The sequence below is a fragment of the Athene noctua genome, chromosome 18 (assembly GCF_965140245.1).
Source record: "Athene noctua chromosome 18, bAthNoc1.hap1.1, whole genome shotgun sequence".
Lineage (NCBI taxonomy): Eukaryota > Metazoa > Chordata > Aves > Strigiformes > Strigidae > Athene > Athene noctua.
In genome coordinates, this window is record NC_134054.1 from 11,954,626 (window position 1) to 12,073,184 (window position 118,559).

General features: G+C 45.3%; 3 protein-coding genes and 1 long non-coding RNA gene across 15 annotated transcripts; all 4 read right to left on the minus strand.

Moving 5' to 3' along the window:
* Positions 1-2,037: 2,037 nt before the first annotated feature.
* Positions 2,038-9,186, minus strand: LOC141967812 (uncharacterized). The gene is made up of 2 exons (XR_012634762.1): positions 7,856-9,186; positions 2,038-5,471 (listed from the first exon to the last, which is right to left on the minus strand). It is a non-coding gene; the product is annotated as an uncharacterized LOC141967812 (long non-coding RNA).
* An 8,780-nt stretch (positions 9,187-17,966) lies between these two features.
* Positions 17,967-42,100, minus strand: ABCA10 (ATP binding cassette subfamily A member 10). Its single transcript, XM_074922450.1, has 39 exons — positions 41,730-42,100; positions 39,488-39,594; positions 38,878-39,088; positions 38,309-38,467; positions 37,965-38,065; positions 36,931-37,157; positions 36,466-36,604; positions 35,907-36,092; positions 34,663-34,810; positions 33,982-34,153; positions 33,354-33,412; positions 32,828-32,938; positions 32,560-32,735; positions 32,055-32,174; positions 31,546-31,684; positions 31,319-31,409; positions 30,893-31,032; positions 30,140-30,256; positions 29,773-29,968; positions 28,865-29,031; positions 28,011-28,138; positions 27,511-27,648; positions 26,851-26,964; positions 26,391-26,558; positions 25,934-26,044; positions 25,183-25,311; positions 24,238-24,306; positions 23,689-23,780; positions 23,125-23,251; positions 22,652-22,769; positions 22,090-22,181; positions 21,550-21,728; positions 20,903-20,978; positions 20,534-20,628; positions 19,959-20,078; positions 19,615-19,755; positions 19,266-19,345; positions 19,134-19,189; positions 17,967-18,564 (listed from the first exon to the last, which is right to left on the minus strand). Exons 2-39 carry the CDS (start codon positions 39,584-39,586, stop codon positions 18,466-18,468), a joined length of 4,890 nt encoding a protein of 1,629 aa, XP_074778551.1. The 5' UTR covers positions 39,587-39,594; positions 41,730-42,100; the 3' UTR covers positions 17,967-18,465.
* A 1,838-nt stretch (positions 42,101-43,938) lies between these two features.
* LOC141968080 (ATP-binding cassette sub-family A member 10-like) lies at positions 43,939-69,144 on the minus strand. 4 transcript variants are annotated; one of them, XM_074922415.1, is made up of 39 exons: positions 69,032-69,144; positions 65,916-66,028; positions 65,189-65,399; positions 64,812-64,970; positions 64,320-64,420; positions 63,722-63,948; positions 62,777-62,915; positions 62,090-62,275; positions 61,352-61,484; positions 60,526-60,697; positions 59,805-59,863; positions 58,735-58,845; positions 58,040-58,215; positions 57,597-57,710; positions 57,140-57,278; positions 56,557-56,647; positions 55,811-55,950; positions 55,231-55,350; positions 54,503-54,662; positions 54,041-54,207; positions 53,478-53,605; positions 52,942-53,079; positions 52,272-52,385; positions 51,649-51,819; positions 51,373-51,486; positions 51,098-51,202; positions 50,457-50,522; positions 49,831-49,922; positions 48,751-48,871; positions 48,288-48,405; positions 47,945-48,036; positions 47,023-47,201; positions 46,469-46,544; positions 45,890-45,984; positions 45,159-45,278; positions 44,743-44,883; positions 44,492-44,571; positions 44,344-44,399; positions 43,939-44,221 (listed from the first exon to the last, which is right to left on the minus strand). In XM_074922415.1, the coding sequence occupies exons 1-39, from the start codon at positions 69,048-69,050 to the stop codon at positions 44,132-44,134; spliced, it is 4,833 nt and encodes a 1,610-aa protein (XP_074778516.1). In that variant the 5' UTR covers positions 69,051-69,144; the 3' UTR covers positions 43,939-44,131. The 4 variants fall into 4 exon arrangements, with proteins under 4 accessions (XP_074778516.1, XP_074778515.1, XP_074778517.1 ...); XM_074922414.1 differs by having other exon boundaries at positions 57,597-57,716; XM_074922416.1 differs by lacking the exons at positions 64,812-64,970; positions 65,189-65,399; positions 65,916-66,028; positions 69,032-69,144 and adding an exon at positions 64,513-64,765 and having other exon boundaries at positions 57,597-57,716.
* A 2,205-nt stretch (positions 69,145-71,349) lies between these two features.
* On the minus strand, positions 71,350-105,963 carry ABCA5 (ATP binding cassette subfamily A member 5). Of its 9 annotated transcripts, XM_074922475.1 has the most exons (42): positions 105,632-105,730; positions 104,490-104,549; positions 103,162-103,277; positions 103,043-103,082; positions 102,386-102,499; positions 101,453-101,657; positions 100,137-100,295; positions 99,651-99,748; positions 98,761-98,990; positions 97,126-97,267; positions 95,877-96,065; positions 95,398-95,545; positions 94,452-94,620; positions 92,802-92,860; positions 92,175-92,285; positions 91,061-91,236; positions 90,505-90,624; positions 89,559-89,697; positions 89,294-89,384; positions 88,922-89,061; positions 87,276-87,395; positions 86,083-86,284; positions 85,658-85,827; positions 84,727-84,860; positions 83,657-83,794; positions 82,950-83,063; positions 82,479-82,649; positions 81,417-81,530; positions 81,020-81,157; positions 80,454-80,528; positions 79,823-79,914; positions 79,166-79,292; positions 78,952-79,069; positions 78,765-78,856; positions 78,432-78,607; positions 77,834-77,909; positions 77,660-77,754; positions 77,162-77,281; positions 76,808-76,957; positions 75,713-75,792; positions 75,425-75,480; positions 71,350-74,769 (listed from the first exon to the last, which is right to left on the minus strand). In XM_074922475.1, the coding sequence occupies exons 5-42, from the start codon at positions 102,488-102,490 to the stop codon at positions 74,662-74,664; spliced, it is 4,947 nt and encodes a 1,648-aa protein (XP_074778576.1). In that variant the 5' UTR covers positions 102,491-102,499; positions 103,043-103,082; positions 103,162-103,277; positions 104,490-104,549; positions 105,632-105,730; the 3' UTR covers positions 71,350-74,661. The 9 variants fall into 9 exon arrangements, with proteins under 9 accessions (XP_074778576.1, XP_074778574.1, XP_074778573.1 ...); XM_074922473.1 differs by lacking the exons at positions 103,043-103,082; positions 105,632-105,730 and adding an exon at positions 105,906-105,963 and having other exon boundaries at positions 104,498-104,549; XM_074922472.1 differs by lacking the exons at positions 103,043-103,082; positions 105,632-105,730 and adding an exon at positions 105,906-105,947.
* Positions 105,964-118,559: the final 12,596 nt, after the last annotated feature.

The following is a 118,559-nucleotide window of genomic DNA, read 5'->3' on the forward strand; positions in this document are numbered from 1 at the left end:
GGGGTCTAGTAGGGAAATCTGTGAGGGCAAAGGGGTGCCTGGGATGAAAGGCAGGACACCCTAAAAGACAGCATCCAAAATAACAGCACACTCACTCGCTCCTCCCAGGTGCTGGAGGGCCAAGGATGTCTGCGCTGGGGCTGGGGAGCGCAGAGGCGTGGGGCTGCCCTAAAGTGGGAGGCACTTTTCTGGAAGCTTATCCGGAACTTTTAAAGGATTTTTTTTTTTTTTTTCAGCTTCAAAACCTGTACATTCTAAAGCGAAATTCCTCACGTCGTTAGCATCACTTTCAACCAGCAGCAATCATTAGATCCTGAGCCTGTTGCCAGCGGCAGCACCAGTGATTTACCTTGTTTGCTGCAAGGCTAAAGGATGAGACAGTTTCTCCCTTTGCTGAGCTTCCCACATTGCCTCTTTGCTCACGAAGAAGCAAAATTCCTTACAAAAATTGGGCTGCCACCACATCAGGAGACTGCCAACAACCGCCTCCAGGTGCGGCTGTCTTGGAAGGCATATAAAAACCCGCCCTGAATGCATCTCTCCTCCTCTGCATTTTTCCCAATACATTCCCCCCCGCTCCAGCCCCCAGCCTGAGCTCCTGGTGCTGGTTTGCAGGGATGGCCACCCTCTGCTACTGGCCCAGTGGCCAGCAGCATGTCCCGTGACAGAGCAACCTGTCCTCATCCTGCCAAGGTGCTTTGTTTGCCGCGCTCACTTTTGTTCCTCTGCTAACCCCATCGTGCTGCTCCTATTTTTAATACCAAGGGCTAAACCCGCCTCTCTGCTGCGTCTCACACGCGTTGCGAGCGGCACAAGGTATTAAGCTGAGCGTGTCTGTGTTTAGCACCTGCCAGGCGGCTCCCGGCAAGGAATCCATCGGCTCTGCTGTGTCGCCAGGCCCAAATTACAACGTTTTTTTCTTCCTCCGTGGGAGATGTCTTCTGAACTGGCTGAAATGACAGTGCCAGATTCTCCCTGTGTGACAGGAGGTTGGTGGTTTTGGGTTTTTTTGGTTGCACCGAAAAGCAGCCTCTGAAGTGGATTTAATTAATCCCGGTGCTAGAAAAAAAGGAGGAGGAGATGCAAATGCTGTCATGTCCTGGCATTCACCCTGGTTTGGTTTGGTGCAGGCAGCACTGAGCTGCAGCTTAAGGGGAACCCCCCCCACCCAAGGGTGCTCCTGAGGAACGTGGGTGCCACTGAAATCTGCAGCACATTTTTTCCCCTTATAGCAGAACAATTCCTGGGATCAATTTAAAATTTGTGCTTTGTTTTCTTTTTCAATTTTTGCAGGGCTTTTATTGCTGTGACAGAGATACCAGGGTGGAACATCTGATCACTGGAACAAACACATCCCAAAATAAAGGGCTTGAACATCCTGTTTTTAAAGCTGGTCTTGCAAAGTGTTCAAAAGCTTTTCTATTTAGCTAGCATTTCAGTGTCCATAAATGGCTTAAACTTTTCCCAGCTATTGTTAGTGGCAGTATCTATAACTCAGTGGCTGTGAAGAATAAATAAATAGATGGAGTAAAACACAATGGCTCAGCTACATTCCCTGGTGTTATGATGGGAAAAGCTACAAGGCCCAGGAGCTCCTGTAGTTATTTTAGGGAGAACAGGTTGCAAACAAGCCAGGAAAACTCCTTGTACTCTAGGACTTTATCCTTCTGGGACATATCCTGGAATGGATGGGATGCAAGACTGGGGGAGTGTAGCGTCTTCACAGCTTCAGTGACGTGTTCTGAGCGCCTGGGTCAGAACACTGGTCCCCGCTGAAATTGCTGGAAAAAAGGTCCAGTGCTGTGCTGGAGCGAGCATCCCTCTGGGTTGCCGGGTCAGGATGTTCGCAGCATCTTGCTGACGGCAGGATCAAAGCAGTTTTTACAGCCTTACCAGACTGAGGGGCTCCCCACGGGCATCCCTGCCCGGAGCTCACAGGAATTGCTCTGCCTTTTGAGGTGCTCCACCTGGAGCCGTGCTGGAGAAGAACAATTTATCCATGCTTTCGCCTGAGGTTCCTTAAACAAGTAGCACACACACGTTTTAAAAATGGTTTTATTAGACTCTTTGAGTTGATTTCTAGAGACCCAACCTCAGAATAAATCCACGTACTCTCAAAAGCCCTGTTAACATCTGCAGCATGGGGCCAAGACTCCGTTTTGCCCCCCCAAAGGGAATCATCCTTGTGGCAACGAGCCCTGAGCTGGTGTGGGGTTGGATCAGAATTCGGGGTCAGCGCAGAAACCCCGACGGTCTCACTCCTGCCTGTGCTGGGAGCCGTCGAGGCCCACTCGTGTTATGGCTGATAGAGAGGAGGAGGTTGGCTCCCGACGCTGTCCCAGACAGTGGAGCTATCAGCTCCTGTCCTCACCCGCCAGGAAAGGAAGACTTGCTGTGAAATGTTCTGCTTTGCAGCACTTTGCCTTTGATTAATGAAGAGCAGCCGGAGAAGGGAACTGGCCCTGTGCCATCATGTACCGGAGAATTACATCTTCCTTGGCCGGATGATGGGTTCCTTCTGCTTTTGAGAGAAAGAAGCCCTGTGGCCACGTCAGCCACTGCCCGTGGGCTTCTGCGTGGAGAGAGTGCCACTTGCTGTCGGGCTGCGGAGGCAAGACGTGCTCCGGCCGCACGCTGAGCTGTGCTTAGTGTGGTACCCATCCTGCTGCCATCAGGAGGAAGCCCCAGAAGGTAAATGCTCATTTACGCAGCATACGGTCCCTCTATACTGAGCAGTCAGTGACACAGAGTCACGTGTGGATTCTGCTGGGTTTTACTGACTGTGAAAGTGGGGAATAGTCCAAACGTACCATAAAAGATCAGGGTCAGGCTCTTCGTTACTGCGGTGGGTTAGGAGCACTTCCAGGGGGAGGCATGTGTTGGGCTGGTAACAAGCTCTCCTTTGGCGCAGGCAGAGCGTTGAATGGGTGTGAGAACTGGAGGCTGAAGGCAGCAGATGGAAGAGGTGAAAAGGAGGGTGTTTGCAGCTGGGGGTACCGGGGTGCCCGAGGCAGTGCATGCAGGAGGATGCTGCCAGGCTCTGCACTGTGTGGTGGGTCCCAGCCCGCCCTGGAGGTACAGGAGCTGGAGGCTGTAGGGACGGGAGAGGATGGCAAACCCCTCCTAACCTCACGGGAGGGGTTGAAGTGGACATTGAAGGATCCTAGCAGCAGTTTTCAGGTGATGCTGTGCATAAGACTGCCTGAACGCCAGCTGGTGGGGGTGGGTCTCGTGGACTGTTTTTCAGTCTCACCCAAGCCCTTCTGCCACCCAGATCACATGTGGCGATGCTGTGCTGAGGCCAAATATGACATGACAGGAGCCAAACCATGACAGATGACAGGAGCTCAGGGAGCTGCAAAGGTGGAGAGTTAAAAGGCACTTGGGACTTGTTGTCCAAGCAGATTTATGGGGTGTTGCTTTAGCCTCACCCTCTATCTTTACTGTGGGGCACAAGTGGCCTCAAAATTGGTCCATTTGTTTCTTGTGGCTTCTGATGTTGGTCTGGCAGCAGAAAGGCTGGAGCATTGGACCTTTGGCTGTGTTTTTTTCCAGTGGATTTGGGAAGCGAGTGACTAATGTCATGGTAAACAAACAGGGCCGGGCGTGCCACACTGCTCAGCATCCCGCTGCTGGCAGCATCCATGGTGGGATGGGCTGGTGGCCTGTTCTTCATTTGGGATCAGATTAAAATAACAACATGAGGAGCAAGCGAGGCACTGTTGGTGGGTCTCACTGCATTGCCACTTTCCTGGGCTGCAAAAATAATGGAATAGGGATGTGTCCCCAGCTCCCTCCTTAGCGGCCTCCTGAGCCACTGTCCCCCCTCGGATCCCAACTGATGCTGTGACACCCTCACTGCAAGGACTGGTTCCTTGCAAAGCGCAGCACAGAGAAGTTAAAATGTCTCATTCCAAAGGAAAAGACATGGTTCTGCTTTAGTCTGCTGCACGTGGAAGAGCCCTCCCTGGCTATTGCAGAAGGGCTCTTCTCTCCTGCAGTTAGTCATGCAAAAAAGATTTCAGGAGGGTCTGCTGGAGTCTCTCCCACTGTGTACGTTTGTACTGCAGTAATAGTCATTACTGGCTGCAGATTTTTCCATTATTGGGGATAAGATGTGCACGTGTTCAGGCCCCCTCCTCCTGTGTTCAGACCTTGGCTGGCCCTGCCCTTCCATGGTGTACGGAGCAGTCCGTGTGCTGGGGGCAGCGCAGGAACAAGGAGAGTCCGTAAAAATCTGTCCTAGCTCGATTACCAGCTTTCTCTTGGGAGAAAACATATCTCTGGTGCCTGAAAAAGCCCCTTTGTGACTTACGACTTCAGCAGAGTTCATCTGAGGGAAGTCCTTATGAAGGAAGTGATAAAGGCACTGCAGTTCTTCTACACGTGGTTTTTTTTTTTTTTTTTTTAGACCCGACTTCTAAAAAAATGCAGTGGGGTCCAAGGCAAACACTGGGCAGCAGTGGAGAGAGCAGCCTGGAGATGGGTTTTCATTCTTCACTAACAGGGGACAAAGCTGTGTGTGGGGTGCTGATAATTAGCAGGGCTTGAATTCTTGTGTTTCTGTGGAAAGTGGATGGTTGTCTTGGCACAAATGCCCCTGGCAGCGCTGGTGGGGCTGAGCTGGTGGGGGGGAGGCTGTAGAGATCACAGCACTGCAGGGCGATATGGTCACTAATTCTTCAGACCCACTGATAGGGGCAAGCTTTAACATCCCGATGTATGCCACAGATGAGACTAAGAGGAGGCAGGGAGGCTGGTGCATGAGCGTGAGGGGGAAAAAAAATCCCCCTTCTCCAAATGTTTGTCCTGGCTGCAGACATGGGAACTTCAGCATGAACACCTACAGGCAAGTCTCCAAGAAAATACCCCAGACTTCCAGCACCTGGGGAGGTGAAGAAGAGACAGAGAAGCTGCGATTTGCTCGTAGCTGGACGTGGCTGCAGGGTTCAACCCTGTACTTGTGGGAAAATTGAAGTCTGATATTTGTGGCTTCATCGGATCCAGACTTTGAGCATTCTAATTCACGCTAATAGCTACATAATGAAAAGAGACGAGCAAGAAGCTATCATGACAGCTTCATGAAGCTGGCTGGACACCTCGGATCGGCAGTCTAAATCCAGTCCCATCTTCCCCCTGCAGCAGATAACCTGAGCTGCTCATTACTGTTGTCCTACCTGAGGGCATAAGCCTAGGGAGGCAGAAAGCCCCAACCAGTCAAGCTTCTGCCTGGAGCTGTTTGCTTTGGATCATTTACTTATTTATTTCTTTTTACACCCATCTTCCAGCAGAATTAAGGACAGTAATGGCCAGAGCCCTGTAACACTGCTTGCAGAGTCTTAAAATGCTTTATGCTCATTGCAGTTCTCATACTTACAGCACCTTTGGGAAAAGAGGCAACATTCAAATGCCCATTTTACAGCACCACGCACTCAGCTCTGCTGAAAAATAAATCCTTGGTAGTGTCGGTTCTGGAGACAAAAATATGAATGTAAGTGAATTGTACACATACAATCTCATCGCAGGGAGTTCAGGAAGGTGCAATTATTCTTATTTTTATGCTCATATGTGATTTCGAGCGACTAATTGCTGAGAATTCCTCCCTCCTAATTGTCTGCAAAAGGAGTGATTTCAAAGCACAGTAACTGTGGCCACTGCCAACAGGAATAGGAGATGAAAGCAACTCCTATTACCTCCAAATGGCCCCACATGTGTTCCTTGTCTATAGCAACAGACACACTTTGTACCGGAATAATGCATCGACTGTATATTTAATCTTTCACCCAAGAATCTGAAATTGCTTCCCAATGAATGGTTAGCTGAAGGATCCCCACACAGCCCTGTGATTAGATAGGCAAGAAGTCATGGAAGTTGCAGAACAGCCCAGCTTTGTAGCACTGGGAGGGCAGAATGCAGGACTGTGAGTGTTCTCTGTGAGGAAATTATAGCTGGAGGAGCTGGGAAGGGACAAGTAGGTCAAGCCGGCTGTTTTGAAGATGTTTTGGACCCATTACAGTGATGCTACAGCCTCCTGCTCTGAGCTTGGTGCAGTCAGTAGCCAAACGAGGTAGTTTAAAGGCTGCTGGGTGGCTTTCTGTGGGGCTCAGCAGAGAAAAGAAACACCCTCAGAGAAATGGTCTCTAAAGGGAGGGTTGCAGTGCCATGTGGGGACAGGCAGCTGTGCTGGGACTACCAGCCCAACAGAAAATCAACTGCTAAGAAGGCTTTTCTGCTAAGATCTGGGGTAGCCCAAGAAATGGGGCTGCCGGTGGAAATGTTTGGGAGCCACCACTTCCAAGTCTGCAGGGAACACAGACGTCTTATGCCTCCTCTGGGTGTGGGCCACCTCCAGCTCTGCGGGACCAGCGGCATCATGATGGGGAGCACCCGCCGCAGGGTCCAGCGGTGCCATCTGGGGCTTTTGGAGACCTAATTCCCAAATACCAGCTTCCCTCCTGTGTTCACAGCCCCTGCCACTGAGCCAAGAGACCCAGAGATAACCAGTGCCGTGGGGCAGCACTCAGCATGAGTCCTGGCAGCAGCTGGATACGATGCTCTGAGCTTGTCTACCCCAAAAATTCTTGGCCGGGCTGTCACATTCAGCTCCAGGGGTGCACAGCACGATCCCCCTCCAGTGATGGGGAGACTCAGGGGTCTGCAGTGATCAAAGCACTTCACAAAGCAAAAAGCACAGGCAAAGCCTCCTCGTCCACGTTGTCCACTGGTGTTCTCAACCCCAGCCCAGCTGGGGCCGGTGCTGCGTCGCTGACCTGACCGGGCAGAGATGTCAAGGGAAGTAAATTTTTTCAGGTCTTTTTCACATTCTCAGCTTGCGACTGAGTTATCAACCATTGTTACCTTCACATCTCTGGCAGATCAAGAGAGGACCGCTGCATTAGTTCTGTGTCACCAAGGAGAGCTTAAATATTGTGATTAAAAAATTCCAGTCTCGCATAGTCTACTCAGACATGCAGGAGGAGACCTTTGCAATTAGATTCCCTGTGTGCCGGCGGGAGGGCAGAGGTTCCTCCTTTTTTTTTTTTCTTTTCCATGACTATATTCTTCTGTGATTTTAGAGCAGCAGGGAAAAAAAAAAAAAAAAAAAGCCTGTTTGATTTTTTTCATTATGCTAAGCCTGGTTTTACTTTCTGATTGCCAAAGCATGATAAATGGAACAGAGATTACCTAGAGATTTTCAAAGATTTGCTTTCAAATTTTATTTTTCCTGAGCCTCATTAAGCCTGCAGGTTTTATCTACACTTTGTTCTTACGGTAGAGTAGCGTTGCCATATATTAGTAACCATATTTTTTCATTTGAAATTAAAACCAGATAGAGGCTTCTCATGCTTTGCTTTCAAATCCTATTTTAAAAAATATTGATCATGTGTGTGTTGTTTTTCTTTTCCTCTGACCCTGCTGGCTCTGTAAAGGACAGTCACGAATGAAATGCTTTCAGTCCTGGATCTCTGTGCATTACTGGGTGCAGTTTTGTAGATTTAGCGACAGATTTTAGGAGGTATAATGTACAGATAAAAGAAAAATGTGGTTTCCAACAGAGAGACAGACAAGGAAAATAAGATTTAAAAGCAGAAGCTGTACAATTAGGAGGTACAGAGCAGCTCAGGCATGATAAGATAGCTGGTGATGTGCTTAGGCGCATCTTCTGGGACCTAAATGCTATTGACGGCTTTTGTCCTCCATGACTTTGGGAGAAATGGTCAAAAACCACCTCACGGCTGAGAGTCCCCAGGCACAGCCCATGTGCTGCTCTCTAGGAGAGGTCTGGAGGAGGGTGGCAGGGACCGGGCATGAGGACACGATGGGACAAACACACACAAAAACCACCCTAACATACCTGATGGTGGTTCTTCTGCCGGAGCCAGGAGAACTGAGCCACCTTCTGGGTTTTCCAGGTGTACATCTTCATCTTTCTGTGCTCATCTACGAGCCCCCAGAGGTCTTGGGGCAGCCGGAAGATGTGACAAAAAGCTCTCTTTGTGCCACCTATGTGGTGTGGGAAACAGTTTCCTCGTGTGCCTGGGGATGGTGTGACGGTGCAGGAGCTGGCTGTATCCTCCGAGGTCCAGGGGAAGGTGCTGGAAATACAAGGCCCGAGACAAGTTTTTCTGTTGATGCCTTGCCTTGTTATCATAGGCGTGGGAAACGTGGGTGCACAGAGTAGGGTGAGGACAGACCACCCTTAGGGTGAGGCATGCCAGGAGCACCACGACCTGGTGCCAAGGTGAAGCCCTTCATTGTGAGACCAGCCCAGACCCGTCTCCAAGACTCCAGGTGCTCCTCGTGACTTTCTCCTCCAGATGTGACCCCAGGAGCTTTGCTTGAACTGGAAAGCAGCTCATTTGGAAAGGTTTTCTGTAGTTCCTCCAAACCCACTCAACAAGCTCTAATAATAACTAACTGCCTTTCTATTTATAAATGAGAACAGCAGTGAGGAACTCGGCTCACGCGGCTGAGGCCACCGCAGCCCCACTGCTCCCACACCAGCCACGGCTCTCACCCGCTGCCATCGAGCTGGCCTGCCAGGGCCGCAGCAGCCCTGCCACTGTGCATGGGAAAGGGCCTTTCCCAGGGCTCTTGCCTTTGGGTACATGCACATTATATTTTTTTTTTTTCTTTGCTTGTTGACAAGGGAATATTTTCTTTTTACAAACAGAGCTTGTTTTTGTAGCAGCTCCTACCCCATTTTGTAAAACAAACATTTCCCAAGCGCTTGGTATTTCAGATGATGTTGTTGTTACTGGAACATCAGTGAGACTATCAGAAAACGTTTTTCTTAGTGAAGCCTGGGGATTTTGTGCTGCCTGTCTCCTAGCAGCCAGATGTGACAGAGAGGACCCATGGATCCTTTTGACCGAGCCAGCTGGATGTGGCCCGTGTGGGGGCTAAGTTGAAAAAGCATTTGGGTTTAGATTAACATGCAGTAGCCCAAGGCTAGCTCTTGCCCAGCCTGCAGGCAGGAGGGGAGCAGCACCTCCACTTCAGCTGTGTCAGCTCGAGCCCAGGCTCCAGTCAGGCTGAAGCTGCTTTTGCTGGCTCCAGTCTCACGGGAACTGGGTACCTGCAGCCAGTTCTGGTTCTACCCTCAGCGTTGCCTCTGCTCCCCTTCCCAACAGCTCTGGGCCCTGTACCTGCCCTTCTGGGGGAGGCTAGAAAGAGTTTTCCCTCTAATACTTCCTCTCACTATCCCCGTACATGCAGGATGCCAGATTTGATGAAAATGTGCTGAGCTGTTCTGACAAATCCTCTGTTCCTAAGTAGATAATAACCAGAAAATCTTCCTAAATAAATCCTGGTTTCAGATCTGTGCCCACACTTGTTATTTTTTTTGTACCAATTAACTGCTCCTTCTTGCCCTGAATTGGGGGCATCCTCGGCCCCTCAAAGTAGAAAGGGGGCACAGATTTATGGCTGCTGAAATCAACATGGGACTGAGTGGAGTTTTATGACCGTAAGAAACGAGAGATTGATTTGGCAGCATTAATGCACAAGCGACCAGAAACACTCTCCTGAGCTGAGCAGGGATTAGAGGTTGCAGATAGCTGTAATCCCAAACTGCAGCGGAAAGTGCTGGGATACGTTTTCAGCATGTGTGCAACGAAGCTGGCACATGGATCTGGCCTGGAGGAGAGAAAATGAATATATTAGAATAATACCTGTTTGCTTCTCCCCCTTCAGCACCAAGGTGATATACTGAGATGTTCCCCTGGCGAAGAGGAGTCTCGGGCTCCATCTGCCCCCCAAACTCAGACCCGGTCTGGCATTGCTGGCAAAATGGAACAAAAACTTCCTCAGGGAGGTTCATGACGGACACGTTGAAGAACATCCCTGCTAGTGGTGACCGCTGCATTCCTGTGGCCACCAGCCACATCCACGGCATCTGTGGTCCAGCTTTTCGACCTCCTCCTTCCATCTGCAAGTCCTGGGCCTGCGCCCGAGGGAGCTGCAGCAGGAGGCTCTCGCTCAGAAGAGAGGCAGCGGTGCCACCTTCAGCACAGAGCAGCCGGGCCTGGGGGCTGAGCCCCTCTCCCAGCAGCCAGGGGCTCTCCTTGGGAAGCCTTGGATGGATGCCTTGCACAGAAAAATTGGAAATATTCTGATGAAAGATTCTGCTGTTGTTCTAAGTATCCCCTAAGAAACGAGAAACTGAGAAGCTTTTTTTTTTTTTTTTTTTTTTTTTGAGTGGCATAGCATTACCTGATGAGTTTGCCTCAGATTCAGCCCAATCCTCTTCACCTCCTACATTTTTGCCTCTGCAGCCTGTGGTCCCATGTTGGGAGCATTTCTCCCTTGCTGATGCTCACGAACCACGGCCCTGGGACAGGGGCGTCACTGGCATCTCGGTAGCTGCCTGGGAAATTAATATATATACCAATATAACCAATATATAATTAACATATATACCAATATAAATTGGTCTTGCACCAACCTCTTCCAGGCTGTGCACGATTCAGTCCTTCACTGCCCTCATCGCTCATAAATGCTGTCTCTGACGCAGCCACCACACGGTGATAACACCAGAGGAGCCTCAGTCCTTGAGGGTTGGGGAAGTATCTGAGTGGAGAAGTGATCCTGAGCAGGCAGGTTGGGGTGCTCTGCCTGCCCGGAGCAACGCGCTGGGCCAGGCCCAAACCCTGGCGCATCATCTGAACAATATTAAAAGTTATTTTTTACGTAGCCCTTTCTCAGGCCCAGGTTCTTATGATCTCAGCAGGTATTTTGCTCCCCACCTTGCTCCAGGACTTTAGCTCACCCCCCAGGCCACCCACCCCCGGACTCACACCCATTTGTACGTGGCAGCACGGGGTGGGGGGGTCAGTCCCAAGGACACCCTCCCTGTCTCAGGCTGCAAAGTGTCAGCGAAGGGTGACCTCGATTCACAGGCAGAGAGGGTGAGGGGTGCCATGGGGTGGCATGGATGATGATGGTGAGGGACGGGGGGCACGGCTGGCCTTACCCCCCCTTGGCTGGCGCAGCACCTTAGGAGATCGGAGCAGGATAACTGGGTGGAAAAAAAAAAAAAAAAAAAAAAAAAATCCTGCAGCTGCACAGCTGCCTCTGCCTGATTGCTGGGAGAGACAAGAGTGTCCCGGGGGTGATTCGGAGCAGGGGACCCAGCCGTGCAGCTCTGCGGTGTCACCAGGAGGTGGCACAGCACGCATGGAGATGCTGAGGGGACGCGCAGCCTTGCGCCAAGGCGGGCGGGGACCGCGGAGCCACCGCGCAAAGGGGAGCGCACTGATTCATTAGGGCAGTTCCAGGAAAGAGAAGAAAAGCCTCGAATCTTCTTTCTCGGAAACCCATTGTGCAAAATCCTTTCACAGAAAAGAAGAAGGAAAAAAAAAAAAAAAGAAAAAAAGAGAGAGAGAGAAGAAAAAAAAAAAAAAAAAGGCACAAACCCCACATTTTATTTGGAGAGAAGGGAAAAAATGAGCACATTCCTCTGCCTTTGAAAACACGCAGCTGTCAGGACAGCCACTGTCTTGTGTCCCCGTGGCCTTTCCGCATGAGCTGACTCCTGTTCCTCTGCCTGGCGCCCTCATTCACTGCTCTAACAGCCCATCTGTCAGCGCATTCCGCAGGGAAACTTCAGTTATGGCTTTCATCATATTAACAGCAGCTCGCAGAGGTTTTTCCTGCAGAAGAAGACCCAGGAGGTCTCCGTGGCTGAGCCAGGACAGTTCATGACCCCCAAGCCTCCCCCCTGCAGGTCTTGATTTAGTCATTCCCAAGTGGCATCAAATGTATTTTCCCCAAAAGAAAGGTTTAGTCCCTCTTCTCCTGCGGGAGCAGTCTTTAGGCACCTGTGTCTGAGGTGATACAGCTGGAAGTGGCAAACTAGCACTTTTTTTCTAAACTTTGTCAATTTTCCCCTTTTAACAAAGGCAGAACAGTGATGTGGAAGGAAGAAATCAGCCATGACAAGCCAGAAGAAATATTTGCTTTCAAAGAAATGTTAATCCCCAGCTCTTCTGCTAGAAACATTTCATTTCAAGAAAATTATTGTCTATATTTCACCCGAATGGATGATTTTGAAATGAATTGCTATTGTTGGTAAACTGTATACCCTACCACTTAGCCCGTGCCCAGTTTGTAACCAAAAAAAAGGTGATTTCTTCCCAGAAAAGAGTTCCTTCCCTCCCAATTTTCCCTTCTTGTGTTTACATATCAAAAGTTAACTGAAATGACTTAATGGAGTCCTGAGAAAATAGGGACCAAGCACCTCCTCTGGCTGCTTGTTGGGGTCCTTTGGGCGCAGGAGCACAAGGACAGGGCAAGTGGCTGCTGCTCCTTCCCCAGATGCTCCCCGGCTCAGGGGTCCCCTAGGCTGGAGGGGCTTTGGCTGCTCCCCATTTTTCTTGCATGGATTTTTCCAGGTTCTTTATTAAGCCAGCTCAGCTTTTAATTTTCGCAACATCCTTGTGGATGCAGCTACCTTCACGTCATGGCAACCTCAGGCTGGGAGAGTCAGTGCAGGGCACCCCCGTGGAGGGGGTATGGGGGGGACACAGAGCTGCTACTCAGAGTCCCCATCTGTTTCCTCCTGTAACTGCTACAGCCAGTCTTCCAGGAAAGCCCCAGGACAGTAGATAGATGTTCTGCAAATGCAAGAAATCAGATGTAGATGTTGTGCAATCATCTGCTTACCGGAGCCCATTTCTCGCTTGTCAGTCCCTTGTGAGAGGCAATTACAAATCCTCATGTGAAATGCGGTATAGCCCTGCTACAGAACCTTGGCAGGAGTCTTCTGTCCTATCCCGAGAGGGAAAAAAGTACAGTGGTTTCAAGGCCAGTTTTTTTTCCAATAAAGGCCAAAAAAAAAAAAAATAAAAAAAAAAAAAATCTTGCTTCTTTTTGTTGTTGTTTCTTAATTCCTACTTAGCATCCTGAAAACCCTTTAGAGGATTTGAGTTTAGAACATGAAATGAATTTCTCACAGTGAGGCCAAAGAAAACCAAGGTGTGGGGGTGGAGGAAGATGTGGCCCATGCCAGCAGCCAGCGCCAGCAAGTAGAAATGCTCAGCTGCCTAAGCTGAGGCCGAGCACTGCCTCAAATCCTCTCACATCTTATGCACTTGCTTTAAAGTCAGATAATAAATGTTTGCTAGGACTGGGAACATAAGGAATATTTCCTGTGCAGACCTTGCCTCTTGTTCCCTCTGTGGATACAGTACTCTAAATAGCTGAAGAAATCCAAAAGAGATCTTTTACAACTCAATCCTGACTCCCCAGGGAGTTGCTGCTCTCAGTTACCTCCTCGGAGACCCGCTGAGCCTGATGTGTGGCTGTTGGAGGCTGGGATCCCACCAGGGTCTGGGGCAGATGATGGTGGGCAAAAATAGCTTCTTTCCTATGCCTGGATGGGAAGGAAGATGTCTTGGGTCATCTTGGCAGTTTTTGTGGTTGGAGGAGCTGGTGGCTGGGCTGGCTCCTGGCTCTCAAGGCTGTGGGACATGGCGCGAGAAGACTTGGAAAGAAGAAAGTTGGTCAAAGCGAGGGCTGGGCTGATGTGGCCACCTGCAAGAGAGCTGATTATTTCTAGGCATTGTAGGTTCCTATAGCTGCATGCATTTACCTGGGAGAGACGAGGTTACTGAGGGTAGTGACAATTCTTCCAGCAAACCCACGATATTTTACTGCCACAATGACGCAGAAGGACCCGCTCCAGCGTGTCCCAAATCCATGGGAAGGATTTGCCTTTGGCATCGGGGCTCCCACTGACATCCATCAACCGCCTCTGGCCCAACCCAAGCCCTTCCCAGGAACATTGATTACAGGGCTAGATGACTTCTGGTATTTTCAAACAGCCAAAATTCATTCTGAAAAAACATAAGACCCTGCAGGAGGGATGTATCCAGTCTCCATGCCAGTGGCACCCAAAGCACACAGGTATGTTTCTAACTCCGCTTCTGCACAGCCTTTGCCCTTCCTTACCTGTCCATAAATCGCCATCTGATGTCCGTGCCAGGATAAAGATGCACAGGGACAAACTGGACACCTCCATTTTGCCTAGAACATAAGTTCACGAACTTCTGTTATCATTCAAGCATGATCTAATTGAAACATCATGACTTGCACAATCATCTCCTTCTCTGTCTCCCTCTTCCACTCTTTTAAAAAACGTTTCCTGCTTTTTCCAGCTGGACAAGCCATCCTTCTGCCTGCTTTGAAGTAAATATTTTGTTGGGTTTGGCTGCTGTCACAACTACACATAGTCTTCTGCCTGATATTTTATCCATCTGCTGCTAAAGAGCATATTTTGAGCTGAGAGTCTCAAAAGGGTTTTGAGGTACTGAGTAGAATTAGGGAGTACCGATGCAAGAGAAAAATCTCCTCGGCTTTAACACACGTAGTAATTCAAGCTGAAATGCCTTAAAAAATTAAATACTCCGAGAGGTGCTCGTTACGACATGCTGGTACTCACGTGCTGCAAAGTGGAGAGCGTACGCTGGTTCACATTAGCTGAGGACCTGATACACCCTGTTCACCCCCCTCCACATGCGGAGATGTAATCCAACACTGATTTCCTCTTTTGTCTCAAGTGAATGGAAAAAGAGAATTGGCCTCCCGCACCATCGAGGTTGCCAACATCTGCCTTGCCTCATTTCTTCTGCTTGAAGAACATCTGGCTCTGCTCTGGGACAGCCATGTTTGGCCAGTTGTGTTGTACAGGAATGAGCTGTGCTCACTGTGACAAAGCCTCTCGCAGGTCTGCGGGCCGGAGCACGGCCTCTGCCCGCCTGGAGATGCTCTTGCTGCCCTCACGGTGTGGGACACCATGTGTTCATGGTGCCTTTCCTTCCAGAGCAGACACAAATAACTTTCTGTTTGATGCTGGTCCCATCTCCTGGGTTTTCTTCCCCTGTATTGAACTAAGGATGGGTTTTTTTCAGTCAAGATACAAGATCTGGAGGTGCCTGCCTGGGAGAAAGCATGTGTGGCCGTGGCACATGGAGGGGGGTTACAGGCGGGGCCGCGAGGAGCTGCATGGGGCTGGAGTACGTTGCCTTTACCCTGGGGTGTCTGTGGACAGGACACCATCCTGTAGGCCACTGCAGGCAGCGCTGCTACTATCTTCGTGCGGGACACCAGTCCTTTGCTTAACAGTGCTCAGCTTTACCCTCCTTTTCCAGAGAAGTTTGTCTCATAGTTACTTTGAAGCTTGCATCTCTTCATTTTGTGAAGTTCCTTGAAATTCTCAGAAATATCACTTGTTGTTATTGCTTATTTGCACTTAAGGGGAGTTGCTTAACTAGCATTTGAACTAGATGACCTTCCTAGCTCTGTCACAGCTGTGAAAGGACAAGGAGACCTGGAAAGCCCTGTCATTCCTCTCCAGACATTTTTTTTATCCCCAAAACCTTTCAGGGTGAAATGCTGTCCCCGAGCTCCCAAACCTTGAACACGCACATGCCTTGATCCCCTGGCCCCCAGAACTCAAAACCTACCATCAGGCACAGTTTTTTCACCTAACCTGAAAGACATGGGCTGCTCTTTGCTGTTGCTCCAGGATGCCTGGCTGGGGTTTGGTACTCAGGGAGGCGACTGGAGGTGAATGGCCCTTTGTGCTCTTTGTTGCTTTGCTGCATAAAGAGGGCATTATTCAATCTAATAAATAAGAAACTCTCTATTAATAAGACTAAGATATTGCGTGAGTTACTGCAGGGAACGTGCAGCATCTGCAGGAGGGAGCTGCCTCACCCACTTTATTTTGGGACGATGGACGCGTCCTGCAGCACGGCCAATGTGTTCTGGTTCAGGTTTATGAGCAGAGACACCGTGTGCATGGAGGGCTCATGCTGGAAAACAAGGAGAATAACCAAAATGTTAGGCCACTTCTGGAGCTGGTTTGGGTGCAAGAGCAGGGCGCTTCCCACCGGGCTCTTGTCAGCCCCCGCACTCAAAGAGCAGGTAGAGCGATTGCAGCTGCTGGGGGATGGTTTTCCCCTGCAGCCCTTCTGCTCAGGGCAGGGGAAAGGAGAGAGGCGGAGGCGACTTCTGAAGGGAATATTTAAGAAGCCAGTTCATTTCCAGGAAATCGCTCTCTTTTTTTTTTTTTTTTTTTTTTTTTTTTTCCCCCAACGGAAAAGCTAAGTCCTCGTGAACTTTTTAAGAACTTTTGTTCATTCCCTCTTGCCAGCTAAGCTCTGCTTTGTGCTGGTGACAGAACCCCTTTCTCCAAGCACTGGCCACGGGCCAGGACCTGGAAGTCTTGACTGTGTGCTGGCGATGCCACGAGCCCTGTCCCCCTCTCCTCCAGGCTGATGCAAAGCCCCAACTCCAACCAGCTCGCCATTGAGGGACTATCTGTGGGTCTTTTTCCTCCTTGTGCAGGGGATGAGGGAGTCAGCTCTGCTTTCTTCATCTTCCCCTGCAATGAAAAGCCCCAAATAACACAAAGGATAATCAAGCCTGTGGTAGAGAGGATGAAGGGGGTTGGTGGTAATCACTTAGAAGAAACAACTCTGCAAGTAGTGTTGGAAGGAATAGCCAAGGCAGGAGATGCTCTTCACCCCAGAGAAGGAAATGCAATTGCCACAAGATCTCACACCTTGGTCCTGCTCTCTCCTTTCTTCTCTTCCCTGTATCCCAGTGCACTCCTCTTCCCCTCTCCAGCTCCCAGAGATGCTCTCTGGGACAGGACGTGCTTGCCGGGGCTTTTATTACTGTTTGTGTCTTTACATCGTTCAAAGACCTCCAAAGGGACCTGGTTCCCTCACGCTGTGTGATAGAAAGAGATTTCCCAGTTAAAGAAGTGAGGGTCTGTGCATAAGAGCAGAGACACGGACAGCAGAGGAGAGGTATTTTGCAAGTCCCCTCAAACCAGCAGCCACCACAACAGTGGGACCCTTCTCACGAGCAGCATCTCCAGAGGCGCAAACCAAAAAATGCTGATGAAAACCCCCCCAACAGAAATGGATTATATAAACCGTCATTCTGTCAGGAGGCTCACGGCTTGAGTTCTCCCCCATCGCTATCCCCCAGGCACTAAATAAACCTCTTCCCTTTCACTGAGTTCCCATTTCCCAGAGCTGAGTGTATGAACAGGTGACCAAAATGTTCGGTGATTTCACTTACACATTTCCCAGGGGTGGGGAGTCGAAACAGAACTGTTGTGCAACCAGGAGGGAAATAATAATGATCTCTCTAAACATGTGTCCTCCGACTGCCAAAATATGTTTTGAAGCTGAGTGGGGAATGTACACAAGCAGCGATTGCAACACAGCCACCGCTGCACATTATATAAGGAGAATAGGACTTGGTGTTTTCTGCGAGAGTTTTAACCTTTGCAGGTGAGCTGGGCACAGGGATAACGTGTGCTTGAGTCATCCGGAGGAAAATCATAGACTAGTTTAGGTTTGGAGGGACTGTTAAAGGTCATCTAGTCCAACCCCCCTGCAACGAGCAGGGACCTCTCCAACTAGATCAGGTTGCCCAGAGCCCCGTCCAACCTGACCTTGAATGTTTCCAGCAATGGGATATCTACCACCTCTATGGGCCACATGTGCCAGTGTTTCACAACACTCATCATAAAAAATGTATTCCTTATATCTCGTCTAAATCTACGGTCTTTTAGTTTAAAACCATTACCCCTTGTCCTATCGCAACAGGCCCTGCTAAAAAGTTTGTCCCCATCTTTCTTATAGGCCCCCTTTAAGTACTGAAGGCTGCAGTAAGGCCTCCCCAGAGCTTTCTCTTCTCCAGGCTGAGCAACCCAGGCTGGTTTCCAGAGGAAGGAGTGACAATCACTTGCCCCAGCACGGAGGGAGGGCAGGGGTGAGCGTGCTCACGGAGCCAGGCTGCCAGAGGTAGTAAACATGAGGGAGTACAACCGCCTGGCCAGCAGCCCTGCACCCTCTGCAGCCACCTCCATCCCCAGGGCAGGACTTTGAGCTGCTGAGCTGTTCCTGATGGTCCGCAGCAATAATGACATAGGAGGGTGTAACCGCAGTTTCTATAGAGACATTTATTGGAAGGGTATAAAAATAGAGCGCAAATTTCAATAAGATGTATTTAAACACATTGTAGGCAAATAGTTCCTCACAGTGGTGGGAGAGGAGCCCAGAAGGTTGGCACATTCCCTGATGCACCCAGATCCACCGAGCAAAGCCTCGATCCCCAGAGACGGGTTATGACCTTTCTTTCTACAAACCTTTCTGTCCCTCTGCTGCACGTTGCTCTGCTTGACAAGAGCTCCCGCCAGTGCAGGCACTATTTCATCAACCAGCCATTGGAAATGCAACTTGGGGTAGGGTTCAGCGTAGACACCTGCAGAGTCCAGGTGAAATGTCTTCTGCATGGGAAGAGGAGCCCTCAGCCAACGCTCGCTGGAAAGGCAGAGCCTGCTCCTCCACTTCGTGGTACGCTGGTAATGGTAGTAAATATGTGCAGTATCACAGCAGTTAGGTTAATACTGAGTAATGTGTAAATGAGCCTCCCGGGTCTTCAACAGTCCTCCTGCTGAAGTTGTTTCCATTCAAAAGTCCCATCCAAGGCAAGATCGAAATTACCCTTTTCCTGCTCTCGTGAGAGTTCCAAAAACACCTGAAATGGGCAAGGTAAAACTCTGATTATTTCTCTGACTTTCACTAAACGCCGTGATGCTTCTTTACAGGACGTGCAGCTCTGCAGCCCCCCCTGAGAGCTCTGTGAAGTAGCTTTATGTGGGGAGCACATACGCAGTAGCTGAGACTCCTGTGCTCTCCGTTACAACCTGCTGAGAGGCACTGGCTGCCCATAGGTGTGGAGGTTTTACCCACCAATGGATTGTCATAAACATGTCTCATCTTTGCCACCAGCCGTGTCCAAGCAGCTGCTTCAGGAGCAACCATAGAGACTGGCCATGGGCATCTTACCAAGGGCGTCCCTCCCTTGGTGGTGCTGTGGGCTTGTCGCGGGTGAGTGGAGTCAGGCAGCAACACTTTGCCTAGGCTTGTTCCCACCATGCTAAATCCCAGCAGTAGAAAAAAACCAAACCATTTTTCACCACTTTCCCCATGGAGGAGCCTTCACCCACCACCCCCAGGCAGTTTTTCTGGTGGAGCAGCCTTTTGCCACCACACTGGCCCAGGTCTCGCTGCGGCTTTTAGTTCCATGTCTAGTCTTAAAATCACCTGAGCCAAAGTATTCAAAGAGAAGCTGTACTCCTCAAGATTGAAGTTTCGTTTGGCTGTGGAGAAATGGAAAGAGCCAAAAATTAGCAGTCTGCTCCACCTTTGCAAAAAGTCAACTTGTTTGGCTCTTACCTTCCTCTAGCTTGGAGAAAGACTGAGACAGGGGGAGTGCATCTTCCATTGGGACCTTGTAGACTAACAAAGAGGGAAACCTTGAAGAAAAAGAAGAAAAACTGATTCTTGATCTGTATTGAGGTTCTGGGATCAAAACTTTATGTGATACAATGAGCTGAACGTATGGACGTTTTGCCGTAGGGATCGCAACAGGGTTGGATGTGGTGAAACGATCAAATCAGGTCCCCAAGAAGGGACTCTGAGCTGTTCATCCCTCTCCAACTGAGATGCTGTGTCTGGCCATCTGGTACATTTTTAGAGATGAGGCAGTGTTGAAAACACTGTTCATGCCGCATTTTATAGTTACCGCTCCTGACGGGCTGCACTTGGGAAAATCCTCAAAACCTCAGCATGGAGAAGATCAGTGCGCGCTGGATCCTTGACCTTAATTTCCAGTAGATAGCCTTTGCCAAACTTGTTCTTCAGGTACTGAATGGAGCCAATGCATCTGCAAGAGAGGGAGGAAAAAAGAGAAAAGATGTCAGCATAAAACCATTTGTGTCCCATCGTCTGCTCCTTCCCAAATTGCACTGCTGGGGAAATCACGAGGAGCCGTTCCTGAAGCCCGTGGTGGTGGGCTCAGGGGGGTGAGGCTGGAGGAGAAGCCCCTGTTTCCCAGCTCAGCCGTGTGCTGGCCGTGCTGCCACCCACCGTAGCTGCCCGGACACCACGATGGCCACGCGGTCACACACCGCCTCCGCCTCCTCCATGTAGTGTGTGGTCAGGAGGGCTCCTGTCTCCTTGGTTTTCAGGGTAGCACGAATCATTTTCCTGAGGACCAGAGGGGAGGAAAAAAAGAAAAAGCTAACACTCTCTGGGAATATCAGACACTTTTTCTTCTACTTTTGTCCCTCCAAATGCCTCTCCCCTAAAACAAGCGTAAAGCCTTTACATACAGCAACTTTAGACTGATGTGCACGTGGTAATACTTTGAAATAAAAACAAAACCAAAAAAGTATTTTTGACTCAGGTCTCTTTATGAATTCTTCCAAATTCCATACATGACTGTCCTCAACTTTGCAACAAGGGTGAAGGTAAAATAGGTTTTATTTCTCCTTGCTCATGCTTTAGCCAGAGAGCGCCAGGAAAACGGAGCTGCCAGTAAAACCATCGGCACACGATGAGCAGCACCAACAGCAGATGGGGTAAAACACTCTTTACCTAACCTTAGGTGTCTACTCTTGGCTTTTCCACCGTGGTGGCACAGTGCCTGAGGTCCTACTCACCAGACACAGCGCTGCCCGTTGGGGTCCATGCCAGTCGATGGCTCGTCCAGGAGCAGGACCGCGGGGTTGCCCAGCATGCACATGGCGAAGCAGAGCTATGACAGGGAAAGGGGCTCGAGTCAAGTCCCTGGCACTCTGTCTACAAAGAGCTGCAGACAGCCTCACTTCATTTATGGGAATCAAGGCTCTGATTTGTAGGAAATGTGGTTTTGGAAAAGGCTAGTTTCCAACACCCCACCATGGGAGACAACACGATGCTCTCCTGGGTAACTTGGGGCACAGGTAGGTCCCTCTGCTCACAAAGGGGATTCTTGATTTGTGTTATGAGCTTTGCAGTGCTCATTATAAGTAAGAAAAAAAACCCCATACCTTTCTGGTTATCCCAGCAGATAATTTTCTGATTTTTTTTTTTAAATAGTCTTGAAGTTGCAGAGCATTCACTATTCTGTGGGGAAAGGGCACAAGCGAAAAAAGAACATTTTTGTTATTCCCAACTCCACACACTCATCAAGGATTCCCAAAATGATAAGAAAAAGAAACTTTCTTCCCCTTGCTCTTGACTCCTGCTTGTTTTCATTAAACATTTATTGTGTTATTAAAATGTAAGTGAATATTTGAAGCAAAGTGTACTGAGTAAGCCACAAGCTCTTTTCTAAACCCATCATTAGTGTCAACAGCATTATAAATCCATTCTGCCTTGCCGGTGTCAGCTGAGCAGGCAGTACTTAAGCACCCTTTCTTGTAGCGCCAAACTATAACATCAGAGATTTTAGAAATGCTTCCTAAGATAACATACTTAAAAGGACATTAGCGGCAAATTTATCCCCACTAAATGCACTTAGGCTGATCGGAGGTTTTCTTAACCCACTCACTCAATCACAGCATTTAGCAAAAAATCACTTTAGCAGCTCCCTTTCCTGAGTTTCTTTCACGGTTCCCTCTGGCTCACAGTGAATTTTGACTTTCTGATCCCCTCCACAGATTGACCAACCCCTAGGAACACCCTCCATCCTTACTGGTTGACAGCAGCCGCCGTATCCTCCTTGCGCACCCCTTTCACAGCCGCGTAGACCCGCAGGTGCTCGTGCACGGTGAGGTCTGGCCAGAGCGGGTCCTCCTGCGGGCAGTAGCCCAGGAAGGCGGGCTCGTGGTCCTGGAGGTGGGAGGTTGCTCCATCTCCACTCTTCATCAGCACCTGCACAACCAGGCTGATCATTTTTCTCTCACGTAGCCTTGCCCAGAAGCAAGGGTACGGTTCAGAGGAAGACTGTGGGTTTCACTGGGTTTTAGGTGAGGAAACACAAACAGCAAGGGAGTGGTTTTGCAACCCTCATTTACATGGCCAATTAGGGTAGATTCTGCTGCTTGTCAAACTTAGAAGTAGCTCACAATATTTTTTAATTAATACATTATTTAATAGCACAACCGGTTCAGTTAAAACCTTGATAAATAATTGTGCTTTGAAAAAAAAATAAAAATCATAGCTTAGCCTAGGTGCAAGGTTTGCACTTGCCCTTTTATCATGGGTCTATCCCTTTTCTCCAGATGCCTCCTACCTGCCCAGCAGTCAGTGTTGTCTCTCCAGTAATCATTTTGATAGCTGTGCTTTTACCAGCTCCATTGGGCCCCAGAAGTCCTAATACTTCTCCTGGAATCAATACATAGAATTTCTTAGTAATATTCCCCATCCAACAAATATATCAAGCACAGTCCCACAAAGGAAAAAAAACTATAGAAGAGAGCATGTTAATATAAAAGATCATATAAAAGTAAACAGTATAAACATCTGCTCTGAGAGCCCATAATGTTTCGACTCTAACTGATGCTGCAAGTCTGAATATTGCTCCCAGGTGTGTCAGAAGCCACTGCTGAAGTGGATCCTGGAGAGAGGGGGCTACAGTATTTTAGATAACGGAGAGTCAAAGGGACCTAACAGGATGCATCCACATCACGTTGTTCATTAACACATCAACCACAGACCGAGCATGCCTTAACCAGAGAGCAAATAGATTTGACCTTTACGTCCTTGCTCACATAACTGAGAATCTGCAGAGAATTAACTCTTTCAGTATGACTGAGGGTCCAAAATAAGTCTAGAAGAACAGTTCCAGTTTTCACCTTTTTTAACACAGAAGGAAATATTTTTAGTGGCCATTATCTTCTTCTTCTTAAAAATTGAACCAGCTTGCTTTATTTTATATTCCTTGCAGAGATTGCTGACAATAATGACTGATTTCTGAAATTGAGGAGGACAGAGAAAGATTAGTCTGTTATACTGGATAGTGTTAATCCTTCAGTAATTTTTTTTCCCATTTATCTAAAGATCTTTGAATTTATTTTATACATTCGCGGGGAATGTGAGGTGTAACAGGACACTTGGTTGTCCACGTTCCTCTTAACAGCTTTCTTCTCTATCCTGATGGGACCCACACTGTACACTTGGGAGTCTGAATTTCCTAGTGACAATAATACAGCCAGAACACGGGCCTGCACTTATTGATACTTGGGGGTTTGGTTTTTTACCAGTGGTGTTTTACTACCAGTGGTATTTTAATACTGGTATAAAATAAAACGAGAAGGACAACACTTACTTGTACCTCCTCCTGACTCAGAGCTGCTATGGCATTTCTCACTGCTGCTCTTTCAGCTTTAACATCTTCATCTTCCTCTTCAAGCTCCTCGGGGTGCTGGTGGCTGCTTTCTCTTCTTGGGGAAATCCTACAAACCCACCAGACCCATCTTAACATTTTGTTCTTTACCCTTGTTCTCCAACAATGCATTTTGGATAGACCAAGAGTGAATGTCCCTCTGTTTCAGTGTTCCTTGTCATTTTGTTTGGTTTGGTTTTTTTATAGTATATTTATAATCTTTCTGTGTTGTACAATGAACCAAGCTGGCACATCCACACAGCACAGGCAACACTGTGTGGAGGTACTAACAAGCTTGAGGGCCGATCTATATTATCGTATCAGAGTAGTATTTACGGGGCTATTTTAGTTATAAAAAAAAATCACCCGTATTAAAAAAAATTAATAATTTAAAAATAGGGACACAAAGGCAATGATATCTGATCAAAATGTTGTCTCCAAGGAAAAGCAGCACGGTAGGAATTTAGATCTTGCATGTGCCTGTGGTGCATGTATGTTTATACAAACCTAAATATTGGGTCCTTTCTCAGAACTGCTCTTCCATATTTTATCTCCAAATATCGAAGAAGCAAAATGAAACCCACAGAATGGATATAAGGCTGAAAAAAAGAGGTTGCCACATTAACAGCCTTGCCTTCTATCCTACCACAGCTGAAACTGAGAAGGTGGTGGCAGCGTTATAAAATATGCGAGGGAAAACCACAGTATGTGAAAATAGTCCACTAACATCTAAACTCAGGGTAATCCTGGAGGTTGTGAACTCTTCTATCACTTACCAATATTGTACAATATACCAATGGTGGAAGAAAAACACAATTAATAAAACACAATTAATAAAACACAGCATTAAGTGATCTGGGCTGATTTGATTTTTCCTTCCCCATTTCAAAGGAGCGAGGTTATTTTTGCACAGAGGGGTCATCTGTCATCCAGACCCACCAAGAGCCTCCTTCTGCATGAAATGAGCTCAGGGCTCTTGCCTGCTTCCTCATAACTGAGGATGGGGTTTAGGAGACACACATTCCTAAATAAAAATAATCTTAGATGTTTTCTTACTGCAAAGACAGCTATTAGTTCATCACTCGTTGGAGTAATACCAAATACCTCAGTATCTTCTATAAAAATCTGTAAGAATAAGAAAACAAAACATAATGAAGACCTGTAATAATGGCTAATTTTGGAAGGGTTAAAAGTGAACAACAAATGCTTTGAAAACGTACAAAATCTTCTGATTCACCCAAAATATTCACCATACAGATGAACAAAGACAGATGTTTGACTTCGGGCGTTCCAGTTCTATATCAGAAAATGTCACAGCACTCGGTACCTGTATCAGACTCTCCTGCTGGGGGTAATGGCCCATCGCAGGAAAATATCTGGTCTCCTCTGCTTTGATGTTCCAGCAGAGGAGAGGGAAGTGAGTGGCACAGGACAGAGGAGGAGTCTCTTCGATTTGGACTTCACTCCTAAGTCATTTATGGCTTGCACGTAGCTGGAGGGTTTTGTTAAATTCTTAGCTGAATGTTTTTAAGAAATTTAGCTAAGAATTTAACAATTTGTTAAATTCTTAGCTAAATTCTTAAATTCGAGCTTCATTTCCATGACCACTCTCAGCTGACACAGAGTAAAGCACCTTGTGAGCATTCTTAATTCTCACTCAGTTTCCATGCAAAGTCAGATGCGTAACTTCAGATTTTCTCTTATGATTGCTCAAGCCAAGTTGCTTGACTCTGCATGGAAAGAAATAAGAGTGCTTACCTAATCTACAGTCACAGCTCAACTGCACGAGAAGTAGCCCCTAGCCATAGTGAACAGCTGGAAAAATTAGATCTGATCTGAAATGGTGCACTCTAGCCATTTGGAAAATCCCACCCGTAAGAGGAAACTAATGAACCTTCCCAGAACGCAGCATGTGGTGACCACCAGACTTTGCTCACACGGACACACGGTTGTGTTTTATGGTGAGGTGCTGCTCCTTGCCCAGTGCCACCACTTGCTTACCTGCTGGTAGTACATCATTACACCCAGCAGTGGGTACACGGGAATCAAGAGAGACAAAACATAGAGGGAGACGGTACTGTCCATGAAGAAATCCATGATTCTGCCGAGGATAAAAGAAACAAAGCATACCTAAAAACAAAACAAGAGAGTAACTTAGCTGATGGGAAGGGTTACACTCTTCACTGGTCTTAAAAATTGTGTAGGTCTACCTTTTCAATTCCCTGCTGAATTTCTAGAAATGGACAAGAAATATAAAGGTAACAGTGAGGATTCAAGAGGTCCTCAGCCATCTCTGCCCGGGGGTAGGCTCAGGTTTGGGTCAGCCAGGGAAACTTCTTCCCAGACACAGGGCTGCTTCAGGCAGAAGAACAAAGCATGAGATCCTGTCCTGTTCTTTCCCATCCTGGTTCATGCCAAATAACCCATCTCCTCCCACGTCAGGCTTAGGCGATCTGTATCTAACCTGATGTCTTAACGCCTTATATCTCTTGGATGCAAGGTGTCAAACAAAGTGATAAATAACTTTTTTGCCTCCATTCCCGCACTAGCTCAGGGTAGGATCCAAGCATTTTCCTGTGCCACAGCAGGATTGTGGGAACAGAATATGGTGACATGAATTTAACATAGAAAAAACATATTCCCGTATTTATGTTCTACATCTATACTTGGTGCTTTGACCTCTAGTTCATCCTTAAGATCTCAAAATACATTTCTGTAAACCCCGCAGCACATTATTTAGCCATATGCTTACCGCTATGAGGATAAAAGACCAAAAATCACAGTTCCATCCTTTGCGAAAGATGATGGAGATCAAGTAGATGAAGAGAACGATAGAAATTCCATAGCCAAAAGTACCCACGATCTACAGAAATAAAGGGCTTTCATTGGAGAAAATGGAGTGATCTAAACAACCAGGAATCTATATATAGCAATGTGGTTCCGTATAAATGACCATACATTAAGATCAGGGAATTCAGAAATTGCCACAATTTTACTGCTAAGTGTGAAGGAGTGTATTAAGGCAAATTTGTTGCCTTTTATTTCCAGCTGGGGAAACCCAAATGATAGGAGGTGAAACAAGGAGAAGGCCAGTGAGCATCTGGAGACCCAAAGGTCTGCACCTATGGTGTCTCAGCTACCCCTACACTGCTCAAAATATTACCCCAATCCCTCCCTAGTGAACCAGCAACCGCCAGAATGGGATGTACCAGAAAGAAGACATTGACGCCTCCAGAAACTTTGTTGCTCATTGCAAACTGAAGCCCAAACATCGAGAAGAGAAGGACCCAGCACAGCGGGATGTCCACCAGTGCCTGGCCGCACCAGTACGCCGAGGGAAAGAGCCCCGAGACCCGCAGCTGGTCACGAGCTCCCACCTGGGAAGGCATAATGCGAAGGGCAGTTTAATTGCTGGTGCCTGGTTGGCCAACTGCACCCAAAGAAATGGCTTCGGGAAATAAAACAAAGCAAAAAGCTGTTACCATTTGCAATACTGGGGTAAAACTCCACCTCTTTTTGTCTTTTAGCATTTTGTGCTGGCTGCAAAGCTGCTCATGGCAATGCAGAGAAAAATGCCTCAAGCTGCTCATCATATTCAACTGTCCTTGTGGCAATGCAGTTGTAACCCCTTCTGCCCACCCCAAATCTGCTCCATTTCAAGGAATTTACCTTATAATCCTTCATGTAGTCCATTGCAAAGTGAGGAGGAAAACCAGGGAATAACAAGAGCATATAAATGAGGTAAAAAACAACAAAAGAATCCCAGAATCGTGGATTATTTATCTGAAAACAGAAGAACAAAGCGTTTATAGAAAACATCTGCAATGAAAAGGCTAGATGCCACAACTCATCTTACCGTGTTTCTCATGGAGTACCGGGCAGTATGAACCCAAAGTGAGTTTTGAAACCAAATATTGTCAGGAAGAAGGTTTTTCCCAAACCATAGCCCTGCAAAGTGCTTGCCACTGCTGAGAAGAGATGGGTGGTGCAGGCCCCACTCCACCCCAGGCTTGTGGTGAACTTTCATCTCTTCCATCAAGTGATGGGCCGCAGCTTGAATAACACGACGTAGAGAATAAGGAATCTCCTGAAGAAACCCTCCCAGCCACCCTCTCTGTTCAGGAGCCCTTCAGACCCACAAGGGGAAAATAACTTCTGTTTTCCTGAAGTCAGATGTGATGATTCCAGAGCCACCACCGAGGAAAGTGGCTTTATAGGTACAGAGAGCCCCACATGGCTTCCCCTTAAAAACCGATGGATTACTGAGACTTTAAGAAGATTTAAGAACTATTTTCTGACACCTTCTGTCTGCCAGGCTCTGACACTTACAGAGAAAAACGGATGACTCCAGATCCGAATGTGCACGGTGGAATTGAGGGCTCTCAGCAGAGCGTTGCTGATGATGTTCACAAGCACCGGGAAGCAGTTGATGGCCTCCACGTGGCATAACACGGTAAACCTGTAGCTCTTTAAAGAGCAAGAAAACAAGATGAAAACTCTTGGCTTTCCTCATCTGCAGGGACGCAGTAGAAAAGAATCATACTAGGAGAATCCAGGCCTGAAATAATTTTTCTTATGCCTTGTCTGCTAAAAAACAAATTGTGAGTGTTGGAAGGCTGTATAGCTGTGTAACAAAACTGTAAAGTTTGAGGTGAAGGATGAGGGAGATAAGGTCTCCTCTAGAATGCAATTTACTGATTAAAACACTTCCAGATCTTTGTACCTGGAGGCCTTATTCAATAGGACCATCGCACAGCTTGAGCTGATGGAGACGTTTCACTTCTTCAGTTGTTGGGAAGAAACGGGAAGAGGAGAACAAAAATCCTCACCTGACCTTTGCGAGACACTTTTATAGCCCCGTTGTGTTTTAGCTCCTCTGTGATATTTTCCTCGCTTGTTATTTCCACTGTGAGATCCTGGCTCTCAAGCAGGTGGATGAAGTCTTCAATGCCTGTGCCTGATGTGAAAGACAAACGCAGAGGAATTGTAATACTGAACAGCAAGAGAGTGGTTTGGTTTTTTTAAAAATAATCCATGTGACCACCAAACAAAACCAGAGAAAGTCTAATAACCATGGACATCAGACAGCACATGTGTGTTGGATCATTGCACATTCATTTTTGTGAAGTTAAACTGATTTCGGTCTCATTAACTGAATTTTCACACTGTCATTTTTTCTGCCTTTGCTGAATTGCTACAAAATGTATTCTCCTTCGTGATGGGCTGATGAAGCCAACAGTATCATACTGCGGCCAAATAACATAAAGTAGAATCCACTCGTAAGGAATGCTGAAGGTGAAACTCTGGAAGTAGACCATTAACTTGACTCAGCATTAGTGAACCTTTACAGGAGTGTCGTGCCTGGTTTGAGAATCCCACGCTCTGAAAATGCAGAAATTATTTGGATAGAGGTCTGGATTCGGGAAAGAACTGGGTCCTTTCTGATCCCGTCTGTTATGATATCCCTTTTCACATCATTGCATCAGGATCTCACCAGCTGCTGAAGCCAAAGTGGGCTTCATTCACAACCCTTTAAAAACGACAATACTTAGGGTCCGTTGTCACGAAAACCTTCATCACCCCTTAGAACCCCTACATCCCACACCCATCTGCTCTTTCACTTATTTGCAACAGCAAGAACCCCAAGAATAGAAAAAGATGAGGAATGGCTCATTTCCCTCACCCGTGTTGTTGTGGACCAGGAGGCTGGTCATCTCGGAGTGAGCCCTCTTCCCCGGGGGCAAGAAATACCGTGCAGACGAGAGCTCCCAAGCACTCACACTCTGCCAGGCAGCAACCAGGGTCAGTTGCAAAACCACAGGAAGCAGAAAAACCACATAGAGCAGCAAACTACATTAAGAAAGAGATGAATAAACACTCTGAAAACAGACATTCAGCAGAACGCGTTTGCGTCTTGGGAATGGTGTACTATATTCTGGTTACCCCATGCTTTTTCTGCAAAAAAAGTTCTGACAATTTTATTTTCAGAAGTCTCAAACCCTGACCATTCACAAAAGCCCTTAAAATTTAGCAGGGAGAGGAGTTCAGGTCTGGAGTGCTCAATTTTTTAGGGTGATGAATAAGCCTGAGTTCCTTAAGATGTAATTTTGTCATAAATCAACATCTCCCTTCTGTTTCTTGTGCCCCACCAGGAAATGCCAGCTTGAAGACCAAAGGGACCAAATGTGTTCAAACACTGGCAACGTGACAGAGGTTTAAAAACAATTAAAGAGAAAGTCTGAAAGTAATATTTTTCTCTCTCTGTACACACTAGTTTATTTTAGAACTTCTTCCTCCATCTGAAATTAAAGTGTTTCTAAATGATTCTTTTGTTCAGAAAGAAAATTGGTTTCCCTTGCATAAATCACTCAGTATAGAAATGAAAATGTATAAAAAGGAGATTTTATATTACTGGCACTGGGAAGGAAGAAGCTTTCCTTTCCACTGAGTGCAGATTACCAAGATCATTCATAGCCAAGACCTGATATCAGTTAATCCAAAAGCTCATCGAAACAGGGGTGTGAAAAATGTCCCTCCTTTGTGACTATGTCCAGTTCCAGATCTGAAAGGGACAATCACTTTGGTACTTACATTGACCGCAGGTTTTTCACTGAACTCTTAAGCTTTAAGAAGTGCACCCATGCTATGGCAGAGACCTGCTGCCTCCAGAGAGCCAAGCCACTGACTGCCACCCTCCTGGTGTCCGAGAGCAGCAGGGAGCCCGGATCCATCTCGTCGGGACATCGTGGTCCTGCTTCTGCCCACTCCTCCCCAAGGATGTGCTCATCTGCAAAGAGTTTTCCACGTGCATGTTGATGTCTAAGACCAGCTTCTGTGTTGTAATGCGTGAAAAATTAGGAGCCACCTAGTAATCAACTGTCGGAGGCATGCTCAGTGGTTATGGCAAAGCAGCCGTTCTCTTCGGCTGTGGATTGTGTGTTTGGAGCCATGATTGTACCTTCTCGATCTGCTGTGGCTTCTTCCAGTCTCAGGAAGACATCCTCCAAGGTTGTCATGCTCACTCCATAATTGATAATTCCCTGGTCAGAACAGCTGTCGAGGCCACTGAACAGATCTGCAGGACAGAAATAATACCAGCGCCTTCAAGGTTTCAAACATGAGCATGTATCTTCAGACCAGACTTTGGTTCAGCTGAGTCAACCTGACTGAAGCATCTCCAGTAACAGTGAAAACAATAAAGCAGCAAGCTGCCAGGAAAAAAAAGCGTCTGGAGGAACAGAAAAACTGCCAGATCCATACAGAGCTCATTGAAGATACTTTTCTACTTAGCACCAGCATTTCAGGGCACGCATCCTCTGAGGTGGTGGGACTGTGGGACTGTCACAAGGAACGTGACAGACACCATGCGTGAGGGTCTGCCTGGTGCCACTGCAGGTGTGGGGCAGTACCGGTCGTATGGCCTTTTCTCTTGTCACTATCTTCTCTTTTAACAGAAAGGAAAATAAACTGTCAGTAACGGATGTAGCCCAGTTCAGCCTGCTAGGTTTTTCATTACAAACAGTAGGAAAGCATTTGTTGTACGTTTTGATCTTAAATGTATGGATGTTAAAATCGTGGAGAGAAAAACAAAATGCAACAGTTCTGAAGCCCTTATGTGGCTCCTGTAGAAAATCTCCCTTTTCATTTTTCCCCACACCTGTGATTATTTTTTCCTCGATAAACAGTTCTCAATTGTTTTAATATACGTTACCTGGGAATTTAGTCACGTTTTCTAATGGCAGTTTATATCTCAGCTCATATTGACTGTGTCCTGAGAATATGACATTGGGGATGTACCGTTTAACCACAGATGTCACGTTCTCTAAGTCACAAGACTCGCTGACATGGATCCTGTTCAGTTGAAAAGAAACAGATGCTTAGTTTTGAGGAAAAAAAAAATACCCAGAACCAACCCAAACAAACAACAACCACCATTATATTTTCTACTATGCATAAAAAAACCCTCCAGCATACTTTATCCATTCCTTACTCTGGAGTAAAGCGCTGCTTCAGCACTTTAATTGAGTTAATTTTCTTGTTCTGACAACATTTGCTCTACAGTTCCCTCCTTACAGTCATTCTGGTGGCTCCTTGTACATGCATGTTCCCAGACAGCAGCTGGGGCTGAAGTAGATACCTTAAATGATAGCCAATCCCCCATTTTTTCTTCAAGAACAGAGAAGAACCGACACACTTCAGCCTCCCATGTGAGATAAAAGCCTTCCGGTCTAAAGAAAGAGAAAGCCAAAGGAATTTCTACTGTAGAGCAGTCATTCCAAACTATTTTTGCAACTGAACTTCACGTGGGCTTTTTCTGCTCCAAGGTTATTCTGCAGAGATGTTACAGGTTGAACCTGCGCTCACCTGCGAGGATATCCGCCTCGTCCATGAACTGGGTGCTGAACAGGATCACCCGCCCAGCTCTGTGCTCCTTGAGGAGGCTCCACACCTGGTGCCTGGAAAGGGGATCCAACCCAGCCGTTGGCTCATCCAGGAACAAAACCTGCAGAAAGGGTGAAGTCAGACATTCCTCACTGCCGAAGCAATTGCACATCTTGCGGGTTTGGTAATCCCCTGAAAGCCCCAGGTCCTGAAGGCAAAACACCCAGGTCACCTTTTATACAAAGGCAGCTCTTCTGGGAGCTGTGCAGAGGTCAGGAAGCTGTCTATCGGCTTTAAAACTAGACTAGCAAAATGGGTTATGAATTTAATGAAATGAAATGAAATGATTAGATTTATTATTTTTAATAATTATGAGTGCTTTAAAGAGGTGTGAAATCATGCATGAACTTGTAGCCAAGTACATGTACAAGGTTTTAGTTATGCTGAACCTGAATATTCCCTCTATGAAAGAGCTGTGCTTGCTGCTTTACCTGGGGGTTTCCAAGCATGGCTATTCCAATGGATAATTTCCGTTTCTGCCCACCACTCAGTTTCTCAGCTTGGGTGTCTTGAATGTTACTAATATCCAGCAGTTCCAAAATGTTTTGCACCTAGAATGGCACAAAGATGCCATAAATAATAGATAATCTCAGCACCAGTTGTCCTTCCACCCTTTGTTAGCCCTGAAGGAGATCTGGCTGGCGTTGAAGACACAGTTTCTAAGAGCGTGTACCGAGGTCTACCACCACCAGCACTCCACTGCAGGGGCTGCTACGTGCCCTCATCTCCTTGGGTTGAGCAGAGGAATGGCTGTGGTTGCATCAAGCTCACAAGCTTGCCTGGTCAAAGCTCGACACCAGCTTCTGTTTTCAGAAGACACAGCCAGGTGGACCCTTTGAGCTTCCCAGTGCAACAGGGGCCGTTACTGAAACCTGGGGTTTGCCCACAGCCTCGTGTTGCTGTGCAGTGATGCGTTTCAGGGGAACACACACTTACCTCTCGCTCAACATCTTTGGGCTTGATGCCTTTGATTTCTGCAAAAGTTTTCAAGTTTTCTTTCACCGTTAAGAGTTCAAAATGTAAGTTGAATTGTGGGCAAATGCCAATCATCTCTCTAATCTCTTCCCTATCTCCTATTTCAGACAGTTTGTAGTTGTATATTGTTGCAGACCCTGTTTACAGGAATCAACATGATGAGGTGGAATGAACTGGTCTTTATAGCTTTTGTATCAAGCCCACCCCATCCCACCATTTCCCATCCTACCTTCAGAAGGCAAAGTGAGGCCACTGAGCACGTTTAACAGTGTTGTCTTTCCAGCTCCACTGTGGCCGAGTAAGGCAGTGATCTGACCCTCGTAAATATTTAAAGACAAACCTAGAATGGAAGCAACATCAAATTTGGGAAGAAATGAGGTTTGACTTGCCTCTAATTCATTGTTGAAGGCAAGACAAGTCAAGAACTAAGCAGCAATAATCAGCCAAAAGTGCATTAAGCAACGTGGGGCAAAGTTCTGCAAAAACTTTAACTAAAGGCATAAGAAGCTCCTCTCTGTTTAGCAGGAAAGACATAAATACAACAATAGGGAAAAAAAAAAATCTTTTATCTCCTTAGTCTTATTGAAGATGGAAAATCAGTAAAAACTGAATAAAATAGTAATCAGTCACATCAATTGGCATTTTACATAATTTTTCAAGCAATGAAAGTGTGGCTTTATTTCTTTGACTGACCGAAACGTTTGCACAACTGCTTTTCCTCATCTTAACAGGAATCAGTATCACAGCTTTCATACCTCTTAAAGCTTCTGTCTTCTTGTCCTTCTTTTTATATGCCTTTTTAATATTGGTGAGTCTAAAAGGAAGGTAAGGAGGGTGTTATTTCAGGATTCACGTAAAGATATTTCCCTGGTGCCCTTTATCACTCTTATGGCCCTTAATTTAAAATGTCAGAAATGGCATGAAAATAACAGGTCCTGGGAAGCAACCCTGAGATTCAGCAGGGTTTGGCGTGCTCTGTACACAGGCGGGAACATCACTACCTGACATACAACACCGGAGCACCAAGCCTTACAAAGACAAGGTCAAGCCCATTGCAACAGATGGATGTTTTGCAACGGGCTGCCCTCTGCATTCTCCTTGTTGTCACTAACGGATGTTTAGCAAAGTCCACAACAAAAGACCCTGTTATTTTTTATCTGAATTTATCTGCACTTTGCCGTTAGTGACCAGTCTGAATTATATATTTATCTCATTTTATCTCTAATTTTCCTCTGTGAAACGAAGTGTTTTCCAAGAGCCTCACGAACATAAAAACTGCCCAGATAAGTCAAAACAAAGCTGATGGCAGAAGCAGTGATCTGTGAGAGCATTAAACCCAAGCTCAACTCAAAAAGCATGAATAACAATCCTTTCTCTCTTAACCTGATGGCCTCCTTCCCCATGAATTCAGAGGGCACCGGCTCTACATCATCACCGAGGAGCTCCTCAGGGCTCGTTGTTGTTCTGGACATCTCCCTGGTGGAACCTCTCCTGCTCCGCAACCAGTACGAGGGCATCAGGCAGAAAAAAGGGGGATCTGGGATGCCGTATTTGCCTGACAGGGAAGCAGAGAAGATGACCTGTCATTAACCAAAGCCACAACCAAGACACCATCCTAGACCAAACATTTCTAATAAGTACTTGGCTGCCTCAGAATTGGTACTTTCTCCAGTTAAAAAAAGAGGTTCGGTCCTGGGGTAGACAAGACAAGAAGGTTGGCTTCAGGGCTATATCTAATGAATTCAGTATTTTACTTAATGAATTAAAATATTGTCCCACCCATTATTACACTCTTTTCTCATAAACAGTTCAACTGCAGTATAATTAGAAAGAAAAAAACCCACTAAATACTTTGTTGTCTTTGATTTGGGAATTTCCAGTGTGTGTGCCAGGGGCAGAGAAGTCACTCAGTGATACAATAAATATTTTTTAGTCCAAAACCTATTTTTGTTGATGCAGAGAATGGAGCAGCCCATCATTTCCTTGAGGAGCTATTACATGAAATCTGTATAAATCAAAAGCACAAAAGAAGACAGAATGACCAGAAACATAAATCACACCTACCTGGCAGAACTTTGTCGAAATACATAGATAAGAGCATGTACAAGACTGAGTCAAAGACCAACATAATGTAAGTTGAAAATAAAAAGTATGACTCGTCCATGAGGTTAGAAAAAGAGAAACCCATTCCATATTTTTCTAAATAGAAAACCTGGAATAAAGGATAAAGAAGAATAATTTTCAGTCTGGAAAACTATGCACATGCCATCAAACCATAGATGCAACTGGCTCTGTTAACCCAAAATCAGCTGCAGTACTAACCAATTTTAATTCCTTTCTTTCTAATGAGGAAGGGAAATAAAATTATTCCATGCAGAGATCTTATGTTTTAATTCATAATTCTCCAGAACAATCCAGAAGCAGCAGCGAAGATCACAGTTTTATAGACAAACATTCAAGAAACATGATAAAGGCACCCTTGATGTGACAGAGTCACAAAAAAGATGGTATAGTTTTACGTAGTAATTGATTTAACCATACATCAAATTAGCAGTAAACTCAGTTTCTTTTTCTGCTCGTGCAGAAATCTCCTCTCCCAAGCAGATTTTTTTTATACATCAGGAAATCAAATATTAAATAACTGGAGCTAGAAAGCATCGCTCAGAGCTACGGAGATATGACTGATGGAAAACTGGGAAACCGCGCGGAATTATCCAAAGCGAGGATGGAGTAAGGATGGCCACAGTAGAAAACTCGAATTGTATTTACACAGCCTCTGTTGCCAGGAAGAGTCACTGCGGTGAGAGGGGAATGACCGGGCAGCGAAGAGCTGATGTTCCCGAGTCAACTCCCGTCTGCCCGGGTCCAGCCCTGGTGGATAATGGTGCTGTTGTGTGTGGCGATGGGCTCGCTGGGACTTCCTCGGATTCATGTGGGTGTTATGGAAGCGCACAACAGCGGGTTATTTGTGACGAGGGCCGTGGTTTTCTTTGCATTCATCGGCTTGTTAAATGGGGGAAGGGGATGGGGGCGTTGGAGCCCCTCTTTGCTGCCCAACAGCAGCTCAGCTCACGTGGAGGTTTCAAAACAGGACGTGGATGTGAACGAAAAGCACCTGAAGATTTTATAGAAGTGGAACAGCTGGTCTTTTAAAATAAGGACTATGTCTTCCTATGCCTTCCTCTATCAGCAAAGTACTGCAGGGTCTTTTATTGCCACTCTTTGAGAGAAAAAGGACTCTGTCCACTGAGAGGGCCCCGGACAGCAAACTACTGAGAAGGTTCAGCTGCAGAGATCGTGCCCCATACCTTTGCAATGCCAGCATTAAATGCAAAAGGACAGAAGAGACTGAGAAACAACTTCAGCGGTTCGGGAAGATTTTCTATCAGCAGTGAGAGGCTCACGCATCCGAAGAAAAAGGTGATGAGGAACCCCATGGAGCCGGCAAGTTTGGGGTTCCTTAAGAGGGAGCAGAGCATGAAAACCAGGTGGATCTGTAAGAACAGAAGTTTCCTTCAATCACTAAAGGAAATAAATATCTTTAACAGCAGCAGTTCCATTTGCCAGGCAAACAGATCACTGGTGAGCTGAGTCTGTGTAATAAAATACACTGAAGTCCTCAGCGGGTTGATCTGAGTTTCAAATCAGGCCTTTTGTAGCCAACGTGCTCCCTGTCAAACCTTCAGGCTGCAATTCAAATCCCTGCTGCTGCTGAGTCACAGAATCCACTCAGCTATTTCAATTAGTATGACCATGCAAAGGATACAGCCCTGGGCACTGTGGAAAAGGCTCTGGAGTAACGTTTAGGCTCATCAACATAGTAATAAATGACGTGGTGAGACGATTTGGCTTTAAAACCCGACTTACACATGCTAGGCCGTACAGGAAAAACAGCAGTAAGACCGCGGGGAAGCTGCTGAGGTAGAAAACATCCTGCAGCACGAGAGCTGTCAGCAGGCAGGAGAGCACCATCACGTAAACAGCGTACAGCAGACTCCAGGAGAGCCTGAGGGTGGAAAGGTGGCTTTACGCTTCTGTTTAATTAAGAACTGCTGTTACAACTTCATCCGCGTGGCAGAACCATTTTAAATTAAAATACTGAGTATTCCCCAGGGTCAACTCATTCATCCTCTGTGCAGGACAGATAGCATCACCCACCTTAGGGGGAAATACCCAGGGAAGAAGAATATGCCACTGCCATGCTCAACCCTTCTGGATTGTCCTTAGAGTACTGGAGAAAACCGATGAACTCCTTTCACTTATTAGCTCATTGCACAAATGCCCAAGAGTATATTGATCTCTGGCAGATACTTCAGTTAAAAACAAACTCACCAAAATGCAATATCCTGCAGCCCCATAGTTTTCATCAATACTTTGAGCTTCTTCTTTTCTCTTACAACATTCATCGATAAGAAATACATGAGTGGAGAGAAACACATCACGATAGTAATCATGAAATAACTGTACTCTAATGTAATTGAGAAGATGACACTCCGGGACTTCATACGGACACCAGCAATTGATTTCATTTCTTCCCAAACAGAATGATTTGCCACAACCTAAAGGAATTCAAGATCAGCATCTCAGTATTTAATTATTTTCTACAGAGAGGTGTATTTATATAAGGATTCATCAGCCCTAGATGTTTTTTTTTTTTTTTAAATGCAGCTTTATAGAAAACATGAGCAAGGAATGCAATAAATCCCTGTGGAAAGGGCTCATCTGACTCACTCGTGTGTCTGCACCTCAGCTAGAATCCCTCCCTTGTCTACTGAGAGAGATAAATCCTTCAGCTCATCCAGACGTAAGGATCCAGACACACAAATGGTTCACGATCCCCAAGGCCCTGGTTCTCTCCCCAGGTACGAAAACAGCCTGGGCAGCTGGAGGTGCACAGCCAGGCAGAGTGACCCCTACCCTGGTATACTTCTGAGGAACAATTTGGGAAAGAAAGACAAGAAATGACAGACATGACTTTGAAGCCAAGTCATCCCGCAGATGTGCATAGTACGGAGACCCCAATCTCCTGCAAGAATTGCCTTTTCCTTGGTATCTGAGAAATACTCTAAATCAAACAATGATCTTACACTTGGTGCCTAGCCTTTAAGAAAAATTGCCATTTTAAAGAGAAACAGAAGTTAATACAAATCTCCAAAATTAAATTGGAAGCAGTCATTTTCTGCAGAAACTGCCAACTGCATTCACGTTCTCACTGTCATTGCCAATAATACTCAGGTGGCTGAGGATTTTAAAATATTTGTTTTTCTGACAATCCCGTCCCTTGCGATTGCCAGAGAACAATTTGTTTTTCCTGGGCCAGGTTTAAAATAAAAGGACACCTACATCAGCTCATAAATTCGATTTACCTCTATAATAGCAGCATCGATGCTGGACTGCAGGGACAGGAAGCCTTTGTACCAATACTTTGGGCTGTCACAGTAGTGCGATGAGAAATTGTAACAGTTGTCTGCAAGGGTGAAAGATTAAGGGCATCACAGAGAAGAGCAGTGAAATACGATTGTTTTTCACTACAAAAGCTGATGATAAGCATGCATACGCACTATGAGAAACTTCAAATGGACAGTGGCCCACCGACAAAATAATTTTAATATTAGCAGTTTATGACATCACTTAACATAGACGGATTATTCCAACAAAGTGATAACTATCCGTGCCATCCACCCACCCATAAATTCTCATTTTGTATTACCTATATATCCAAAGTTGTCGTTTGGAATAACTACATTCCCAGAAGAAAACCTGAGGCGATAGGAGAAGTTGTCCTTAAATACAACCCCAATAATATCGTTATTTGAAATCCAGGCTTCTTCCAGGGCTTTCTCATTGTCCAGTGCCTCTAGTTTTATACCTGTGGCGTGTAATGAAAAAGCCGCAATGAATTTCTGTAGGTCTGGAAATGCGTGCACAGGCACTGGGTATATACTCTACATTTTTAGCACTGCAACTCTTTCTCTCCAGTTCTGCTCACTGGACAGGGTGGCACCTTTAAATACTTTACCAGTTAAGAGGTGTACCTCAAAAAAATTATCCCAGGTGACTTAACAGTGTTAGTCTACATAGTGAATGTCAGGTAAGGCAGAGCTTTACAGCTCAGAAGCACACGCCGGCTTCACTAGCAATTTAAATACTAGAGAAGAAATATTTTTGAGAGTGGAGAATGTAGGATGAATTTTTCTCCACTGACCAAAGATACACCACTAAACCACGTATAATAGGTTCAATATTGACAAAGCTAAATATTTAAAAAGCAAACCATACCTGTCATTACAGAGTTCAAGGCCACTTTATTCATGATCTGCCTTGTTGTCACGGTGATGGGTGTAAAAGCGATGGTGACCCCAGTGGTGTTGTAGGCAGGGTCATCTAACTGCCCCAGGTAGCTGTAAGGCACCTCGGGGTAGCGGATGTTCATCATGAACGTGCCCATTATGAATGTCAGCGGCAGAAAGAGCAGAGACAGCATCCACTCCTAGGGAAGGGGGAGAGCAGAGAAGAGAATTTAATAATACAGCAGTATAAGATCGCGTTCTCTGTGGGATTAAAATATAAACAAGAGACAGTCACACCAGTTTCTTTGATGTCAGCTAACTAACAAGGTCTTTGCATTGTGCCTGGCACCTCAGGAAATTACTCTGCTCAAAGAGCCCATCTGTGCTCTCATATGTCACAGAAAAGACAGAAATATTATTTAAAATAATGAAGTCTCAAAGTGTTCAGTACCAGTCAGGCTTTTTAAAAGTACTTTAACTTTGAATTTAAAAAAAAAAATAAAATAAAAATTGGCGTATAGGGGCAGGCAGGGATTGGCTACTCTCAATGGTTAGCTACTCACTATTTTTTTTTTTTTTTTAATTTTTTTTTAGCTTACCTGAAAGCCCTGCATCTTCATCCTCCACTTGATAAGTACATTCTTCCACAAGAGAATTTTAGTTTGCTGGAATACACTCATATTTCTCTGAAGTGTCATCTTTGAACCTAAAATCAATTTTTTTAAAAAATTACTTTCAAGTACAACAAAAGCTAGAACAGGAGTGACTACTTTTATTCGCACAGTCCTTCTGCATGTGCACAGTGATATTTTCCCTTTTTACTTAAAGGAAGAGAGCTGAAGCAACTCAGACCTCATGTGCTGAGCACAAGCCAGCCCTGCAGCACATCTCCTAGCAGCGAGGGACCGAGAGACCTCATCATCCTCAACATACTCCCAATCCTTGCAGCTCAACAGCAAGACACTGATTATAACCAGAATTTCATGCTTCTGCACTGTAGCATGGTAAGGCTGGGAGGAGTTAGTTCTGAAATAAAAAAATGGAAGATCAGACTACATGACCTAATTGGCTAGTGTGGCTTTAATATCCAAGAAATGGCAACAATATGGTCAATTAAAATCACCAAAATGTTTTTACGTGTAATTTTAATGTGCTATAAGCTTCACACCAATAAGTGTTGAGCAACTCCTTGGCTCCGGTGTGAGCTGAGCTCATGTGGAAAGCAGCGTTGACTGAAGGCAACTGAGAGCTAAGAGAGAGAAAATTCTCAGAAGTGCGTTGGAAGAGCGGTCGTTGTCGGGGATATTAATGGAAAACAAGAGAGAAACAGATAGCTGTGAGCCTGCAAGTGGTGTTTTACTCCAAAGGCCATGGCAGCATCCTTAAAAAGCCACGATCGAAGCTAAACAAGGATTTGATGCCTGGATTAATGCTGGTGGTGGAAACTTAAAGAAGTAGGCATAAAGCTGGCTGTCAGAGGAAGTTTTGCAGGTGAGATACGTCCATATTAACACTCAGTAAAACAATCATGAGCAAAAGGATTAAGTAGCCAAATACAAAAGAGCTACACTCACGTAGCCAAACTGTTCTGCTGTCACATATGTAGCTAAAATATGCTTTCAAACACGATCTCGATCACTAAGTGAAGTCTCAGGTAGAAATCCCAGAGCATTTATAGACCTAATCCTTTCAAACCTTCCTGTCATACTGAAGGAGGATTTATGTTGTTCTGTTCCCTTTGGGGGATGACGCCTCACGGTGCTGACAAGCAAGACAGAGTTTATCTTCTTCCAAATATTTATATTCAGTCCGCAGGAGAGGCGTGTAATGAGGCAGCAGGCACCGAAATGCTGGAAAAGCAGCTGCAACACATGGTTTTCCCTGGGTACACACTGCAAACACACGCGCTGGCACGGCACGGCGGGAGGACGGGGCAGTGGCAGAAATCTGCTGCTTCACCATCACTCTGAGTAGATTTTTCTCTTATAGATGATCTCACTAAATCCAGGCATATAAAAAATTGAATTTAGCCTGTGCTAATGATCTCTAGACTTCCCCGAGGAAACTGTGAAGTTAAAACTTGCAATTGCTTGGTCCCCTTTTCACCTGACAGAAGCAAGACTGCGTGTGTCGCCTATATACATTTCCACAACTGAAACGGGATTTGTGTCACAGCTAAAGCAGGTTTCCAGTTTGTCCTTCATTTTAGTAGTCATATGAATTAATCTCAACAAGCTAATGCATCACTGGAGCTCCTGGATGGGATGAAGAACCACACCAAGTGCCTATCACGGACATCCCACCATGTCCCCTCTCCCCGTCACCCCTCAGTGCTGCCTGACCCCCAACCACTCTGCTGCAGAGTTTGGGCAGCTGGGAGAAAAGTGGCAGAAGCAATATCATTACTCCTTCAGTATTTCGGGAGGAATTTTTAAGAGTGTAAGATGGACGGAAGACTTTTAAAATTCAACCTTTAGTTTACGCTGCGTGTAGGGAAAGAAATCTGCTCCTCATAAGTGCTGGATTACTTAAAATACTGAGCTGAGCTGAAACTACTGCATTCTGTTTGCACTGAAAAACGTTGGAAATGCACCTCTGCTGTAAACTGAGCTCCAGTTGTGTGTTATTTCACATCAAAGTAAGTTAAGAAGACTATCTCCTTTAAATAGTCACTAAGCTTAATTGCAAGCTTAACTCACTCAGCCTGTTAGAAAGATGCCCAGTGTCTCACCTACGCGTTTGTATTCTCACCCTTATTAGCAGTGTTATTAGCTACTGGATGTTTTCATGCCTTTTAAATAACAGTTTTTATTTGCTTTAAGAAGAATGTTTAAGCCTTACCTTAAAGGGAAGGTTTGAAAGGAATCCTGAGCTCGTCCTCTGCAGCGTGCCTGTAAAAGCGGAGATGCTGAGCCTCCCTGGGATGGACTTGCCGGTTGTCCCAGCAGCTCTCAGGGCTCCTTTGTCCACGCACTCGTTTTTTCACTCAGGCACTTCTGCCAAAAGGCATTCCTCACACCATCACTTCGTTTTTCCCTGGCTTCCTCCCCCTTTCCTCCTTGGCAGATCTTCAGATTTATTTATGTTATAAAAAGCAAACAGAGCATATTGCTGTTGAGTTGCTGGAGCGGATTCTCTGAAAAGTTACTCGGGAAATTCTTGAGTCTTGGCCAAGAGAAGAAAAATGAGCCCAACAACAAATCACACAAAAATCCTTTCTTCTGGCAAACTCCGTTATGTTTCTCAGTACAGCAAGAGAGGCTGAAGTCAACAGCAATATCACAGCACACTGCTGTGGGCGGAGGAGCAAAGAGTGACCCTCGCTTATCTCCCAAGGGCAGAGGTTGTTTTTGCAAACTGTTTCAGTGCCACCAGTCCTGGTGTCGGAAGAGCAGTGAAGCTCTGCCTCCTGGATAGCAACAGCTCTTCTGATTAAAATATTTATTATAAACATTAAAATAAATGTCTCTTGACTAACTGTGTGCTTCTGAAGGGAATGGCTTTGATTTCATCCCCAGCTGAGAGCAGGCCTGCCCCTCAGTCTCCCACCGCAGCAGGGCTGAGGGACCCGTGATGGGAGGGAGCAGTGACCAGCCGGGACAGAGGCTGGGCTTGTAACCATGGAGGAGCTGGATCTGCTTCCCTTTGCTCTGCCTAGCGGGAAAAAAAACACCCCACTCCTAGGATTTAAAAAACATTCAGATGTTTCAGAGCCAGGCAGACTCCAGAGGCATAATACCAGGACACAGAATGAAGTTAAGAGCTGTCCCCAGTACATCTCCAGGTGTACAGACCTTCTCCTCCCCTTTCAGCCCCTCCTTGCTTCACCTTAGGTGAAGAAGTGGAAATGCCGGGCCCCAGTCAGCGAATCTCCAGCAATGTCCCTGCCCACCTCCTCGACAGGGGCACTGGTGTGCAGAGATCCGTACGGAGAGCAGCTCTCTGGTGTGTGGGGTGAATGCTTTGGGTTCCTGGCAGGAGCAGCCCATCACTGAGCCATGGTAGCCACCTGCTTGCCCTTATCCCTGTCTGCATTGCCTAGACGCACACCTGGACCTGCTAAATCCACCCGCATCCTCCTCGCCTGCATCATCTGCCCCTGCCTCACCAGTGTCATCCACAGGAACCAGGGGGGCTCACGGCGTGGGTGAGGGTCTCGCTGCTATGTCGGTCCCGTGGGGTGGTGCTGCCCCTGCCCTCCAGCGGGTTCCCAGCCCGGCCTTTCCCAGAGGCTGGGGGTGCTGGGGGACAGGGCAGTGGTGCACCAGGGGAAACACCTGGCTGCCTGAATATAGGGAGTTTCTATTTTATTTAATTTTTCATATTTATTGTTTCAAGCTAACCCTGCTGGGCAGATGAGTGAGAAGAGATGCTGATCTGCTCGGACAAGGTCAGGGTGCTGGTGCTTGCTCCCATCTCCCCACCAGTGCCCCCACAGAGGGGGGGTGCTAGTGAGGAGCCCACCCTGTCTTCCCGATCACCCATAGCGAGTCAGACACACGTGCTGTGGCCAGAAGACCTGTTCAGCCCACTGTTCTGCTCCAGCTTTACTGTGGGTCAAAGCACATCTTATTTTGACTCCGGATAATAATTGCTTTTTTTTAAAGATGGTGGTCTAAGAGCTGGCATTACACTTTTCCAGGGACTGCTGAATCCTTTCCTCTCTCCATGTCCCCAGTGGTGGGGAGCAGAGGTGGGCCAAGGTGACCTGAGCTGGAACAGACAGCAACAGCATCTTTTTGGGTATATCACAGCCCCACGCCCCTGCACCAGAAAACACCACCTCTGTCGGCCACATTACACCAGCCAGAAGGATGCTCTTGGAACTGAACAAGCCAAAGCCCTGCTGTCCTCCCGCCACAGATGATGAGAGTTTCAGAACCTCCTTTTAGCTTGCACATGATTCTCTCCAACGACCGAGCCCCCATGCATGGCCTCAGTGCCCACCTCGCTGCCTTGGGACCAGCAATTCATCCTGGCAGGATTATTCAGCAGCACAGCAAATCTTCATGAGTCGGTCTGAGCAGGGGTACAGATGAACGGCAGGCACTAATTTGTCAAAGGATAAAGGCTTTATTTATTAAAATAATAATTCTTTTTTTTTTTTTTTCTTTGTGAGGCACAAAACTTGCAGGTGGTATGTGTTGTGACACGGGTAACCAAGTCCTAGGGTTGCATCCCATCACGTGTATCAGTAACACTGATGAAATACGCTGAATATTTTCCTTTGTGGCTCCAAGGGCTCAGGGGTGAAGTGGTCTTTGCTCCACAACCCCATCTGATGCCGTATCCAGGTCGTGCTCCTCCAGGTCCCTGGTGAGGTCTACAAACGCCTGAAATATGCCACAGTGGAAGCAACCCCATTATTGCCGAGGACTGACAGGGTTTACATTGGCCACAGGTTATTTCTTTTTATACAGGCGCTTTTTAACCTGTAACATCTACATCAGCATACCTGCTGCAGAGTGTGCAATGACAAGCTGTATTCCTCAAGCCTGAAATTCCGTTTAGCTGTGGAGGGATGGAGAAGGCATCCTTAAAAAACACATACAAATGAACAAATTAAAAGCAATCTTATTACTTAATGGATTGTTTCCTTTTACCTGTTTCTAGCTTGGAGAAAGACTGCGACAGAGGTAGTGCATCTTCCATTGGTATCTTGTAGACAAGCAAAGAAGTCGTCCTGAAAAAGTAATAAAACCCCATGAATTTATCATTTCGTGACTCAGCGCCAAGGTTTAGGGGTGCTTGTAGGTTACTGTACTCCCAGGTAAATTATTGAGCAAGGTCAGTAGGAGCAACAGAGCATCCCAGCACCAGTCCAGGCTGGGAGTGCAGCCCACGGGGCAGTGACCTTTCTTGCCGAGCCGCGCAGGGGAAGAGCTGCAGAATTTCGGCGTGGAGAGCATCGCTTTGCCCCGTGTCCATCATTTTGACTTCTAGGTGGTAACTTGTGCCAAACTTACTTTTCAGATCCTCAAGGGAACCGATGTACCTGCAGAGGAGGGAAAACAGCCCTCAAACCATCATAACCAGCAAATAAAGCAATCACTGGGTATGAGCAGCAGATGTACGTCGTCTTATTCACCAGCTGTTTATCCTGTGCTGCTAAAACAACCTGCCTCCTCACAGTTGTTACACACTTGGGACAATCCAAACCAACATTTTCTGTTAGATTCACAAGAAAACAAAACAAACCAAACTCCCAAAAAACCCCAGACTAAAAGTCAGGTGGCATGCTGGTGATCCCAGATTGACCCTGGTACCCACCGTAGCTGCCCCGAGCCCAGGATGGCCACTCGGTCACACATCGCCGCCACCTCCTCCAGGTACTGCGTGCTGAGGATGGCTGCCCGCTCCTTGCTTTTCATGGCAGTCTGAATAACCTTCCTGGGAACACAGGGATCACAGTTACTTCCCAAGAACAGTCAAAGAAAGTCTCCTTGTTTATGTCTCCCTTCCAAAAAACAACTGAAATGATAAAATTATAAAAAAGACGGTGACTATTTAAAAGACTTCAGTCATCTCGCTTAAAGATGACATATGGGTGCCAACGCTATGTTGCAATTTGTCATGTCAGTATCCCTCCAAATTTTTCACTTTCAGTGCGAACTGTTGATGAAAAGCTAGAGCAAGCACTGAGGGAGAATGATGAAAAGGAAGAACTACCTATAAATTTTTCTCTTGCTCTGAAGCAAACAGGAATTTTTGTCTTTTGTACCAAATGCATGAGTTCAGCTGGTGTCTACTCAGATTTTTTTTTTTGGGGGGTGCACTACCATTAAGATTACATCTGGTGGTTAGCAAGGGCTTGCTGCCCGCTGAGTATAGAGTTTAGGGAGTGGTGTCCCATCGCCTGTGCGTTAGGAAAAAAAATACAGATGTACTCTGCCACCGAGCATGAACCTCTCTGCCTGCCCAACGGTTGCTACAATAGGGAGGGTAAAACCCATCCTGTTAAATCTGTTACATCTCAGTTCTGCTAAAACAGGGCTGCTCACCACATACGGCGCTGCCCTTTCAGGTCCATGCCCACCGATGGCTCATCCCAAAGCATCACCGTCGGATCTCCCAGGACGCTCAGTGCAAAACACAGCTGAAATGGGAAAGACACCAAGGTCAGGGCAGGTCTGCTTTTACTTTTCCTGCAAAACTGGTGAGTTGTCCTGCTACATCTTAATCCCTGTGAATCTTTTACAAGCTGAAGCTCTTGATTCCAAAATGCAGAAGGAACGGGGATTCCAACAAACCCATCTCGGGTGTTCTTAGTTAACGCTTTTATCTCCCCAAATCAGCTTTCTCCCAAAATCTAAAGCCTGCCAAAGATCTGAAAGTGGTTTTCCATCCTATTTACTGACAGATGCATGTGGTAGGGCATGGACAGGTGATTACCTTGTGAATGCAATTTGTGGTTAGCATTTATTAAACACACAATGCAAGAGAGTGGGGAAAGAGGAGAAGGGGGATCCTGCAGGTTCCTAATGTGAGGAACCCACACTGCCAAAGTTTTCCTGGGCATCACATTCAAGGAAGAAAGAGCAGGATTTGCTCAAGTAACAAAACACAATTTTAACACGTACCTTTCTGGTTTCTCCCGCAGATAACCTCCTAGCTGGGGTTTTTGAATGCTTCTGGAGATCCAAGGCCTTTTCTATGCTGTGAGGAATGGAAAAATACTGAAACGACCGTTTCTGTTTGCTAATGCTGTGGTCGGAGGTGCTGAGGAAGAAGAGACTAACATCTTTGTTTCAGCTGATATGCATCACTTTGAGATATTTGGTGATTTTACTCCTAGCTCAGACAGTAAATTAAGGAATTTTTGTAGAAATTCAAGACAGTAAGTGCAGCTAATGGGAGAAGTGAGCTACTCATGTAACTGGCCATGAACTGAAGCAAGTTTAATTTTTTTTCCTGAAGTTTTCTAGATAAACTAGGGCTTCATGAACAAGGGATTGAGAACAGTATAAAGTAGCAGATGTCATCAGAAGGGAGACCCCATTTCTCCAACGTAAAGATGCCTTGTAGGTCGTGTCTCTTAATCACACTAGCCAGGTTTATTTGCAGGAAAATCTTTCCCTGTCCCGTATCTCTGAAAAGAGGAAGAACCGAAAGCTAAAATCATTTGGCTTCATACCAGTTGATGCTAACAGCAGCATCTTCTTTGCTCATCCCTCTCACAGCAGCATACGCCTCCAGATGCTGGTGCACGGTGAGGGCTGGCCAGAGCGGGTCCCGCTGCGGGCAGCAGCCCAGGCACCCCGGGCTGCGCTGCCCGGGGGAGGAGGCAACGGCATCGCGGCCCTGGAGCAGCACCTGCACAGACACACATCCCCGTCGTTGTAGTGTGTTATTCTGGGGTGAAACAGTGACCCCCCCTGCAAACGTGGAAACCTCATTAGCCCGTGGGAAGGGAGGGGTAGCATCTTTGGAGCAATCACCTCCATCTCGCGTGGCTTCTGCTCACCTGAATCCAGGACAGCGTTTCCACAGAACCAAACAGTATATACTACCATCAAACTGGGCAACAGTCCCAACATGACACTATCTTTTCCTAGTGATATTTTTCTGTTTCAGACATTCAGTCCCAAATCTGTAACAGCAATGGTATTTCCCCTCCCCCAGCACATGTCATTAATCAACACATAATTAAGCGATGGATTGTTGCTGGCCCAACCCTGTTCACATTCGTTTTCAATTTCCTGGTTTTGCAAGGCTGTTTATGAAGAGTGTTGGGTTTTGGTTTGGTTGTTGTTTTTTGTTTTTTTTTTTTTTTTTAAGATGTCAACATTTCTCACAGGGCTTGTGAAATTTCACGAGGGGTTTCAAATGCACACCAAAGATTTTGTGTAGCTCAAACCCTTAAGTCTGTAACACTGATTTTGATGAAAATTACAATGTGCTTCCAGTAAATCAACACTTCCGTCTTACTTCTGTAAATATTCAAGGTTGCATTACATAAATTCCTTAAGGGCTGTGTTGCCAGCTTGCCTTACCACATCCTTAATTTACAAAAGCATCAAGGTCATCTTCCCAGCTGCTCCAAAGGAATCACCTACCTCCCCAGCAGTCACTGTTATGTCTCCAGAAATCATGTTTATAGTTGTGCTTTTTCCAGCTCCGTTGGGTCCTATCAGACCTAAGACTTCTCCTGGAACAAATATGCAAGAACTGTTAATTATTGTTAATAAGACTTTTTACCCTGTGTTCTAGGCCATATCTGAAAGTACAGTATGAAAAAGTGTTGTTCCTTAACTTATCCTCATAAATTAAAATTGTGAATGCAAGAGCCCGGGTGTGTTGGGTCTGGTTACACGTAAGAAAATTCAAACATGAATGGCCTCCAAATGTGACCTTCACAGATTTTAGCCATTTATAGGGAGTGCAGAAAAATACTTGAACCTTTTTTGACACTAAAAGAGAGGTTTTTGACAGCAACTTTCTTCTTTTTCTTAAAGATGGAACTGGCTCTCTTGTCTTCATATTCCTTGCGCAAACTGTTGACAACAATAACTGACTCCTGTGAAGAGATGAAGTGGGAAATAAAAAACTCTGCTCCTATCCCATGAGACAACTCATCTGTTCTTACCATTAAGTATGAATCTTTAAAGAGAACATTTCTAAATTAAAAATCCAGGAAAGAGAGCAACAGGAAAAAAAAAGAAAAAAAAAGAAAAAATCAGAATGGGAATAAAAATATAGTGCCAGCTAAACTCCTTCTGGTGCCAGGGAGACTGTGGTCTGGATGGTGAGATGTGCACTTGGACATCAGATCGGTAAATAATAAATGTATGAGCTAAGCAAGCAGAGACAGACCTGAAGATGGAGGATGGAAAAGAAAAACAAGCCTGAAGGCTGGTTTCACCTCCTCCTGATGCAGAGAGGCCATCACGCTCCTCACCCTCTCCCTCTCCGCCTGGACTTCTGGGGACTCCTCCCCAGGGTGGTCCCTGTTCTGGCGGGTGACCGCTCTCCTCCGCTGGATCCTACGAGGAGGAGGAGAGATGGTGTCACCAGGAATCACTTCCAAAAAGGCTTGGGTTTACAAATTTGTTCCCAGGGCAGGAGCAGTGCAGCGCTCCACAAGATTTATTTGAATCCAGGGAGCTGTTCCACAGCTCAAATATTTATTCATGGGGGGAGGAAAAAAAAAATAAATAAATCCCACTGGCATGCACGAGAAAATAAAGCTTTTCCTTCATCAGTAAGTATTGACTGGTGGTCCCCTGCTCGACACATGCCAATAATCTGAGGAGAATTAAAATACATGGGGCAGGTTTTCAAAGCTAGTTGGGCATCTAATCCTAGCTGAGCCACATTTGTTAATGTTTGACAATTTAATATTTTTTACAAATCTTCTCCCACATGACTTAGGTGCAGAGAGCAGAGAGCAGACCACCTCAGCCTGATGAAGATTTAGGGAAAGTCTCTGATGAAGATTTAGGGAAAGTCTCTGTCCTGCAGAAAGCAAACCGACATATTTTAAAAGGAGTTAAAATGTTGGATTTCAGTTCATAACTATTAATTTAGCCAACTGTAGTGAAATGCCCTGAAACCTCAGCTATGAAGCTTAATAAAGAAAAGCTTAAATCACATTTATTATTCTCTGTAGGATACTGTAGTTCAACTGACCTTCTATTGCAACACACTGGGTGGGAATTTGCCTCCAGACACACTCAGGGAAACTCCAGTAAGTAAAGTTGGAAGCTAATGACCCAGAGGAATCCTCCCTTTGTTCTCAGTTTCCTCCCCTCCAGATAAACTGGTTAAAACTAAAAATATGGGGTTTATCCACACATTGCAAAATATTTTTAAGTTTCCTCCTCCCTTCCTTCCTGCTCTCAGGGGTGAGGCAGGAGGGTCCTGCCCGGCCGTGCAGCACCAAGCCCACCCCCCAGGCTGGGATAAGGGTGACTCGGAGGCACGTTGGGTGCCCGGGACACACCTGAAGATGGGATCAAGTCTCGTAACTGCTTCTCCACCTCTCACCTCCAAACAGCGCAGGAGGAAAGCAAAAATCACACAGTGGATGTAAGGCTAAAAAGCAAGAATGAATTAGGTTTGTGTGGAGGCAAGACAACACAATTGGTTTTAACGACAAGGGGATCCAGGGCCCTCTGTAGCAAATGCTTCAGCTATTGAAAAAGTCCAAAACGGGAAGAAGCTAAACTGGTGTTTCACATACATTTTTATCTCAAGGCAAAAGCCTTGACTTCATACTGCAGTTTTAGCTCAGATAATCTGCACTCCAACAGGCAGGATCAGAGATCACATCTTTCTTCTGTGGAAGCAGCATTAGACCGATTGGTTGATTAATAATATCGCTGCCTTATACACGAGCTCCGCTTAATCCCCCCCCCATTACTGCCCGTATGATCCAGCATCCAGGGGTCACATGAGACGCAAGCCCATGATTACTTGGATGTGCCTCCCCTGCCGACATTTAATGTGAAACTTTGACCACATAAACCCATGCTTTATTTACAGGGAGAGTTATACAAGCCCGGTGCAAGTCCATCACGTTAGAACAGTCACCCTTTCCAAAACACCCATCATCAAATTGCTCCTTACTGCAAAGACAGCTACGAAGATGTTATTCCATGACTCAGAATGGCTGTCGTGTGACAACAAAAAACGCTATAAGAAAAAAAATATCAGTCAGTTAGAAAAATTCTTTTGCATGGCGTGCCTCAATGCAGGGTTGGAACAAGTGTGGGATGTAGGGATGCTTAGCTTCTTATCTTCAGGATCTGTAACTATTTTTTTGGGTTCATATTGCCTCAAGGAGCTGTGGCTTCCTTGGCTACAGGTAATTCAGAGGTCAAAGCAGGCAGGTTAGATCGACGTTTTCCATCATTGCTTCTCTCTTCTCAGTACTTTCACCTCCTCCTGTCTGCTCACTGCATCCCTCCAGCTCTTCCCACTCCACCACCTTCCCCTCCCATGCTACCCCAGCTGCCAAAATACTGTTATTGTAACAGCTTTTTATAACTAAATAAACTAAAAATATCCTAGTCAAACAAAGGATTAACAAGTCAAATCTTGGTCTCTTCTCTCACTCACCAGCCTGGACCTTTTCTTCTCCTGTTGTCTTTCCTCACTCTGTCTTTGTGACAGTTGGCACTTTGACAGGGAATTTGGGAAGCGCTTCCTGCTTTTCCCGTTTGCGCTACTAGGACCATTGTGGAATTTAAGAGGACATGTTTACTTACCGGTGTAGAGAACATCAACCAGCCCAGTGGTGGAAACACAGGAATCAAAGTAGAGAAGATGAAGTAAACTGCTTCATTATTGAACATATAGAGAATGAAATTCACCTGGAATAAAGTAGGAAAAGTATTTCCAATATTCATGTGTTGTCGCTACAAAATAGGCTATTTGTCATCGATTTGGGCTATTCTGCTGAAAATCAGTATATTTGAAATGAAACCTCAAGTGACAAGATGTGTAAATCAGACACTTCAGGGTGAAGATTCACTGCACTTACCAGAATGAAGATGGAAGACCAAATGTAACGATTACTTCGTCCCGTGCGAAATTTAAAGGCAATTAAATAGACAAGGAGGACAAGAGACGCTCCATAACCAATGATGCAAATTATCTGGAGAGAGAGACTGATGTCAGCGACAAGGAGGTGGGTGTAGATATATGAAAACCTCCCTGGAGCAGTCTGTTTCGATTAAAATATTTAAAGCAAAAACTCACTGCAAAGCAAGGGAGGGGGATTTGTGCCTGCCCGTTTTCCCGTACGCAGAGAGCTCACCAGGGGCAGCACGGTGCTGGCCTGCAGAGGGCACGTGCGGTTGGAGAGCACCACGACCCCAAACATGAGGCACACCAGGGTCCAGAGGAGCGGGACGTCCACCAGCGCCTGCCCGCACCAGTACGCCGAGGGGAAGAGCCCTGCGAGCCGCAGCTGGGCGCGAGCCTGGAGCTGAGAAAGCAAATGGGAAAAGAGAGGTGATTTAGAAGAGCCTAAAACATCAGTTCTCTTCCTTCTCCGTTACCTTCTCTCCATCCTTTCCTGGCTGAGCTTTCCAAGCACTTTCAATTCTTTCTTATTTAAAATTCAATTCTTTCAATTTAATATTCAATTCTTTCTTGTTTAAAACCGCATCATTCTTAAAAGGGGGGAAAAAGAAATAATCAAAATTCCTCCTGACTCCAAAATCTTTATTAACACCCAAACTGTTCTGAGACCCAGCCGATTCCCCAAGATGCAGGGTAATGTGCTTTGGCACAACACTGTGCTCATGTGGCTGTATTTTTTTAATAGCATCCTACCTAGAAATGCCAGCCAGCCCACTGGTACATGACCTGTGCTCCAGAGACATTGCATCTGCATTCCCTTCTTGTGCAAGATCACCGACAGCACATGTTTTTTACCTTATAATCTTCCATGCTGCTTACTGCAAAGTGAGGAGACAAACCAGCAACCAAAATCAGCATGTAGCTGAGACAGATGAAGAAAATATCCCTCTTTAATTCTGGATTTTGTGTCTGTGGAACAGAAATTCAGAGTCATCAATAATCAACGGCTGCTCAGGGAAAATCTGGCTAGCTTGACGCTCATAGGGTGGTTCAACACGCAAATGAGCAGTAAGACTAATAGTAAAGATATTCATGTTTAAGAACACAAAACAAGGCAACAAAGCAAGCATTTAACATCTTAGAATTTGCAAAAAGTATTGGAATTACTGCAAGTTATTGAGGAGGGATCTTTTTGATGCTGATTCTTGCCAAATGGATGCTGAAGGAAGGTGAGGTTTGCAAGTATTACCGCTGTATTCCTACCACATTGCCACACAGCACGAGCTTAAATGTCTTATGGCACTGAAATCCCATAGAGCTCTTAAACACTGCAGAAGAAATTGTCATTAAATAAGCACCGGTATTGACTGCTGAGCAGTGTCCCCAGGAACTGGCCAGCAGTTGGACCACTGACCCCCAACCCCTTGGTGGCTGCTCATCCAACCAGATTTCCAACCCCTCTAGTCCTTATCACTTCAGCGTGGCTATTCCATTTCGTCTTCACCAAGGCAGACAGGGCACTCACGTTGTAAAAGGGCTCAGTCCAGACACGGATGCGCGCGGTGGAATTGAAGAGCCTGAGGAAGGTGTTGCTGAGGATGTTGATGAGCACGGGGAAGCAGTTGACGGGCTCTGCACTGCACATGACCGTGAATCGGTAGCTCTGAAGGTGGAAAAGCAAAAGATGTTACCTTCGTGCCCGTGAGAGGTGTGAGGAGCAGCTGACCGCAGTGAGGGGTTTAGAGAAAAGCAATGACAAAGGCAATCAGACAGCTTTATTGGTGGAATCATGAGCAAAATGATTGATGAAGACAATTTCTGGAGAAAACCGCAAAGGACTTGCATTGATGCTTTTATCTAAAGATCACTGTGAAGAAGCATACAGCGGAAAGAACCAAATATCATCTTGGCTTCCCACAAACAGGACTACTGATATTATTTAATATGGCCAACAAATATTCTCCCTTTTGCTGGTGTGTATTTCGCCGTGCCTCATTTAAACACATTTCAGAAAATCGTGTTGACGTACAGGATGAAAGAAGGAAAAAAAATACCCCTCACCTTGCCTTCCAGGGATATTTTTATAGCTCCATTGTGCAGTGGAATGCTTGTGACGTTTTTCTCATGAGTTATTTCTGGGGTTATGTTTTGAGTCTTCAAAGCAGCAACGAAATCCTCAATTTCTGATCCTGAAATCAAGTGAGGAACAGAAATTAATTAGAGTTTTTTTCCTTGAAATATAAACAGTTACATATAGACAAGTTCCCACTTGCAAAGCAGAGGTATGTTTAAAAACCCGATACCATACAGAACCTAAGCAAACTTATATTTTCTCTATCTTTTTCTATTTTAATTAAATTGGTTGAACACAATATATGTTTCCTTACTTTGTTTGTTTACTTTTTTTTTTTTTTTCAATTTGCCTGGTTCATTACTCTTTCAAGTATCAGCTACTCCGTTATCGTTACTAAAACTGGATTTGCTTCTGCTCAAAAGAAAATACCTCCCAAAGCCACAAATATATAAAGGAACGTACAGAAAGAGTAAGGCAAGGTTGGTCTATCAACTCTAAGAGGACTCAGAGTGGTGCAGAAAGTGAATCAACATCACATGTTCTTCTTCACCTGTATCATTGAAGATGAGAAGGTTTGTCGACTTATCTTGAATTTTCTCTTCAGTGGGAAGAAAATACAAGCTAGCCGTGATTTCCCAGTTACTGGAGCTGTCCCACAGTTGAAATCCAATGAAAAGTGTCATTATTGGAAGGATAAATATTCCAAAGAACAGCAATCTAGATGGAAAAAGAGACCAAAAGCGGGTCCAGGGGAACTCCACCTTTAATTGTGCGGTTTATGTTGAGAAAGACAAGGGGAAATTTAAAACTTAAGCAATTCAGAGCTCTACCAGTAAGTTCCAACTCTCATTATTACTGCAGGTTTTAATCATTTTCCACCCAATTCTCTGCTTCTGAACATTTCCATCAGTATTTAAGCCTTTCCTCAGTCACTCAAGGGAACGATCAAATCCTCCGCAAAGCACCGAGCCAGCACGAGGGCTGCAGAGTAGGCAAGCGCTCTCCTACTTACATGGAGCGGAGAAACTTTCCATCATGCTTTAGTTTTAAGAAGCGAACTCTCATCACGGCACACACTTGCTGCCTCCAGAGCGCCATCCCACTCACTGCCACCCTCTCCTGCTCAGGAAACACCAGGTGGCTTTGGTCCCACTCCTCGAGGTCTCTGTCTTCTGTATGTTCACCATGAGAAATACCGTTATCCACAAAGAGCATTCAAAGGACACATTTTAATTGCAAACAATCAACAAGGATATTCTGTTCTGAATAGAGAAACACTTTTTTTTTTTTTTTTTTTTTTTTTAGCCAGAAAAGAAACAAGGGCAGAGAAAAGGGGCCATAATTTATCCAGAACATGATTTACAACGGTGAATTCAGACTGACTGAACTCGGGCTCATATGGAAACACATCCAATATCTTCACTGGCCTTCTGAAATGCCTTTTGTCTAGTTTATCCCATCCCACCTCCTGGTCTGGGCAGTATACCCTTCAAAGGCAAACACCCTTCCAACATCAGTCTTCAATTCTTGTGCTTAAAAGCTTATGGAAAGTCAAGACTGAATTATCTCGACTTCTCCAAGATTAGATTCTTCACTAAAGGAGTGTTGAATACGACTGCAACTCTTGACCTACCAAAACCTACCGAAATTCACATTTAAGAGAAACTCATTAGATATTTAATTAAAACATATGCGGAACCTTAATCAAACCACACTCACGAACTGGAGTCAATGTTTTACCTTCTTGACCGATGGCTTCCTCGCCCTCCAGTTTCAGGAAAACATCTTCCAGGGTTGTCCTGCTAACCTCATAATTAACAACCCCCTGCAAAAAACTGCTCTCGAGATGGCTGAACAGATCTGCAGGATAGAAACAACCAGACTCAGCCTAGCAACCCAGGCTAGTGTTGAGCAGAAACTCGGGCTAGCACGATTAACACTATGTCCTAGCATTCACATCATTGAACTCCGTAACTTAAAAACCATGGCAAAATTATCACGCCCTTCAGAGACAAGTAGTGGAAAATGCAGACTTCTTGATTACCATCGGCCTTTCTGGTAGGAGAAACATCATCCTGAAACCAGAGGAGACTCGGTGGATTTTAGTTTGTGGATTAGTTGGATTTTCTTTAGTTCATCTGCATTATTAACATCAGCATGTCCATTAGAGGCTTTCTTTAAGGCTGATGCAGCTCTGGCCTTCCTCATTACAGTATGGATCAGGGACTATAGTTATTCCCTTCACAGCAACTTTGCTTTCTGCTTTTCCCACCATTTGGTTTCCCTTTACAAGCCTGGCGCAAAGACAGGCTTTTCTTACCTGGGAAGCAATCCGTGTTTTCCAGAGGAAGCGTATAACACAGTTCACCCCGCTTCTGCCCTTTGAGCACAGCATCAGGGATGTACTGCCTGACCAGGGATGATGTGAGCTCAGGGTCACACAGGTCATTTATGCGTATCCTGTTTGTATCAAAAAGCAATTGCTATAATATTAAATGAGGGGGGGGAAAAAAAAAAAAAAAAGCATGCACCATCCGTTTAAAATACAAAGTCGTTCCTCAAGCCACAGGGAAACCTCCAAACCTGGGCAGCATTTCAATGGGAATTTTTATAGACATCTGCCAGTGCCCCTGGTTTTGCCATGCATGTAAGAAATAGTTGAGGTTAGCAATAATCATCCTGGCCAGTGCTGCTAAACCAAGAACACAGACATTACAATCCAAAGAAAATCAACTTCACGTTAAAGCTGCTGTACGTCACTCTGGCACCACAGCGTATGTGGAAATAGCAATTCATCTTACTCTGGTCCCCCTCTGGCTGTGAAGGAGGTTGCAAAGTCATTTTAGCTACATGCTCAGAGCTTTCAGGATTGGGTTCCAAAGAAAAACAGCTTGCTATCCAAAGCAAGATGTTTTTGGCAGCCTCAAAAGTCTTCTGAAATGAATGGTCAAGATTTCTATTACTTTATATAGAAATTCTATAGAGACACAGACTCTGCATGAAAACACTCACAGCAACTAGAAACTTTCCATAAAAAGAGTGATGACCAAAAAGAAGAGGATTTACCTTAAGTGATAGCCAATTCCCCATTTTCTCTTCAAGTACAGAGATGAGCCAACACACTGTAATGTCCCATTTGAGAGGAAAGCTTTCCGATCTAAGGAGGAAGGAATACAAAGGATTTAGGGGGGATTTACAACAGCGCAGTAAACTGACCTCACGCTGCTCCTTCTGAACTCAACAGATATTTTCATAATGAAGTCGAGAGGACTAAAACCAGGCCAGTTCTGAAGATTTTTTTCTTCTTAAACTGCTGCCTTTCTCCCAAGCGTCAAGGTTAATCTTTTAATTATGCATTTTTACAGGCTTGTGGAAAATTTCCCATGCAGCCCAGGAGTAATAAGGAAACAGGAGAGGTATTCGTTCAAACAACATCACTAATTTTTTGTGAGTGCTGCTAGTGGTATATCCAGATAATATGCAACTGCTTCATCCTGAAGCAGAGCACAGGCAAGGGCTTGGAGGGTCACGTCAGCCTTTGCTCAGCTTGGGGTGGGCGGTCGCGATCAGACAAAACGCGTCCAGCGAGCACGGACTGTGGGCTCGTTTGCAAACCATCATTAGCCACAGTGTGAAAATCTGGGCTCACCCGCATGAGCATCAGCCTCCTCCATGGACTGGGTCGTGAAGAGCGTCACGCGTCCAGCCTGGCGCTCCTTCAGAAGGCTCCACACGTGGTGCCTGGAGCACGGATCCAACCCGGCCGTCGGCTCGTCTAAAAACAACACCTACAAAGGTGAACAAGATCAGATCTCCACCTGTTCAAGCCAGCAATTCTGCGTTTACATCATTTCATTGCATGCTTTTGATGATCTCACTCTTAAGATTAAAATTCATCCTCAAATATCAGCCGTTTTTATTGCTCTTTCTTCTGTTACAATATTATTCAGAGATTCCTCAAGCATTCTGGCAGCCAAGCGAACGAGTAGGTCAGCAGACTTGGAGTGCCAGAGGAAAAGTACAAATCTCTGCATGCCAAGACAAAATGCAAAGCTATGTGCTAAACCAGGACACGTTTTGTGTGTGTAAACACGATCGGTCCCTACCTGGGGATTCCCTAAAATTGCAATTCCAAGAGACAGTTTTCTTTTTTGTCCCCCACTCAAAGTATCGGCGTGAACGTCCTGAAGGTTGGTGAGATCCAACATCACAAGAACTTTCTGCACCTTGGCAATAGGCAAAGACAAGATTTCCAAAGCATTGGTCATATTTTAATTCATAAATGGCTATCACACAGTACAATAGAGTATAACTTCAAGATTTAAACATTATTTATTTTAAATGGCTTTGCTTAGAGATAAATACTGTAAATCTGAATTCTAAATCTTTTATAACATGAGGATAGAAAAGAGCTGAAAAAAACACTTCTTCCATAAATTTGGGTTGTTGTAATTTCCATAGAACAAGACGCTGGCGATAATATTTGATAAAGAAAGCTCAGACTGGCCAAGATGCCATAAACCAGAGCGACTGACAAGCACACACCAACCTCTTGCTCTACTTCCTTCTGCTGAATCCCCTTGATGTGAGCAAAAGTTCTCAAGTTTTCCTTCACCGTTAAGGCTTCAAAATGCAAATTAAACTGGGGGCAAATCCCAATCATTCCCCGAATTTCTTCCATATCCCATAGTTCAGAAACTTTGTAGTTGTATATCATTGCAGAACCTGTACGCAGGAATGAATGAATCAAATTTTACACAGTATTTCCCAGTCCCAAGGGGAAAGCAAACTGCTTTGTGGTCATACCTTTGACATTAATTCCAGCATTGGGGATGTTTCTCAAGTGGGTTTTTTTGTGGGTTTTTTTTTTGTTTTTTTTTTTTTAAAAAAAAAGAAAAAAAAAAAGAAAAAAACCTTTGTGTTGTCCAAAGCTTTGATATCACTCAAAAATATTTCAGACGGTCAAATTTCTCCCTTAAGAACTAAAACGTATTTCCTATAGGTGTGCTGCTCATGGAATACATCAAGCCATCCAGATGGAGAACCAACCAGCTGTGGATGCTCGCATGCACGAGCGTATCCACAGAGGATGCATTAGCCCCAAAGCTCATGTTGGAGAATCTGCCCTGACAACAAACCGGACTGAATGACTGAGGGAAAACTTGGGGTTTTGCATCTTTACCCCCTTACACTTGAAAAAAACAAACAGTTTCTCCTCTTCAGCCTTCAGATTCATCATCTTACCTGCTGAAGGCTTGGAAAATCCACTGAGCACATTTAAGAGAGCAGTTTTTCCAGATCCGCTATGACCAAGTAATGCAGTGATCTGGCCTTCGTATATATTTAAGGACAAACCTAGAGTAGAAATAGGATAACGTTAGGATGTTTTGTGAGAAAGAGACTCGTACCTGTGGCTTGCTGCCAAGTACGACAGAGGAGTGACATTTCTTTTGAAGCTGAGAGGCAAAAACACAGATCCAAAAACATGGGTTGCATCTTCAGGAGTTAGGACTAACCTTACTAAGGAACTTGCAGTCATGTCTTGATTGAACCAGTTTATTAATTTCGATATTTAAAGAATTTTGACTTCTGTTTTCTGCAAGGTTCATAACCTTTCATTTTAGTGTAGCTCAAGAGAGATCCAGAGAAAGAGGCCCAGAGCCTTTCCAGCGTGTGCAATTTCAAGAGTTATTTCAAAGCAGCCAGACTTAGCCACCTAATTTTCTTTTTCTTTTTTTTTTTTTTTTTTAATACTTATTTTTTATTTTTGTGGATTGTTTGGATTTACTCAATATAAACCTTTGAGACCATATTGATACTTTCACTGTCACTTGGAGTTCTTGTTAAATAAAGGCATTTAACAAATATCCCACAACTATGCTTTGATTATCCCAACTACTTGCATACTTGCAGTTGACAGACGTGCAAGTGCTTGGTGAACATGGCTCAGCCAGTGACAGCAGAATTGACTGTAGCCAGGAACCAAAATACCAAGTTTTGTTTGCCCAAAATAGTTTACATTTTGAAAGGGAGGTTTAAAAAGGGATTTTTAGAGTGGGTCATAGCTTCAAAACCACAGCTTTTAAGGACACTTCTGCTGTTGCGAAAATAATAAATAGTAATTTTCCTGGAGTGAACAGGAAGATAACAACCTGGTAGAAATTTGCCAGTAATTTACCCCAGCAGAAATAACCGTTGCATAACATATTTTAGCAGTGTGGAGGCAGAATTAAGTACATCCAGTACATTTCAAAACAGTTTGGGTTCATATCTAGTGAAAAATGACATTAAAAGCATTACAAAACTTCTCTTACCCCTTAAAGCTTCAGTTCTCTTGCTGCCCTTCTTGTATATTTTTTTAATATTGTTTAGTCTAAAGGAAAGCAAGCAAGCCGTTACTATTGAATCTCACAATTTTGGCATGTTTCCTCTGCCTCAAAATAACCTTTGAAAAACTATTGGAAGAATATTTCTCAACCTTCTCCTCAAACCGATCCAGCAGAATTAGCTAATTGCTTTTCTAAAAGATGTTTAAAAAGTTTCAAAGTCAAACTCAATAAACATTTAGTGAATGAAGCAGGAAGCCCTAGGGAATGAGATAATACGTGGTTATATAATTAAAAGCAATGATCTAGCTATTATTTTAGCGTATTTATATTTGCTTTCTAGTAATAAGCAACAGCAAAGGGCCGTTCGAGCCCGGTGAGGATGTAAATAACAGCATCTTATGCAGCACCTTCCACCCGCAGTGTTCTTAAAGATGCCAGCAAAGGGGAACAGACTCACTGCTGCTGCTCGTGGGGCAGCGAGCTGCTCCCTGGCACAGAGGATGCACCACGTCCAAGAAATGTTCAAATCCAGCTCTGGAGGGAAACGAAACGCCGAACAAACCCTCCCTTTCACATATTTGCCATTCAGCTTATCTGTACACATTAGATGGCCGAGTCCAACGTTTACCAGTGCGATACAGCTATGCTCTCTAGACTCCATTCTAACGTGCAGGGTTATATTTTTCATGCCTACAGGAGTCTTTACCTAATTGCTTCCTTCCCATCGAAGCCTGGAGGCATCGGCTCGGTGTTATTCCTGGAGATGGGTTCATGGCTGCTCTCGTTGCCAGCTCGCAGCCCCACATACCCGCTCCTGGGCTTGAACCAGTAGGAGGGTCTCAGGAAGAACGAAGGGGGATGTGGCACTCCGTATTTGCCTAATTCCGAAACAGAGAAGGTGAGTTATCAACCCAAACCTGCTATCTGACAGTTCAACTTGGACAAACGCCATGTCCAGCCATCTCTTCCTCTTTAGCTGCAGAATCCAGACTTTTAGCAGTGTAAAAGGACGGCTAAATTCTGCAGTGTAAGTTGTCCACTCGTCCACGTCTGTAAATCACAGCACAGACCTCACTGACTAACTCATTGGCCCAGAGCATACAGGGAAATCAGGTCAAATCCTACAACATCCCTTTAAACCCAGTGGTTAGGGCTGTTGGAGTAGGATCTCAGTGACTTGCTGCAGGGTTTAACGTTCCTTTTGGAGCCTGTTTTTGAGGCAGGACCAAATGAGGTAGCGACATGCACCCAGCTTCTGGGAAAACAGGATTCTTCCCGACCATTCTTTTTCTGAGCAATACAGAAAATCTCGTTTTCACCCCTGTTGTAACGTGGCAAGGCTCATTGCTGTTAAGATGCCCTGCCACAACCTGACCAGTTTGCTACCGGGCCACTTTTTTTGTTGTTACATGTAGATTAGTCTTCTCAGCTCTATCCCATAGCTCCTTTGGCAATTTCCTCCCTACGAGGGGAGAGGATTATAGAGAAAAATGCAGAGGAATTGGTATTCTTTCTCTCACATTTCTACTTACCAGGCAAAACCTTATCAAAGTAGATGGCCAACAGCAAATACAAGACACTGTCAAGGCTCAGTATGATGTACAGATTAAAGAAAGGGTACAACTCTGGTGAAAAGGCTGGTCCATATTTTTCCAATTTTATTATCTAGGGGGAAAAAAAAAAAAAAAAAAAAAAAAAAAAAAGCACGTCAGATGCAACACTTCCTTTAGCCAGATACACTACGTGCAAGTCACTGCTGTGTCATCATGACTGTTTTTGCCAGAAGCCCACACCCACTCCTGATCACGGTGCTGTTTCTAAACAAGGCAACGTTTTATTACAACCACAAGTATCAGAAGTGCTTCAGTAAGGCTGAATTCAAAATTGTGCAGAAGTTACTAACACGAGAAGAGTGATGCACATGTTATTTGCTAAGGCAGCACTTCAAGACCTCACGGTTCTTGCAGTTCTTGGTACCCACCAGATACACCCCACTGCTGTGATAATTTTCCAGAGATCAGAATTTATTGTATATACAAAGCTGGTCAAAACTGTGATGCACACGACAGTCCAACTGTATTTGTTATGAATTAGCATGTACTTTTTGGAGTCGAGATTTCTTTTTACAAAGCATCTAGGGCAGAGGGGTGCGATTGGGTCATTATGGCAATGAAAATCACATATGGCAGCTACTGTTATCTGGCATAAGTCTGCATCATGTTTGCTGTGGGCTCAACTTTTATGATGTGCTGGCTTTAATTTGAACATACCTTTGAGAAGCCAGCTGTAAAGGCAAAAGGACTGAAGAGATTTAAAATCCATTCCAAAGACTGGGGGAGTTTTTTAAACAACGTCAAAAAGCCTAGCAATCCAAAGATGACGTGAAGGACAAATCCCACAAAACTGGCAATATTTGGCTGCTTTAACAATGAGCTGAGCATGAAACAGAAGTGAATCTGCAACAGAGAAAAACAGTAGTTAGGAGGAGGCATTTCTGCTGGTGCTTAAAAAAACCAAACCAACATGAACATCCAACAAGGAAAATGAGACCCAGTTGAGTTTCAGTTGTCCCCTACAGATGCACATGGCACAGCACAAGGCTTGCATCATTTAGCAGACAGCTCTGATATTTGGGGCAGGTCTACAGGGGCAGAACAGATCAGATCCCTCTTGGCCTCTCGAGGAGGCTGGATGCAAGGAGGCAGCCCCAGCCTTCCCATTAAGGCTGGTGTTAGCACCTCTCTTTACTCTGATTTCAAGCCTGAATCTCCCAAAATGTGATAGGAATGATATATATTAGCGTGTGAATGATAACAATAAACCCCACTAGTGAAGTTTTTGTTAGTTTCTCATATAATGCTCAGCCCTAGAGTACTCTGTGGTCTTTGAGTCGCAGACGTTTTAATCAGGAAATGGAAAAAGCTGTGCATCGTTTAAGAACACAAAAGCAGACTTACAGATGCTACGCCATAAAAGAAATAAAAAAAATATATCTCAACAAAGTTGTGATCGTGGGTGACTTCTGTAATCGTGATCAGTGTCAGCAGACTCGCCGTTATTGAAATGTAAACGGTGTACAGCAAGCTCCAGGATAACCTACAAATGAAGGGCACAGTTATTTTTGCCTCTGCACACGACAGCACTTGCCATGACATAGCCAATATAAGATAAGCTCTTCTTAATTCAAATACTTCCTAATTCCGAGTACGTTTCCATTTAGTTTCCAGACCAGAAAGGTGCAAACATCCATGTCTTGCACCTACCCAAACCTCTGCAGATGTAACGATGCCAGCAAAGAGCCACAGGGCATCTTAGCAGAGGCTCTGCAGCCAGAATCACTTATGCTTTTCCTCATCAGGTAAAATTTTCATGCTCGGAGGCTTTGAAAGCCTGTTCTGATAGACCCTATGTCCCTCCTGTGCTTCATCATTTGCAATTTTCTCCAAAATTTGTTGTTTCTTCTTCTTTTGTGTTCTCTGTGTGTATCCACCCATTTCCTGGAGGCAAGCACCACCTCACCCCCAAGAACCTTGCTACAAGCATCTCGGCTACACCAAGAGTGCTCTTTCTCTTTATGGGGAAGGAGAACAGAGTGAAGGATAACAACAAACAACAGCAACAACAAAAATCCTTTATGAGAGCAATGAGCTTGGAAACTGAGGTCCTCCAGCAAATGGTACGTCACAGATAAAAGCAGCAAAAGTTTTGCTCCAGCAACATGCAAAACTTGGCTTCAGAGAGCCCAGACGTCTGGTTAGGTGCTTGCAAATGGCTGCTGCTGGGGTCTGGGGAATTACTGCTCCTCGCCCGAGCGGTGGTGCCAGACCCAAGCTACTATACATCTTATACACATACAATAATATAATTCCTGTAGTTACACAGTTTATTTCTATGAGACTTACCAGAATGCGATGTCTTGCAAACCCATTGCTCTCATTAATACCTTAAGCTTCTTTTTCTCTCTTATAACTTTCACTGATAAAAAGTACATATATGGGGAGAAGCACAATATAATGTAAATAATGAACCAAATATAATCCAGTTTATACACAGGTTTGATCAAAGGTGATTTCAGACGAATGCCACTAATTGACTTCATCTCTTCCCAGACGGAATGGTTTGTTTTCACCTAGAGAAATTAGCCATTAATTTGATTTTCTGTAATGAAACAGCTGACATCAGAACAAACAGCCTTTCATAAGCATTAAACTTATTAGTTTGTCAATAACACTGTTATATTTATAAGTGGTAAATAACCTCAATATTTAGTATTTTTTTTTTTGTGTTGCCTTGTAATAAACACTAACACCGCCCTGAGCCATGAGAATGATCTATCAGTCTTTTAACTTTTGAATTACGTTATGCATTAAAAAAGTTAATGATCACTTAACCCACCGGCTGGTGGTGTTTTTTTTTTTTTTTTGTTTGGTTATTTCTTTTAAGTTTACAGATAACTCTAGAAAGAACACAAAGCATGTTTTCTATCATGATCATACTCACTTCTATGACCGCTGCATCAATGCTGGACTGCACTGATAGGAAACCCGCATACCAGTATGATGGAACTTTGCAGTAACTCGATGAAAAATTGAAGCAGGTATCTGTGGAAAAGAAAAAAAAAAAAAAGAAGAATTTTATCTATATATTTCCATATATACTGATATGTAATCGGGGGGTTGAAAATGTATTTGACCTAATCAAGGAAAATCAAGATTTAGTTTTACTCAGTCTTTTTTCGTGAAGCTGCCACTTTTCTCCAAGAATAATGTGGTATTGGGAGCTGATGACTTTGGTTCTTTGGTCTTAAAAACTTTTTTTCCTCTGGCATATCTTTCCTTCTAAGTGAACAAACCCTCAAATTCTAATTAATATCTTTCTTGAAGCATTTAGCACACACAGCCTCGATCCCTTCCGAGTGACATGGCAGCAGAGATCCATCTAAGCATTTTTCTAATGTCAAATCAAGTTCTCTGGTTTCTTTTATTTTGTTACCGATGTGTTCATAGGCATCATTTGAAGGCAGCACACTGTAGCTTTGAAATCTGAGATGGTAGGAGAAGTCATTCTTAAAAACAACACCAATAATGTCTTCCTCCCCAATTCCTCTTGTTTCCAGTTTTTTCTCATTTTCCACCTCTTCTATTATTATACCTGTCATTAAAGAAGAAAAAATAAATAAAACCACCACAGTTGAAACTTTGATTAGTCACGCAACAACATAAAAACGGGCATCAGCCACAATCTGCACCCTCAAAAACTGTGAAATCGGGTTGTCCAAATGCTTTTCTCCCCCCACCACAATGAAGGGGGACTGTAGCAGGGTCAGTTCAGACAATGCAGCTGTGATGAGGATTTAAGAGCAGCATTACCCGTCAGTGCAGAATCCGAAGCCACTTTGCTCATTATTCGCCTGGTGGTGTTTGTCACAGGTGTGTAGGCGAGTGTCACTCCCGTGGCGTTGAAAGCTGGGTCATCTAAACGGCCAAGGAAGTCATAAGGAATTTCTTGCCGTGGATAGTGGAATATCATAGTTGATGACGTTTGTATGATTAAGAGAAAAATCGCCAGTGTGATCCACTCCTAAATGAAAGGAAGGAAATGCAAAGGTGAGTGGCAGCCCAACCGGAGGTTGGGTGGTGTCTTCTAGGACCTTCTCATCCAGCCCTGACCAGGCTCCACAGCCCAGCTCCTCCAGCCATCAATGCCTTCTTTCTGTAAATGAGGAAGAGCTGTTTCACAGGTGTAATAATTTTAAAATATGAGGAATGTTCCAAGTGAAAAACATGTTTTCTTAGTACCGGAGCCAACAAGGTCTGCTGATAATTCTACACTCGTAATCATGAATTGGACATTGTGTTCCTCTGGACAGTGCAGAAAGGGGATCAACAACCAAAAGCAACAAGGCAGCTTTGTAACAAGTCCCTTACTATGCTGCGATACTGTAGTGTCACAGGAAGAAGTGAAACTGCTGACATTTTCCAGAGAACCGCATTACCAGCTGAGGCTTCTCGTATATCACCTAGCATAAAAACAATGCAACGTAAAAATACTTTGTAGTGGAAATCCTAACCTCCCTCGGGAAGAACTGATACTTGCCTGAAAACTTTCTGTCTTCATCCTCCACGTCAGAAGAATATTTTTCCATAGCAGAGCACGGGTTTGCTGAAATATTTTTGAGGCTCTCTTGAACATGCCCTGCATTTTCCCACCTAGGATGAGAAAGAAAATAATTTAGAATAAAACAGATGTCTGGAAGTTAATACATTTACTTGGGTAAAGACCACTTCTGATGAAGCCAGTAACATGCCAAAGGTTAAGAACTCCTCGCTGGTTTACAGTCTGGACAATCAGGGAGAATTTCAGATGAAATAGCCCAAGATCATGCAAGGGAACAGAGAGCTTCATTGGACTCAGCTGCCTCTTGCACATGCACAGACTCATCCTCCTTCATCCCAAAGAGGCTTTGTAGAATGAGGCATTCAACTGGCTACAGTTTGAATCTTCATCTACATAAAATTAACAACAGAAAAGCCAGTCTGCCCTGTACTAAAAATGTGAGAAGGTTGAATGGCATGTAGAGGAAAGGAGATACAAATTCTAATTTTCTTTTTTAATGCAGTTTTTCAAAATACTTAAAACATACATGATCTCCATGATTGGCAGCAACAGCATCAAGTCCAGCTCGTCAGTGCAGTAGCTCTGGTTTATGCCTCAGGTGCTGCAGTTCTTACAGTGAATTTATGTCTTCCTTTAGACACGTGGTTTGTTGGCAAAGCCACCGCTCATCTGCTCTAGATGTTGTAACTAGACCCTAAAACATCCCCACTGCATACAACCCTTCTCCCCACATCATCTATAGGGAGAAGGCAGCTGCAACCCAGGAGGCCAAGTTAGAAACGCTGGTTAGATGCTAGAAGCAGCCAAAAATAGATGCTGCCACCTTCTCCCGTAAGCAGGCTGCTGAGAGGTCAGTTTGTTCTGTTTTCACCCAAACGCTAATAGAATGAATTACGACTCTAGTATAGCTAGAGCAGGGCAGCATTAAAACACCGATGTGTTTCTTTATATCCTCCTAAATACTGAGCAGAGAGTATTTATCTGGGATATTTTTATGGGCAATATTTATTTCAGCTCCAACTTAGATCACGTGGCCAAGCAGCAAATATCCCGTGCAAGAACAACAGCAATTTCAGGGTGACTGGTTTCATGACCTTCCCAGAAGGAGAGCAGGGGAGGGAACCTCAGAACATGTTTTTGTATTTTAATCCTTTAAAATGGCTGAAACCAAAAATCAAAGCAACCTCAAACACATAGTACTCTTTTCCCCTTGGACATTATTTCCTGATTTCGTGGATTGGGCAGCTGGAGTTAATAAACGTTTCTACTACTCTGTTCCCTTCATTGTTTGTTTTTGGAAGAATTAAATATTTGCGTACTCCAGGGGCGATGGATCCAGAATCCTTGTTTACCCTCCAACTGTTAGCACAGGCTTATCACCCCAGTGCTCTGCTTTCCCTGCCTGGAGCTTTCTCCTGTGTTTCCCCACCGCAAACTACAATAAAGGTTAAAGGCAATTTAGGAAGGGATTTCTAGGAAGTGCTACTTTTTTTTTTTTTTTTAACTTTTTTTTTTTCCCCAGGTCCAGATTTCAGTCACTGAACTAAAACCAGCAGCCCAGCCCGGGATGTTGAGGCAGTAAACAAAGGTTCACACTGGAGTGTTTGGTCAACATGGAAAACATGATGATGGTCTTGTAAAAAACTGCTCTGAGTATCTACAGACGTAACAAACACTTCATTAAAGAAATAATGGAGCAAATCTAAAACTTTTTGGAAAATTCCAGCTAAATTTCTACCAGTTTTAATCTAATTATTGCCTGTGGAGCAAGAAGCAAATACCACTGGAAGCTGAAACACGAAGCCAGATATTCAAACAAGTGATGCTGCCTACAAATGCTGCACGAACTTCATCAGGGAGAATTTTTCAATTAGACACCAAAAGACACAAAATGTGAGTAGGAGAGATGCCTCTACAAGACCTACAAAACCTCAGGTTCAGAAGACAAAAAACAAACATCAGAGGCTTGTTTGGAGGCAACAGTGTTTAAGATTTAATTATTAAAGTGTCAAAGATTTAATCCAGCTCTGAGCATCACTTGTAAGACTGGGTATCCCCGGAAGCATTTCCCTCCCGAGGGCTCAGTACCTGCCCCCCAAACTTGCTCTCCAGGAACACCATGGCACCATGAGAACTTTTACTGGGATCCCGGGTCTAGCTCTGCTATGCCAAATATTGTCCCAGGAAGGCGTGTCCCATATAACCACTTCATTTATTTACCGTCTCAGTGATTTCCCACTTGGCACCTCCTCAGATTTTTTTTTTTTTTTTTTTTCCCCCTCTAACAAAAACATAACGGAGCATATGGTGACAGATTCCTAAAAGCAAGTTGCTCTTCGGGAGCAGTGGCAGGAACCTCTTGATGCTGGCTGTGGAAAAAACAATGTGAGCTGCATCTCGTGCTTCCCAGAGGAGCTGCTGGCATTCCAAGAGCCAGTGATTTATCCCTGTGGGTGGGGAGCGCAGAGGTGAGCGTGCCCTCTCCGTTTTGCCTGTTACTGCAAACATAAAAACTGCATCTTGCCCCAGTGCAGCCCTGTCCTTAATTCCTGGTAAATACGAGACAGATTTGTACTGCTTCTATGCTAAAACACACAGTTTTTATAACAGTTTGTTTTTTTTTTTCCTGCCCTTGAGAAAAACAGCTCTAATCTCGCCCTGTATCAAAGTTCAACACTTTAATTCATACAGAGAAGTGAAATTTGGGGGTCAGTGTTTTTAGAAGCCTTTATTGGTGCTAGCAAGGCTGGAGGAGGGGGAGTGAAGGGAGGGATCAATTAGCTGGGAGGACCCAGCACTCAATCTGTGGCTCTTTGCCTAAAACCAAAGTGCATCAGCAGCAAGAATCAAAATCCACACACACACCCAGAAAAGCAGAATATTTTTGCTCCTTTGCCTCTTAAATATTTTGATGCAAAGCTCAACGTTTGTCAGAGAGTAGAGCTGGAAAGTAACGCTGTTATACATTCAGCATAACACTGTATTAAAAAAAAAAAAAAAAGGAAAAAAAAATTTATCACCGAACACAACCCCTGCATGAAAATACCCTAGGTATAATTTTTCACTTAACAAAAGAGAAATATGAAACTCCTTACCTGATGATGTGTTTTCCATTAGGAAGATGTCTCCTGCAGCTCTGAGATGTCTGGGCTCTTCATCTCCTTGCAGTCCTGGAGAGGGTTCAAATGCTGTAGCCCAGCCCGATGGCCATGCCCCTCTCCAGCCTGACGTCAGATTCCCGGCCCGGCCGCGCAAACACTCTCAACGCTTCTGCAGCGATGACACAACTGGGGAGCAATACCTACAACCAGCTGGCCTAGAGCTTGCAGATATTAACACTACGTTTTGCAGTATTTAATATAACATGCGCGTTGCGTGCACTAGAACAGCCTATTTCTGCCAGGCTTGCAAGTCCCGGGGAGAGCAGCAGCAGGACAGCTGCGTGCCCTGAGATGGGGCAAACGTGATGCAAAGCAACCTCGTCCCTGCCCGAGCGTCTCTGGAGGGAAAACTTCACCGTCTTCTCCTCATCTTGCTCAGAGCCTGAGTCAGCAAGCAAGCACTCCTTCCTCTGCAGAGGTGAATCCCTCAGCCAAGGACCAACGCGATTTTTATTTCTTGTTTCTCATTTCCCCTTTGTTTTTAATCTTTTTGTTGTTGTTCAGTTTCCACTCCTTTTAATTGCTTTTCCAGCAGCTGCCACACAGCTGGAATCAGGATGAAGTTTGTTAGGTTTTTTTTGTTTGTTTTTTTTTTTTTTTTAAAAAAGGGCTTTCCAATGGATCTGCATTCAAAACAGGGAGGTGAGAAAAATCAGATAAGCCAGGAAATCCAAGTGAGTTGGAAGAGTGTACTGCCACACGATAACTCAACTTGTTAGAGGAATTTGACTGTCCTGGAACTTCAACAGCTTGAGGACCCTGCGTCTGATTTGCAGAGTTGACTAAAAACACAAAAGCTGCCTGGTTGTTGCTTAACAAAAGGCCGCAGCTCTTCTGCAGCTGCCGATTTACTCATTTTCAAGGAATGTTCTCATTTAGGAGAGGAGCAGAGCGTTTTCCTGCATCACTTCCCATTGGGCAACAAGGGAGAAACGGGGAAGGCTACTCGTAACTGCAAAAAGCACATCCGAGATGCACTTCACTAAAGAAATACTACTTTTCTGAGGCATACCCTGTGCCACAGTGTTCTGGGAGTACCTGGTGTACGTGGAGCCCTGGCATGCCGGCACATTATCTACAGAAAATGCATTTTAGCATAAAAATGACACCTGCTCCGAGCAGTCCTCGGGGTTCCCCATGCTGTGCACTGGGTGCTGCTCCTGGCTCTGCTGCTCTGTGGAACCCCAGCCCAAGTCCTTTGAGATAGCATCTCAAAATACCATTAATTAAACCCCCAAGCAGTTGCTCCTCAGGATTTGCGAGAAGGGGACTGAGGACCAGCCTTGCATCAGCCCCATGTATCTACCAGGAGGAGGAGAGGGGCTGGGGATGGAGCCAGCACCCCCCCGAGGGGGACACTCCAAGCAAGGCATTTCTGGAAAAAGGAGAACTGAAAGCTCCAAGAAACCCTTATCAAAGAGAAATTCAGCATGCTAAATTAGGGCTTTTCTGAAGATCTCTTGAAGCATTACAAGGGAATGAATTAATTTTACAGCTTAAAAAAAAAAAAAAAGTATGCTGCCCTGCTGCCCTTAACACACCATGAAAGAAAAACTAGTACGAAAACCCGGGAACTTTCACCAAGTTCAGATTAAGTTTTTATTCCCCCCCCCCCCCGCCCCAATCCCCCCGAGGGGTCCAGGGAGCACAAACCCTTTTTGTTTCACTAGGTCCTTAACTGACCTACGGGGTTGGAGGTGGACCTCCTCCTCCTCCTCAGCAGTGGGTCAGGCTGGGAGCTGGCAGCTTACTTCATCCCTGTAGAGCAGGGCTTTGCTTTCCAGCCTCAGCCAAACCTCTCAGCAGCAGCATTTCACCACCCCTCACACCAGAGAGTGCACCCATCCAGCCACCCAGCGAGTTCGTCTTGGACACGAATCCAACCAGAAAAATGACTTTTTTTTTTTTTTTTTTTAACAATGGGGTTAATTTTCAAGTCGATGAATGTGATTCATCCCTGCAGATGCACGACATGGAATGCCAAGGAGCACGCAGCTGCCACAGGGTCACTTCTAGCCCAAAGTTGGGCTGAATAAATCTGGCTAGAAACATGACACAACTGTGGGCAGTTAAATCCCAAGTGTTGAAACACTGCGATTCCCTGAGTTCAATTAAAAAAATGCACTTACTGCAGCCTGACACCCCCTGCCAGGCCCCCCCATGCTCTGCCCGAGCCCCAGCGCACCCAGGGAACAGCAAAGGCTGTTGAAAACAATCGCAGCAAAACACACGCATGATAGAAACACAAGCACTTAACAATCCAATCCATCTTTATTTTGGTAGTATGTTCTACTGGAAAAGGAAAAAAAACCAACTCGACTTTACAAATACAGCAAAGTCATAAAAGACAGACAGGTGTATAAAATAAACGGCAAATGATTCAAAGTGCCTGATGGCAGCATCAGGAGAAGCGTTTACAAACGTGCCACCTTCAGACCCAATACCTTCTGTTTCTGCTGCCAGAGTACTGGATGTCGGCTACACAACAGACTTCACTCACTACACATATTTTTTTTAAATAAGGGCTTTTCTTGATAATGTAAACAAAACCAGACACATTAAATTCCTCCATAGAAAAATACAGCCTTATAATAACACCACAAAGTAAACGCATCTTCCAAGTTTTGGATATACTAGCTAAACACTTCTCACAACCACCCTGCAAGGTAACCAAAACCATTACACCCGGGAACGGTGGCACAAACTGAATGGATTTGCCCCCAAGTCCCACAATCAGCCCGAATCCAGCTGCTTCATCTCTCTTTTCCCTCCTAGAGCACAAACCGGGTGTGTGTATTGTATGGCTGGGATTTGGCATGTCACTGATAACAGCTGAACAAAAGAGACTTAAAACTGCAGGAATAAAGCTCTCAGTTTCTAGGGGATTCTCTGGTTTCATTTTGCATGTGTTTTTCCCTATTCTGGCAATTACGGACATCGTATGACACTTTGAAAGACTTCTGATACAATACACTATGATTAGTGATGTTCTGGGGGCGCATCTTACGCCACATTGACACACAATGTCACCACACCAAAGCGATCCCACCCAAATGCTCAGTGAACCAGCCAACTTCTTTGTACGTGTAGCTGCATAAATACAGTGCCACCATCAACTGGATTACTCCAGGGTAAACAAGAACGGTCAACAAGAACAGTACCAAACCGAGCAAAACTAATAAAAGTTTTCACACGATCCATTTGAAATGTTAGAAAACATGAAATTATTTGAAATAGGGTGATGCCATCCGGACAGTACAGAACTATTTTATAGGCTATTGACTCTAAGTAAGAATAAAATTAAAAGAAGACATCACGGTCACAACTGTACCTTCATCAGTTCAGGTGAAAAGAGTGTGCAGTATGTTGCTGGGCATACATGCAGATGACACTCAGCTGAAACACCATTTACAAAGAGAGACGGATGTAAGAAATGCGGGATTTGGAGAAGACGCACTTAACTTGTACACACACACATGGAAAAGTATCATGAGACAAATTTCTGGGTCCCACCTTTGCTCCAAATAAAGGAAAATGTTCAGATACTGGCCAGCAATAGGGATGCAGCTGGGAGCAAGGGGTTGGGGGTTCCCAGGGGCTAAATAAAAGGCTGCATAAACAAAAGAGCTGAATTTGGATCATTTTTGTTTTCTTACAGAGAAGCTTCAGCCCTGGAAAGACTGCTACTGGGGCTGCAGTTTAGAGGCTGGTGCTTTAATCCCATTCTTGACCTCTGTTTTGTTTCCAGCACAGGAGATCAGGGCATAGGCAAGTACCACGGCTCAGGGCTCATCAAAACGGGCAGATGCACCCTGGGGAAGCAACGGCACATTCAGGTGTTTCTGCAGTTCTTGGGCTCAAATTTTATCTACAAAATCTCTACGTTTGTATGCAATCTACAGGTACAAAAGAGGAAGCAAAAGAGTTCATATCTCCTCGTAGTACAGTAAGAAAGTAACAAAAACAGATTTTAGCTCAACGTGATGTGCTAAACCATTATCAGACATATTACAGCCATTATTGCCTGATAATCACAAACAGTTGGGACACACAACTACACCTTAACCATTTTTTTTCTTTTCAGTTTTTTTCAAGAAAAACAAAGGTCTTTTCTAACTTTAATGTGAAGATACATAATCGATATGACTTATGAAGCCAATGTCTCAATATAAATGCATCTCTATATTTGCTCATTGCAAAACACAATGAACTGTTAGCAATCTTTAATTTCACCTTATAAAACTAAAAAAAAAGTGACAATAGCTTTGTGTAGAAAACACAAAAAAATATTTTCAACATACATCTGTCAATACCTTAGGATAAAGGATCAGATATTCTGCTTTTCTTACCGTTTCTATGCAAACAAAAGGCACCATTCCTACTGATGAGGTTGTAAATCTGGATCTTTTTCTTTTGGGTTTAACAGAAGGTGAATGAAAAATTGCCAGGCCAGGACAAAGCAAACATTCCTGTGCTGAGCACACTACTGCATTACTGCTATCACAGCAAAGATGGATTAGGAAATACTATTGTGTGTAGTTATGAATTCACTGACAAGAAAAATGAAAACATCTAGAAAGGACTGTCTCTAAAAGCAGCTGGCAGGATAGATGTTGTTACACCCAACAAAAGAATCAGACTGTTTTTAATGAAGACAAGAAATACTCACATCTCTGCAAACCCCGTAACTGCAGTTAATGTCTTTGTACTTTTACCAAGCAAAGCACCCACTTGTGCACACCCCCTCTGACCCTACAGTGCATGCATTACAAACACCAATGCCACCCCGGACAGCACATCTGCCCCCTCACAGTAGAAAGGAATAAAAGTGTCGACGAGCGCTGTGTGATATCTGTGAGTGAACGTTTTCACAGGGGCTGGACACCAAGCTAAGCTCGTAGTGGAATTCAGGACCCTCTCTGCAGCGAGTACGGTTCCTCTGGAGTGGTTTTTCCCCCCTCCTCTAAGCAGGTGCATCTTCTAAGCGTGAGCAGGGTGGGAGCAGCCGGCGGGGCAGTGGGACCTCGCAGGGACACGTCTCTGCAGGGCACCTGGTCAGGCTGCAACGCCCAGGGGAGGGCGCGGGGCACGGCAAAGCCCTGAGAACCCACCAGTGGCTCCCGCGGGGTGGTGATGTTCCAGTGGCCACTGGTTTTGCTCAGGCGCCCAGTTTGCAGAGTAAGAACATCCCAAGCTCAGGCAGGCGGTCCCGATGCTGGCGAGGCACCGCCGAGGGAGGAGGGCAGGCAGGGGTTCCTGCACAAACCACCAACACCAGGAGACAACCGGCTGTCGCGGTGGCGTCTTCTCGCTCAACGCAAACTGGGAAACAGCGAGGGGAGAAGGGATTTCAGATCAGCCAGAGTGACAGTGGGGACGCTCACCGCCCTCGCGGCGTTATTTCCTAAGGCCAGGATGGTGGAACCCGCTCAGTGCTTCCAAACAGGGTTTTCCTTGTCCGTCCCAGCTCTGACATTTTTCACGCACCCGCCCCAACATGGGCGCAGAGGATCATCGTCGGCACAAACCAGGAGCTGCTGAGCAGATGTGGACTGTGAAGGAGCTCAGAAGACAACTCGGTCTTCCTGCGTCCTCTCCCACCACAGCGTGCTGTTCAGGGTGCCGAAGCTGCTGTCGTCCTCCTCCTGCTCTTTAGCAAGCTCCACAAAAACCTGGGACAGACGGAAAGGATGTGAATGTGCCATGCTCCTCCTAGGAACTTTTTTTGGTCAAAAATAGAATTAATGCTAAAAAATCTCATGAGTATTGAATGTATTGCTTCATCTCCGAGTAGGAAGCTTTTGGTATTTGGGGTTTTTTTCTCCTTGTTCCTACCCTCCCACCTCATTTCTTCAAAAGCACCATGAAAAGGAAGTTGAACCAAATACACACTCTAGGACATTTATTGTCAGCAATAACTAATCCAGAATAAGCAATAATAAGCCTCAGCTTTACCTTCCTTTCAGAAATGAACAGCAATGCCTGTCTTCTGAATAAATCAGAGCAGCATTTCCACTAACACCACAAATTTATCTTAGTCCCATCACTGCAGTTGGCATCTTAAAGAAGAAAATGGGAATAAAGAGGAGCAGGGGATCTGGCAGCCCCGTCACTTTGAAAAAGGGAATCCCAGTTCCCCAAAAACGCCCAAACAGGCACCAGCAGCCCCTCCATCCACTGCGACCTGCCCAGGCTGGACACCCGGCTCCTGCACGGCAGGGGCAAAGTGAATCCACCCCGGATTCCTGCAAAAACCCCATCAAAAAACTCGCAACACCTTCGCCTGCCAGGGTTTACTTTCACGAAATATAATTTGCTTCAACGTACCTGTTCCAGCGTTGCCTGAGAAAAGCTGTACTCCTCGATGTTGAAGGCGTGTTTTACTGTTAAAAGAATTAATGAGTGTATTGAGGAGCACTTCACTGTCTCACACAACTGGATTTAAAGCATTTTAAGCTGGTACAAGCGCTTACTCTTCGTTTTGTAAGAAACAGAGTTGGGGACACCAGTTAAAATAAATTAAAATTTGGGAGAGAAATGCGAAAACTGGCAAATGTGTCAGTTATGAAAGACAAAATAGTTTCTGTATGTGATGAGTGGCAAGGGCTTAATTACCTTCTTCCAGCTTGGAAAAAGAATGTGAAAGGGACTGTACATCTTCTTTAGGAATTTTATATGCCAAAATAGAAGCAAAACTGGAACAAAGAAACAAAGCAAATTTAGCTTCAGGTAAAATTACTCAAACCAGAAATATTAATATCCAAGTACATGGATTTAAACTCATTTTCTGAAGGTTACTGCAGGCATTTTGACTCGTCATCATCATACAGACCACAGGAATGATGCAGCTGCAGACCAGCTGGTTTATAACCCATCTCAGAGATCCAGGTCCAGGTGCATCAGCTGAGATCCCCCTGAGACCACTCCATAATTTATAAGCTCTTCAGCTAAGATGCGACCATTTATATTCTGCCTATAAACTCATGAAAGAGAAATCACTGCCCAGAACTTCCAAAGTTAAGAGGTTTTGCCTTGCAAGTGAACTCAAGACAGAGGTCGCAGGATCTCTTGGGACTTTGCATCATGCAGGGGCACCCACACCCCAGACTCAGAACAGGGAGCTGCTCTACCCCACGCATCTGCTTCTGAAAAATGAACTCTCCTCCCAAACTCCCACATTTGAGGAATCAAACGATGCCTGCAGGGCCCTTTTTGGAGCATCTCATCAGCCAGACCCTCGAGTTCATATGGCAGAAACTCAAAGCTGTTGGGGGAAACCCAACCAACTCACCCTCAATATCTCAATAGCAGTTACCTCAAACTTTGAGATACTCTTAGAAAACATTCAAGCATTTCTAGATAAGGACTCGGTGACTCAGATTTTACCCGCTTCCCAGAGGCCCTGACCGCGGAGGAAGCCGTCAGGCAACAGCTATGCAGAAATTGAGTTTTGCTTCCTCCGTGCCGAACATCTGCACGCAGGACACACAGCCACCACCCTGGCAGCTTTTGCTGGCCTGCAAAACCCTTCCTCTTTTTTAATTTTTTTTAAATTTTTTTTTTAAATTTTATTTTTTCATTTAAAAGCTATGTGTAAATATTTCTTGTAAATTTTAGTATCACGGCATTCCTTCCTCGGTGCCAAGAGCTGCTGAGAAATGAGTAATTTGTACTAATATGTACGTTTTCTGCGTATTTGTTAAACTTCACCTTTCCTGACGATTTGCGTTTGGGAAGATGTGCAAAATCTGGCTCTGCAGATACTCAACCTGCTGTACATCTGCTGTTTCTTTTAATTTCATTTCCAGGAAGTATCCTCTGCCAAACTTACTCTTCAGGTGTTGGACAGTACCTATACATCTACCAATTGCAGAGACAAAATAAAGAGTTGTACATGTTACACCACACTCAAAAAGCAGCCTAACTTCTAGCAAACCCTTTTTGCAGTTTAAGTTTAATTTTGCTCCAAGTTTAAGGTGCAAAAAAATTGTCTACATTTTACTTGACAGCTGTCCTATCCTCCCCACTACAACACCTGCCCACAGGGGAGGGTTTTGGTGGTACCTGAGCTGTCCAGACACCAAGATTGCCACACGGTCACAGACAGCATCTGCCTCTTCCATGTAGTGAGTGGTCAGGATAGCTGCTCTCTCCTTATTTTTAAATGCTGCTCGAATTGCCCGCCTACAAAATATAACCAGAAAAATCCCTTGGCACGTAAATCCTGGCTTAGCTGGAAAAGAGGGCCGTGACGGTCAAACACTGACCCTTTATTTTATAGGCCTATACTACTATATGGACCAATATTACTCCCACAGCAACGATTAACACCAGTTTTTTCACAAAGGTGACTTGAACCTCATACTCCTTATGTTATTTTAAATATTTCTTCCAAGCTTTTAACCTCCAAGCTATTCCGGGAGAGGACGTGTACCTGCCACTAAAGTTGGGTTGACTCCCAGTCTATGGCTCTCCCTAGTGTTAACAGGGATAATACATAAAATCAGACAAATTCCCAAAAAGAAACAAGCCTGTGACCAGCGTGGCCCTGGTGGCACTCACCACATGTGCTGCTTGGCTTTTGGATCCATCCCGGTTGATGGTTCATCCAACAACGTGACCCGCGGGTTGCCCAGCATACTCAGGGCAAAGCAGAGCTGGGAGGAAGGCAGAGAGGAAGGGTAAGGACACAACGGCTGCTGGAGACACCCAACAGCTCGAGAAGCTCCCCCGTACCTTGCGTTTCAGCCCGACACCCAGCTTCTTCGTGGTCTTCTGCAGGTGGTCTTTTAAATCCAGGGCACTCGCGATGCTGGGGAAGGGGGAGAACTGCATGTGAAAAGCTGAGAGGGTGATGGTTTGGCTTCCCTCTCATCACACATGTATACGCAAAGCGTCTCATTTGAAGAACTCAGTTACAAATACTTGTATATATTTGTAGAGAAGTACAAAAAAAGCGAAGTAATAAGCAGAATCAGAGCTGGGTGCTTCCATACTAAAACACCTGCCCTGTGTCCCAGAGAAGACCGCGGTGACAACCCAGAAAGATCCAAGCCCTGGACTCCCCGTCCTTGCAGTCTCTGCAAAGGTCATTGTTAACACTTTGTAACTTAAAAAAAACAACAAAACAAACCAACCAAAAAACAGCTGAACTTTGTGTGGCTGAATCTGTATCTCCTAACCTACAAATTCACACTTGCTGAATTTGCTGGAAGGATCCAATCAAACTTAAATGAAAAAAAAAGATTACATTAGGAAAAGTGAAAAAAAAAAAAACCAAACCAAGAAGAAAAATATAGCTAAACCTGAAGCACTTCTATAATAAACTACTTACCGTTTTATGACTTCCTTAACATCAGACTGACTCATTCCTTTGATAGCACCATAAATTTCAAAGTGCTCCTGCAAGGTAATATCTGGCCAGAGTGGATTCGTTTGAGGACAGTACCCCACAAATTTCACTGAGTCATCTTCGCTGTTCAGGCCAAAAGAACCATCTCCCATCAGAACCTGCAAGGAAAACGTATAGACCTTACTCAATAATATTGTCATTTCAGAACTCGTTTTTGTAAAATTTTAGCAAAAAACACTTGGGAATGCTTGCAATAATAATAAGAAAATTTAAATATAGATTAATTTTCTATTTAGTTTCTAGCATGTAACATACTTGCCCACTGGTTGGCTCAATCTCTCCAACGAGCATATTAATTAATGTGCTTTTCCCAGCTCCGTTGGGTCCTAACAAACCCAGTATTTCTCCTAAAGAAAGGACGACACAAAATATTACCCAAATGGATTTAAGAGTTGTTTTTTTGTAAACAAGACGGCTCAACAGCAAGTAACTGAACTCCAACCTTTTTTTACACAGAGAGAAACATGTTTTGTTGCCACTTTCTTTATTTTTCTCCCCAGAAGAAATTCCTTTCTTTCATCAAACTCTTTGTGCAAGCTGCTGACCAGGATTGCTGGCATCTAAGCAGAGAAGAGAGAATCAACTGCAGATTCCAGTGGCTCTGGGAAACCTCCAAAAGGGGATTTCAGGTGGTGCCCGTGGGTGCACGGCATTACCTCCTCACTTTTGGGGCCACTCAGTATTTCTTGTACTCGCAGCCTCTCTGCCTTCACGTCTTCATCTTCGTTCTCGTCACGCGAGACATCTGGGAACTTCCAGGTTTTGGCTTTTGTAAAACATTTTCTAAGGGGAAGAAAACAAGATGATGCGTCTGCTCGGCCTTCAGTCGAGATTTGCTCGCTGCTTTGATGCAGAAAGCAATCTGTGTTTGCTGAAGTCAGGAGTGACACGTTTCTGCAGCACATTTGAGAAGCCCCAAAAGAACAGAAAGAGCTGACGACGACTGCAACTGTCCTCTTTACGCCAAGCTCTTTGTTGGGGTATGGCACCTCCAGCCATGCAAGGGGAAAGGAAGTTCCCCTATTTTTATATAGGGGAAGTCCTTACAAAATTCCCAATTTTGCACGGATATAACTTTAAAGGAAGTAAAAAAACCCCTATTTCTGCACTTTAGTGACCGAATTTCAGACACCTAAACATAGAAGAACAAATTCTTTGGACAACTGGGATGCGATATAACCAAAGGCATTTTATTTTGTGCAATATCCCCCACAGCTATACGCTGCATACTCCAGTTTCATCACCAGCATCGCTTTTTACAACGGCTTCTTTGGACTGCTGCTTTTTAAAAAGTCTATTCAACAGAGACACACCTGAAAAACGGATCCTCTCTAACTGTCCTCCCTCCATTTTTCAGCTCAAAGCATCGCAGCAGGAAGAGCCACATGACACACTGCAAATAGGGCTAAAACAGACAAATAAAGTTCTGGTTAGTCAGAGCTCTGCGAGCCCTCCAAGGCTGGTGAGCCTATAGGTGACCCCACCAGTGTGATGAGTGACAAGAAACTCCAGCTCTTCACCACCACAGAAACGCTGATGTTTCTGAGAAGATGAAATATATTATTAGATTCTGCTCAGTGGGTCAACGCTGAGGATGCACAACCAGAGCCTGCTTAGATTTAGTGACAATTATTTGGGGTTTTTGGAGGGAGAAGGGACTATCCCCTGCTCTGGAGTTTTTGCTCCATCAGCATGGGCTCCCATAATCATCAGGATTAATATTGTCACCATCAATACGACTACGGAAGGAGCAGATGTTGAGTTGGTAGGCACAGCAGCTTTTACTGTTTGTTCTGCAACAGGTTGCAAAGCTGCGGGCTCCGGTGATGCTGAGCATTAGATCAAATCTTTATGAATAAAGATGCCTGAACAGAAGGGCCCTCCCAGCAGGAGTGAGCAATTCTCTACAGCAAACATGGCAGATAATCAAATAACCACGCTTACAGCTATAACTGCTACCAGGAGCCGGTCCCACGGGTCGTAGTATCCTCCGTTCTTCCGCTTGCCTTTCCATGAGACCTGGCAGTGCAAAGAAACCACGTTCGAGCAAACATTCACATCCCAGAATATTCTACATCGCACTTTAATCTCAAATCAGTCATTTATGTTGCTCAAGCCCTTTCGGAGCTCTGCAGAGACCCTGCTTGTGCAAATCTGACACCAGTAAACTTCTGAAGTCCCTGGGGCTGCCCCCAGTTTAAAGCCATCAACTCCCAGTTAACCCACCTCCCACCACTGGGTTCACTCAGTCCCCAGGCTGAGAAACGCATGGTTTTCCTCTAAGGTGTTGAATGGAAGACTTGTTTCTTTCCTCATTTTAAAACTGCAGCACTTTGACTTAGAAGAAAAAGGTGACTTTTCACCAGTACTTGCTATTCTTCATGTGTTAAATGTCTACGGGTGACATTACACCACTAGGTAGGTAACTGCTACCCCTTTATCATTAAAGACACCCACCCAATCCCAGCCATCTACAAGTGCTCTGGAGAGCACCTCCTGTATCCCCTCACCTTTATAAAACAAATCAGACAGCCAATAAGAGGATAAATAGGAATGAAGATGGAGAAGACATAATGCAGGATGGTGGTTACCAGGTAATAGTCCAGAAAAAAGGCCACTTCAGTGACAACCGTACAGAGCAAGGCTGTCTGTACAAAAGAAAAGAAAAAAAAAAAAAGTCCATTTTCATTCAGTATAGACTCTCTACGCATAAGTTATCTAATTTGAGGCACATTTTTTAAAGCTTTTATCATTTAGGAAATGGCAGTAATACGAAGACATCGGTAAATGTTTCACATTTCTTGTGCGTTAAGGACACACAGTTAAACACAGTAACTGGGAAGCCTCTTGTGGCTTTGGGGATAACCAATCTGCTTAGCTAACCAAAATCAAGGTAAAGTTACTCACCACTGAAAATATAAATGACCAAAATTCTTTTGTATTCTGGACTTTTCTAAACGTGAAGGAGACCACGTAAGTGAAGAGCACGACTGATGGGACATAACCAATCAGGCAAAAAATCTGCAAAGATAGGAAAGGTTTCCTCAGGAAATGTGAAGCATCCAGGGGTGAAATTTTTGTATAAGTATCAACTAGAATTACTTTAGCGTGCTACATAACTCTGGATTCATCTTTGTCACTTAATTTGATGTATTTTGCCACCTTGGTACATACTGCATATACCATTAAAGACACAAATAAAAGAGTATGTGGATAGGCAGGAACTTCACTCATTGCATTTCTTTTAAACTATTTCTCTTTTTTTTTTTTTTTATAACACAGGCTCTCATAAATGCTGACCTGAAAATTTTGACAAATATTAAGAATTCTACCTTCAGCTTTACAATTTTCATCGAAATTAAAAGAAGAGTAGATGCACTGGTAAGAAAAAAAGCCCCACAGCGCAACGGTCACATCCCAAACCTGATTAACTCAGAGCTTCTGGGAAAGCAACTAGGAAAATCTGATTCTTCTCGATTACAGCCAATATCTCAGGGAAGACTGCTCCGAATATAAAAGACACGAAGACTTGTAGACTCTTCAGTTTAATCACATGCTGCAATTCATGGTGGAGCTGGTCTGTGTTCAAAGTCACTGTAACCTTGTCATTAGCAGCAAGCTGATGCAAATGGAGCAATTATCAATCGGCAGCAAAGAGCACAAAGCAGACTAAGCGAGCAGAGCAAAAAAGAATGGAGTATTTCCTTGGAAGATCCTTGGAAGCTCCGTTTTATTCCAGTTCTAAACGAAACTCCAAAATTTGACTTTTTTTCCCCACGAAGAGCAGGACTATTTTGCCTCCGGTGCAGCCTGATTGGTGTGTCTGCTTCAGCATTTTCCCTTTTTTTAGACATTTTTTTAGACATTTTCCCTGTATATCAGTTGGGAAAAGTCTGCCGAACCACCTAATAAAAATAAACACTTGTGGAAAACAACACAACCGTGCTCTCACATCCCTACCGCACTCACCACAGCAAGGAACTTGCCCACGTAGAAATAAACGCCGTAGTGAAAGGCGAAGAGGCTGCCTATCATCAGGACAAGGATGGAGAAGAACAGCGGGAGGTCAACAACAGCTTGTCCAGTCCAGTAAGCAGAAGGATAAAGCCCCGCAATCTTCAGCTGCGTGTACGCTTTGATCTGCACCAGGAAAAGAAAACACGACGTTCATTAAACGTCAATTAAAATGAACACTGTGTTCATCTGCCTCGGCGCGTGAGCAGGGTCTCGTTTTTCCCCTCGAATACGTTGCTTTTGGACTGGTGTGGCATCAGCGTGCTACCTGCTTATTGCTGATTTGAGCTGCCAAAAAGCATTTCCATAGAAAACAAAATGCCTTTTCCCCAATCTGCTCCACCCCAGGCAGGTTATACTTCTTCAGATTTTCCCCAATCCCAAGATTTTTAAGTTCTTGTGCAGTCTCTGAATCTGGGAGTTTACCTTATGGTTTTCTGCATTGTCCATGGCAAAATAGGGTGGCATTCCTGTAATAATGATTCCCAGCAACACGGCTTCAAAATAGATCTCCAGTCTGAAAATTGTGTCTGGAAGATTCTGAAATATAAATCAGGTTTCTTCAATACCAGAACGTGAGTGACCAAAAAAAACAAAAAAAAAAGCCTTTAGAATTGGAACGTGACTGTAAATGTGAAAACATTTATTCTGTGTATCTCAAGAGGAGTATGGAGAAAAACACTTACGGAAGCTTTTGGAGTATTTATAAGCATGTCTAATAAAATTCCTAGAGCATTAATCTCCCACGGCGGGTCCTCTCCTCTCCCAGAGGCCACCCCAGCTCTGCCCCGAGGCAGCAGAGCCCCCCGCAGCCTCCGAGAAACGCAGGCAACCTGCAACAAACCCTTAACAAATCCCCCCCACCAGGACATCCTCTTTCCAAACCCCCTTTCCTCCACTTCCACAAGCTGCAGAACAAACCCCCGGCATTTCTCAAGTCCTGTTCAGTTCTGCAAAGGTACCACCAAGGCTTTACTCCTCAGGCTTTGACTACCAGAGCCCAATCCTTCCCAGCCCTGGGTGCTGCAGACAGCCCCAAGCAGCTTCTCTCTTTGTTCAGGACGTGGTTTTGCACCCTCCTCTCACCCCGGGGATGCTTTGCCATCCTCCCCGTGTTTAAGGCTGCTGCTCACCTGAACGAAGGGGTTGCTCCAGATTTGGATGCTCTCCGTCACGTTTAAATTGCGCAGGAGCAGATTGCTGACAATATTCATCAAAACTGGCAGGGAATGCACCATGGTACTGTTGAATATGATCGTGAAAACATAGTTCTGGAAAGGAAAGCATGCGCTGGGTTAATTCTTCTGCACGAAGGGTAAAGACCCTGTGAGAGCTCTCCTACGGGCTTAATTAAACCTGAATATTGGGAAAAAAAAAATCTTTGCATAATAGAGTATGCTTTGCAGGGAGCTCTGGGTTGCTCAGGGTGCTTATAGCATATAACCTAATTCAGGAAAATAGTTATGCTCACAGAGAACAAATTATTTGAAATAAATTCCCCCAATTTTTTATGCTACTGTGGTGCTATGACACTTACAGTCTGAAAAACAAAACACATGACTCGCACTCGTATGTTCTTGCTAATGCATTTAAAAACCAGACAGGCAAAAATTTACATTAGCTAAGGGCTGCATCGTCACACTACTATTAACAGTTTGTAATGAATAAAAATGGGAACAAGAGACAGAGCTGGCATACTGCAAAGCAGTTCCTTTGCTGGAGATTAAATACGACCCCAACGCTCAAATCTTTCCGACACTCCTTCAGTGACCATACTGCAATGAATACTTACAACCCAAAAAACTCATTCTTCTTTACACATGAGAGCATCATGGAATTATACCTCTGTCAAATGGTATAATTCAGCCAGCAAAAGGAAAAAAAAAAAAAAAATTCCTATGCCAGGTCTCTTGTGAAGTAAAATATTTCTCTTGGCTTTTTGTATCCTTGTGGGGAAGAAAAGGGGATGGAAGTTTTATCAGCCTACCATTATTATCCCTATGGAAGAACATTCATTTTAATAATACTTCCATTCTGTTAATAGAAGTCTTCTTTCCAGGCCTCTTGTATAAGCAATATTATAAGATATAATTTGATTATATGACTCAATACGACCTTTCAGGCAAGCGTACAACAAACCCAGCCCCTAACCAGCTGCCTACCTGCTCTCTGGGATACAACCAAGCTGGTCAGTCTGTCTTACCTGTCTGGATTCAAGGTCAAACACATTTAAAGCTGCACTGTGAGGTGCAGCTGAGACGTAATCACTGTCATTGAACATCTCCAAGAGTATGTTCATGCTCCCAAGAGAACGGACAATGTCATCGATATCTGATTCTGGTGTAAGACAGAGAAAACCTAATTACTCATCACCAGCTTAGAGTATTTTACACAAAATTACTGATGCTTTTTCTCACTGATACACGTCTATGATGAAATGTCACTGTGAACATGCCCACTAAAGAGAGTCCTCTGCTACTCTGAACATGAATGATTTTATTTTGGCCTCCCATTCAACAGCCTCCCAAGGATTCAAGAAAATTTTCTGGTTATATTCTCCAATTAATTTGTGCAAGTCAAGTGCAGCAGTGAGGAAGCAGAGCTGCCAACGAGCATTACCACGATACCCGAAGTTTCAGTTGAACAGAGAATTAGCTAAGAGAGCAGGAAACCAGCAGCACTTTGATAAGAGTGTCTGGAGAAATGAAGTTGTATTAAGCACAAATTCCCAACAGCTCAAACAGATGCTCGTTTCTATTGCCCAGATGGCTACTATGCACTTTTAAAACATCCTAAATTGAAACAAAAAGGAATTTTTGTAGCAGGATTTTAATGTTGATGTATCTAAAGCTTTCACACGAGTCATCTTTCTGTCTCGAGACCTAGTGAGCACAAGGCTACCGGCCCTGGGAGGAGGAGGAAGGTCTCTGAACCAAACTCTACAGCACAAAGGATAATCACACTCTCTACCAGCTCTGGGTACTTGAAAACTCTCCATTTGGCCTAATTTCAAAGAAAAACCTTGTCCTCAACCGCAGAAGTAGCACACACCATCCCTCCCCACGGCATGAAATGTTACACTAAAGAGAGATGGAGACAGGAGCTACCCCCATGGAGCATCTCTGCCCTCCTACCTGTGGAGTTCTGCAGCAGGAGGCGACTCCTGTACTTGTGGTAGTTCTCTCCAGGCTTCAGCAAGTACAAATCTGGGGAAAGTTTGATAGCAGCTACAGAATTTTTGATGATGTGGTGTATGAAAAACAATAAAATCTGAACTACAAGGAAAATCAGAAAAAGCAACAACCTGAAAGAAATAAGAGGTTTAGTTTTATTAAAATTCAGTAAAAGCCAATCCAGTTTACGTGCATGCTTTAAAACATCTCCCTTGCCCCCCCCCCCCAAAGCATATATTCAACAGTAACAGATCGCTTCATACTTACTATTTTTTAAATGTAACTATGGGGAAAAAAAAAATTTAATCGCATCTTGCCCTTTCTCTGGTGTCACTCAAACAGGTTTTGAGAATTTTGTATACAAATGAGAAAGCCCCAATACTTACATAACTCTCACACATTTATTTTCCCGCTTGAGACTAAGGAAATGAACTTTTGCTATGGTGGAAACCTGCTTCTTCCAGAGGGCTGTATTGCTCATCGCCGACGCCTTCGTCTCGGAGAGCATCAGGAGGCTCTGCTCCATATCGTCGAGGGATTTGGTGTCCATTTCATCCTGCGTTTGCTGGGAATTGAACACGCTATAATCTGAAAAAGAAGACAGCAGAACTCTCCAGATGTGATGCTCTGACAGAGCTATGTGGTTTGAAATGTTGGGGCTGGAGAAAACGGAGTGGCCATCAACTCCCTCCCCCTTGCTATTGCAGAAGTCATCTAAACATTCTTCTCTCAGCCCAGCCTCAACTCAGCCCCAAGGTCAATGACACTGATCTACCCCAGATGATACAAATTTCTGCCACTCGAAAGGTGGAATTCGCCCCAGTTTCATACCATTAGTCTGTGAATGCACCTGTATTGCTCAGTATCAGCACATTCAGCTGTTAAGCTCTGTGACACCAGGAAAAAGCTTTGCGGAGCAGGATAGTTTACTAGTCTGTATCACAAGGAAAGCTCTAAAAGGATTAAGAGAGCTTAAACTCTTCAAAGTTGACATCAAAAGAATTGATTCATTCTGGAGTAATATTAAGCAGCCCAAACTTTTCATTTGAATTGGAAGTTAATTTAAAGGAAGGGAAGAAAGATAAGTTCAGCTATTTCAGCCTTAAGTGCAGACTACTAATATTACTGTTCATGCAGAACGTTGGATATAAATTTTATACTGTGCATTTACAATTTCTTGAAAGTAATCTCCGTTAGGAAAATAAAGAACATTTTATTTTGCTGGCCACAGAAAGCGCAACTGTAAAGCAAAGAAGTTAGATCTAAGTCCACCGGATGAAAAATTAATTACTGCAGGAACAGCCAGTAAAAAGCTTTTTCCCTGAATCCACCCAGAATCACTTCCCACCCAACTCGCTTGCTTTTGCGTGTTTTTCATGTTAAATATTTTAGAAGCCTGGAATGCTGTGAGACTGAATGCACCCCGTGCTGCTGGATGTAGCACTTGGAGAGGATTTCTTTTTATTTTTACCTCCATGGTAAAACTCTTTCTGGCAGTGATATGGCATGGCAATTCTATACTAACTAAGACTAAATGAAATATGAGGGAAAACGGGAAAACAGCCACGGTCCATCCCACCTGCTTGATCAATCTCTGCCTCAACTTCCAGCTTCAGATAGACATCCTCCAGCGTCGTCATGGAAACGCCATAGGTGATAACACCCAAGTGGGAATGAGTGTCGAGGTCAGAAAACAAGCCTACAGACAGAAGTGAGAAGTGTTGGTTGCTCTGAAACAGGATGACGTCGTCTCCCAAGAGATCTTCCAGCCCAGCAGAGGCATCCCCAGAGCTTTCTGCATGGCACTCCAGAGAGCAGGTAATGGGTTAAATAATGGTTGCTTAATTACAAAGACACAGGTCATGGCTTGAGAACCAAGGTTGGGATAAGCTCCTTTTAGCATCAAACCTCAACCTCTGTGGTCAAGTGTAGGAAACGTGGCATGTTTTCCCCAAGCTGTGGTGTTCATGAAGACCACCTGAGCATCCTAAAGCTCCTGGGCTGAGAGCTGCCTCCTGCCTGGCTGCGAAAGCCCCTCTCCTGGGAACATCACACACAGGGACTGCAGGACAGCTCGTCCTACCTAGATCCCAGCCAAGGCACTGAGAGATTTTACAAATAAAACCATTGAGTAACTTTATAAATTTGTGTATATATAAAAATAAATACCCAGATCTGCAAAGCCAGCTTAACTGGGCAGGAGATCCTGGACAGCATGCATAGCGTGAAGACCAAAATGATGTTCAGAGTAAGAGCACTTAGTTGCACCTTGGGATAAAAACCCACTATTAGGCTCTTGTCAGCCCCATGAAATGAAGGACTTGACAAAATGAGGAGCTTCAAAGCCAAGGTCACACTGCAGAGAAATGCAAATGTGTAAAATGGGAAGAGCAGCTGGATACTCCGAAATTTCTTCTTCCCCAGTAGCTGAGGCACACTCCTAACCTCGGCTTCTCCTCAAAATACTTCAGGGGAATTGATTCAATCTCGCATAAAGATGCCTGTTTTTCAAAAGTACACGCAGTGGCTGCTAAAGATAAAGCTAATAAATTATTAACTAGTTAAATGCAATGGGGAAAAAACCCCCCATTTATGAAATATGAGGTGCACATTCACATCAGTATTGATTCTCCCTCAGCTTTCCGCATAGCACAGAGAACACACTGCTTCTTCCATTTTCTCCTGGGAGGTGAACAAGGAGCCCCGTGTAGGATTGTATCAGATAATTGCTGCCATCTAGTGAAATCAACACATTTGTTCCACGCTCCCTCTCACCAGTGAATTTTAAGGCAGTGACACAACCCTCTTGGTGGCTCCCAACAAGGGGGATTGATTTTTCTAGGACTTGGGGCTTTCTGGCTTCCTGCTGGAGGCCAGCCCTGCTCATTAAAACACTCCGCAAGAGTGCTACGATGCTTCTACAGGACAAGGGATTTCTCAGACAAAAGGGTCTCTTCACCCTTCTGCTAAAGGCACCTCCTCAGCAATTGCTGCTGGGTCCCCACATCCCTCATGATCTACCACAGCCCCCTTGGAGGAGGCAGCAAGGTCCCCACTCATCTGAGAAAGACCTCACTGACTGACCACCAGTCAAACAAGAAATACACAAAAACCCCACATAAATGCAGACGTGAGGATTTAAAAAGAATTGCAGGCTACAGCCACGCTTGATGGATTTCTCTTCTACAGCCGTTGAACCCCGCAGCACAACACAACCACCAATACCTGCAAACTTGTCCATGTCCCTGAGGGGCAGCGTGTAGACGAGCTGCTCGTCGTTCTCCTGGATCAGGCTGGCTGCAGGTATGTGCTGTCTTATCAGCGAGGTTGTAGCTTCCGTGTTGCAGTAGGCATCGATGTGCATGCTAAGAAAACAATACGACGAGAAAATTGGGTTTTTAAAGCTTGTTTTTCTCCTTACACCCACATCAGGATGATCAGCCAGCAGAACGCCAAACGTTCAGTATGAAGATGATAAAAGGCTCTTTGGGAGGGGGGTGGGGGTGGTGGAACAGGAGTGCTATCTTATAGATTTTGATAGAAAAAATAAAAAAAAGATAAATGATGTCACATAACAGCACACACACACAAAAATACCTCAAGCGGTAGCCAATTCCCCATTTGCTTTTGAGAAAGAGAGAAGATCCAAGGCATTTTAACATCCCTTGAGAAATCACAGCTTTACGATCTAGAAACAGAAATCAAGAAAGCCCTTTGAATCAGAAAATTGGCAGTTTGCTCCAAAAAACCAACTATTTCAAATAAAGGTGTATTCCATGGTTAGAGAAGCATCACTTTTTGCTCTATAAGGTGGCAATCACTCAGGAACTGGGTACCCCCACGGGGTCATGGTAGGACTCACCGGCGAGGATATCCGCCTCGTCCATGAAGTGGGTACTGAAAACGGTCACACAATTTGCTTTTCTGTTTTTCAGGAGGTTCCAGACGATGTGCCGTGAACACGGATCCATACCCGCCGTCGGCTCGTCCAGCAGTAAAACCTTTGTGCAAAACCAAGAAGCGTTTGCAAAGCCATACCCACCCTGGTATTGACCTCAGGAAACCCTACCTAGGTAACAGATATTGGGCTTTTTCTTTGAAGCCTGCTAATTAGTCCTCTAAAACATACAGGAAACATTCTAGAGTAAGCAAGGCAGCTATCTTCACTATACTTTGAATAAATTAATCTTCTGTGGTGACAAACAGAAAAACCACGTAGTAAGTTAATGCCACTGTCTGTTTTATTCTGTTTCCAACACAATTCTGTTTAGCTATTGATTCACTCCTTCTATCAAGGGTTGGTTAAATATACACGCGTGCCTTTAAAATCCCAGATTTTAAAATCCCTGATTCAAAAATCACATTTTTGAATACAGATCTAAAAGCAGTCCCCATTCTCACAGGCCAGAAATAACAGATCTGTGACACAAAAGAGCTCTCTGGCTCCGTCCCTGCTCTAAGTGTGTGGATGGCTTTGCAAGCAAAGTCTCCAACAGTTTCACTGTTGGGGGATAGATGTTACCTGCCAGAAATGACATAAAACTTGTCACACTATTTATTTCACAAAGATCAAATCCAGAGCTACAGCCATTATCTAAGCCATTAACATTCTCAAGCATAAAGGTTGAGCTATTGAAGTGATTTCAATTGTTTAAACCATAAATGAAGAAGAAAAAGGGCGACAGATGTTCAAAGTAACAATTTCTTCATCTTGAATATTATTATATGCATTAGTCAGTTTTGACAAGAGACATCGAGCCCGAGGATGTTAGTGACACCAAGCTTGGGAACTCCTCCATCCCACTCACCTTTGGGTTCCCGAGAACAGCAACTCCCACCGACAGTCGCCTTTTCTGCCCTCCGCTTAATTTTTTAGCTTGATTGTCTCTGATAGGCTGCATATCCAAATCCAGCAACACCTTCTGCACCTTTAAAACATAAGAAACACATTCACTGTTAACAAAAAACAGCCACAAATTTTTTTTCACCAGATTATTAACGATTAATGACATTAACTGTTCCTAATCCAGTGTATTCTGCACCTGAACCGCACCCCCTGCTAAGGAACCTGCACACCCAGAGCAGGGTCTGAAAATCCAGCAAACCCAAAGAAGTTAAAAGGTGTCGATGCTTGAACACAAATGCTCGGATTTAAAAAAGGTTTCATCAGCATTTTGGTTTACTAGCAAAAATTAACAGTTTATCTTGGTAAAAATATCTGTCTGTAGCTCTTTTTCTATTGTACGGCAAAGGAATATCTCCCTGCAAGCTTGCCTTAAGGAAATATCTGTGCAATGTACGGGTATTTTACCCTCCAGGTTAAAAATGAACATACAAGACAGTATCTGTGCCCAGCTGACTTACCTCTTGTATCAAATCGTTCTGAGGGATTCCCTTAATCGCAGCAAATATGGAGAGATTCTCCTCCACCGTTAATATATCAAAGTGTATGTCGGACTGAGGGCACACGCCCGTTATCTGTCGCACTTCAAGCATTTCATCGATTTCGGAGACTTTGTGCCCATAGACGGAGACAAACCCTAAAAAAAGAAGCCAGGAGCAACCAATTAGTCAGTTAGGAGGTTTTTTACAGCCAGGGAGCAGGTTAACATGGACACATGCTCATAGGCTGGAGCCATGGGCTGAGCCCAACTGGCGGAGTTTCACTGAGGGCAAATGCCAGGGGCTGCCCTTGGGCCACAACAACCCCCAGCAGGGCTGACGGCCTGGGGAGGAGTGGCTGGAGAGCTGCCGGTCAGAGAGGGGCTGGGGGGTGAGGATGAGCCAGAGTGTGCCCAGGGGGCCCAGAAGGCCAGTGGCATCCTGGCTTGTGTCAGCCATAGCGTGGCCAGCAGGGACAGGGAAGGGATCTGAGCCCTGGGCTCAGCACTGGGGAGGCCGCCCCTCGGGGAGGGGGTTCAGTTTTGGGCCCCTCACCCCAAAAAGGCCATTGAATGACTCGAGCGTGGCCAGAGAAGGGCAACGGAGCTGGGGCAGGGTCTGGAGCACAGGTCTGCTGGGGAGCGGCTGGGGGAACTGGGGGGGTTCAGTCTGGAGAAGAGGAGGCTGAGGGGAGACCTCCTGGCCCTCTGCAACTCCCTGCCAGGAGGGGGCAGAGAGGGGGGATGAGTCTCTGGAGCCAAGGCCCCAGCGCCAGGCCCCGAGGGAATGGCCTCAAGCTGCCCAGGGCAGGGTCAGGCTGGCTCTGAGGAAGGATTTCTGTGCAGAAGGGGCTGTTGGGCGTTGGAATGGGCTGCCCAGGGCAGGGGGGAGTCCCCGGGGTCCCTGGAGGGGCTGAAGAGTCGGGTCGATTTAGCGCTTAAGGATATGATGTAGTTGGGAACTGTCCATGCTAGGTGAACGGTTGGACTGGATGATCTTCAAGGTCCTTTCCAACCTAGATGATTCTGTGATTCTGTGAATCTGAAGTGGACTTGTTCAGACATTATCCAGAGAAAAAAAAAATCTGATTTCTCACCATCCGTCGGTGGACACAGCCCACAAAGGATGTTCATCAGCGTCGTCTTCCCCGTCCCACTGTGCCCAAGCAGAGCCGTGATCTGACCTTCATAGATGTCAAAGGATAAATCTGGTCCCCGAAGGAGAAAGAGGAGAGGTTAGTGATGTGCTTGTGGCACATGGAGCCAGCTCCTACCGCAGAGGTAAATTCAAATACTGACATATGGGGTATGCATTTAACTCTCTGCTCAGAGGGACGCCTTACCTCCACACCCCAGCACACCCCGGCACGGGATGGTCCCTGCTCTGGCTGTGGGGTGCGCACGTTTAAAAGCCACAGAGATGAAAAGATCAGGGAGATGGGGCAGGGAGGATCGTATCACTAATGGCAAGGGCAGAGGAGTAGTAACAGGGATGATGTCAGCGGGATTGCTTTAGTGATGGAAGGGCTCCTCTTTTTGGGATACCATTCTAAACAAGATTGCTGCCAAAGCGGTGAGAGAAGACACACAATCACAGCTGGCATTCATGCTCCAAGGTCCCACCCCACTAAAAGAATCCAAAAAGCCCAAACAATCACAAAAGACCACTCAACAATTCAGCTATTGCTCCTCTGTATCCGATAAGCAGCTAAAAATGTTCTTACTTCTGAGAGCCTCCACAGTTTCCCCCTTTTTCCTGAATGTTTTCTGAACACAGCTGATTCTGAAAGAAGACATGTCATTTTATAAGCTGTTTTAGGATCTTTATATTTCATTTTGAATGATCAACAGTCAGCAACACTCACAACAAGATGACCACACTAAAGTGGCACTAGACATGTTCAAAACGCATAGAGGCAAGTCAAGAGTCAGGGCACTGTTACAGAACTTAGTCCATCTCCTCCACTCTGGTATCAGAAAGCTTTTTCTGGTCACCTTCTAAGGTATTTCCTATGATGACAAACTGAATTATTCCAAATCTTTCACATAGTAGAACAATGCACTAGAGGTTTCCCAAGCTAGAAGAGGGAATGGCTACCCCCCAGGAATTTCACAATACAACAGAAGACTCAACAGATGCGATATGGAAAAGAGGTGTTAGTAGAACAGACTCCAAAGATGTGATTACTGGCAGCTCTTCATCAAAATTAGGCAAAAGAAAGCAGGTACTTTTCTCTTCAGGAAAGGTAAAAACCTTCCCTTCCAGACCCACTGTTTTGCAAAATGAAAAAGAAAATGAACAAGATTATCTGAAGGCACGATGTGAAGGATGGGTTTGGAAGCCTGGTCACCCTGAAAATGAGGAGGGGGAGTGGGTTACAGGTGTGAATAGCAGGGAGGAGAACTGGGTACGAAAGGAAACAAAACCTGTACACGTAAAGATGACAAGACAGTGCGAAAACGATGGAGAGCCAGTGGAGGGATGCTATGGAAAGAGTCCAGCGTGGATGAGTAATACAAAAATAGCCACGATGTTCTCACGTGAACATCAGGATTAAAACTGGACCCTTCAACCTATGGCAGATGCCCAGAGACATGGATAGCAGGGACAACACAAGACTCATTCCAGTCGCTAAGCTCAAATATTTATCTGAGACTAGTGGAGTCAACCAGGAGGAGGGAAGACTCAAGAGTTCCCCAACTCACGTCAGGCTATGTCACTGGAAAATGGTGGTAACAAGGGCTAAAAGGAAGATAAGGAAAATAATATGAGACAAACTAAATATAAGTGACAGTCCAGACACCAAACAACAGGTGACACAAAATGCAATGAGAAAGATGAGAGCGTGGACATCTATTTTTCAGTTTTCTTTTACCATCTTAGATATGGCAGCTGGGTAAAACCACCACCAAAGTTCTCCTCAGGTCTACGAAGAACACAACAGCCTTCACACAAACCTAGAATTCAGCTTTTTCTCCTCAAATGCGTGTTACCAGAAACTAGACCCTCCCAGAAGAGTGGGCGTTTCAACATCTGCAACCGCTTACGCCTCTCGTGGCCTCAGTGAAACTGAGGGAATGGAAAACTGGCCGGTTTTGAGAGGACTCCAACTGAAGGAATACAATCCACAAACAAACCCTTTCTTTAAGCCCAGTGATTTATCCTTGGAGAGCATCCACGTCGTTGATGATGGGGCTTCATTGAAAATGGAAACTAGCCGTGCTGCGTGTGTGTGGAGGACTCTGCAATGCATACCATATGCTATTTGAATCCAAGGACTGGAGAGACGAGGGATTTTTCAAATGACACCCTAAAAATGTCAGGGACCCAGGTTATCTGCTGATCTGTACGTGGGGCAGGGCAGGAATCGTACCTGATGGCTTCTTTCCCCTGAAATTCAGAAGGCACAGGCTCGACTATCTCACTGAAACTTAAACTGCCATTGATGCTGCTCTCGTACAACTCCTTATAATTTTTTCTGCGCTTTGACCAAAACGAGGGCTTCATAAAGAAAAATGGCGTGCGGCGTAGTCCAAACTCCCCTGGACAGTAAAGGGAAAAAAAAAAGACAACTTCATAACAGTAACTGCAGATATTCCTCAGCTTTTGGGTTTTAGATGTAAAAGCCACGAGCTCTCCTGCTAAAGGTTTAGGAGCCAGCCTGCACTCCCATTCTGGAGGGATTTCATCAGCCAAGTTTACGTTATCTGCATTTAAGCCACAGTTCCCATCAACACTGCTAGCAAGCTCCAGTTTTGCTAAGTATTTAAATGTATGTGCAAATCTCTTTCTATGCAAGAGAAATCCCCAGTGCTGAAAGAACGGTGACTTAAACTCAGGCAAAATAAAGCCAAGAGAGATCAGAGGCAAGGGGAGCTGGAGGGCTTAACCAGGCATTAGTCGCAAGATTAACAACTTGACTCTGTGTTTCGTGTTAACCTACAGCCGTCAAAGGGAAAGGTCTGGAACAGGGAGAGTAGTTTCTAATTTTCAACCCTGTAAGAGCAAACTGCAAAGGCTGAGGCATGACTTGACCCAGTAAGAAAGCTTTTCCTTTAGAAAGAGGGCAAAGTTTAGCTGGCATACCTAAGGGCCATCAATTCTAAACGTGCTATCGTAAATATCCCTCCTCACATCACAGTTTTAACAGAATATAAATTATTTCATAAAATATATTTGTAAAAAGCACCATCTCCTTTCTCCACAGTCCAAATTAAGTCAGAAATGCCACCCAGCTCCACCAGCCGTGTCAACCCGGGGGCCTCAGGACTTCAGGAACTGGTGATGTTAGCACAGTTCAATTTTTCTCATGAACATACCTGGGATAACCTGATCAAGGTAGACAGCTACAAGCAGATAAAATATACTATCCAGCACCAATAAAATAAGAGAGATAAAGAGTGGATAAGGACCATTGTTTAGATTTGAAAATGTCGCACCATCTTCATAATCTTCTAGATGCATGACCTGCCAACAAACACAGACAGAGGGAGATGTTACACACCCGCATTGTACCAGCCTGAAAAACACGACAGCACGGTGCAAATCTTAGCAACAGAAAAAAAGAAAAATAATGAAAAGTGAGATCAGAGCAACAAACACAAAGAGTAAGAGCTGCCTGATGGTGCACTGTATTTTACTCGATATTAAGTTGCCATGGGAAGGTATTAAAATAGGCATTTTTCCCCACCATCACCAGTTTATTGAAAAAAAGAAAATATTTAGTATCTGCACCAAGACCTACTTGAAGATGGTGCGTGATAAATAAGTGTGATCCGAGGAGCAGAAGGTTATTTACCTGCGCGACACCAATCAAGAAGCTGCACTGACACAAGGGGCTGAGGATCCACACGAAAGACTTGGGGAAATCTTCCAACAGGACAATATTAAGGCCCACAAACCCAAATGCCAGCGTGGCCAAGAACTCCACTATTCCCACGTGCTTTGACTTTTTAAATAGAGGGGTCAGCATAAGTGCAAAGAAAACCTAAGGACAGATAACAAAAAGATAAGGTACTATATTTAAAAAAATCGATCATACAGGGTATAGAAAACCTAAAATAAAAAGGCCACAGCCTCACTTTTGCCTCTGATAATCCTATAATTTTCCTGGTGTAACCACCACAGCATTCACCCACATCCCACATTTCCCTTACAAACAGATCACTGGGAGGGACAGATTTCCCAAAGATGCCAAGTGACAGAGCACAGAAAAAAAAATTACAGAATAAAAATAAGGAGTCATATGGCTGAGCGTGCACATTCACCCTGGTTAGTACACCTTCTGTAAATGACAGACAGTGAACAAATAACGATTTCTGCACTGGTCGCTTATAAACTCAAACAAGCAATTTGCTGTATAAATTAATTTTCTGACCTTTAATCAGGGTTTTAACATCATGCTATATAGAAACAGCAAATGTTTAGAAGAGGGCATGGTTTTGGGTTCAAAACGGCGCTGTGCAGTGTTTTCAGCTCAAAGACAGGCGGTTAGAAACTCAGATATTTCAGTCAGGAAATATTTTCTCATAGTGACGGTCAAGATCAAGTACAACACCCCAAACTAGAGCGGACCCAGGGCAGGGATGGGGACAGGTAAGATCCCCTCCACCATTTGGTCCTACAGAAGCTGCATTTGTCCCACGTGCTTTAGTAGCGAGAACAAGATCAGATGGGAAGGGGGGGAAAGGGGAAAAGGGGAAAAAGGGAAAAGGGAAAAAAGGGAAAAAAGGGAAAAAAGGGAAAAAGGAAAAAAGGAAAAAGGAAAAAGGAAAAAGGAAAAAAGGAAAAAGGAAAAAAGGAAAAAGGAAAAATTAAAAAGGAAAAAGGAAAAAGGAAAAAGGAAAAGGGGAAAAGGAAAAGGGGAAAAGGAAAAGGGGAAAAGGAAAAGGAAAAGGAAAAGGAAAAGGAAAAGGAAAAGGAAAAGGAAAAGGAAAAGGAAAAGGAAAAGGAAAAGGAAAAGGAAAAGGAAAAGGAAAAGGAAAAGGAAAAGGAAAAGGAAAAGGAGGGGTGGGATGGCCAAATTCAATGAGACCAGGAATACTTACTGAAGAGATTCCATACAGGAAAAAAAGGAGAAATATCACAAAGGCGCTGCTCTGGGGAAAGAGGGAAGAGGCTGTCGCAATCACTGCCATAAGAATGGACATGACAAAAATCAGGCTCATGTAGAGCAGCACCCAGGAAAGCCTAGGAGCAAGAGAGGGGAAAAAAAAAAAAAAAAAAAAAGAGCACAGAAACCAGTCAATGATTTCCCAGCCTGAATTATTCACACACAAAAAGAGCTAAAACTACCATTCTTTAATATTCCAGACAGCTGCACCAAAGGACAAGCCTGCAACAAAACAAGAGCCCCCAAATAAAAAGAGCTCTTGTAAACATCCTGTAAGTGTTCTAGGCATTAGAGCACACACATCAATACCCACAGCATCAAAAAGATACACAATTAGATGATTCATGATTTTTTTTTTTTTTTAAACTTGCATAATTAATCCCCTTGTATAACCAAAAGAGGGTAACTGAGTAGTAGGCTTCAATAATTAAAGAAATTCTATTTAAAATTTAATACACTAGTCATTCCAGTAGCTGGGCATGGTAATAAAATCCATTTAAAAAAAAAAAAACAAAACAGAGCTGCAAGTCTGTGAGCAATTCTGACTTTAGGAAACAAGAGCGGTTTGTGTACAGATAGGAAAAAACCGACACATCTCCCTCAAAAGCAAGTTTCTGAGTTATATTCAGTGGCCAATCAAAGCTGCCTTGGCTAATAGAATTATTTTCTCCAGACCAGAGATGCTCAACGCTGACGCGCGAGGGGTGAGTGGGGACAGTGGATCAACGCCGCGGGTGAAAGACTCAACTAAATAAAATTTGTCACCAAGGACGTACCGCAAACAAACTGCGAAAAGAGAGCTTGGCTGCCGAAATAAAACAAAAGCAAACAGGAAAAATAGAACCCAGACAGCCCCAGCTGGCTGTTACAGCGGAGCAGTGAAAGATGCTAAAATGCTGTCGGCTGGTGCAGCGAAGGGCAAAGCTAAACCCGTTTTTATCTCTGCAACTACCAAAGATTTCAAGTGAGTATATCCTCTCACTGGGAAAAAAAAAACAAAACAAAACACATTATACGGCGTAAGACAATTTCTATCACGGTAAGGAAACAAATTAAAACCTGTTGCTTGGACTGCTCTGTCATGTTAAAATTACAGAGTTAGATTCATTTAATTATGTGTCGGGGAAACCGCTGCTAAGCTCTGAAGAGAGACTGCAGGCTACCTGTTGTGTCACCAGGAAAGGAGGTACTGAGCCAAAAATATTTATGTATAAACAATAAAAAACAAACTACATAACAATCTCACACATCATCACATTCAATCCCTCTAAATCTGGTTAAACTTTACATGCGTAAGTGCAACACTATTAGTCCGGTATTTACAAATAAATATTAAAATAAATCAGAATAATAAAACATTCTGGTTTTCATGATACTGCCAAGTATCTCTATGTTAGATTTTACAAAGCATCTTTCTTCGGGGCTGTTTTCAGTTAATCAGACTGAAAAGAATGTAAAAACTGGAGGATGGGATAGAGGAGTTCTCCTAGAAAGTGTTATTTATTTTATATTTTTTTACAGACTTTATATTTCTTTCATAAAGAACAGGTTATACCGAACACTCACATACCAAAAGGCAGTGTCATGAAGTCCCAATATTTTTAAGAATTCCTTCAACTTCCTCTCCTTTTCTGCCACAATATGAATTGCCAAATAATACCCAAAGGGTGAGAAAGCGATCACTAGGTAAATCAAAATGATCGCACGAGGAAAATTATCTATTTCTACCACTGCAGCCTCTCCCATGACCATCGCTCTCGTCAATTCAAGTTGTTCCCAAACCGACTGATTAGTCTTCAGCTAAAAGGAAAAGAAGGAAGAGTTATTTCTGCATCACTCTGGATTTTACAGCCCCAACCCACGCAACAGCAGCGACCCCGGCGCAGCCCCCATGAGCCAGCACCGTGCTCAGCCCATCCCCATCCCCGCTGACAGGGGGAGATCTGGACACCCCCAAGCCTCCCTCTCCCCAAATCCCAATGTGAAAGCACGGAAGTTGGAGAACATCCGAACACTTGGAGATAAAATTAAAAATTTTGCAATTCCTATCACGTAAAAAGATGAGACTTGCCCTCACCGCAAGTGGCATGATGGGAGAGAAATAGGGAAAAGGGCGTTGCTGATAAATACTGACAATAAAATCGTAAGGCAAATCCTTTGGCCCCTTTTGGTACAGCATCTTAAATAGTATTTTGGGGTGAGCACTGTCAAGCCTTCGCATTTTCACGATTCAGGCTCATTTGGACACAAATTATTCGCATCGTTCAACCAGACAAGAAAGCTTCTGTACAAAATACGGCACACGCACATGAAATATTCTGCCTTCTCATCGGATCCAAGCTAATTTTTGAGATGGCATTTTACACAATTAATAGACATCACCCCAAAAGAAGTCAGAGCCAAGGCAGTCCACGGATTTGAACCTCCTTGGTTTTATGAGGCTGTTTTTTTCTGACTTACCTGTATAATTGCAGCATCGATGCAAGCTTGCAAAGCTGTAAATCCCGAGCTCCAGTATGTCACCGATTCGCATCCTTTCCGCAGGTTGGAGCAACTGGCTGCGGGGTAAAGCAGGGCATTTTAAAATGCAGAAAGTCAGAGTTACAGCTGTCCTACCCCCAACGTAAAGACGGTGCAGCTTGAGGCCATCCCTTATAAACGGTGGGAAGGACTTCAATAAACCAATGTATGCAACATCAGGCCAAAAATAAATAAATAAAATAATTTAAAAAAAAGAATTAAAGAAAAAAATGTTTTAAAAAAATTTAAAAAAATTTTTAAAAATCTAAAATTTTTTTTAAATTAAAAAAAGAATAAAAAATTTTTTAAAATAAAAAATTTTTTAAAAATTAAAAATTTTTTTTAAATAAAAAATTAAAAAAAAAAAAGGGAATGATTTTTCAGTTCATCCCCTTACAGAATACATGTAAGACCGTGCACATTTACCTCTTGATTCCATATAAATGGAAGACATAGCGACCGAATCGGGAAACCTCAGCTGGTAGGACATGGCATCGTTGAACACTACCCCCACAAAGTTTGAGGGTTTAAAAGCACTAGCCTCTTGCAGCTCCTCTTCACTTAAATACTCCTCTGTGATGATGCCTGTGTGACAGAAGAAATTATCGTGCTGATAGAGCAGCAGGAAGAACTGTGCAACACTTTTCAAGAAGCATCACGTTAATCATTAATGAATTATTTGGTTTTGGAGATGTACACAGATCTAGATATAGAGAGATATATATATATACAGGGTTATATTTTTGTCCTAGTAAAGGAAGTATTCTTCTGAACAGAAACCCGTAGGAGTGTTGCTCAGTAGCAGGTAGGTAATTCAAATTTACCCCCACGCCTTCCCCTTTTTCCCCCCTTTTTGTCGTTCCAACAGCTTCTGTGCCCCAATCCTCTGCTGGCTACCCAAGTTTATTCTCCAGCACCAGCACCTTTCAAGAAGGGCAGATCAACTCGTGCAGAGAGATCAATATATGAAAACATGGTATTTCGTCACTGACTTCAGCAGAGGACGGGAGGAAGATGGGCCACAATGGCAGCAAGTGTAACGCTTTGCTAAAAGCAGCCGAGGGCACCCGTAAGAAAAATGCAGATTTCGGGTTGTTTCTCCACGATACCTTTGAAGCACGCATACAGCAAAAAGAAAATCAAAGATACCAAACTAAAAATACATCAGAGTGGTTTTGGAGAGATTAGTTTCTGCTAGATGTGTAAGCCGTGTAGGCAAAGCACTTTAAAAAAGGAAAAAAAAAAAAAAAAAATCACTTTCAAAAGAAGAGGTGACACAGTGTTAATGGGAATCAGCACTTAAAAGATTTAAAACGTTGCTTTGATATCAACAACAGGATAGAAAACACAACCTAAAATACCTGCAGGACAGCATCATCTCCTGCATTTGCCCCGGGATGTCACAGGACAAGTATTAATTAGCTCTAAAGCTGCTCAGGGGCTTTTTGTACTTAGAACTTAGGTCCTCCCAAAACCTTTCCTGCAGCCACATAACACTTGTTGGCTTCAACAGGAGAATGGGAACCACTTCGAGATGGCAGTGCCAGAACATTTGCCAACTGAGAAAAAAAAAACAACCAAAACCACCTCACGCCTTCACAGTCTGTTCTCTATCTGCAATGGAAAAGAAAAGCTTTTTCTTTTTTTCCTATCAGCAGCAACAACAGCGAGCTCCCTCTTCAAACACAAGCCACGGCATGAGATCTACTGAGAAAAAAATAAAATGCTTAGGTTCCGAATACCATCTTCAAAGTTATCAGAAGACACTTTCTTCATGATTTCTCGTGCCATCCGGGTCGGTGGTGTGTATCCGATGACAAAATTCACCAGCATGGAGGTATCCAGCGTGCCCAGGTTGGTGTTGGCAGCCTCGCTGTACTTCCTGTGCGGGTGCATCATGCTCATCAGAATTAGCCAAAACAAGAAAAAGAGTGGGAAGAGGACCTCCTGTACAAAAAGCAAGCATGAGAACTTCAAAGAGCAGTCGTAGAAATAAAAATTTCCCAAAGTTTATCTTAGTTACACAAAGCTTAAAGGAGGGACCGTGAGTCTCGTTACTTGACTGTAAAGTTCCCTGCGTGTTTCCAATGCAAGAGTAATTTTAATGCCAAATCCTTCTCTGGCACTGAAGCAGGATTTTAATCGCATGCATCAGCAACCTAAGAAGCCATTTTAAGGTGCAAATGGATAATTCTACTTGCTTTAAATATCAGCAAACTTAGGCTGTTTGGAAAGCTGCAAAGCGCAAACCATGAAGCATTAAACAAGCCCAGCCAAGCATCGCACTGTCTCTTCTTTACCTCAAAATTCATCTTAAAGCATCATACCCATCACCTACACACTGGGCTAAACTGTTAGAAGAGATAAAAATCTTTTGGAGAGGTCTAATCCCACCCCAATGCTCAGTTACGGGTGCAAATATTTTTTAAAAAGTGCACTAAGATTGCAGTATTAATTCAAGGATATTTTCTGGAAGATGGCTTACACATCAGGACACATTTTCAACCAAAAAAATCACAAAATACCTTCTGAAGAAGCCCATTTCAACCCAAAATTCAGAGCAGACCTTGAAGCTTCAGAAATATTGTAACAAAACTGAGCATTGCCTCTGACTCAGGAGCCACTTAAACGCAGAACTACTGCAGATGGAAGCAGTGAACAAGCACCACACTCACCTGAACGCTGCTTTTCTTAGTCCTACACTTAATAAGACAGTTCTTGAATAAGAGAGCTCTGGTTTGTCTCCATACTCCTGCTCCTCTTGGAGTGGCTGGTGCCATTTTTCAAGACTAGTTTAAGAAAAAAATAAACAAGAAAAAACCCACAAAATCAAATCCATATGAAACGACAATTGAAAAAGGAAAAGCCAGGCAGTTACAGCATTCGGTATCTCATATTTTTATATTTTCACATAAATTATTCATTTTCAATTGTTTATATTTTTAATGCCTTCCAATATATACGCTGGATGCCAGCTACGTGAAGAAACTGTGAGTATTCATTTGCAATGAGAGAGCTGGGGAAAGCAGCTGGGAGAGGCCTCGGGATGCCATCTGAGTGATCCTCCACCCCAAGGCAGGATGAGCTCTATGCAAGCTCACAAAACTCTGGGCTTATTTTCATTTTGTTACATATAAATTACAAACTAAAGTCTTTATCTCAAAGCACAATTCCACTGTCCATCACACGAGCTCAGGGCAGCCAGCCAGACCGACGCATCCAAAAACAAAAGCCATCCTACGCCAGGCAAACTGTTCAATTTACCGTAAGTAACCTCTTTTCATTCTGGAGCAGATCCAACACTCCTTATTTTCCTTTTCATTAGTTTTTACCTTTTCATTATGCCCGCTGCACAGTAGCGCTGAAGATAATCTTTTGGGGAAAAAAAAAAATTAAAATAAAATTGAAAATGCTCTTCCAGGAGACAGCATCCCGTTCCACTGGGACGTACCTGGCGAGGGATGGAAGGCTGGGGAACCACCAGGTTTTTATCCCCAGTTTTCCCACCACCTTGCTCTCCGAGGTTTGGAGTCACTGGTCAATCTACATCTCTCTCCATATCCTCACCTGTGAAGTTGAAATATAATTGTGAGCTGCTCCGCGGAGACAGCGGGAGCTCTGCATGCCAGCACCCTTCCAGCTCCCCGACTGCCCTGGCCGTCAGTCCCACCTGCTGCAACAACCTACATGCCACAGATTTCAGCCAAAACACAGCAGAGATTTCAAGAATTTATCCATATTCCACATTTTACAGCTCCCATTCAAAAAGCGGACTGATGTTTTTGGGGACTGCGCATTCAGAGCAGCTCTGCAGCAGGGCCCGGTCTCTCTGTTATCTGTTAGCCAACACATGGCTCAAGCTTCCTTCCCCAGCTGTGTTTTAACATGGAAATCTATTTTCGGAGCGCAGACATCGTCTAACTAAAGAAACACATGAGGTTGCTCAGATGTCAGCACCGCTGCTGCGAGCTGAGCTCGAAGAACTTCAAACACACAAAGTGCTCCCAGAGAGACGGCTCGATGCGAGCCTGCATTGCTCTGAGCGTAGGAAGGAGGAGAGGAGGGAGAAGGCATCTGCAAGCAGCTGAGCTCGCTGCTCCCGGCTCCTCTGGTGGGTGTCGGGGTCCTCCACGGGCAGTGACCCCCAGCAGGCACACGCAGCACGGGGACCTGTGTGGGACACGGCTGCACGTCACTGGAAGCAAAGCCTTGGGAAGAGATCCCACCTAGAGCCTGGAGTGCTTCTGATAAACTCCCATAGACTCTACTTCAAAAATGGAAAAAAAAAATAAAAATTTAAAAATTCTTCTGATAAAAAAAAAACAAACAAAACACCCAAACCACAAAACGCTTAAACATCAACCTACGCTAATAACTAATTCTTGCAAGAAGAATGCATATAACTCCATTGGATATTTTCCAGCAAGAAATGCTTCAGAATGTCAGCAGAGCATTTTAAAAATAATCAAGAGCAGCAGCTATTGCTTACAGGTCATAAAAAATAACGCGCTTTTCCTCGCTGCTCACAGCATGCCCTGTTAAGTGCCTGGACTTCCACTGTTTGCTTTCAGGAGCACTTAACTTACAAGAGGAGAAGCTCCACCGAGGTCCTTGCTCAACGCTGCACAACCGCATTAAGGCAGCAACCCCTTCCCTCTATTTTAATTAAATCTAAAAAAACCTGGCAAAGCTGATTTAATCCGATTCAATCACTAACTCCAGTTACTGTTTCTTTAATTATTTTGTATCCAGTTATAAAAAAAAAAAAACACAACAAACCAACAAACCAGTGATGCTTCCACATCTTCCGGAACACTTCTACGCTTTGCTGTACATCACCTAGGTTGGAGGAAAGGTCGTTTTAAAAACAGTGATTATTTTTTTGGTGCCATCTGCACGTAAGCTAATGAAGGTGCATCACATGCAACTAAGATGATTGAAGAATTAGTGAATGATGAAAATGGTGAAAAATTGTATCTGGGAAAAATAAAAAAAAACAACAAACCCTCCTAGAAACTCCAGATGAGGAAAATGAACACGTAGGCTGAAGAGAAAAAGAAGCTGCCAAGACATTTATTTGAATAATACTGGAGAAAATGAAAACACTCTCAACCTGTAAACGTACCCCAAAATTTAGCTACTTCCTTACGATCTTTTACTGCCAGAAGGGACCGAAACACAGCTACTTGTGGGCATCTCAATCAAATCAATCGCAAGGAAATTATTGGGTTTGTGCGTTAATTCCACACAGGAGATGCTAGCGCTTCTTGGGGGGGGGGGTAATAATGATCAGATGATAGTTAAGAAATCCTAACTACCCTAAGCCAATGGTCCTGAAGGGGCAGTTTATGAAATTTAATGCTCCATGTCACGTTCTCCTTGGTTTTTAAGCTAAAAAAAAACCCCAAACCAACCCCAAACCAGTAATAAAAACAGGGTGGGAGGGGGTGAGCCTCAGCTAAAGGAGCTGTGGCTTGAGGAAAACCAATTTGTCAGTGAACAATATCTGCAGAAAGATGGGAAAATCAGATTATGGATCCTGCTGCAAGGAGACAATAGCCGAAATGACACTTAAAGAGAAACTCCGAAACGCTCTTCACTGCTCTCAAATTACTTCAGCCAAACGCTTTATTTATGAATTTTTAAAAAGGGGCCGAATTTTCTCCCCTACCCGAAGCCGCAGGGACCCAGCCCCGGCTCGGGGGATTTCAGGGCGGGATAACGGGACCGGGACCCCCCCCCCCGAGCACCCCCACGGCCAGGCCGGGCTGCTTCCAGCTCCCCCCCCCCCCCCTCCCCGGGGACCCCCCGGTCGCTCACTGCAGGCGCGGGGAGGGGGGGGGGGGTGACACCCCTCCGGGTTTCCATCCTTATTTTCCTCCCCCCCTTCCCCCAAACCCCTTGAAATGTCAGTTCCTCACCCTTTTTCGCCCAGCTACAAAACCTCAACAAATACCGAAATAAACAACCCCCAGCAGTCGCTCCAGAGTAACGACGCGCACCGCCAGGTACAGCAAAACTCCTCCTCTTCCTCTCCTTTTCTTCCCCTTCCCGTTTTACACACCTCGGGGGGGCCGTTTCCCCCTTGTCCAGCAGCCCCCCCCCCCCCCGATTCCCGCATCCCTCCGCCGCGGAGGGCGGCCGGGATGAACCGAGACCCTCGCCCCCCCCCCCGGCTCCATCCCCGGCGCTCACCGGCCCCGCTCCGCTCCGCTCCGCAGCAGCGGGGGACACAGCGCTGCCCCCCCCTTCTCCAACGGCGCAGGGGCCGGCCCGCAGCCGCCATCACCGCCCCGGGGCGGAGCGGGGCCGCCCCCCGGCCCCCCCCGCCCATCCCCGTGGTACCCGGGTGCGGCCGCATCCCGCCCCCCCCCCCCTCCATGACCACCCCAGCTCCCGGGGACCCACCGGGGTCCTCCCACCCACCCCTCGGGGGACCCCGCTTTGGGGACATCCCCCCCCCCTTCTCCCGTGGGCACCTCCCGGGGGGGGGTGGGTGTGTGTGTCGTCCCCCCCCCCGCGCCTCCCAGCACGGCCTTGCCAAGGAGAGAAGGAAAAAAGAAAAGGTTGGAAATCTGCCCCGGGAGCCCGGAGATTTGCGGTGGGGTGGGGGCCACCCCGGGTACCCCCAGCGCTGCGGGCTTCCACCTGCAGCCAGGAGCTCGCCAGTATTTTATTGCATTGCCCAAAATATCATTAAAACCTTGAAAATCCTGCCTTGAACACAAACCCTCAATCCCCCTCATCGACGGGTGGGTTGGTTCCCCCACCTCGATGTGTTTTTTTTTTTCCCCCCTCCTCGAGTTGTTCCCCGTCCGGCCAGTCCCTGAGTCCACGAGCAGCGTTTTGCTGAGGAGCGGGATGTGAGCAACCCCCCCGCCACCCCCCCGATCTCCGCTCTCCCTCTCCCCTCGCTGCGGGCGCATTCGGACGTGCTCGTTTTCTCCAAGCGCCTCCCGGGGAAGGCTCGAGGTGACCGCGCAACCCCGCACCCTGCCCGAGCACCCGCAGCCCGCGGCGGGGGGGCTGGAGGGACACGGCAGAGATTTCCTTGTCCCGGTCGGGTTTTTGTTCCCCTGAGGAGCTGCAGGAGCATCGCGCAGTGACAGCGTGGGCTTCGATGGTTTTTTTCTGGGGAAAAACTGAGCCGGGGGGGCTGTGCTCCCCCGCCGGCAGAAGGACGGGGCTCGGGGCGCGGAGCGGGGTTTACACGCGTGGGGAGCGCGGCCGCGCTCACGCCTCCACCCGCAGCGGGGTCGGGAAGAGCGAGGACTGGTCCCAGGGCCCCCCTCGGGCACAGACCCCCCCCACGGGGCTGCAGGACCCCCCCTCCAGCAGTGGGAACCCCACAGGCCCTTTCCTGACAGGAGGTTTTGGGGGGGAGTTTGGGGGGGAGGTTTTGGGGGGGAGTTTGGGGGGGAGGTTTTGGGGGGAGGTTTCATGGTGGGAAGTTTTGGGGGGGGAGGTTTTGGGGAGGAGGTTTTGGGGAGGAGGTTTTGGGGAGGTTTTGGGGGGAGGTTTTGGGGGGGAGGTTTTGGGGAGGAGGTTTTGGGGAGGAGGTTTTGGGGAGGTTTTGGGGGGAGGTTTTGGGGGGGAGGTTTTGGGGGGAGGTTTCATGGTGGGAAGTTTTGGGGGGGGAGGTTTTGGGGAGGAGGTTTTGGAGAGGTTTTGGGGAGGTTTTGGGGGGAGGTTTTGGGGGGGAGGTTTTGGGGGGAGGTTTCATGGTGGGAAGTTTTGGGGGGGGAGGTTTTGGGGAGGAGGTTTTGGGGAGGAGGTTTTGGGGAGGTTTTGGGGGGAGGTTTTGGGGGGAGGTTTCATGGTGGGAAGTTTTGGGGGGGGAGGTTTTGGGGAGGAGGTTTTGGGGAGGAGGTTTTGGGGAGGTTTTGGGGAGGAAATATTGGGGAGGAGGTTTCATGGTGGGAAGTTTTGGGGCAGAGGTTTTGGGGAGGAGGTATTAGAGAGGTTTTGGGGGGAGGTTTTGGGGAGAAGGTTTTGGGGAGGTTTTGGGGAGGAGGTTTCACGGTGAGAAGTTTTGAGAAGGAGGTTTTGGGGATGAGATATTGGAGAGGTTTTGGTTTTAGGGGGAGCTTTTGTCAGGGAGTTTTTGCGGAGGAGGTTTTGAAGGGGAGGTTTCATGGTGGGAAGTTTTGGGGAGGAGGTATTGGAGAGGTTTTGGGGGGAGGTTTTGGGGAGGTTTCAGGGGAGAGGTTTTGAGGAGGAGGTTTCAGGGCAGAGGTTTTGGGGAGGAGGCTGCTTCCACCAGGTGCCCCCTGAGAGTGGTGTGGCCCAGCAGCGGTAGGTCCAGACTTCCTCAGATACCTCACATAGAGAAAACGATCAATTCCCACCCCATCGTTATGCTAGCACTTCCTTTAGGGGAAAAAAAAAAAAAAAAGGCATCAGAAAAGCTTTCTTTAACTGGAAACTTCATTTTTTTCATTAGTTTCCACCTTAAAAAAAAAAAGAGTATTAGATAAAAGTACTCTAATTAAATAATACTGTTTAGGTTTTGCCTAATGAATACTGAGTAAAAACAATGGCATAACTTGAGCTTCAATTAAAAAGCCCCAAACTTCTTGTCTTCATCCATCTAGCATTAAATAAAACATGTCTGGGGCTGAATTCTTCTGGTCACTTTGATGTTTGTTGTGGTCTCTGTTTATACTTAAAAAGTTTTAACTACTGGTATTCATGTTCTACCTCTAAAGTTTGGAACTCCTTGGAGTTTAGGGTATTTTAGCACAACAACCCCTCCTTAATGGGTTCACACCTCTGCTCACCTCAGGCCTTGTCCTTCCAGGGAAGAGCTCAGAGCTCAGGGTCTACAGCAATAACCCGTCCCAGCCCAGTTCGCAGCGAGGAAAAGCGAGGGGTCTGCACGAAGCACGGGACTGATTTCACATGTGGGTGCTCCAAAACATCGGGCTATGACATTCGGACGTAAAATGCGTTTTACTGTCAGACAGCACGCGCGCGGTAACATCAGCACGAGAGAGTCAAAACCAACCCACACAACGGGGAGGCAGCCTCCGGAGATTAATTATCAGCTACGGTACTGCAACGCTTTTCATCTTCAAAGTACATTAAAACCACTACCTAATTAATTTTTACAACAGCCCTGTATGCTCACGTGCCTTAAACATAAACTCCATTTATAGATACAAAAAGCCGAAGGTGATGTAATTTGTTCGGGGCCAAAAAGAGCCTGTGTCTGAGGTGGGGATGGGGACTGCTTGTTGTAGGCAGCAGGCACCAGAAACCCGTCCAACTTACACTTCTGAGCAAAAAAAAACAACTTGAAAGACAAAGCAATTTCATCTCTTTAACTGGAATAAAGATCTAAGCAACAACACCCAGGTAGTGGCACCAAATGAAACAAAGCTGCGTGCACAAAGGTTTGGTAGGTAGAGACGGTCTGATTTTCTTTCTGGAAACGGGTTTCTGCTTACAACGGGGAGGCTCCCACTTCTGCAGCGGCGTCTCACCATCAGCACTGAGCCCGTAACAAACCAACCCAGCACCCAGTAAGACAGCCCAGGGAGCGGGCTGTAACCTTTACGCATTTATTTGCAAGTTTAGGATGTTTCTCCCCGCTGCCCAGGAGTTTCCTGTAAACACGCTGTAGTCGAGAGGATTGTTGCTTAAACAAATCGTGTGAGTTGGACGACAAAAGGTGAAATAACAAAGCGTTCAGGAAAAGTAACTCTTTTAATAACATTAATGAGGGGGTGCTTGGAGATTAGCGGGGTGATGCGATGGTCCATGGTCCAACGAACCCCGAGCGGCTGCTGGGGATACGGGCTGGGCACTGCTGTGCCAGATGGCAGAAGTCGTCCTCCGGCTGGGGGGCAGCCCCCCATCGCCTCTCTGCACCTGTGGGTCGTCGGGCTTTGGTTTCTGGGGACGCTCTTTCTGCTCTGCACCTGTAGGGAAGCAGAGCTCGAGCTTGGACTAAAATTCAAAACTTTAAAAAAACCCCTTGAACATCCGAACTCTGTATTTTGCCTGTGTTTACGCTAGTGAGTCTCCGCTTTGTTTTCTGTACCCAAACGCCTGACGGCTCACGCCGAAGCAGTGAGAATTTTTTCCAGTTCTCATCGCTTTGGGCCGATGGACTCCGCGTCGTGTCGGGAGCTCTGAAGCCACAGCAGCACGTGCAGAATGGCACCGCTTCCCTGCCAGACTGCGGACAGCCGTTTCTCCCACTTTCTTTTTAATGGATCTCCTTACAGAAGTGTTTCTTTGAAAAAGGAAGGTGTGCGCAGGCGCTCACTTAAGGAATTCGCTGCCCAGGGTGTTACGGAAGCACAGTTCAAGGCACTGCAGTTGTAACGCACTAATCCTTCGTGTTTCAGAAAGGAAACGTGATTAACTGAATTTCCTTTCTTTAAGTAGGTAGTGACTCAGCCTTCCAAAAGTAAAAAGTAAAAAAAAAAAAAAAAAAAAAAGTAAGCATTAAAATCACAAAGGACTGTTTCCAAATTGTTCGGTCGCAGCCCTGCTCATCCTGCCGGTGAAAGGACTGTGCAAAACCTGCTACACCTGGACGTGGCACAGAGCAAGAGGGAGCTGCCTACGTCAGAGCAGGCTCCATTGCAAATACGGGAGGTCCTGTCTGTTCTTTCTTGTGCTGGGTTGAGAGGGGAGAACCAGTTCAGTATCACACCAGCAAATAAACGGCCAAAGCTGGGACATTATTCTTGAATTTCAGTTTGGTGGATGTGGCCCTTCTGTCCCCTATGGCTTTTATCTGGTAAGAGTTTGCCTGCTCTGACGGCTCTTCCCATTAGCAGAGAGTTTGCAAAAAGCCCAGAAATGTTGAAATAATTTTGTCCAGCAATGCAGAAGCTTCAGGTAAGCAGCTGCTCTTTCACTGTTTCTCTTTTCATCAAAGCTTTGCAGAGTCCTTTAAGAATGAGAGGCCCACCACACAAATTACACAGATTCAAATACAGATAAACCCAAATTATTTTACATTTTCCTTTAGATTTACCAAGTGCTTATTAACTGACTCGAGTCCCACTTCTGGCCCATTTCTTGTTGCTGTTTAGATCCCTTTTTCAGCTTGCTCGGGCACTGGCTGTGCCTTTTCTCTGCTGCAGACACTCTCCTGCCCTTGGGCACGTGGCAGGGGAGACCGAGGGACCACAACCCAAGGGCTACTTATGCTACAAGTCCTTGGCACGCTCTTCCTTCTGCATCTAAGAGCACCTTCACTTTCCAGAAAGCAGAAATTTTAAAAAAAATCCACGTTTATACTGTAAATCATAGATGTTCTCAGCACGTAGTCAGAGGGCACAGATGTTCTCACCCGACACGGGGCTTCTCCTGCATCCAAACGGGTGGCTGCAAATCCTCCGAGGTCATGATTCTTTTCAAGGCAAGTGTCAGGTTTTCTGCCTCATGCCAGCAGCCTCCCTTCTCGCTGCTGAGGGTCTGCGCTGAAGAACTGCTCTTTGCTTCCTTCAAGGGATTGTTATTAGAGACTGTGCAGGGCAGAACCAAATTACAGGTGAAAAAACCCCCGAGTTTCCCATTGTGTCCTGCTTCTATTTGGAGACAGCATTTCCCGAGCGCCCGGCACTTCAGCAGAGCAGAACAAAACCGCAGTAATGTGCTTGGGCCTTTTTTCATTACGGTGAGTTTTTCAGCTGTGAGGCACGGCCCATCATTAGGGGCATCGGGGTGCCACCGTGTAGCACGGACCGAGCAGGAACTGCTGCGGCCTCGCAGCCTGCTTCACCTGCTGAGGTTTCATCCAGATCGAAACAAAATAAAGCAGGTTGTCCAGAATTTTTTTAAGCTCAATTAATGAGACAAGTTGCCACCGACAGTTAAATACTCGTTGTCAGAAATCAGGTAGCTTTGTCTGTAAGCAGTTATTCTGCCCTCCAGAGCAAAGAAAATGTCTTACAGGAAGACAGAACAGGCTTTAAAGAGGAGATATACTCCATATTTACTGGAAATGATGTGTTTGCATCAATAAACCTGTATATAAGCACAAGGATGATGCACTTGCATCATCTAATGCTAGAGCCCGGATTCTCTGCCAGGGAAGCCCTTCAGCAGTAATTCAGAGCACCTGATTTAGAGGCCTGCCTCTTTCTGTGAGCTAGAAGGAGACTAAAATAAACTGTGCAGAACCCAACTTCCCCTCGGCATTTACTGCTCAAAGTCTGCAGCTGCACCCAGCTGAGACGGGTGCCAAAGCCACAAGCTCTTTGCCACCAAAAACTCCCCCAGTATTCAGCAGCAGGACACGGTTATCAAGTACAGGCCAACACCAGCAGCAACTTACACCTGTGTCTAAAGAAAAGGGGTCAAAACCCTGTTGAGAACGGCAGCATGGCTCACCTCTACAAATGGTTATGCAAAATGCAAGTTCTTTAGGAGTCAGATTTGCTCATAGCACGCAAGACACAGGTTTTACTCTGTGCCCTTCATTCACCTTCTATAACAACATTCAAACTGGCTTAAAATAAAATTTCATGAAAGAAATTTCAATCTTGGCCTAAGACTTGGCAGAGAGAGTTTCAGCCCAGAATAGACTTTTATGGGAAGTTAGAAATCTCTGGAAAAAAACAAGTTTTCTAACTGAAGCATCAACAGACTCTGAACAACAGCAGTGCCAGGGGTACAAAAATAATTTATAGGTTGTATGCAATACGTATAGAAAACTGTAATTACAGCCACGTTGGTACAAACATATATTCATTCTGGCCATGGACGATACCTCATGTTTGTAGAAAAAAAAAGCAAAATGCCTATTTTAAATCAGCACATTTCAAAGGGGGCCAGTGTGCCCCGTGGCTGATGGGGATGTGGCAGAAAACAGATATTTTTCATCAGCACTGCTGTCGCGCGTGGCAGCATCCCCCGGTCCAGCGGCCGTCAAACTCTTGCCCACCACCAGCTGCGATCCCTTCCCGGTGAATTTTGCTGTATGGATTGTGAAATATAATTTCCCATTTTAAAAAGGGCCGCACTGGCTGACTCTGTATTACAGCATACTCTAGATATACGTGTCATTTAAAGAAAATTATGCTTCCTGCTGCTGGCCCAATAAAAATATCCCTTCAGACAGAGGCCACTACCTGTCCTTATTTAGCACTGCTTTTCTCAGAATCTCACTTTTGGAGCTGCTCAACCTCTTTCACCCATGTTCGAGAACATTTTTGCAGTGGATTCCTCCTCCTCCTTCCTCTCCCTGGCTGCCGGTGAGGCGTCAGCTTCTAGCCCTGACTGTTTGGGTTTCTCCTTGCCTTGCACCCTCCATCGCAGGATTTTCCAGGTGGTCTCCCAGGCTGGTCAGGACACCGTGTAGTATTGCATCCACACCCAAAAAATCATCGGGTACCCCCATCCGAGGCAGGGATTTTGCTGACAGAGCTGCTGTGGCAGAGGCGAAGCCCCTGGCAAAGCAACAAGGGGCTCGTGGCTGCCTTCACCTCCCGTGTCCAAGCCCCTCCCGATGCCAACGCTTACCCCGAGCCATCCAAATTTGTATCACGTTAAACAGGAACGCAAAAGACTACCGCAGGCTTTTGTCAAAATCTTCAGATGTACTCACAAAGAAAACCGGCTCCAGCAATTAACTCCAGATCATATTACCCTGGGAGCTACATAAATATAATAAAGGTTTAATAAACCACCTCGACAAAAACACTCACGTGGTGGTGGTTGTACACACCGAGATAAAGACCGTCCCTACCCCAGAGAGCTTAGAGGCAGCTCTAGTCTGGCAGCAAGGAGCCTGCCTGCGGGAAGCTCGCGGACCCCCCCGATGCTCAGCCCCCGCGCAGGACCCGGACCCCGCTGCGGCAGGAGCCGTGCAGGAGCGTGTGTGTGTGCAGGTACGGCTCTGCATCCAGTGGGAATCCACAGCAACGAGATGCTTACGGTTGAACCCCTCATTGTGTTCTTTGAATGAGCCTGCAACTCATTCTGCTGCAAAAAAAAATCGGCGGAATGAAGGAGTCAGGGAAAAAAAGTGAGAAACAAAGTCTAAAGTACAGAGCGGTGCCACAAGGTGAGAAAAAAACCCAAAGCCTAAATGCCTACCTGAGCCTGGGATGGGGGTGGGTGACTTGCAGGGACTGCCAAAGGTTGTACCTACATCTACACCCGGCCAACAGCGACCCAAGAGTGTCACCAAGCAGTGGGCTCCTCACGGTCCTGCCCCCACCTCTGCCTGCCTGGGCAGGAGGGAGAATCCTTCCTCAGACAGAGCCCAGCTGGCTGGCGTTTACTTAACGCAGCTTAAAGTGCCTTGATTTTAGAGGAACCTTGAAGGAGTCGCTTTAAATGCTCTCGGTGCAGTGCACGTGGTGCCTTGCTCAGCCTTGTGAAAGGGCTCGGATGTCAACAGCTGGGCAGAACTGAGAAAAGTCTGGATTTGCTTTGCAGCTCGTGTCTTCGGACTGAAGCCACCAGGTATCCAAACAATGCCTGGTGAGCAACCTGCAAATCTCACCACCACAGAGACTAAAGGTGATGGATATGACCCGAAAAAGTTATTTAACAATCCACCGCCCCCCCGGCAGAGCTGAGCAGAACACAGAGCCTGCGGCACGGCGGCAGGCTGGGGGTGTGCACGGGGGAAAGGACCCAGAGCCAGCCCCACGCATCCAGCAAAGCACCAAAGGCCTGGGACTGGAGGCTGAACTAAGTGCTCCCAAGATGCCTGAAGGATGCATTTTGGTCCATTACTTCATCAGAGTAAACAGAGAACCTATTATATACATATATATATATATGCATGGAGTATAGATAGGAGGAGATCCAAACAGTAAAAAAACCCAAGCAGTATTTTCAGCATTAAACCCCACACCAGCAGCCAAGGAAAAAGCAGCCACAACGCTTAGCTCTGCCTCTACCAAGCCGACCGTAACGTGTGTGACAGAGGGATGGGACCTCTGATGAGGGCTTTTGGCATGCAGGGCACGAGCGTGGACATCTCTGTACAGCAACACAGCACAAAGGTGACCACATAAAATGTACCTGGTAAAATTTCAGGCTTTTTTACACGAGACAAAAACATCACCAAGCGCATGACTGCAAGAAGGAGGGATATGCAATGTAAGATATGCCATAGAAAAACACCTCTTCCCCCAGACCCCCAGTAAATGATTTCCAGAGGTATGAGGCTGCTTTAGTTCATCTGTGCATTAACCTCTTTTTTTTTTTTTTAATTTTAAAAGTCCTATCTGTCTCTTACATGCAGTGACTCTCCCACCTCCATCTCTGTCCCTCTTCTTCAGGTTAACAGACTCTAACATCACCCTCGCCCCTCCTGGAAAAGCATGCTCAACCATTATTATTCTTATTATCTAGTCAGATTTACGGCTTGAAGACCTTATTATTACTTGGGTTACCAAGTTGAAAGTAGTTTTTATTTATTGGCGTCTGCCACTTTTACGAGCTGCGTGTACTCCTTGGGTCATTCTATCCTCTCTGAATTCTCCAGCTATCTGGCTAAAGCCACAAAGAGAGGTTTTACCAACTATCCCACCCTGCATGCACCGGGGCAGCGACATTTGTTTAACTTCTGCTAACTGCAACGTCCTCCTGGGCTTTTCATCCACCTACTCGAGGTCCGAGGTAGAAAAATGTGCTATGAACTAACAGCTGCAAGAGAAAACACTTGAGGAGAAGGAGACGGAGGAAACTCAGACAAAAGGTAAGACGTCGCTGAACTCTCAGGAACTGTGTTTGGCTTTCAAAATGCTCACAGCCTGCAATTCCCTTTAAACTGGGGAACAAAGGAATGCAGGATATCGCTCGGCACCATTCAGGCCGGTGAAGAGCAGATGGTCTCTGCTCCCATAAGTGGCTCGTGCTCAGGATGGCTCATTGTTTCTCACCTCCTCTCTCATCAAGCCGTATTCTCCTCCCCAGCATCTGCACCCACAGTTTGCTTTGGCTTTTCTTCAAGCTCCTTCCCCAGACATCCCCTCGGGGGCATCCCTTTTTCCAGCTGGTCCCTCTTGTCTTCGAGAACTTCCTACAGTTTCTTCACCTTCCCTAGCAAAGAGCCCTGCCTTATCTGCCTGCCCCTAGCAGGCAGAGCCTTTGGTGTGCTTATTCCCACTACTTTTTATTTTGAGCTTTGCAGTGTGAGGCCACCGTGCCACGGGAGCATTAGGGAAAGGGCTGGCATTCGCCTGCCCACATGCAATTCGCTCTGCTTCTCTATGGGGGCTGACCACTACCTCAGCTAAAAAATGATGGGGAATTTCACGGGATCCTGTCCAGGGGATGGGATCCTGCTTGAAAATATAATTCTCTTGCCTGTTGTCTCTAGAAGCCATTGTCACGCTCTCTCACAGGACAGACCAAGCCAAACCCTCGCTACGCTTGCCCCACAATTTCCTTCCTCCTCCACAGCTCCCATTCCCATGAAGGGGGGGCACGGCTGGAAGCAGCAGAATCCAACAAAAACACAAACTGGAACCGAAGGAAACCAAAATAGCCACTGGGTCCTTCTGCAGAGGTCCTGCTGGAGCCCGTCCCATCTCCTGCTCCATGGAAGCTGGCGGATCAAGCTCCTCTGTTCTGCTCGATTTATTCATTTGCAAAGCGTATTGTTTTTGGAAGATCCCACTTCCCAGGCATCGTGACTTCTGTATGTCCCTGCACAGGGTTGTCATCCAAAATACACAACGGCCTCAGAGCAATAGCTACAGCACCTTCACACCGAGCGACACGCTGGGAAAACCGTGATTCGAACCTCAAAACCTGGTCTTAGTGTTCAAGCACGTACACGGAGGTACCGGAGGTGTTTTGGACACAAGTTTTGCTTCTGTTTCACACCATCTATGTTTAGAGCAGTTATAAACCACACATGACCAGCACTGGAATTTTCCAAACAATTCTTAGTGAAGGGATCTGAACCAGGGGAAAACATATCCCTCCCTACCCAGATGTAAGAAATTGAAATATATAAACCCTGACAACGGCCTCGCAAGGGTGAAGCAGAACGACTTTGAGAAGCTGCACCCCTCGAGCTCGCCTCGAGTTGTTTGTGGACAGAGCTCTGGGATTAATTTTTGGCCCGTCGATTATCCACAAGCGATCGTTCGCGCAAACACTGAAACCGAAGCCTCTAATTGTATTTTTACTGGACAAACCCGCCGCATGACACGGCTTGCCTTCCAAGCGCCCCGATCAAAGCGAACGCTGGAAACGAAGTCGTGTCTAAAACAAATACATATTTCGGCACAAACCTCCTGTTTACAAACGCAGAGAGGAGATTTTTTCAGTAGTGCCCTGAAACCGCAGCATATTTGTCCGATTTCTCTGCAGCAAATTTGTTTCTTAGCAATGAAGGGGCAAGCTGGAAGGAGGAATAAACAAACCATGAGTTGTATAAAATTTAAATGGCTATATACAGAAAGTACTAGTGGAAAAGTTACAGCCAGACCCAGATGTAGAAAGCAGAAAGCAGACCTCTTCGTTCGGCCCTAGTTCTCCCCCAGCAGTAACTCCCTGCTCTCTCTCCGGGCACTTTGCAGGACTGCTGTACTTCATGGCCGTGCACAACTCGATTATTTATTTCCTAAGAAGTCATTGCACAGGGATGCACACGGCGTGGCGCTACTTATTGACACAGGATGATTCCAGCAACGTTCCTAGAGAATTTATTTATGTGCGTTGGGAGACACAGGCTCACATAAGGCACCTCGCTGGTTCCTGGGCATCGCCCCGCAGCCTTTAGGTACGTAACCATTCAAGAAGAGGTTTTTCCGTTCTGCTTCAGCGTCTGCTCTCATGAACTAATTGCCTTACAGCAAATCAAAGTGTTTTACTGTAAACAAACCCAGCAACTCATGTTTAAAAAATTACTTAACGAGTCCTCAGAAGACAAATGGCCTTTTCTGCAGCTTGGAAGAGCTGCTGACAATCTGAACAGCAGAGATGGGGACCTGAGCCTGTGCCTGTTACTAGGCAGGAGGAGGGTGAATTCTACCAAGGGCAAAGGAGATCTGGTCACATTGTCTGCAGAATTGAGGCTTTAAAAATAAAAAGATCTGGCAAGGGGAAACTAAACACCATGCTTAAAGGTTGGGTGCTATGCTGGAGCAATCACAGAATCGTGTTATAGAATGGGTTGGGTTGGAAGGGACCTTAAAGACCATCGAGTTCCATCCCCCTGCCATGGGCAAGGGACACGTTCCACTAGACCAGGTTGCCCAAAGCCCCATCCAACCTGGCCTTGAACACAATCCAGTCGTGAACAGTAAAAATAATAAGGCGTTCTGGTACCACTTGACTCAAAGCTGATGACAACAGGACACGGCACTGTGATGTGCTGTCTGGGGAAGTGAAAAGTCCAGTCATACTTCCATCGGGTCGCCCACCAACATCCCCCCTTGGCTCCAGAGCATCCCCCAGGGCCTGGCCAAGGCTGCAGCCCCCACCCCTGGGGCAGCCCCCCAGCCCAGGGCCAGCGCTGCCGCACCCCCCGGCCTCCCCAGCCTGCCGAGACTCGCCCGCCGGCTGAACTTCACACACCCTCCAACCCTACGCACGCGGGCCGCCGTGCATCACATGATGGACGGACAAGCCTCTGCAGGTCCCAGGCTCAGCCTAAACCCATTAAAGCCGGGAGAAAATTTCCCTCGGCATTAGCAGGGCGCTGTATGAGGGTCCCTGATTCTGAGGAAGGCAGCGCTGCAGTGGGATCCCAGATCCCTGCACGCCTTTGGGGAGGGGGAATAGGCAAAACGTCACAAAACAATTAAAATGGGCGTTGTGCTGTTTGCTGGGCGCCAGCAGCATGGCACAGGTTTTGCTGGGCTGTCCCAGCTCGTGCATGTAACGGGGACATCCCAGAGCACCCGATGGCAC

Coding starts and splice junctions, on each gene's coding strand:
- ABCA10 (XM_074922450.1), bottom strand. CDS start 39,586: ATGACACTTCAGAGAAATATGAGTGTATTCCAGCAAACTAAAATTCTC. Junction 26,559..26,850: donor ACTACATGAAGGATTATAAG/GTAAATTCCTTG, acceptor ATGCCTTCCCAG/GTGGGAGCTCGTGACCAGCT. Junction 19,346..19,614: donor AGTGCAGCCCGTCAGGAGCG/GTAACTATAAAA, acceptor TTTTTCTTCAAG/GTTTCCCTCTTTGTTAGTCT.
- ABCA5 (XM_074922473.1), bottom strand. CDS start 102,490: ATGGCACCAGCCACTCCAAGAGGAGCAGGAGTATGGAGACAAACCAGA. Junction 87,396..88,921: donor GGACATGGACAAGTTTGCAG/GTATTGGTGGTT, acceptor TTCTGTCTGTAG/GCTTGTTTTCTGACCTCGAC. Junction 79,915..80,453: donor TCCTGGTAGCAGTTATAGCT/GTAAGCGTGGTT, acceptor TGTCTGTTTTAG/CCCTATTTGCAGTGTGTCAT.
- LOC141968080 (XM_074922414.1), bottom strand. Junction 56,648..57,139: donor GGAGGCTGATGCTCATGCGG/GTGAGCCCAGAT, acceptor CTTCCTCCTTAG/ATCGGAAAGCTTTCCTCTCA. Junction 48,406..48,750: donor CCTCTCTGCATCAGGAGGAG/GTGAAACCAGCC, acceptor ATCTCTTCACAG/GAGTCAGTTATTGTTGTCAA.